General features: G+C 48.2%; 1 protein-coding gene across 1 annotated transcript; it reads left to right on the forward strand.

The window, feature by feature from the left end:
• The first annotated feature begins 17,865 nt into the window (after nucleotides 1-17,865).
• LOC119969276 (E3 ubiquitin-protein ligase SIAH2-like) lies at nucleotides 17,866-74,184 on the forward strand. The gene is made up of 2 exons (XM_038802679.1): nucleotides 17,866-18,111; nucleotides 72,461-74,184. Exons 1-2 carry the CDS (start codon nucleotides 17,977-17,979, stop codon nucleotides 73,010-73,012), a joined length of 687 nt encoding a protein of 228 aa, XP_038658607.1. The 5' UTR covers nucleotides 17,866-17,976; the 3' UTR covers nucleotides 73,013-74,184.
• The last annotated feature ends 69,995 nt before the right edge of the window (nucleotides 74,185-144,179 follow it).

The raw sequence follows: 144,179 nt of genomic DNA on the forward strand, positions 1-144,179 counted from the left end.
CTTTCCTTGTAAGGAGTCGTCCATTTAAGACAGAGATGAGGAGTAATTTCTTCGCTCAGTGGGTAGTAAATCTGTGGAATTCTTTACCGCAGAGAGCTGCAGAGGCTAGATCATTACATTTGTTCAGGACTGAGATAGACAGATTTTTATCAGTAAAGGAATCAAGGGTTATGGGAATAAGGCAGGAAATTGAAGTTTAGGATTATCACATCGGATAACGCACAATCTCATTGAATAACGGAACAGACTAGATGGGCTGAATGGCGTACTTCTGCTTCTATGTCTTATGGTCTTAACATTGTCTAGATTTGAACTTCCATTTCTCTCTATATATAACTTCACCTCCACCTTCCCACTTGTGCGACCTCACTTGTCTGTGAACCCTACCCCCTGCTCCATTTATCCCTTTTCTCACATTCCTCATGATCATCCAAGTTCTTTTCTTGGCTACTATACTATCTGGCATTGTCAATGATTCCCATTTCCAATATTCCTAATGGTGCTGAAGTAGAGGATCAGCCATGATCTCTTGAATGACAAAGCTGGCACCAAGGGCTGAATGGTCTACTCCTGCTCCTATTTTTATGTTCATTCTTCACCAAAGGTGTTGTCACATTCCAGCTGAGCGCCCATCTCTCCTGCAAATCACTAATTTAATTAGTGCAGTCTGTTATGAAACAGCACTAACCTAAGTCACGAATTATATATTTATCATGTTCCGCACAAAGATCTGTTCATCTATCCTCAACAACCTCGACTATCCAGTTTTTCCCAGCACACTCAACATAAAATCATCACCCCTCACTAGCCTTGCCCCACTTAACTCTGCAATTTCCTCCAGCACTAGCTCCTCCTCTTAAAAACCCTGTTCTTCTAAGCTCTTCCTTCCTCCTTCATCCCTCCGAAGATTCTTCAGCTGCCTGGGTCCTTCTCACTGGAATTTCCTTTTGAAACCTCTGTATCTATTCACATATATCCTGTCCTCAAACCCCCACCTCACCTCCACATGCATCCTCTTCTCAAATCCATCTTTACGTCCAGGATTTTGGTTCTACTTTCTAACCTCCCTTTTGCTGCCTCAGCATCTCCTTAAAGGTGCTATTTAAATGCAAATTAACTTTTTAGCAAATTACGAAATCCTAACGTTGGTGTCAAGTTAAAAGGAGAGAGGGTGGCATGGTGGCACAGTGGTTGGAGTACCCGATTCTTTTTTTTCCAATTAAGGGGCAATATAGCGTGGCCAGTCCACCTACCCTGCATATATTTGGGTTGTGGAGGCGAAACCCACGCAGACATGGGGAGAATGTGCAAACTCCACACGGACAGTGACCCGGGGCCGAAATCGAACCCGGGTCTCCGCCGCCGTGAGGCAGCAGTGCTAACCACTGCAACACCGTCCCGCCCAGATCACATTCATTTCATAAGTAAAGTCCCTAAACAAGCACGGTGACACAGAAATTAGAGCAGACTGTTTTGATCTGGTGAATATTGGACAGTAAAACTTTCTCCTTAAAAGATAGGAATAGAAGGACTTGGCATTTATATAGCGTCTTTCACATCCTCGGAATGACCAAAATTAGAGCCAATTAAATGCTTTTGAACTCTTGTCACTTGTGGTGTAGGAAACACAGCAAAACAGCAATGAGGCAGTGACCAGATAATCTCTTTATTAAAGACAGAAAGATAAAGGAAATGGACTTTTACACAACAGTTTTCATTAAAACTTCCCAGGAATCCTGGCCCCTGTTTACCGAGAAAAAAACACAATTACATAGAATTGTACAACACAGAAACAGGTCATTTGGTCCAACAGGTCTACGTCTGTGTTTATGCTCTTTTCATCATCCTTTAAATTTTTAAAAATTTTTTTCACTGGATGTGGGTGCCACTGGCGAGGCCAGAATTTATTGCCCGTCCTGAAATGCCCTTGAGAAGGCGGTGGTGAGCTGCCACCTTGAAACACTGCAGTCCATGTGGTGTAGGTGCTGTTAGGGAGGAAGTTCCAGGATTTGGATCCAGCGACAGTGAAGGAACTTATTGTCATAATCTTTGATTCCTCTCTCCATAATATACTTGTCTAGCCTCTCGTTAAATGCATGTATGCTATTCACCACTATGGTAGGATGTTTCACACACTCACCACTGAAGTGGTTTCTCCTGAATTTCATATTGGATTTATTAGCGGCTGTTCCATATTTATGACCCCCTGGGGAAATGTCCTCTCTGTGTCTACCTTATCAAACCACTTCATCATTTGCAAGACCTATCACTCTTCTCTTTTCCACTGAAAAGAAATGAATGAAATGAAATGAAAATCGCTTATTGTCACGAGTAGGCTTCAATGAAGTTACTGTGAAAAGCCCCTAGTCGCCACATTCCTGCGCCTGTCCGGGGAGGCTGGTACGGGAATCGAACCGTGCTGCTGGCCCGCTTGGTCTGCTTTAAAAGCCAGCGTTTTAGCCTGGTGAGCTAAACCAGCCCCAGCCCCGGCCTATTAAATCCTTCCGGCAGGTGTGCCCTCTTAGTTTGGTGTCATCCTTGTAAGATTTTTTTTTTGTGCACTTTCTCCTGTGCTTCTCTATCTCTTTATAATATAGAGCCCAGAACTGTGCACAGTATTACTGCGAGTGTGGAACAGTGATTTCAACATGCGAGTATCTGAAGGTGAAAAAGACAGTCTGCTCACATGGAATACATCCAAGAATACTAAAATAAATGAGTTTAGAAGTAAGGGGAATGGTGGTGTAGCCTTATTGTACACAGGGGAGTAGAAAAGAGCTGACATCATTTCAACCCTCGGAAAAGGTCGGGAACATGATCTTGGCAATAACAGACCTGTTCAATTCATTACAGACTGGAAGCAATTTAAAAGCATCCAGCAAGGAAAAAGGCAATCAATTTAAGTTGAGGTGGATTTATGAAAGTCAGGCCATTCCCTATCAATTTAGTTGGGTGGGGGTGGGCAGGTTTGCTTGCAGGATTAGTTAGATAGCTAGATGACCATTGCCAATGACACAGGTTCAATCTCTCAACTAGCTGTGGTAGTTCATGGAGGCTTGCCTTTTCCCAGGCTTGATGTGGAGTTGTGCCCCTGAAGTTATGCAACCGCTTGCCTCTCTCTCTAACATGCACTATGGCTAATTACCCCTTACCCCTACTGAAACTTTTCAAATGGACCAGAGAATAATGTGATGGATGTGCTCCAACTTGAACCCTAGCAAGAATTTAGCAAGGCCCCTCTTCCCACCTTAATGACCAAACTCAAAATCATCGGCTCAAAGATGAAGTTGAAAACCATATTGCCAACTGTTATTTGCCAATAGTGGAAGTTGACCAAAGGAGTTCCCAAGAGATCTGATCCAGGAAACCTGTCTTATTCAAGATTCATTGCTGTGTCATTAAAAAGAACGTGTGTTTTGAGTGTTGTTGAATGACTGGTGTGTGAGGCATGAGATAAATAATGATCAACCCTTAAGTCAAAATTCATTAATTCCCCTGGGGGGAGTTTGCCAGTCAGCATTAGTCTGTAAAGATGCATATAAATGCAATCAGCTTCACTGCAACAATCAGTGTTTCTCTGTCTGAACAGACTTCTGTCTCCAACTACTTTCTACATCCCATAAAATGATATTAAATATGGGTCACCTTTCTCCTGTCTAATGTCACTCTTCTCATAGAACTTCACCACGGGAACTTGCAGCAGAGGTGTGGTATCCTGGACAATGTAATAAGCGGAATGGGTGTGACGTCCCAGCAGGGACATTGCATCAGGTATGTCAATGCCCCTCCCCTTAAATTGCCCCAGGTTAGGCAGCATGGCTCCAAATAGTTTCTGTTTCTCTGATGCTGCCCCACCTTTTTGAGAGATTTGACACATTTGGTTGAAGTGTTATAATGAGGACTGAAGTTCATTCCTGATTATCAAAGCAAAAGAAAAGCAAACAAGTTAAAATTAGAACTCATGCTGGCTGTGGAGAGATTGTGGTCACAAACATTGGATGAGTTGCTGCATAAACACCAACAATAATGTACTTTGCATTCTCACTTTTACCACTAGTAGGATTCTGCCATTCTGTCCATTGGTCCAATATGCAGTCCTGGATTTATTGAGACTTGTGTCAATTCACCACTTGTAAAAGTGAAGCCAACCTCCTCGTCTGCTGCCTGTAGCTACACTCCTGTCACTTTTGGTTCCATTAATCTCCCTGGTTTGCCTCCTCAGGAATCTTACAAGTGTTTGAGCGTGTGCTAATCCTCCAACCCCAAGTCTGGAGCATTGCCAAGACACCTTCTTTCAACTTTAAATACAACAGGGTTAGGCTCTTACTGCTGAAACCCTAAGCATTGCCAACTGTGATTAAGTGTATTCCTGGAGGTTTACTCACATGTCTCTCCCCCCACACTCCAGCCATTTGCCAGTCAATACATCCATCCTTGTGATGTATCCACGTCAATTGGGAAACAAAAAATTCATTACTCAATTGGATTATGCCTGTCCATGAGCCAGTCATTTTTCTCCATTCATTTCCAATATTTTTATATCTGGTAAATAGAAATGTTCAAAGAAAGTAGGGAAAGAAAAACTGATATTTTCTAATGTCCCAATGATCCTTCTCCAGGGTTGAACATAGCAGTGTTCTGGAGATTAGTCTTCAATTCCTGGACACTCCAGGCCAATCCTGGAGGGTTGGCAACCTTACCTAAGCACAACATAATTTCCCTGAGAATTGACATCTCCACCAATGTGCCTGTTGTCATGCACGGGTCCATTTAAGAAATGGGTGTTTATCAAATAGCTGCCTGTAGCTACACTCCTAGGGCAGCACGGTAGCATTGTGGATAGCTGGACTCAAAGACCAGGGGGGTAGCGATATTGATCAGCAAGTGGATGGCATTTGAGGCTGGAAGAATTGTGGCAGATAAGGGGGGGTAGATATATTATGGTGAGTGGGAAGGTGGAGGGTGTACGGGTGGTGCTTGAAAACGTATACGCTCCGAACTGGGACGATGTGGGATTTATGAGATGGGTGTTAGGCAAGATCCTGGACCTAGAGTCTCATGGCTTGATCATGGGGGGGAGACTTTAACACAGTCATTGATCCCGATCTGGACCGGTCAAAATCCAGGACTGGAAGGAGGCCTTCCGCGGTGAAGGAGTTGAGAGGTTTCATGGAGCAGATGGGGGGGGGGGGGGGGGGGGGGGGGGGTAGACCCGTGAAGATTCGAACGGCTGAGGGCGAAGGGGTTTTCGTTTTTTTCTCATGTCCATAGAGTTTACTCCCGCATTGATTTTTTTGCTCTAAGCAGGGTGCTTATTCCGAAGGTGGCAGGGACAGAATATTCGGCGATTGCAGTTTCTGATCATGCCCTGCATTGGGTGGATTTGCGGTTGAGTGAGGAGAGAGGGCAGCGCCTGCTCTGGAGACTGGATGTGGACGAAGCGGTCTGTGGGCAAGTGACTAAGTCCATTCAAAATTACTTGGATACAAATGATATGGGTGAGGTATCAGCAGCAACGGTTTGGGAGGCTTTGAAAGCAGTTGTAAGAGGGGAACTAATTTTGAGTCGGTCCCACAGAGAAAAGGTGGAACAAGCAGATAGGGAGAGATTAGTGGAGGAGATACTTCGAGCGGATAGGAGATATGCGGAGGCCCCGCACACGGGACACTTGAGGGAGTGTTGGAAACTACACGCAGAGTTTGAGTTGTTGACAACGGGGAGGGCGGTGGAGCAGTTGAGGAGGTCAAGGGGGGCGGTCTACGAATATGGGGAAAAGGCGAGCAGGATGTTGGCGCACCAGCTTAGGAAGAGAGAAGCGGCCAGGGAGATTGGGGGAGTAAGGAATAGGGAGGGTAACATGGTCTTGGACCCCGGGGGGGGGGGGGGGAAGGGGGGGTGAACGACGTTTCTAAAGAATTTTATAGCAAACTATATGAGTCGGAACCCCCGCCTGGTTTAGAAGGGATGAGGCAGTTCCTGGATCAGTTGAGGTTTCCGAGGGTGGAGGAGGACCTGGTCAAGGGGCTGGGGATCCCGATTGAAGCAGTGGAAATTGTTAAAGGACTGGAGGGCATGCAGTCGGGCAAGGCTCCGGGGCCAGATGGTTACCCGGTAGAATTTTTAAATAAGTTCTCAGAGGTGTTGTGCCCGCTGCTGATGAGGATCTATAATGAGGCTAGAGAGAGGGGATCCTCCCCCCAACGATGTTGCAGGCCTTGATTTCACTCATCCTTGAGAAAAAGATCCGGAGCAATGTGGGTCATCTAGGCCAATTTCGCTTTTGAATGTAGATGCCAAGCTGCTGGCTAAGATTTTGGCCACTGGGATAGAAGACTGTGTCCCGGGGTGATAGGGGAGGACCAAACTGGATTTGTTAAGGGCAGACAGCTCAATGCTAACGTTCAGAGACTTTTGAATGTAATTATGATGTCCTCAGAAGGAGAGGAGACGGAGGTGGTGGACGCGGAGAAGGCGTTTGACCGGGTGGAGTGGGAGTATCTTTGGGAGACGCTGGGAAGGTTTGGGTTTAGTGAGGGCATCATCGACTGGGTGCAATTGCTCTACCAGGCGCCGGTAGCGAGTGTGTGCACAAACCGGCTGAGGTCAGGGCACTTTAAGCTACACCGAGGGACGAGGTAGGGGTGCCCCCTCTCCCCGTTGCTGTTCGCTCTGGTTATAGAGCCGTTGGCCATGGCACTGAGAGCGTCAAGGAAGTGGCAGGGGCTGGTTCAGGGGGGCCGGGGGGGGGGGGGGGGGGGGGGGGAGTGGATCACCGGGTTTCGCTGTATGGGACGATCTGCTCTTATACATCTCGGACCCAGTGGAGGGGATGGGGGAAGTTCTGCAGATCTTAGGGGAATTTGGCAGGTTCTCGGGGTACAAATGGAACATGGGAAAAAGTGAATTGTTCGTGATCCAGGCAAGGGGGCAGGAGAGGAGACTGAAGGAGCTGCCACTCAGGATGGTAGAGAGGAGCTTTTGCTACCTGGGAATAGAGGTGGCTCGGAAATGAGAGGCATTACACAAGCTCAACCTAACCCGACTGGTGGAGCAAATGGAGGGGGACTTTAAAAGATGGGATATGCTCCCACTATCGCTGGCGGGGAGGGTGCAGACCGTGAAAATGACGGTGCTCCCAAGATTTTTGTTTGTCTTCCAGTGCCTCCCCATCTTCATCTCCAAGCCTTTTCAAGTGGGTAAACAAGATTATTTCGGGCTTTGTATGGGTGAATAAAGAAAATGTTGTTGGAACGGTCGGAGGGGAGGGTGGGTTAGTGCTGCCGAACGTCTGCAACTACTACTGGGCGGTGAATATAGCGATGATTAGGAAGTGGGTAATGGGGGAGGGGTCGGCATGGCGCAATAGAGACGGCGTCATGCAAAGGCACCAGTTTGGGAGCTCTGGTAACGACACCTCTGCCGTTCTCGCTGGCCCGTTACTCCACTAGCCCGGTGGCGGCATTGAGGATCTGGGGGCAATGGAGAAGGTATAAGAAGGTGGAGGGTGCGTCAGTCTGGACCCCGATTTGCAATAACCACAGGTTCGCGCCGGGCAGGCTAGATGGCGGGTTCCGAAGTTGGCAGAGAGCCAGAATTAGACGGATGGGAGATCTATTCATAGACGGGAGTTTTCCCAGTCTGAAGGCGCTGGAGGACAAGTTGAAGCTGCCGCCGGGGAACGGTTTCAGATATTTACAAGTCCGGGACCTTCTGAGGAAACAGGTGTTGGCTTTCCCGCTGATCCCGCCACGGGGGATACAGGACAGAGTAGTGTCCGGTACCTGGCTGGGGGACGGGACAGTGTCAGATATCTATAAGGAGTTGTTGGAGGCAGAGGAGACCCCGGTGGAGGAACTGAAGGGCAAGTGGGAGGAGGAGCTAGGTGGGGAGTTAGAGGCGGATCTGTGGGCGGACGCCCGAAGCAGGGTTAATTCCTCCTCATCATGTGCCAGGCTCAGTCTAATACAGTTTAAAGTGGTACACCGGGCACACATGATGGCAGCGAAGGTGAGTAAGTTTTTCAGGGTAGAAGATAGATGCGCGAGGTGTGTGGGAAGCCCAGCAAACCATGTCCTTATGTTTTGGGCATGCCCGAAGCTTGGAGGATTCTGACAGGGGTTTGCCAAGGCAATGTCCAAGATGCTAGGTACGCGGGTGGTGCCAAGACTGAAGACCCGGGAGTTCAGGGAGTGAAAAAGGCCGACGTTCTGGCCTTTGCCTCCCTGGTAACCCGGAGACGGATCCCTTTAATGTGGAGGAACTCGAAGCCCCCAAGTGTGAGGACTTGGGTCAGTGACATTGGTGGGTTTCTCAAGTTGGAGAAAATAAAGTCTGCCTTGAGGGGGTCAATGCTGGGGTTCTCTCGGAGGTGGCAGCCGTTCGTCGACTTTCTCTGGGAAAATCAAAATGTCAGCAGAAGCAGCATTCTGAAGGGGGGTGCGGGTAGGGGCAACATGGTTAAGGGATGTACAGAAGGGGTTGGGTGGGAAATGTCTAGCTTACCAAGTTGATGTTTATGTTATTATTGTTTTGTTTGTTATTGTTATAAACATTTTGCAAAAGCTTCAATAAAAATATTTTCAAAAAAATACTTAAGGTCTCTATTGCATCACACCTGTAAAGTGGGCCCTTGTGCTCCCCTTAACCAAAATCTATTAGACGTTGTGACTTCAGGTGAATTCCATGGCGTTCTCTAAACCCTAGCCCATAATACTGTCTCTATCCTGCGCAAACTTTGATGCATTCAGAATTCCGTAGCTCATGTCCTCTCCCACACTAACTCTCTTCACCCCTGTGCTTCCACATGCTACCCGGCTCCCTATTCAGGAATGTAGCCTCTTAATTCTCATCCTGGTTTTCAAATCCCCCTATACTATGGCCTCATTCTGTCGGAGTGATCAGTCTGCCCCTCGTCTCTGCTGAAGGCAGATTGTTGTGTGATTCATGCCACCACCAGAGGGAGCTCTTACCTTCATTTGCAGTAAATTTCCTCCTTACCTTCAGGAAACATTCTATTAAAAACCTTCCCTTTGCCTAATTTATTCCCACCCTGAACTGCTCTATATTTGCATTTTCTGGAGTTATCCCTTTCCATCCACAAAGATGGTGTATTATTTGAGGAACTATACACAAATATAATGTCAAATTATTAATACCGGGTGGAGCATTATGAAACAACTGGCACATAATGTACATTAGCTATTTGTCTATAAATCGGAAGTTCACAATAATAATAATCTTTATTGTCACAAGGCGGCTTGCATTAACACTGCAATGAAGTTACTGTGAAAAGCCCCTAGTTGCCACATTCCGGCACCTGTTTGGGTACACAGGGAGAATTCAGAATATCCAATTCACCTAACAAGCACGTCTTGTGGGAGGAAACCGGAGCACCCGGAGGAAACCCATGCAGACACGGGGAGAACGTGGAGACTCTGCACAGACAGTGATCCAAGCTGGGAATCAATCCTGGGGCCCTGGCACTGTGAAGCAACCGTGCTAATCGCTGTGCTACCCTGCTGCCCTCAAGTCCGCTGGGTAGACGTGTACAAGGTGATGGCAGCACAGCATTAAGAGAGGCACTGTTGTGACGTCAGTTCAGTTATGGGAATTCCATTTATCTTGGATCAGACATGAGCAATAGTTATTTTTATTTTCTAGGCAGAAGAAGCTGACCTCTAATAACCAAGAAATTATATGTACTAGAGGTGATCCTCGACAGTAAGGGTAATCTTTCTCTGCTCTATAAATTAATACTGGATTTACCTCCCACCAGGAAACAGTTCAGGGTGTGGGGAAAGTCAATACACAGCAGGCTCCATCTCAGATGTACTGAAAAAATCCATTGGAACTATTTGGAGCTCTCCTCAACATCCTGGCCAATCTTTATCCTTCAATCAACATCACACAAATCGATTATCTGGTTATAATCACATTATTGTTTTTGAGAACTGATTGTGTGCAAATTGGCTGTGATGTTTCCCATATTAATGCATTAACTAAACATCAAAAGTATGTAATTGGTTTTGAGTGCATTGGGACATCCGCAGATCTGAAAGGCGCGATTCTATACGCCTTTCTTTCTTTTCTCTCCATCTTTCTTTTCTCACAGTTTTTCTTTCTCCATTTTTCTGTCTCCCTTCCTCTTTTCTCCTCTCCTTTTATCTCGCTCTGTCCCCAAAATATATTCCCATTAGTGCTACTCTTGGGGCTGGGGTCTAAATCCAGGGCTCGGCTCAGTTCACCTGATGGTCAACAAAGGATTGGGATAGCACATGGCAGTGTGCTACATGAAGAAGTCTTATAACATCAGGTTAAAGTCCAACAGGTTTGTTTGGAATCACTAGCTTTCGGAGCTTAGCTCCTTCATCAGTCCACCCAAGTCCAACACTGGCAGCTCCACATCTTCACTACATTGGTAGAGGCTTCAGCATCAGACAGGAACAGGATTTCACTTCAGCACACGTCTTGTGCTTCTGCACCAGTGACAGGTAAGATGCCAGAAAGCCCCGCTCCCACATCATGGTCCTGACACAGTCGCATTGCAAGTTGGCCCAGTACCCATTCGTGAGAAATCACACCACGCTCTGAGGAAGCTTGCACTTAGGGAACTCTGTGCTGTGATATGCAATTAAAGCACATTGACACTGCATATCCTCTACCCCTCATTCAACTTCTGTGTGCAAAGGTCACTCCATGTCTGCTGTGGACTCAAATGGAGAGGGAGAAAATGTAGCATTTGTGAGGGAGAAGTCAAGCCTCAGTTGGCTCTGACTGCAGTAAGATTTCAGCTGGCTGACCTTGAAGCTACCACTATTACGTCAATGAGTGAAAGACCCTGAGCCCTCCTCCTGCTGGAGGAGATTCTCTTTCTCTTCAATCTCACCTCCCTGACACCTGCTTCAATTTTGCCGATTGCCAGGCGATAACACACCAGTTGATGTGAGGTCTACCTTTAAATAATTAAACATTTGGAACCGTTGTTTAATTTGGCCTCTGGCACTCCATGTGGCTGACAGGAGAAATTCCTGGAGGGTTGACATCCCTGTGAGGGAGCCAAGGAGGTTGTTTGGGGAGTACGACCATCTTGCTTTGATCGTAGATGTCTTGTACAAAATGGAATGTCACAAGGACTAGTCTGTTTTCCAAAGAACCAACGGTTTCTATTGAAATGTGAAATTCTTATCATCCAGCATTGCTGCCCCACGCTACATTTAATGTTGTGAAGCAGGGCATTTGTCACTTGCAAGATGGAGTGCAGTGTGGCAATCTGTCTTCTCCTTGACCGGTCTGCTGCGGTGGTGTGGAATGTGTGCGCGGTGAAGCACTCAGAGATGGGATGGCTTTTGCTGCCACCATTAATGAAGTGATGATGGAGGACTGTGCCACCAGGTCTGGCCCCGTGAGACCCGATGTGTGATTGTTTCCAAGTGAAACACAACTCCTCCGGATAGAGTTCCCTTGTTACTCCCTGTCAGCTCTCTCTCTCCAATAGTACAACTGGTGCCTGGGTCAGGGAGCGGCTCCCCCAAGCAACAACCCCGATCTCCCTAGCTGCCCTCTCCTCCTGTTGAAGTGAATGGCTGCTTCCATTATCACAAGGTCACCGTGGCCCCCTTTAACAAGGATTTATCCAGCTGAAATACCTTGTATGTATGTGGTAATTTACCAGAGAAAACAGACAATCTCTCTCCATTTATTAACTTAAATAATTACTCAAATGTACCACTGATTTCTGTGTGTAGAAACTTGAAACCTTTGAACATTCCCACCCCTCAACTTGTATTGTGCTCCACTGCTGTTTATTGTGATCGTTTGTCAAGCAGGGCAGTGTTCCACAGGGGTCAGTATCCATGCCGGGAAGTAGCTTACATGATGCAGTGTAATCACTCCTCTCCCTGGTGAGATCTAAGCCCAGCAACCTTGAGTTCACCAGCGTGCTCTAGTAATGAAAGAGCATGAGAAATCAGCTCTCCATTACAGTCCTGGCTAATTTCTTAAAAGTTGCAAGGATCTGCCAATCATTTCTCTGAAGCAAGACATTGTCAAAGTTTTTCACCTTGCACTCATCAGGACACTTTGTAAGAAAACCAATATAAGGGGAATTAAACAACAATTTATATTGTATGAGAAGAAAATGCTGATTGGTTGGCAGGTGGACTCTGAGTCTTCGAGGCGTTGTCATGGAGAATTCACCAGGTGACTTGACAGTTAGCTGCCAGCGTTGTTTGGAATTTAAACCAGGCAGTTTTACCCTGATTGATCAGGACTCTATTCTTCATCCACCCGACTCTTTTTTTTTAATTCCCATCGGTGTGATTCAGGTTCGTCCTCCATCTCATGACTGATAAAACCCAGTAACAGGACATTATGTCAAAGTGACTTTGACAAACTCAGCTGTCTATCCTGATTCTCAAGCAGCTATTAATCTCGGGCAGGAAGATTCTACAAGAGCTTTTCCCTTCCTCAAGATAAAACCTTGTTGAATTTTGTTGATCACTGTCCCATTGTTGGCCACCGAATGGTAAGTTGCTGGCAGAAGAAATGATCGCTTCATACCATAGATTATCAGAGAATTTACAGTGCAGAAGGAGGCCATTCGGCCCATCAAGTCTGCACCGGCTCCTGGAAAGAGCACCCTACCCAAGGTCAACACCTCCACAATATCCCCATAACCCAGTAACCCCACCCAACACTAAGGGCAATTTTGGACACTAGGGGCAATTTATCATGGCTAATCCACCTAACCTGCACATCTTTGGACTGTGGGAGGAAACCGGAGCACCCGGAGGAAACCCACGCACACATGGGGAGGATGTGCAGACTCCACACAGACAGTGACCCAAGCCAGAATCGAACCTGGGACCCTGGAGCTGTGAAGCAATTGTGCTATCAACAATGCCACCGTGCTGCCCCACCATTGGAGAATGTCAGGAAGCCTGGGAAAAGCCCACGATGAAGCCCATTGTGGCACACAAGCGTTTTATGATTCTTGTTAACAACACGTTAAATACATTACATCTTCTTGTTGTTATTCCTTTTCAACTAAATCACCGATTTCACTGGGCACTGGCTCATCTTAAGCAGAGAATTCCACACAGCGGGGTTCCAATCATTTAGCTTCCATTAGGACACAACAGTTTTTGTGCTGTTAGAGCGTTGACTGTAAACTCTTCAAATGACAAAATGGTGTAGACAATGGGAAGTAGGCTTAGTCTTCACTATTTCAGAGTTATTTAGACCTATTACAAAATTAAAGCTCTTTTCACTGATTCTAAATAGACATCCATGGGGCAAGTGTGCAGGAGCTACAAACCTAATGTTATCATAGAATCCCTACAGTGCAGATGCAGGCCATTCGGCCCATTGAGTCTGCACCAACCCTGCGAAAGAGAGCCCCGACCAGGCCCACTCCTCCACATTATCCCTACAACCCTGTAACCCCATCTAACCTTTGGACCAATCCACCTAACCTGCATATCTTTGGACCGTGGGTGGCAACCCATGCAGACATAGGAGAACGTGCAATCTCCACACAGGCAGTCACCCACGGCAGAATTGAACCTAGGTCCCTGTCACTGTGAGGCAGCAATGATAACCACTGTGCTGCCAAATTGGCAGAAGCCGGCCAATATACAAAACGGGGTTTGAATTGTTGAGACAATATACAGGTCGCAACTTAAGTGGTGGTGGCTTCTGCCAATTTGATTGGTCCATGTGCAGGACATGGTATAGCAGTCCAGCAATGTGGTGGTCAAATTGCTTTGGTGCAACTATTTTGTTAAGTTCATTGATGAAGATTTCTCGCAATTAGTGCTTGTAGTGAGATGTGAGTGGGACAAAGAACCATGAGAGAAAGAGACATCTTTCATAGAAGGGGGAGAGAGAGGCAGATATAGACTTGGAGGGAAGATAGATGTGTCATGGAGGGAGCAAGAGAGGGTCACTGTTTCAGGTGAAAAGAGTACAACTGAGGAGTTACTAGACCAGAAGAAAGAAATGGAAGGGGGTGAGATACTTGTACGAGAAAGAGAGAATCCATAGAGGAAAAAACAGACAGCGTATTCAGAGGGGATCAGGTAGCATGCAATGGCGGAGCAGAGAGAGACGGAGACTTTATTGGGAGAGAGGGTCAAAGCGCTTGCATGTAGAGAGTAACTTTAAGGATTGATGGGAGAATGTTTGTAAAATATTCACAGAGCTGCCTTTAGATAGTCAACACGTGGAGGGTAGGATCAACATGCACGGCCAGGTATAAGATTGTGTTTGGATGTGTGAGCAGTGCCTGGACTGCAGGGCTCGGTACCAAATAAAGGCTGTTTTTGGTAAGCCAACAACATAGTGACATATCGTAAGTGATATGTCTGTTAATTTTAGCCATGAATAATGGGACATCACTGCACTATTATAGAAAGTTCAATCCATGTGCTTTCTAAAGAATATTTGTGTAGGAGTCTGCCCCTGGTTAATAGTGAGTGCAGGTTGGAGTTGGGTTGTTATAGTGCCATCTCCAATCCATATTTACATCGATGTTGACCCTTAGCTTAATCTCAACTTTAACCTTAACATAAACAAAAACTTAATCCTAACCATAAATCTGATCCCAACCCTAATCCCAACTACCTCAACCCTATCACAAATTTAACCACTATTCCAGACCCTACCCACATTGTAAATCTTGAGTACCCCAGACACTGACCAGTATCTGGACCCAACCTCAAATCCTTGCTCTAAAATAATCTGGCAGACCATCCATATCATCATCCAAACTGAAACCAGTATTCTACCCTCTTTTCAGAATCCAACAGAAGCCTCACACTCATAACACCAACCCCAACAAACATGCAAATAAATGCCACCCATGGAGCAAACAGTTTTAATATAGGCAGTCACAATGTAAATACAACCCCACTGTCAAAACCTTTGCCAATGGTAAGAAAACTGACCCAAAGAGAGGATAATTGCAAGTAAACAGGAGAAAAAGCAATGGAAAGCTTCAGCCAAAGAACAGTGTAGACACCAGTCAAACAGAAAAGACTAGAGAAATGAGAATACAAACACAAGGAGCAAGCATCTCCGATTTCGAGACAAACTATTCCCGCTGGTGGGAAAACCAGAATGGTTCCCATTGGCACTATGAACGTCGCCGAGATGGGATTCCCTCACCTTTAGTCTGCTGAAATATTTATAGCACACCAGCCAGCCTGCACGAACGATCTCAGGGCGACACTCCTCCCCCAACAACGGAAATGATGAATCCCCACCCCTAAGGACAACATAGTGGTTAGCACAATTGCTTCACAGCTCCAGGGTCCCAGGTTCGATTCCCGACTTGGGTCACTGTCTGTGCGGAGTCTGCACGTTCTCCCCGTGTCTACATGGGTTTCCTCTGGGTGCTCTAGTTTCCTCCCACAGTCCAAAGATGTGTGGGTTAGGTGGATTGGCCATGATAAATTGCCCTTAGTGTCCAAAATTGCCCTTAGTGTCCAAAATTGCCCTTAATGTTGGGTGGGGTTATGGGGATAGGGTGGAAGTGTCGACTTAGGTAGGGTGCTCTTTCCAAGAGCCGGTGCAGACTCGATGGGCCAAATGGCCTCCTTCTACGCTGTATGTTCTATGTTCTCAGCAGCCCCCTGCAGATACCCCCCCCCCCTTCACATTGCCAATGGTGCACTGCCCTCTCGCACTGACACCCTGCCAGTGATGGCCTGGCATGTTGGAACTGAGGAGGGTAAAGGAGGTAAGTCCATTGCCCATGTTCCCCTCTGCCATCGCCAGGCTTCAGAGGGAGGGTCCCCCAAGTGCCCTGGATGTTGGATGGACTGGGGCAAGAAGAACTGAAAGCACTTAACATTTTGAAGTTGCCAGCAGCTGTCAATCAGAAGAAAGACAGTTATAAACATTGGCGATAGGATCAATGGGAGGTGGGGGGGGGGGGGGGGGTACTTCAGATGCATTCAAATATGAAGGGAACCATAAATAAATAAGCCTCCTGCCTGCTGTGCATAAACCATTAAGTTGTCAATCAAAAGCTAGTTAAAGACACTACACTGTGATATTGAATGAATGCAAAGAATTCCGAAGCATTTCAGGGCATTTCAAAGCTTTTCAGTGCTGTGAGCTTCATAGGAAGGTTCAGAGACTTCAAAAAGCAGCAGTGTTAAAAGCATGGGGCTGAGTTAGCAGATGTGAAGAAAGCGAAAGTACTTGATACTTCCGGGCTTATATCTTCAATGAACTGTTTGATCTGCTCATCAGTTGTCAGGCAGAGCAGTTCAAAGTGAGAAGGCCACTTCAAAGTTTACAGAGAGCTGCCTGAAATCACCACACCAAGAGTGATCTTCAGGTTGTCCAGGACTAGAAGGGGCAGCACGGACACGGGGGAGTGACAGGAGCTCAAGCCCGAGCCCACCCAACACCCTTGGGGGAGGACCCTCCCTCTGCAACCTGACAGCAGCAGAGGGACATATGGGCGATGGAACCAAAGAGAAAATGCTGGAAAATCTCAGCAGGTCTGGCAGTATCTGTCGGGAGAGAAAAGAGCTAACGTTTTGAGTCGAGATGAGCCTTTGTCAAAGTTGCTCTGACAAAAGGTCACCTGGACTCGAAACGTTAGCTCTTTTCTCTCCCTACAGATGCTGCCAGACCTGCTGAGATTTTCCAGCATTTTCTCTTTGGTTTCAGATTCCAGCATCCGCAGTAAACTTGCTTTTATATGGACGATGGACTACCTCCTTGACCACCCCCTTCCTCAAGGTCCGTCATGGCAGATTGTCATTATTTAGGTCTGCATCAAAGCCCGCTCAGTGACGTTCCGGCTTGGGGGGGGGTGGGGGGCGCACGGGGGGAGCATAGCGGGAGGACGAAGCATCGGGGTTCAAGCCTACTAATGATATTAAAGAGAGGGGATTTACCTAATTATAGGCATCACCAGGGTGGGACTGGAGACTGGCGATGGGTCTGCTGCCCGGCGCTGATCATGTTTTGGGGCCAACACGGGTTTCCCAATGTCAGTGGGTGGGAGTGGACATAATAATCTTTATTATTGTCACAAGTAGGCTTACATTAACACTGCAATAAAGTTACTGTGAAAAGCCCCACCAAGTGACAGCCACTTTCCAGCCTTTATCGCTCTTGCTAATCCGAACCCTAACCTAAACTCTAACTGTAACTATGACCTCAATACTAACAGTAACCATTACTCAACCCTAACACTAATGCTATCCCTAAACCTAACTGTAACTCCATTCCACTCCCTGGCCCTAATTTTAACCCTGACCCTAGCCAACTGGAATTGCAACTCTAAATGTGACCCTGACCCTCACACTAACTCTGACTGTAACTTGAAGCCGAAACCGCTTCAAACTTCAGCAGCAATAGCCAGTCCCCTTTGTGCACTGTGCGTTGATCAGCTGCAATACTGAATTCCTGGTTTAACTCTCTGAAGCATCTCAGTACTGGGTTCACAGTACTGTACCAACGCATAACTGCCAGGTGAAAAACATTGACGTGTTGTTATTTTTATTCAAATTTCTCATTAAAAAAAAACTTTCCTGCTGAAATAAACCTGTGATACTGGGAGGCAGTGTGTCTGTTAATGATCTTTAACACCGTATTCCAGTTTGACTGTGATTACAAGGTCCAAGCGGAATAATGGTCTTGTGGAATATTTATTAGTGCATCTTCCTCTGGACTATTCATCAGGGGCTTAGTATGCGTGATGGTAGAGAGGAGGGGAGCTATTTGTTATTGGATACATCTAGCCCTTGAGGATAACATTGCTGTCCTTCTGATTGGTTAATGCCTTGCTGCAAGAACTCTTAAGCATTTTTATATTGAGAGGGCACATCAGAACTTGCAAAGCACCTCTAAACTCTGCTGCTGTTCGCGATTTTCCTCAGCCTGCTTCTGGTGGGTCGGAGAGTTCATTTATTTTGGTCTCTGCGTCCAGCAAAATAAACAAAACACAAAGTGGCAATGCTTTTTTTCACACACTGCTTTGGCGTTGTGTTAGATCTTGTTCACTTCAGGTACCAGCACTGCAGGGCAAAATCAGCGTTCTCGGCCGATGTCCAACTTGTGTGCGTTGTCCGCCCCACGCGCAACCTTACGGTAAGTGTCAACAAAGGGTTACAATTGCATGCGCTCTGTAAATGCTGGGGATTAATCCTGTTGTACACCCCCCTCCAGCGCTGCTGGGAGATGTGTCCACCGGCACCATGGCACGCACTCCTGATTATTCAGCATTGTGGAAAATTGTCCATTAGTGCCTGACCCCGGAACCTCGAGTGGAGCAGGGGCACACAGAGGTCACACTGCCAGTGTGTACTGCATGTGAGCACAGTGGGAGCTGCTGCTGTAAGAGCAGGATCAGATCAGCACCGTCTGACAGGCTGGGAAACCCGATCGCTTCACTTCTGGCAAAATCAAACTGCCTTCATTAACACTGGAACCAGTCTGCCTTTCACACTATTATTACTTTTACAATATGTAACATGTCCGGCTTTCAGGACAAGAATAGGCACCGTGGAGAATCAAACTGAAGGAAGTGCACACACGGCGGTGAATGGATGCAGTAATCTTTACTTTGGTGGGGACATTTAAGGATTTAGACAGATTTAGCTTTTATTCCCCCAGTGCGGCCACCGACAGTGAAACCCTTCCGGAATTTAAATCGACAATTGCTATTCAGTGCCTGGTACAGGATTTAATACTGAGCTGTCAGACGGAGCAACCCAACAAAAATATATTCCGTCTCAATGTACTGCTGGAGATTTTGATTGCTAATCAAAATCTTTTTGTGAATTTTGCACTGTGTTGTTGATCAGCAGCAACATTAGTTTGAATGTAAACATGTGCGAGGAATTTGCATATAAAGTCAAGGCCCTCAATTCGACCGATATAAATTTATTTTAAACATTATTTTCAGGGTACCTGGGGATAGGGGTACATTAGCTGAGACATTAATGAAATAAATATTTCTGCCTTTCTATCTCACCTTTCTTGACCTCAGGATGCCCCCAAAGCACTTTACGACTAATGAAGTGCTTTTGAAGTGTACTGGAGGTTGTGATGTAGGAAACGCAGCCGCCAACTTGTGCAACACCAATGGAACCAGATTATTTGTTTCAGTGATGTTTTTGTTTAAATTTAGAGTACCCAATTATTTTTTCCAATTAAGGGGCAATTTTAGTGTGGCCAGACCACCTACTCTGCACATCTTTTTGGGTTGTGGGAGTGAGACCCACGCAGACACGGGGAGAATGTGCAAACACTTCACGGACAGTGACCATGGGCCGGGATCGATCCCAGGTCCTCAGCGCCGTGAGGAGGTTTTAGTGATATTGATTGAGAGATAAATAGTGATCAGGACATAGGGGATAACCCCCCTGCTCTCCTTCAGAATGGCATGAACGTAGGCTAAAGGAGCAAGAGTTGGCCATTCAGCCCCTCGTGTTCATGGGGATCTTCCACTGCCTGAGGCGTCAGATGGGACCTAATTTCATGTCTTATCTGAGAGTAGGTGAGTTACCTATCGCTGTCCAGGTGGCAAAAACAAATGTCAGAATTCGCAACAGCTGAGAAATATAATTGGAGAGAGGAGTAGCCAGCATCGTACTTGTATCCACCTTAATGACCAGCCATAAGGAATATGAACAAACACAGCTCCAGGCTTCGCTGTCACTGGGGTTTTAAAGGGGGAGAAGAATAAATGCAAGGGCTGTCCATTACAGAAATCCCAGCTTCTCTTCCATTCAAACCAATGGAATTGAAAGTCCAGCGATGACATGGCCAGTAACAAACGTAAAATGTGTTGGCTTGAAGTAGATTTTCTTAATGCTGACTCTGCACATTGCAATGATGTAATCAAATGAAGCTAACCTGATCTTCCCCCCATTAGCTTCCTCATGGGTGACATCAGCGTGCTTCCTCAGACTCTGCTTTGTGAATATCAGATGAAATTGCTGCCTCACAGCGCCGAGAAGCCAGGTTCTATCCCAGCCCTGGGTCACTGTTTGTGTGTGGAGTTTGCATATTCTCCCCGTGCCTGCATGAGTCTTACCCCCACAACCCAAAGATGTGCAGGGTAGGTGGATTGGCCGTGCTAAATTGCCCCTTAATTGGAAAAAAAATGGGTACTCTAAATTTATTTTTAAAAAGAAATTAATAGAACATAGAACAGTACAGCACAGAACAGGCCCTTCGGCCCTCAATGTTGTGCCGAGCCATGATCACCCTACTCAAACCCACGTATCCACCCTATACCCGTAACCCAACAACCCCCCCTTAACCTTACTTTTTTTTATTAGGACACTACGGGCAATTTAGCATGGCCAATCCACCTAACCCGCACATCTTTGGACTGTGGGAGGAAACCGGAGCACCCGGAGGAAACCCACGCACACAGGGGGAGGCCGTGCAGACTCCACACAGACAGTGACCCAGCCGGGAATCGAACCTGAGACCCTGGAGCTGTGAAGCATTTATGCTAACCACCATGCTACCCTGCTAAATTGCGAGAGAATTTCTGGGTTACCAATAGGATAGATTGATGTTCTGCTCGCTTACCCCCACCTCAGCCACCCACATCCCAACGCCTTCCCACCTCACATTGGGAACGGTTTCTGAACCATTTTGTGCCATTTGGGTTCATTCGATGCCCCATTAATTTGAACAAAAGGGAAGTTGCATAACACACTCCAGCATTGACATGAAAAATGAATCAATAAATGAACTGTGGCACTAACAGCCTGGCATGGTTTAAAAGCCCTGATATTGATGATGGTGACGATTATTCCACTTTATTCTGTCCCCTCCCCCTTGATCTGCCGCAGTGTACATTCCTTCAGGGAAAATTTATTTTTTTGAAAAGTCCTCATTTTATTCAACATTTAAACAGAACTGTCTCTTAAAATTAAGTAATATTATTTGGCAAGTAAATGCTTTTTTAAAGGAGAGCACTCAGCTTTAAAAATGTAATGATATTTGTTGCCTTGGGGTTTATTTCTCTTTTGCTATTATAGTGCTAGTCTGGGCAGACAAGTAATTACATTTCTTAATCTGAGCGCTCTCTCATGATGTTACTGATGGCACTTAGACCAAAAAGGTTTTTAAAGGGCATTTATTTCAATAAGCATTGCAGACTTTTGCTGTCATAGACATCAGTTATAAATAGTTCCTCCAAGCAACTGAAGGTGGTTAATAATCTTTCCTTGTCAAGTTTATTTTTAGGTTATTCCAAGATTGAGACTATCTGGGCAATTGCCTCCTCCTCTTCCAACCATTGCCCCCTATAACCCCACATCCCATTGACCAAGCACCCTAGGCCAGGACCACCATCCTGCTGAACTTATAAAGATAGCTCTCACACTTCTCATCTCGAACCTCTTGACGTTGAAGAGACCCATATGCAGCTCTCTCGTACGCAACTTCCTTGACTGGAACCACTGCTGCTCCCTCTCACCCTCTCTACCTCCTCACCCTCTGTACCTCCTCACCCTCTATACATCCTGACCCTCTCTACCTCTCACCCTTTCTATCTCCTCACTCTCTTTACCTCCTCACCCCTCTACCCTTCACCCTCTCTACTGCTCACCACTGTATCCCAACCCCTCCATATCCCCATCCCTCCATATCCCCATCCCTCCATATCCCCATCCCTCCATATCCCCATCCCTCCATATCCCCATCCCTTATTATCCCTGTCCCTCCATATCTCCATCCCTCCATAACCCCATTCCTCCATAACCCCATCCCTCCATAACCCCATCCCTCCATATCCCCCCACCCCTCCATATCCCCCACCCCTCCATATCCCCATCCCTCCATATCTCCACCTTCCATAACCACATCCCTCCATATCCCCATCCCTCCATATCCCTGTCCCTCCATATCTCCACCTTCCATAACCACATCCCTCCATATCTCCCACCCCTCCATATCTCCATGCCTCCATATCCCCATCCCTCCATATCCCCATCCCTCCATATCTCCACCTTCCATAACCGCATCCCTCCATAACCCCATCCCTCCATATCCCTGTCCCTCCATATCTCCACCTTCCATTACCACATCCCTCCATATCTCCCACCCCTCCATATCCCCATCCCTCCATATCCCCATCCCTCCATAACCACATCCCTCCATAACCCCATCCCTCCATATCCCCATCCCTCCATATTCCCCCACCCCTCCATATCCCCATCCCTCCATATCCCCATCCCTCCATATCCCCATCCCTCCACATCCCCATCCCTCCATATCTCCACCTTCCATAACCACATCCCTCCATATCCCCATCCCTCCATAATCCCCATCCCTCCATATCCCTGTCCCTCCATATCTCCACCTTCCATAAACACATCCCTCCATATCTCCCACCCCTCCATATCCCCATCCCTCCATATCTCCATCCCTCCATATCCCCGTCCCTCCATATCCCTGTCCCTCCATATCTCCACCTTCCATAACCACATCCCTCCATATCTCCCACCCCTCCATATCCCCATCCCTCCATATCCCCATCCCTCCATATCCCAACCCCTCCATATCCCCATCCCTCCATATCCCCATCCCTCCATATCCCCATCCCTCCATATCCCCCATCCCTCCATATCCCCATCCCTCCATATCCCCATCCCTCCATATCCCCTATCCCTCCATATCCCATCCCTCCATATCCCCATCCCTCCATATCCCCGTCCCTCCATATCTCCACCTTCCATAACCCCATCCCTCCATATCCTCCACCCCTCCATATCCCCATCCCTCCATATCCCCCACCCCTCCATATCCCCTATCCCTCCATATCCCCATCCCTTCATATCCCCCAATGCTCCACATCCCCATCCCTCCATATCCCCCACCCCTCCATATCCCCCCACCCTTCCATATCCCCATCCCTCCATATTCCCCACCTCCATATCCTCCACCCCCATATCCCCCCAACCCCCCATATCCCCACCCCTCCATATTCGCATCGCCATATCCCCCCCCCCCCCCCCCCCCATACTCATCCACCCCATATCCCCTATCCCTCCATGCCCCCATCCCTCCAAATCTGTCCATCAAATCCACCCTTACTCATCTGATATTTCTTTTTGGAAAATATTTTATTGAGACATTTATAATTTTAACAATTTTAAACATCAAATTTCAATAAAAACAAAACCACAATAATATACCCAACAAATCCCCCCCCCCCCCCCATGGCATAAACCCCAGCCAACATAGTTTATACAAACAGTGCCACCTTCCCCAACCACCTCCCATGTCTCCCCTTTCTCCCTCCCTCCTGCTGACAGCTTAATTTTTCTCAGAGAAGTCGATGAACGGCTGCCATCTCCGAGCAAACCCCTGCAACGAACCCCTCAAGGCGAATTTAATTTTTTCGACTCCGAGAAACCCTGCCATGTTGCGAACCCATACCCCCGACTTCGGGGACTCCGAGTCCCTCCAACCCAGTAAGATCCGTCTCAGGGCCACCAGAGAGCCAAAGGATGGAACATCTCCCTCTCATGCCCCCTGGGCTTCCGGGTCTTCCGAAACACCGAAGATAGCCACCTCTGGACTTGGCACCACTCTCATTTGTAATACCTCTGACATGACATCAGCAAATACATGCCAGAAACCCCTCAGCTTTGGACATACCTAAAATATATGGACATGGTTCGCAGAACCCCACGCACACCTATCCTCCACCTTCTCAAAGAACCTGCTCTCTGGGCCACAGTCATGTGTACCCTGTAGACCACCTTAAACTGTATCAGGCTGAGCCTGGCGCACACAAGGATGCATTAACTCTCCTCAGAGCCTCCTCTCATAACCCGACCTCCAACTCCCCACCCAGCTCTTCTTCCCACTCTCTCTTCATCTCCCCTATCTCCCACTCCCATCAGCTCCTTATGGATCTCTTGATACCTTCCCCTCTCCTACTTCTGTTCTCGACCCCACCTTATCCTGTAGCCCTTGGGTGGCAGGTACAGGTAGGTCGAAACCTGCCTCCGCCTGTCAAATTCCCTCACCTGCAGATAACGGAACCCATTCCCACCTGGCAACTCAAACTCCTCCTCCAGCTCCTCCAAGCTCGGGAAACCCTCATCAATAAAGAGATTTCCAAATCTCTCAATCCCTGCCCGCACCCACCCCCAAAATCCCCGGTCTAGCCCACCCCGGACCGGTGATTATCACATATTGCCGCCCACACCAATGCCCTCTCTAATCCCATATGCTGCCCCCACTGTCCCCACACCCTTAGGGCTGCCACTACTACTGGGCTTATGGAGTACTGAGCCGGCGAGAACGACAGACATGCTGTCAACAATGCCCCCAAACGCGTGTCCCATACCGACCCCTCCCCCACTACCCACTTCCTGACCATCCCAATATTGGCCGCCCAGTAATAGTTGATGAAATTCAGGAGTCAACCCCCCTGCCCTCCCCCAACGCCCCCCGCTCCAGCAGCACCTTTTTCACCTGCTGGATATTCCTCATCCAAACAAATGCCGAGGTCTCTGCATTCACCTTTTTGAAGAACATCTTGGGAATAAAGATTTGGAGACTCTGGAAAACAAACATAAAACGTTGGGAGGACCGCCATTTTAACTGTCTGTACCCGCCCCGCCAATGACAATGGGAGTGCATCCCACCTCCGAAAACACCCCCTCATCTGATCTACCAACCGACCCAAATTTAGTTTATGCAGCTGTTCCAACTCCCGCGCCACTGGATACCCAAATACCCAAAGGTCCCTCCCACCACCTTGAACGGCATCTCACCCGGTCTCTTCTCCTGCCCCCTCGCCTGGATCGCAAAGACCTCACTGTTACCCATATTCAATTTGTATCCCGAAAACCGGCCAAATTCCTCTAATACCTCCATAATCCCTCCAATTCCCCCCAGAAGTCCGATATGTACATAAGTAGATTCTCTGTGTAGAGTGAGACCCTGTGCTCTACCCCCCTCCCCTGCTAGACCCTCGACACCCTCAATGCCAATGCCAACTGCTCTATAGCCAAGGCAAACAACAGTGGGGAATGTGGATAACCCCATCTCATCCCACAATGTAACCTGAAGTAGTCCGATCTCGCCCAATTCGTCCGCACACTCGCCACTAGTGCGTAGCATACCAACCAGACCCAATCCAAAATCCCTGCCCAAACCGCCCCAGGACCTTCCACAAGTATTCCTACTGCACCTGATCAAAGGCCTTCTCTACGGCCAATGGCCACCACCACCTCCACCTCGCGCCCCTCTGGAGGCGTCATGACTACATTAAGAAACCTCCTAATGTTGGTCGCCAAATGCTGCCCCTTAGTGAACCCCGTCTGGTCCTCCCCAATTATCCCTGGTATGCAATCCTTGATCTTTGTGGCCAGGATCTTCGGCGACAGTTTGACATCCACATTTAACAGGGGGATCGGCCTATATGACCCACAGTTTTCCGGGCCTTTATCCCGTATTAAAATTAAGGAGATCGACGCCTGTCACAAGGTTGGATGGAGCACTCCTTTGCTTCATTGAAGGCCCTTACCAACAGCAGTCCCAACACCCCGAGAACTTCTTGCAGAATTCCACCGGATACCCATCCGGTCCCGGGGTCTGACCGATTGCATTGCCTCCAATTCCGCTACTACTTCTACAAGCCTGATTGGGGCCCCCAAGCCCTCCACCAACTCCTCATCCACCTTCAGGAACTCCAACCCTCCCAGAAACCACCTCATTCCCTCCTCCCCGACAGGGCCTTCTAACTCATACAATTTACTTTAAAACTCCCTAAACACCCCATTCACCCCACTGGGTCCAAAACTGTGTTCGCTTCCATGTCCTTCACTTTCCCAATTTCTCTCTCCGCCTCCTGCTTCCTCAACTGGTGCGCTAACATCCTGCTCGCTTTCTCGCCGTACTCGTATACCACCCCTCTCACCCATTGCTGCTACCCTACTGCCTTACCCGTGATTACCAACTCAAATTCCATTTGCAGCCTCTGGCATTCCTTTAGCAGCCCTTCCTCTGGGGTCTCTGCATATCTCCGGTCCACCTGCAGAATTTCCTCCACTACCCTTTCTATCTCAACTCGCTCCACCTTTTCCCTGTGCACCTGAATCAAAATGAACTGCCCCCGACCAATGCTTTCAGTGCCTCCCAGACTGTACCTGCTAAAGCCTCATTCCTCACCCGCTCACATGCCTTCCTCACCCGCTCACACACCTCTTCCTCCGCTAACAGTCCCATATCCAGCCTCCATTGTAGGCGCTGGGCCCCATCCCTTACTCACTCGTAAATCTACCCAGTGCGGGGCATGGTCCGGCACCACTATTGCCGAATACTCGACATCCTCCACCCCGGCCAAAAATGTCTTATCTAAGACGAGAAAATCTATTCCGGAGTACAGCTGGTGTACATGGGAGGAAAGCCAAATTGTTTCGCCCACGGCCTCCCAAATCTCCACGGGTCCACCACTCCCATGTGCTCCATGAACCCCCGGAGCTCCTTAGCTGTAGCTGACACCCTGCCCCACCTCGAGCTTGACCGGTCCAGTCTCCAATCCAGGACTGTATTAAAGTCCCCCGTCCCCCGTCCCCTCTCGTCAGCCGAGGAGAGTCTAGGTCCAGAATCTTCCCCAGCACTCGCCTCATAAATTCCACATCATTTGGGGCATAGATGTTGACCAACACAACGGCACCCCCTTCAGTTTCCCACTTACCATAATGTACCTCCCCCCAGAGTCCGCCACAATGCTTCCCACCTCAAACGCCACCCTCATATTGACCAAAATCGGCATGCCTCTCGTTTTAGAATCCAACCCTGAATGAAACACGTGTCCCACCCATCCTTTCCACGGCCTAATCTAGTCCCCCCACAGTGAGGTGCGTCTCTTGTAGCATGGCCACGTCTGCCTTTAATCGGTTTAAGTGTGTGAACACACGGGCCCTCTTGTCCGGCCCATTCAATCCTCGCACATTCCACCTGACTCCCCCCCCCCGCCCCACCCGCCGATCAACCATAGCCCCTATTAGGCCAGCCTCCGGCCCGTGCCCCGCACCTCCCTGGGCCCTCCCTTGGTCGCCCACCACTATCGATCCTCCTCTCCTTACGTTTTACAAGCCATATCCCTGTTAGCAGTACCTCCCCCCCCCCCCGCAGAGCCCCAACAACAACCGTTGCCCCATTTCCCCCACTGACCTTCCTCCCACGCCCCATTGCGCTTCCGTGAACTAGCCTGCTCAGCTAGTCTGGTGGCCCCCATGACCATGGCGTCTAGCATCCTACTCCTCTCCCCCTGCTCGAACATTAGTGCAAACAAACCAAAAACATCCCCTCCCCGAACCCAAACAAAGAGACCAACTCCCGTCCCTTAACATAGAACAAAATACAAACCTGAAGCCGATAAAGAAAGAAATGGCCCCAAACATAAGTTGACAGCAAATTCATAATGACTTCTCCACAAAAAGTTCAAGGTCCACCTTTTCCTGCCAGTCCATTGTCTTTAACAAATTGTACCGCCTCCTTCGCGGAACCAAAGTACAATTCGCGACCTTCGTAGGCCACCCACAGACGTGCCGGTTACAGTAGTCCATATTTCACCCCCTTCTTGTAGAGGGCTGCCTTGACCTTGTTGAAATTCGCACTCCTCTTGGCCAACTCTGCACCCAGGTCCTGGTATATTTGAAGTTCACTGCCCTCCCAGGTGCAGTGCCTCGTCTGCCTGGCCCACATCATAATCTGTTCCTTGTCCAGGAACTGGTGTAGCCACACCACCATCGCCCTCGGCAGCTCACTTCCCTGGGGCTTCCTCATTAGCACCCTGTGCGCTCGATCCACCTCCAACGACTGTGCAAACGCGCCCTCTCCGAGCAGCTTCTCCAGCATCCTCCCCACTTGCCAGGATAAGCTCCTTCACTCCCCTCCGACAGGCCCATGATCCTTATATTCTGCGTGCGTGACCGGTTCTCTAGATCTTCAACCTTCTCCTGGAGCCGCTTCTGCTGATCGTGCTGCCATCGAGGCAAACTGCTCCTCGTGTACCCCCGCCACCTCCTCCATCTTCTGGATCGCCTGACCCTGGGCCGTCAGCCTCGTCTCATCACGGTCGACAACAGCCTTTGTCGAATTGACCGCCCGGGCCAGGTCCTCCAGACTCTCTTTCCGTTGCTGGGTGCACTTCTCATTCAAGAAGCTCATGAACTGCTCCATCGACCGCTGAGCTGGCAGGGCTGCTCCCTGCCACTCCGCCATCTCCACGTGCGTCACAGGCGCCACACCAGCTCCAAACGACTGATTCCCTCTTTTTCGACCAATTCTGGCCCTCAGCTCCATACACCAGAGGATCAATCTTTTCCTCTCACTCTCCTGCACCTTTATTCTGCCTCACATCCATTTGTTAGCCGGGGAAAAGATCGGAGAAAACCCCCACAAGCGGGAGCCACCAAATGTGCGACCACTCACTCCATTGTCGCCTCCGATATTTTAAACAATTAATAAAGAGAAGTGTTCGAAACAATTGAAGAAAGTAACTTTTTTCAAATGCCACAATGATTTTTGTTCCCCCCAGACTGCTCAAAATGGAGTCTCACAGATTAATCCTTAATTCCCAGAAACCCCAGGTTAATCCTGAAGAGTTAGTAATCCTAATTCAAGCTAAACTCAGCAGCCCAGCGATAAATCACTTTAATCTTTCATTGATTGCTTTGAGGTTAATATTGGACAGATACTTAATTCAAATTGCAAATGAAAGTGCACTTGAATAAAGAATCTTTTCAGCAGCAAATTCTGTGGAGCTTGAGTAGAGGGACATCTGAGTGAAGTGGCCTTTGCAGAAATTCATGTAATATTTTACTTTTAAATGAACTATAAAATGGCTCACGCGCTATTATTGTCACTTTCCAAACTATATTGCTGAATGCTAATCAGCCCTGGTATTTAGTGATGCTTTCAAAAACTTCAGAAAGCTGGCACTAGTCTGGGAAAACCTTTTTACCCAGAGGGTGGTGGCAGTCTGGAATGCACTGCCTGGGAGGGTGCTAGAAGTGGGTTGCCTCACATCCTTTAAAAGGTACCTGAATGAGCACTTGGCATGTCATAACATTCAAGGTTATGGGCCAAGTGCTGGCAAATGGGATTAGGGAGACAGGTTTTTCATGCGTCGGTGCAGATTCGATGGACCAAAGGGCCTTGTCTATGTTGTATTATTTTGTAATTCTATGAACAAGGGGGTGAAAGGTTATTGGGGGACGGCAGGAATTTGGAGTTCAGGTTACAATCAGGTCAGCCATGATTTTATTGAATGGGGGAGCAAGCTTGAGGGGCCGAGTGGCCTCCTCCTGTTCCTAATTCGTATATCCATATGTAAATAGAATAACTAAAAGCAACATTGAAAATAAACCCTTCTTGGGGTTTGGGCATCCGTGGTAAGCCTGTCATTTGTTACCTATCTGTGGTTGGTGTCGAGCCATTTACATCTGCTTGTCTTGCTAGGCCATATCACAGGACAGTTAAAAATCAAACATCGAGGTATGTAAGCAGTTCATCGAGTCATTATGACACAGAAGGAGGCAGTTCAGCCCATCGAGTCCATCCTGGTTTCCTTCCCTAAAGGATATTTACAAAACAGAACAGTGGGTTTTTACAACAATCCAGGAGCTTCATGCTAATTTTGTACTGATAACAAGTGCTTATTTCCAGATTTTTGTTTAAACTCAATTCCAATTCTTCAAGCTGTGAATGGATCTAAACCCACATTTGGTGGATTACTTGTCCTGTAACATATCCATTATTTTCCATCAAGTGGCTGATCAGAGAAGGTTGGGGAGTGTTTCCGCTGTCATTTAATCAGTACTGCGGCACAGGGAGTGTGAGCTTCAGGGGAAAGAGATAAAATATTGAAATAGTGTTCGCGCTGAGAGCAGGATGTGCGGGAGACCAAAGTGCCCTCCAGTAACTTTCAGCAATGACCGGTGTAATTATCTCTGCTTCCACTGACAAACAGGGTTATTCCCATTCAGGCCTACTACAGCAGGAACTTGTAAATGTAACTCAGTTTGTCAACCTAACTAATCTTCTGCTGCTCCCTCTCAGCATGTTGATGAAAGGGAAATGAAATCAGATTAATTCAAGACTTTGGAATGGGGCCACAGAATTAATGAACAGCAAACATCCTCGGGCACTTGGCTATGCCAGCTAATAGTTAGCATGGTTACGCAGAGGACCCCCTGTTACGTCAGCTTTTTAGAGCAGTGTAGAGTCTGCTGCCGTTCCTGTCGACAGATCTTGTCATCACCATGCGAGAAGCTGCTCCTACTCTGAACTCTGTCCTTGTACAGATACATACCCCAAGGAATTAACAAGGGCTTTCCTTACAGTAATCAGTACTTAGCAGCAGGAGACACCACTCAGCCTCTCGAGCCTGCTGATCTGATTGTAATCTCAAGTCCACATTCCCACCTACTCCCGATAACCTTTCACCCCCTTTCTTATCAAGAATGTATCTCGTAAAAATATTCAAAGATTCTGCCTCCATTGCCTTTTGAGGGAGAATCGCAGACTGGTGACCCTCAAAAAAAAATAGTAATTATCTCTGTCCTAAATGGCACCCCCCTATCTTTGAACAGTAGCGCCTAATAATAATCATTATTAGTGTCACACGTAAGCTTACATTAACACTGCAATGAAGTTATTGTGAAAAACCCCTAGTCGCCACACTCCGACGCCTGTTTGGGTACATGGAGGGAGAATTCAGAATGTCCAATTCACAAAACAAGCACGTCTTTCGGGACTTTGTGGGAGGAAACCAGAACACCTGGAGGAAACCCACACAGGCACGGGGAGAACGTGCAGACTCCACACAGACAGTGACCCAAGCCTGAATCGAACCCGGGTCCTTGGCGTTGTGAAGCCGCAGTGCTAACCACTGTGCTACAGTGCCACCCAGACCAGTACTGGATTCTCCAACAAAAGGAGACCCTTTCAAGACCCCTCAGGATCTTATCTATTTCAATCAGGTAGCCTCTTACTCTTCTAAACACCAGTGGACACAAGTCAAGTTTGTCCAAACTTCCCTTATTATGAAACCCGCCCACTCAGGTATTCGTCTGGGACAACCTTCTCTGAATTGCTTCCAGCACATTTAAATCCTTACCTTGGTTTGACACTAAGCTGCCAATCTCGGTCGAGATTGGTGCATGTGAGCTCTGACCATTTTCACCAAGAACGTTACATTTACAAGTTCCTGCTGTAGTAGGCCTGAATGAAGCACAGATATAAGCGCAGAGTCAGCAATCCTGTTTCCAGGGAGGGTTGTGTGTAACCAATGCGATGGGCGAGTTGAGTTGGGAGAGGGGGGGGGCCTCTGTCAATTTCTTTAGAGTTGTAATGTCCTGTTGCTTTTGGAGAGCTTGGGCACTGGCTTCATTCAGGCCTGAGGCTTGATACAAAAATGCTTTCTTAGTGTGTTCCCTTGTGCGAGTGACATGGTTTACTAAGAAGTGCCATGTACCCAGTGTGAGATCCATCCTCAGAATCAGCAAGTGACCATATTTTGATGGTTTGTTGATTGAAGGCCAGAGAGGATGGACATGAGGCCATATGTTCCACTGTATACATCACCTTAACCACATCTTGCTGGATCCTCGGGTCCCCCAGCCACGTGATTTTCAGCAGCAGGAGGCAGCGTGCCATTTGCTGGCAGCGGGATTCTCTGTTCCCGCCACTGCCAATGGGAATTCCCACTGAAACCACCCCACGCCCCCGGGAAACCCACGGTCAGGGGTGTGATTCCGGCAAGAACAGAGAATCCAGCAGAATTGCCAGAGAATTCCAATCCTTGTGCAGGGAAAGGAAGAAGCCAATCAGCCATAAGAAATAGGAACAAGAGGAGGCTGTTCGGCCCCTCCAGCTTGCTCCACCATTCAATAGTTTCATGGCTGATCCAACATTCCTCACATCCACTTTCCTGCTCCCACAGTTCTCTGTCACCTGGAGTTCCAAAGACTCACAACCTTCTGAGAGAAGAAATTCCTCCTCATCTCAGTCTTTTTTTAAAATGTTTTTTATTGAGTTTTCATATTTTATAGAACATAGAACATAGAATATTACAGCGCAGTACGGGCCCTTCGGCCCTCGATGTTGCGCCGACCTGTGAAACCATCTGAAGCCTATCTGACCTACACCATTCCATTTTCATCCATATGTCTATCCAGTGACCACTTAAATGCCCTTAAATTAGGCGAGTCTACTACTGTTGCAGGCAGGGCGTTCCACACCCCTACTACTCTCTGAGTAAAGAAACTGCCTCTGATATCTGTCCTATATCTATCACCCCTCAATTTAAAGCTATGTCCCCTCGTGTTGGTCATCACCATCCGAGGAAAAAGACTCTCACTGTCCACCCTGTCTAACCCTCTGACTATCTTATATGTCTCTATTAAGTCACCTCTCAGCCTTCTCCTCTCTAACGAAAACAACCTCAAATCTCTGAGCCTTTCCTCGTAAGACCTTCCCTCCATACCAGGCAACATCCTAGTAAATCTCCTCTGAACCCTTTCCAAAGCTTCCACATCCTTCCTATAATGTGGTGACCAGAACTACACGCAGTACTCCAGGAGCGGCCGCACCAGAGTTATGTACAGCTGCAGCATGGCCTTGTGGCTCCGAAACTCAATCCCCCTACTGATAAAGGCTAGCACACCATATGCCTTCTTAACAGCCCTATTAACCTGGGTGGCAACTTTCAGGGATTTATGTACCTGGATGCCGAGATCTCTCTGTTCATCTACACTACCAAGAATCTTGCCATTAGCCCAGTACTCTGCATTCCTGTTACTCCTTCCAAAGTGAACCACCTCACACTTTTCCGCATTAAACTCCATCTGCCACCTCTCAGCCCAGCTCTGCAACTTATCTATGTCCCTCTGTATCCTATAACATCCTTCAGCACTATCCACAACTCCACCGACCTTCGTGTCATCTGCAAATTTACTAACCCATCCTTCTACACCCTCTTCCAGGTCATTTATAAAAATGACAAACAGCAGTGGCCCTAAAACAGATCCTTGCAGTACACCACTAGTAACTGAACTCCAGGTTGAACATTACCATCAACCACCACCCTCTGTCTTCTTTCAGCTAGCCAATTACTGATCCAAACCGCTAAATCACCTTCAATCCCATACTTCCTTATTTTCTGCAATAGCCTACCGTGGGGAACCTTATCAAACGCCTTACTGAAATCCATATACACCACATCAACCGCTTTACCCTCATCCACCTGTTTGGTCACCTTCTCAAAAATCTCAATAAGGTTTGTGAGGCATGACCTACCCTTCACAAAACCGTGTTGACTATCGCTAATCAACTTGTTCTTTTCAAGATGGTTATAAACCCTATCTCTTATAACCTTTTCCAACATTTTACCCACAACCGAAGTAAGGCTCACAGGTCTATAATTACCAGGGTTGTCTCTACTCCCCTTCTTGAACAAGGGGACAACATTTGCTATCCTCCAGTCTTCCGGCACTATTCCTGTCGATAAAGACGACATAAAGATCAAGGACAAAGGCTCTGCAATCTCCTCCCTGGCTTCCCAGAGAATCCTAGGATAAATCCCATCTGGCCCAGGGGACTTATCTATTTTGACATTTTCCAAAATTGATAACACCTCCTCCTTTTGAACCTCAATTCCATCTAGCCTGGTCGACTGAACCTGAGTATTCTCCTCGACAACATTGTCTCTCTCCAGTGTAAACACTGATGAAAAATATCCATTTAACGCTTCCCCTATCTCCTCTGATTCCACACACAACTTTCCACTACTATCCTTGATTGGCCCTAATCTTACTCTAGTCATTCTTTTGTTCCTGATATACCTATAGAAAGCCTTAGGGTTTTCCTTGATCCTATCCGCCAACGACTTTTTGTGTCCTCTCCTCGCTCTTCTTAACTCTCCCTTTAGGTCCTTCCTGGCTAACTTGTAACTCTCAAGTGCCCTAACTGAGCCTTCATGTCTCATCTCCACCTACAATTTAGGTTCCCATCCCCCTGCTGAATTAGTTTAAACCCCCCCCCGAAGAGCACTAGCAAATCTCCCCCCCCCCCCCCCCCCCCCCAGGATATTGGTACCCCTCTGGTTCAGGTGAAGACCATCCTGTTTGTAGAGGTCCCACCTACCCCAGAATGAGCCCCAATTATCCAGGAAACCAAAACCCTCCCTCCTGCCCCTCCTGCACCATCCCTGTAGCCACGTGTTCAACTCCTCTCTCTCCTTATTTCTCACTTCGCTGGCACGTGGCACGGGTAACAACCCAGAGATAACAACTCTGTTTGTTCTAGCTCTCAGCTTCCACCCTAGCTCCCTGAATTTCTGTCTCAAATCCCCATCTCTCTTCCTACCTATGTCGTTGGTACCTATGTGGACCACGACTTGGGGCTGCTCCCCCTCCCCCTTAAGGATCCCAAAAACACGATCAGAGACATCACGAACCCTGGCACCTGGGAGGCAACACACCAACCGTGAGTCTCTTTCGTTCCCACAGAACCTCCTGTCTGTTCCTCTAACTATGGAGTCCCCAATGACAAGTGCTCTGTTCATCTTCTCCCTTCCCTTCTGAGCAACAGGGACAGACTCTGTGCCAGAGACCTGTGCCCCATTGCTTACCCCTGGTAAGTCGTCCCCCGCAACAGTATCCAAAACGGGTGCACTTCCCGCAGATGTAGTCAGCAGGGACACTAGAGGTGACCCTTTCCTCCCACATTCTGCAGGAGGAACATTCAACTGCCCTAGCCTCCATTCCCACTGAACTAACTTCCCAACTACTGAAAACTAAAAAAAAAACTTGTTAGTTTAGCAATCCGACGGACAGAACTTTTTTTTTTGGTTAGAGGAGGAGGATGGGTGGGAGACACTACGTAAGTAGTGTTTTGGGTAAAGCTGTCACTCGAGAACAGCCCCTTCACAAACCACCTTCAACTTACACTGACCGCACTGCACGTATGCAAATCTCCCCGGAACAGCCAATCAGAAGCTCTGCTCTGCTGCCCTCTGCTGGATGCAATTGTCCAATTATCCAACAAATTACAAATTATTAGAAAAAGAAAACACGCAAAAATTAACATGTATATTTACAGGTAAGCATCTTCATAATAACAACTGTGGCCGCCCCCTTTAGCCGGCATACATATTTTACATTCCCCAATATGGCCGAGGCACATGTTTATAGGCATTTATTTACAATTTGATTTTGGGCCTTAGCTTGCCATCAAACCCCCATGACGAACCTGTAGCCCTCCCCCCCCCCCCCCCCCCCCCCCCCCCCTCGGCTACCTTCCCCGATTCCCGTCCATTTTCCCCTGATTCTTGGCCACCCGACTATTCTTCCTCTTGTTCATTGGCCACAAACAGGTCCCGGAACAATTGCATGAATGGCTCCCACGTTCTGTGGAAGCCGTCGTCTGACCCTCGGATGGCGAATTTGATTTTCTCCATTTGGAGAGATTCCGAGAGGTCGTACAGCCAGTCTGCAGCTCTGGGCGGTGTTGCTGACCGCCAGCCAAACAGGATTCTACGGCGGGCGATCAGGGAGGCAAAGGCAAGGGCGTCCGCCCTCCTCCCCAGGAATAGATCTGGCTGGTCTGAAACCCCGAAGACCGCCACTATAGGGCATGGCTCCACCCTCACCCCCACCACTTTGGACATAGCCTCGAAGAAGGATGTCCAGTACTCCACAAGTCTGGGGCAAGACCAGAACATGTGGGCGTGGTTGGCCGGGCCTCTTTGGCACCGTTCACATCTGTCCTCCACCTCCGGGAAGAACCCACTCATACGGTTTCTTGTTAAGTGGGCTCTATGTACCACTTTTAGTTGCGTCAGGCTGAGCCTTGCGCACGTGGAGGTGGAGTTGACCCTATGCAGTGCTTTGCTCCAGAGACCCCACCCTATCTCAATCCCCAGGTCATCCTCCCATTTCTTTCTTGTTGCGTCCAGTACGGTGTCGGCCCTTTCTACCAGTCGGTCATACATGTCGCTACAGTTCCCTTTCTCTAGGATACTTGCGTCCAGTAGGTCTTCCAGTAGTGTCTGTCGTGGCGTCTCATCTCAGTCTTAACTATGCCCTCTGGTCCTCCACTCTCCCAGAGGGGAAACATCCTCTCAGCATTTACCCTGTCAAGCCCCTTAAGAATCCGATATATTTCAATGAGATCACCTCTCATTCTTCTAAATTCCAATGAGTGGAGTGCCAACATATTTAACCTTTGCTCATAAGACAATCCCTCCATACCGGGGATCATCCTAGTGAACCTTCTCTGAACTACCTCCAATTAAATAATATCTTTCCTTAAATACGGGAACCGAAACTGCCCTTGGTACTCCAGATGTGGCCTCACCAGTACCTTGTACAGTTGAAGCAGGACTTCCCTACTCTCATATTTGGAGACCATACCAGCATTCTATCAGATCACGGCTGATCAATACTTCAACTCCATGAACCATCTTTGCTCCATATTCTTTAGTACTCCAACCCGACAATAACCTATTGATAATATAAGCAAAATACAAATACTCAGCAGGTCGAACAACATCAATGGAGGGAAAAACAGAGTTAATGTTTTGAGTTGGGTATGACTCCTTCGGAACTGAAGGAAGGTCGAAATGTAATAAAAACAGAAAAGTGCTGGAAAACTCAAGAGGTCTGGCAACTTCTTATTTTTAATTTATTCGTTCATGGGTTGAGGGCTGGGCCAACATTTATTGCCCATCCCTGAGGGCATTTAAGAGTCGGCCACCTTGCTGTGGGTCTGGAGTCACATGTAGGCCAGACCAGGTAAGGATGGTAGATTTCCTTCCCTAAAGGACATTAGTGAACCAGATGGGTTTTTATGACAATTGACAATGATTTCATGGTCACCTTCAGACTTTTAATTTCAGATTTTTATTGAATTCAAATTTCACCATCTGCCCTGGTGGGTTTCAAACCCAGGTCCTCAGAGCATGACTCTGGGTCTCTGGATTACTAGTCCAGTGACAGTAACACTATGCCGCTGCCTCCCCAACCACTACGCCACTGCCTCCCCCTTCAGTGGAGCGAGAAGCAGAATTTTAAAAAATATTCTTTTTAGTTTTTCCAATGAAGTCTGGCCAATCTACCTACCTGGGGAGAACCCTGGAACCCCCACAATGCAGAAGGAGGCCATTCGACCCATTGAGTCTGCACCGTGAAGTGACCACTGCAGAGTGAGAGATTAGAGATTAAATGGCAAAGATGTCCTGGAACAAAAGGCAAAGGAAAGGATAATGGTTGTAGTAAAGAAACAAAGCATTTGTCCGGGGTGTGTGGGAATAGTGGCGTAATGAGCAGCTCAGTCTGACAACGAAAACGTGAAAAACAAGTTTCAGATCGGCACATGGCAAAACAAATGTGAATCAAAATGGGGGACAGTGTGCATGGTCTGAAGTTGGTGAACTCAATGTTGAGTCCAGCAGGCTGCAAAGTGCCTAATTGGAAGATGAGATGCTGTTTCTCCAGTTTGCTTTGACTTGACTGCAGCAGGTGGAGGACAGGAATATGGCAGTGAGGGTAAGATGGTCCATTAAAATGGCAACCGACCACGGAGCAATCTACAGCATTTTGAGAAGAGAGAGATCCCACTTTCCATTACCCTTTGTGTAAAAAAGTGTTCCTTGATTTGGCAGGGAGCACAGTGGTTAGCACTGCTGCCTCATAGCACTTAGGCACCCGGGTTCAATTCCAGCATTGGGTGACTGTGTGGAGTTTGTACGTTCTCCCCATGTCTGCGTGGGTTTCCTCTGGGTGCTCCCGTTTTCAACCACAGTCCAAAGATGTACATGTTAGGTGGATTGGCCATGCTAAATTGCCCTTTAGTGTCCAAAAAGGTTAGGTAGCATCACTGAGATAGCGTTACAGGGATAGGTGTGTCTAGATAGGGTGCTCTTTCACAGGGTTGATGCAGACTCGATGGGTCGAATGGCCTCCTTCTGCACTGTAGGGAGTCTGTGATTCTAAATGGTTGAGCTGCAGTTTTAAGATGGTGCCCGCTTGTTCTGGATTCCCCCGGGAGAGAAAATAATTGTATCTACCTTTCCAAATTCATTTATAATTTTGAAACATAGAACATTACAGCGCAGTACGGGCCCTTCGGCCCTCGATGTTGCGCCGACCTGTGAAACCATCTGAAGCCTATCTGACCTACACTATTCCATTTTCATCCATATGTCTATCCAGTGACCACTTAAATGCCCTTAAATTAGGCGAATCTACTACTGTTGCAGGCAGGGCGTTCCACACCCCTACTACTCTCTGAGTAAAGAAACTGCCTCACACATCTGTCCTATATCTACCACCCCTCAATTTAAAGCTATGTCCCCTTGTGTTGGTCATCACCATCCGAGGAAAAAGACTCTCACTGTCCACCCTATCTAACCCTCTGACTATCTTATATGTCTCTATTAAGTCACCTCTCAGCCTTCTCCTCTCTAACGAAAACAACCTCAATTCCCTGAGCCTTTCCTCGTAAGACCTTCCCTCCATACCAGGCAACATCCTAGTAAATCTCCTCTGAACCCTTTCCAAAGCTTCCACATCCTTCCTATAATGTGGTGACCAGAACTGCACGCAGTACTCCAGGTGCGGCCGCACCAGAGTTTTGTACAGCTGCAGCATGACCTTGTGGTTCCGAAACTCAATCCCCCTACTGATAAAGGCTAGCACACCATATGCCTTCTTAACAGCCCTATTAACCTGGGTGGCAACTTTCAGGGATTTATGTACCTGGATGCCGAGATCTCTCTGTTCATCTACACTACCAAGAATCTTGCCATTAGCCCAGTACTCCGCATTCCTGTTACTCCTTCCAAAGTGAACCACCTCACACTTTTACGCATTAAACTCCATCTGCCACCTCTCAGCCCAGCTCTGCAGCTTATCTGTGTCCCTCTGTAACCTATAACATCCTTCAGCACTATCCACAACTCCACCGACCTTCGTGTCATCTGCAAATTTACTAACCCATCCTTCTACACCCTCTTCCAGGTCATTTATAAAAATGACAAACAGCAGTGGCCCCAAAACAGATCCTTGCGGTACACCATTAGTAACTGAACTCCAGGATGAACATTTGCCATCAACCACTACCCTCTGTCTTCTTTCAGCTAGCCAATTACTGATCCAAACCGCTAAATCACCTTCAATCCCATACTTCCATATTTTCTGCAATAGCCTACCATGGGGAACCTTATCAAACTGAAATCCATATACACCACATATGTTAGATCATTCCTCACGCTTCTAAGGTCAAGGGAATACAAACCATGTTGGCTTGCTGAGGTATGGTTGTGCATGTGATGCAATGATAAAGCTATAGGGGGCGATTTGTGGCCCACGATCATCATCGGACAGACCAGCGATGTAGGTGGAAAGTCTGGAAACATAATTCTCTCTGAAGAGATCTGGTTTCCCGATTTTTCTTCCACCCCATCGGTGATGTCATGAGATTCACGCCCACAAAGGGAGGGAACCTCATTTAAATGGATTGTGATGAATAATAATGTTAATAATGGGATCCCCGCCACATGATTTCGCGCCCTCCCCCCACACTAATGATTCATACCTCAGCAATGTAACGTCACGGCGACACGGTTTACAACAGCCTTTTAAAAACGAGAAACAAATGTGGGTTCCCTTCGAGGGTGCAAAAGTAAGTCTAGCCGCCAGGGGGAGAGGGTCATGCCCGGAAAGAGCCTGGCACTGATGTTTTCATGCTTCCATTCATTGGCCAGCTACTTAACACATGGAAAGCATCTTTGAGCCTTTCGGAAAGAGTCCACATTTTTTGCAGCATGCTGTTAAATTTCATGCAACAGCCCTTTAATGACTGCATTATTTTGTGGGCCACTTTCCTTCAGACAAGCTGTGGAAGAAACAATTTGAAATGGTGCTCGTGAGCTGACCTTAGGCAAGGCCATCTCATCAATCTGCTGAATTTTAGTCTAATGCAGTGGTCACTGGGCCTCTTTAACTGTGATCATTAAACATGTCCCATTAAAGAGAGGCGTTCATCAACTGAAAGTACAGCGAAAAGTCTGCATATGGATGAGGCTGTAATGGGTTTAGAATATAAAAAGTTCTGATCATTGATGCGGCAAATTCAGTCAGTTCCACTGCTTTCAAACCTCTCACTATCAGAATACTGAATTGTGCCATTCATGTTTCATTCAAATAGACAGTTCAAAATGTATCCTCGTTGGATTCAATCACTCGGATTTCAGAGGAGCTTCTGAACTGTGAGATCGAGCTTTTAACCTCTTTGTTCTTTTCAAATAGTTTTTATCAGAAGAATATAACACCACATTTATCCGAGCAATTGGGAATAAGTAAATGAATGAATGGTACATGATAGCAGCGAGGAAAAGAACACCTCCCACCTCATATACACAGGGTAGATACAATTTATTTTGCAACGCTCCATTCTGTTCATTTGATTTTCATCAAATGATTTTGGCAGCGATTGTGACAAGAAATTTGCAATGGACAAATGTTCAGATTTTGAATTAACCATGAACAAACAATTCAAACTTCATAGCTAACAATAAATCACAGAATCAAAAGTTGTGGAATCAGGCAATTTGGTTCAGCATACTGGGAAAGATTCAATAGTCCCAAAATGTTATTCTCTTTTCGACCCAGCCCTGCAAATCTTTCCTTTTCCAAATATTTATCCAATTCACTGATGTGTTGGGCAGGCTGGGTCTATGTGGACTGCGTTTGATGCAGTGTAGCGAGAGACAGACTTCAAAAACTTGATGAGATGCAACACAATTTTATTTAACATCTAACTATAATTACATGCTTAACTGTGGGTTGACACTATGCTGACTTGACTGGAGACCTGAGGCTAGCCTGAACAGACTAACTGACTACCACATGGTGTTTGCACTGGCTAATGCTCATGAGCTCTGACTGTCTCAGAGGCTGGATCCCGAGAGCGCGGGAAAACTGGTGCCCTCTGGCTTTATAGTGGTCGTGTCCTGTCTGGTGATTGGCTGCTGTGTTCTGTGTGCTCACTGGTCATCCTGTGTGTCAATCACTGCCTGTCTGCACTCCATCATATACATGGATGTATATTATGACATTCACATTTGATGGTTACAATTGAATCGGTGGCCACCACCCTTCCAGGCAATGGAAGAAAGTCTCACAACACTAGGTTAAAGTCCAACAGGTTTATTTGAAATCTCAAGCTTTCGGAGTGCTGCTCCTTCATCAGATGAAGTGGAAGCAGGTTCACAAACACAGCACAGATAGGCAGGAGCACAATTGCAAGATAATTCCAGATTGGAATGTTGAAAATGATTGGAATGCAAGTCTTTTCACGTAAACAAGTCTTTACAAGTCCAAACAGTGTGAGGGGGGTGAGGGATAATCACAGTTATTCGAGGTGCGAATTGTCTCAAACCAAGACAGTTAGTAGGATTCTGCAAACCCGGGCAGTATGGCGGGAATTACATTTGGTGTTGTAAAATATCACCGTTCCCACGCCGGCGTGGGGACATAGTCTCAAAATCGGAGCGTCCTGTCTTTAGTTTTGTTGGTGCATTCGCCCTCTGTGCCACACAATGATCAATAATATTCACCCTCTGTGCCACGCAATGATCAATAATATTCACCCTCTGTGCCACGCAATGATCAATAATGTTCACCCTCTGTGCCACACAATGATCAATAATATTCACCCTCTGTGCCACGCAATGATCAATAATATTCACCCTCTATATCCACACAGTGATAAATAATGTTCACTCGCTGTACCACACAGTGATAAATAATGTTCATCCTCTGTACCACACAGTGATAAATAATGTTCATCCTCTGTACCACACAGTGATAAATAATGTTCACCCTCTGTACCACACTGTGATAAATAATGTTCATCCTCTGTACCACACAGTGATAAATAATGTTCACCCTCTGTACCACACAGTGATAAATAATGTTCACCCTCTGTACCACACAGTGATAAATAATGTTCCTCCTCTGTACCACACAGTGATAAATAATGTTCGACCTCTGTACCACACAGTGATAAATAATATTCACCCTCTGTACCACACAGTGATAAATAATGTTCACCCTCTGTACCACAGTGATAAATAATGTTCACCCTCTGTACCACACAGTGATAAATAATGTTCCTCCTCTGTACCACACAGTGATAAATAATGTTCCTCCTCTGTACCACACAGTGATAAATAATGTTCGACCTCTGTACCACACAGTGATAAATAATATTCACCCTCTGTACCACACAGTGATAAATAATGTTCACCCTCTGTACCACACAGTGATAAATAATGTTCCTCCTCTGTACCACACAGTGATAAATAATGTTCGACCTCTGTACCACACAGTGATAAATAATATTCACCCTCTGTACCACACAGTGATAAATAATGTTCACCCTCTGTACCACACAGTGATAAATAATGTTCACCCTCTATACCACACAATGATAAATAATGTTCGACCTCTGTACAACACAATGACAGATAATTTTCACCCATGTACCACACAGTGATAAATAATGTTCACCCTCAATACCACACAGTGATAAATAATGTTCACCCTCAACACCACACAGTGATAAATAATGTTCACCCATGTGCCACACAGTGATAAATAATGTTCACCCTCTGTACCACACTGTGATAAATAATGTTCATCCTCTGTACCACACTGTGATTAATAATGTTCACCCTCTGTACCACACAGTGATAAATAATGTTCACCCTCTGTACCACACAGTGATAAATAATGTTCACCCATGTGCCACACAGTGATAAATAATGTTCACCCTCTATACCACACAATGATAAATAATGTTCACCCTCTATACCACACAGTGATAAATAATGTTCACCCTCTGTACCACACAGTGATAAATAATGTTCACCCCCTGTGCCACACAGTGATAAATAATGTTCACCCTCTATACCACACAGTGATAAATAATGTTCACCCTCCATACCACACAGTGATAAATAATGTTCACCCCCTGTGCCACACAGTGATAAATAATGTTCACCCATGTGCCACACAATGATAAATAATGTTCACCCTCTGTGCCACACAGTGATTAATAAAGTTCACCCAATACACCACACAGTGATAAATAATGTTCACCCTCTGTGCCACACAGTGATAAATAATGTTCACCCTCTGTGCCACACAGTGATAAATAATGTTCACCCTCTGTACCACACAGTGATAAATAATGTTCCTCCTCTGTACCACACAGTGATAAATAATGTTCGACCTCTGTACAACACAATGACAGATAATTTTCACCCATGTACCACACAGTGATAAATAATGTTCACCCTCAATACCACACAGTGATAAATAATGTTCACCCTCAACACCACACAGTGATAAATAATGTTCCCCCTCCATACCACACAGTGATAAATAATGTTCACCCTCTGTACCACACAGTGATAAATAATGTTCACCCTCTGTACAACACAATGACAGATAATTTTCACCCATGTACCACACAGTGATAAATAATGTTCACCCTCTATACCACACAGTGATAAATAATGTTCACCCTCTACACCACACAGTGATTAATAATGTTCACCCTCAACACCACACAGTGATAAATAATGTTCACCCTCTACACCACACAGTGATTAATAATGTTCACCCTCAACACCACACAGTGATAAATAATGTTCACCCTCTGTACCACACAATGATAAATAATGTTCGACCTCTATACCACACAGTGATAAATAATGTTCACCCTCTATACCACACAGTGATAAATAATGTTCACCCTCTGTGCCACACTGTGATAAATAATGTTCACCCTCTGTACCACACAGTGATAAATAATGTTTACCCTCTATACCACACAATGATAAATAATGTTCGACCTCTATACCACACAGTGATAAATAATGTTCACCCTCTGTACCACACAGTGATAAATAATGTTCACCCTCTGTACCACACAGTGATAAATAATGTTCCTCCTCTGCGCCACATAGTGATAAATAATATTCACCCTCTATACCACACAATGATAAATAATGTTCCTCCTCTGTGCCACACAGTGGTAAATAATGTTCACCCTCTGTACCACACAGTGATAAATAATGTTCACCCTCTGTACCACACAATGATAAATAATGTTCACCCTCTGTACCACACAGTGATAAATAATGTTCACCCTCTGTACCACACAATGATAAATAATGTTCACCCTCTGTACCACACAGTGATAAATAATGTTCACCCTCTGTACCACACAATGATAAATAATGTTCACCCTCTGTACCACACAGTGATAAATAATGTTCACCCTCTGTACCACACAGTGATAAATAATGTTCACCTTCTGTACCACACAGTGATAAATAATGTTCACCCTCTGTACCACACAGTGATAAATAATGTTCACCCTCTGTACCACACAATGACAGATAATTTTCACCCATGTACCACACAGTGATAAATAATGTTCGACCTCTGTACCACACAGTGATAAATAATGTTCACCCTCCATGCCACACAGTGATAAATAATGTTCACCCTCTGTACCACACAGTGATAAATAATGTTCACCCTCTGTACCACACAATGATAAATAATGTTCACCCTCTATACCACACAGTGATAAATAATGTTCACCCTCTATACCACACAGTGATAAATAATGTTCACCCTCTATACCACACAGTGATAAATAATGTTCATCCTCTGTACCACACAGTGATAAATAATGTTCACCCTCTGTACCACACAGTGATAAATAATGTTCATCCTCTGTGCCACAGAGTAATAAATAATGTTCACCCTCTATACCACACAGCGATAAATAATGTTCACCCTCTATACCACACAGTGATAAATAATGTTCATCCTCTGTGCCACAGAGTAATAAATAATGTTCACCCTCTATACCACACAATGATAAATAATGTTCATCCTCTGTGCCACACAATGATAAATAATGTTCATCCTCTGTGCCACACAATGATAAATGATGTTCACCCTCTACACCACACAATGATAAATAATGTTCATCCTCTGTGCCACACAATGATAAATGATGTTCACCCTCTACACCACACAATGATAAATAATGTTCACCCTCTGTGCCGCACAATGATAAATGATGTCCACCCTGCAATTCGCTGCTACCTGGGATAAAGAAGGCAGAATATTCAGCGATCGTGATAACGCGTCATGCTCTGTACTGGGTGGATGTGGTCTTGGAGAAGCCTCTGGCCCACAGGCCGGCATGGAGGCTAGATGTGGGTTTGTTGGCGGACCCAAAATTTGGCATTAGAATAAGGAAGGTGCTTGATGAATATATGGATGTTTAAATTTATTTATTTATTTTGTTTCCAATTAAGGGGCAAATTAGCGTGGCCAATCCACCTAACCTGCACATATTTGTGTTGTGGGGGTGAAACCCATGCAGACATGGGGAGAATGTGCAAACTCCACACAGTGACGTGGGGCCAGGATCGAACCTGCGTCTTCAGCATCATTGGCAGCAGTGCTAACCACTATGCCACCGTGCAGCCCGAATATGTGGAGTTTAACCAAAATGGTAGTGAGGGATGAGTTAATCGCATTGAAGGCACCTTTGGATAGGGAGGTGCAGGAGGTGAGGCTGATAGAGGAGATTTTGGTAGTTGAGGATCTGGAGCCTGGGCGTTTGATGAGGAGGAAAGGGTTGCATGTTAAGTTTAATCTTCTATGCATGCGGTTTGGCGGTTGAGGCGAGCAAGGGGGATTGTTGATGAGTATTGCGAGAAGGCCAGTCGATTGGTGGCGGTCCTGCTCCATCAGCAGACAGCAGCGAGGGAGATAATGTAGATAAGGCATGAAATGGGTTGGTGGTGGTGCCGGAGCAGGTGAACGTGGTGTTTGAAAACTTTATAGGGGATTCTATAAGTCGGAGCCGCCGGATGATGAGTTGGAGATGAGGGAAGTTCTGGAGCAACTGGAGTGCTCGGAGGTAGGGGAGGAGGAGAGGACCAATTTGGAGGAACCATTGAGGATGGTGGAAGTGCAGGTAGCGATAGGGCAAGTTGCAGTTGAGCAAGGTACCAGGGCTGGATGGGTTCCCGGTGGAGTTTTATAAGAAGTTCAAGGATAGGTTGGCGTCGCTGATGGTGGAAATATTTGAGGATGCGATGGTAAAAGGAGGATTGCCAGAGTCGATGAGGCAGGCATTCATCTCATTATTACTCTAAAACGAGAAGGATCATGTGGATTGTGGATCGTACTGGCCCATTTCTCGACTGAATATGGATGCTAAGATATTGGCGAAGGTGTTGGTGGTGAGGCTGGAGGAATGCCTTCGAAGGTGGTGGGGAGGATCAGACAATGTTTGTCAAGGGCAGGCGGTTGTCATCGAACGTGTGGAGGCTGCTGAATGTTGTGTTGTCACGGCAGAGGGAAGGGAGTTGGGGGCAATGGTGGCGTTCGATGCAGAGAAGGTATTTGACAGAGTGGTGTTATTTGTTTGCAGTGCTGGAGAAGTTTGGGATTGGGCCTAAATTTGTGGCATGGGTGAAATTGTTATACAAGGACCCGACAGCATGCGTGCAGAGGAATAATACAAAGCGAAGCTCAGCAGTATCTCCGGCAGCAGTGCAACCCTCCCCGATGAACTCAATGCCTTCTATGCTCGGTTCGAGCAGTTAACCAACAATCCGCTGTCCAGTGCCCCAGCAGCCCATAACTCACCCATACCCACCATCACAGCTTCCAAAGTCAGATCGGCCTTCCTGAAAGTGAACCCTCGGAAAGCGACAGGCCCGGACGGGATCCCTGGTCGTGCACTCAGAGCCTGCACGGACCAGCTGGCAGAGGTATTTGCGGACATCTTTAACCTGTCCCTACTCCACTCCGAGGTCCCCACCTGCTTCATGAAGACCACCATCATACCGGTGCCAAAGAAGAACCAGGCAACGTGCCTCAATGACTACTGTCTGGTGGCCTTGACTTCAGTCGTAATGAAGTGCTTCGAGAGGTTGATCATGAAGCGCATCACCTCCATACTCCCAGAACGCCTTGATCCACTGCAATTCGCATACCATAGCAACCGGTCCACAGCAGACGTAATTTCCTGGCCCTACACTCATCCCTAGAGCATCTCGACAACAAGGACTCCTACATCAGACTCCTATTTATTGACTACAGCTCCGCCTTCAACACCATAATCCCTGCCAAGCTTGTATCAAAGCACCAAAACCTAGGACATGGCTCCCAACTCTGCAACTGGAAGCTCGATTTTCTGACCAACAGACCACAATCAGTAAGAATAATCAACAACATCTCCTCCATAATAGTCCTCAATACCGGGGCCCCGCAAGGCTGCGTACTTAGCCCCCTACTCTACTCCCTGTACACACACGACTGCGTGGCAAAATGTGGTTCAAACTCCATCTACAAGTTTGCTGATGTTACAACTATAGTGGGCCGGATCTCGAATAACGGCTAATCAGAATACAGAAGGGAGATAGAGAACCTAGTGGAGTGGTGCAGCAACAACAATCTATCCCTCAATGCCAGCAAAACTAAAGAGTTGGTCATTGACTTCAGAAAGCATAGTACTGTACACACCCCTGTCAGCATCAACGGGGCCAAGGTGGAGATGATTGACAGTTTCAAATTCCATGGGGTACACAGCTCCAAAATCTGTCCTGGTCCATCCACGTCGACGCTACCACCAAGATAGCACAGCAGCGCCTATACCTCCTCAGGAAACTAAGGAAATTCGGCATGTCCGCATTAACCCTTACCAACTTTTACAGATGCACCATAGAAAGCATCCTATCTGGCTGCATCACAGCCTGGTATGGCAACTGCTCGGCCCAGGACCGCAAGAAACTTCAGAGAGTCGTGAACACTGCCCAGTCCATCACACAAACCTGCCTCCCATCCATTGACTCCTACTATACCTCCCGCTGCCTGCGGAAAGCGGGCAGCATAATCAAAGACCCCTCCCACCCGGCTTACTCACTCTTCCAACTTCTTCCATCGGGCAGGAGATACAGAAGTCTGAGAACACACACGAACAGACTCAAAAACAGCTTCTTCCCCGCTGTTACTGGATTACCAGACTCCTAAATGACCCTCTTATGGACTGACCTCATTAACACTAACCCCTGTATGCTTCAACCGATGCCAGTGCTTATGTAGTTACATTGTATACCTTGTGTTGCCCTATTATGTATTTTATTTTATTCCCTTTTCTTCCCATGTACTTAATGATCTGTTGAGCTGCTCGCAGAAAAATACTTTTCACTGCACCTTGGTACACGTGACAATAAACAAATCCAAATCCAATCCAAATTCCGGGTGCTACCCATTATTTCAGGGAACGAGGCATGGATCCCCCATGTCCTCTCTTCTGTTCGTATTGGCGATTGAGCTCATTGGCTATTCGCTGAGGGGTTTATACTTATGAAAGGGGATAGTGAGGGGGGTGGCAGCATAAAGTGTCTCTGTGGACAATCTGCTGCTGTACATTTCAGACCCGGACTCATCAGTGAGGAACATAATGGGTTTGCTGAGGAAATTTGCGACATTTTCGGGGTATAGAGTAATTTTGGGGTAGAGTGAATATTTGTTGGTGTCTTCTCCTGGCCCAGGGGTGGGAGTGGGAGGGTTGCCATTCTGGGTAGTTACAACTCATTTTAGGTATTTAGGGTGCAGGTGGCACTGGACTGGGTACGACTTCGGAAGCTTAAGGTGCAATTCTCTGGCCTCGTTGCGCTCTCGCTCAAGTGGAACGTGGCTGGTGAATAGCGGAAGAGGCCAAAAACGAGAGCCGCGCTAAACGCCAAACAGTTTGTGATGCAACCGGCCCACTCCTGCTATCGGGATCTCGCCATAGCGCGGTGAGAAATCAATTATCACCACTTAAGCCCAGGGCGGCAGAGTGGCTCAGTGGTTAGCACTACTGCCTCATGACACTGAGGGCTCGGGTTCGATGCCGACCCTGGGTCACTGTCCGTATAGAGTTCGTACATCCTCCTCGTGTCTGCGTGGGTCTCACCTGCACAAGCCAAAGTTGTGCAAGGTAGGTGGATTGGGCACGCTAAATTGCCCCTTGATTGTGGAAACAAAAAACAAAATCACCACTTCAGCCCAATTTCCATACAATGAACGAGCTCCACCCCATATCCAATGGCCTCCTGTCATTCAGTGGCCTCCCCAGCAAGTGCTCACGCTGGTGACGATTAGTACTCCTTTTGTGAAGCATGATGGTGAAAGGACTTCTGTGGGGAGCCGAGGAGGTGAGTAGCCATCTTTGCTGACAGGCAAAGAGCCCGGGGGCGCTAGGTTTGCTACCCCAGTGCTCAGTGGGGGGTGGCGGACCCTCCGCATGAGTGGGCCACCATAGATGGGTGGGGGGAGGCGCTGGGGCAGGCAACTGCTTCCGGCACCACTATGCCAATCCCAGAATTGTTTACCCGTACTGGGGGCACGCTTGTCCCTGCCCGTCTGCCCCGCTGTCCACACATAACCCCCACCGATTGCAAAGGCCTCTGGGCATGCGGCTGAAGGCTATTGCTAATAGGGAATTGGCAATCGTGGTGAAGTGAGCACTTCACGAAACCCAAGTGGATTCCTGTGGGTGGGCGGGCCATGTAGAATGTGGGAGTCATCGGCTAGCATCCCAATCATACCCTGATACATGGACACTGCGGGAGGCAACACCACATACGCAGCAGCCAACATCCGACCACCCAGGGGATGGGACACAGCTTCGGGGACATCTCCACGGCTGGAGGGTGGGTGGGTGCCACAGGGAGGGGAAGATGTCTGGAGAGATAGGCCAAGGGATTGGAGGTCAACACACATTGCGGAAGAAAGTGACACAGGCGTCATAAAGGTTGTGCAACAAAGATTTTTAATGCGTTTTACAATTCCCCACTCTCCCAACGGTGTGCCCCCCCCCAATGAGGATGGATGCGAGGTTCCAGGGATGGGAGGAGAAAGGGGTAAAAGAGATGAAGGTTTGGTTTCTGGAGGGCGGTTCGCAAGTTTGAAGGAGCTGGGGGTGACGTATGGGCTCCAGCATGACAAGGATTTCAGGTATATGCAGGGTGCGGAATTTCACAAGAAAGGTCCTTCTGATCTTTCCAAGGGCACCGTCCTGCTCATTGTTGTATGATGGCTGCTCGTTGTTGTATGATGCTGCTGATGGGAGGGCTGGAGAGTGGGATAATGTCAGCGATCTACAGTAGGATCATGGCGGAGGACATGGTGTCCATGGAAGGGATTAAGGCCAAGTGGGAGGAAGAGTTAGGGATTGGGCTGGAAGAAGGATTACGGTGCGAAGTGCTGCAAAGGGTCAATGCCTCGACCTCGTGCATGAGGCTGGGGTTGATTCAGTTAAAAGTGGTGTATCGGGCACACTTAACAAATGCAGAGAAGAGCTGGCTGTTTGAGGTGGTGGAGGATAACTGCGAGCAGTGTGGGAAGGGCCCAGTCAATCATGTCCATATGTTCTGGTCCTGCCCGAGGTCTCGTTTATCAGCACCATGTCCGAGGTTCTTCATGTGGACATGGAGCCGGGTCCCCCGGAGGCCATATTCAGGGCCTTCTGGAACTGCAGACTGGTACAGGAGCAAACGTTTCAGCCTTTGCCTCGTTGATTGCTCGCAGACAGGTTTGGTTTAGGTGGACATCAGCTTCTTCCCCAGTGCCTCTGCGTGCCTGGGGGATCTAATGGAGTGTCTGTATTTGGAGAAGGTGAAATTTGCCCTGGGAGGGGCAGAGGAGAGTTCACCAGAGATGGGGTTTGTTCATTTTACATTTTGGAGACCTGGGCCTAGATTCTCCCCTACCCGGCAGGTCGGGGGGTCCCAGCGGGATGCAGTGGCGTGAACCACTCTGGCGTAAGGCCGCCCCAAAGATGCGGAAGTCTCCGGAGTGGTTGGCGCCCCGTCGGCTGGCGTGGACGGCCTTTGGCGCCACCGGCCGGCGTAAGTCCGCACATGCGCCGGAGCGTCAGCGACTGCTGACTTCATCCTGGCGCATGCGCAGGGGAGGGGGTCACTTCCGTCTCCGCCATGTTGAAGACCATGGCGAAGGCGGAAGGAAAAGAGTGCTCCCCACGGCACAGGCCCGCCCGCCGATCGGTGGGCCCCGTTCGTGGGCCAGGCCACCGTGGAGCACACCCCGGCCCAATTCCCGCCCCCGCCGAATCTCTGGTGGCGGAGAATTCGGGACACGGCGGGGACGGGATTGACGCCAGCCCCCGGCGATTCTCCGACCTGGAATCCCGCCCCTGGTCGCTGTCAATTGGTGGGAGGGGTGGTGTGTGTGGGGGGGGGGGGGGGGGGGGGGGGGGCAACGTGGAATTGTGTATTGTAAAAATGTTAAAATGCTGACAATTTGACAAAAATATTTTTTTTAAATGTTCATCCTTTGTACCACACTGTGATAAATAATGTTCAGACTCTGTACCACACAATGATAAACAGTGTTAACAATCTGCACCACACAGTGATAAATAATGTTTATCCCCGCACCATCCCTGTAACCCCCCCCCCATTTAGCCTGAAAATCCCTGGACACTAAAGGGCGATTTAGCATGGCCAATCCACCTAACCTGCACATCTTTGGACTGTGGGAGGAAACCTGAGCGCCCAGAGGAAACCCACGCACACACGGGGAGAAAGTGCAAACTCCACACAGTCACTGAGGCCGGAATTGAACCCGGGTCTCTGGCGCTGTGAGGCAGCATCACTAATCACTGTGCCACCAGAAAGCAGAACAGAGACAGAATCAGACACCAGTCCATCCTGAGCTCGTCTTGGATGAATTTGATGTAAATACCAGACAAGTAGTAGAGAATGAACTGTCACTGATGTCGCACCTTCAATAACCTGAGGAATACTCAACAGGCTCTCTTCGCTGGAAAGATATGATTGAGTGGTAACCTAATGGAGATCTTTAAAAGAATGAAGAGGTTTGGTATGGGTTGAAAACATGTTTCCATTTATGGAGGATGTAGTGATACGTATATATGCTGGTGTATTAAGAGTTAATAACTACATCATAATGTAAGAAAACCACTAGATGGCAGCACTAGATTCATGCATAAATAAGTGAACTCGTGTTGCTTTGAACCAGGAGTGACTAGACAGCAATTAGAGAGAGAGAGAGATAATAGCACAGTTAATACTTGTTGTTAAATATATTTATTACTTATTCTGAATTACTTTATTACCAGTGATAGTTCTGTAAGAGTGAACAAACTCATTTCATCATTAGTATTTAATTTGTTATTCATTAAACCTATTTTGCTTTAAATTGAAGATTGGCACTTTCTTTGAAATCTAACCATCAGATCATTCTGGAAGTAAAGCAAAGAGTAACAACATATTACAAACCAGTAATACAACAGAGGAGACCAAAATGAGAACTTTTAAATATTACAAATAAATCCACTCGTGGATCTGGGAGAAACCTCTTTACTGAGGAAGTGGGTTAGAATGTGGAAGTCACACAAGGGTTAGTCGAGGAGAATTGCACAAACACATGTAAGGGGCAGTTGGGTGAGCACGTGAGCAAGGATATGCTGATTGGGTGAGGTGGAGTTAGGCTGGAGGAAATGGCACATAGGTGTGGTGAACCACTGTGCACCTGTATTAGGGGATGTACGGTAGGACCTACACTACAGGTTCGCCGGTAGCCCCTGCCGGCTAGCTCCGCCCACAAGGAGCTGTATAAATATGCGTGACCTCCTCCTGATCAGCCATTTCGCCAGCTGCAGTAGGAGGCCACGCATCTGACTGTAATAAAGCCACAGTTGTACCAATCTGAGTCTTTCGTGCAATTGATCGTGCATCAATAGGTTTTGGCAAAGAGCTGTTTGGCTGAATGACTTGTTTCTGTGGCACATTGTTATTATTTCCTGGTTTGAGTTGTGGGGAGAGCAGGAGCCAATGTGGTTCATTATGGACAGAGTGACGAATGATTGGCGCTGGGTGTAGGGTGTGATCTGAAAAACGGATCCTTTTGTCGTGCGGAAACTGTTTGTTTTGTCTTTATTTCTGATCAGCAACATAACTAAAGTGTTGTTCACCTTGCATGGTAGCTCTGTGATTGCTGATTTATCACCTTTCACATTACGGCAGTGAAGCAGGATAAGCGGATGATGATCACACCCAACGACAATCACACAGCAAAAGTGGGGGGTTGTTTGGGAAACTGAAAGTAGTTCTCTCTCCTAATCAAAGCAGATAATTCTGTTATCGGAACATTAAGACATCAATCAAAATCAGGGAAAAGCCAGGCTGGGAATAAAGTCTCGGGAGATGGAGTACTAAGTGGAAATCTTCACTTCAAAAAGCTTCTGTAGCGCTTTTCCATCTGAGGTACAATGCAACAAGCACCACTGGTTTTGTGCTGTACAGGTAGAGGATGCTGTTTAATCATTACCATTCTGATGTAGAATTACTGATTTTGTTAATGTACTCCCTTACATTTGTGTATATTTATCAGTGACAGTCAATTAATATGTGAGCATACATAGAACATAGAACAGTACAGCACAGAACAGGCCCTTCGGCCCTCGATGTTGTGCCGAGCAATGATCACCCTACTCAAACCCACATATCCACCTTATACCCGTAACCCAACAACCTCCCCCCCCCCCCCCCCCCCCCCCCCCCAACCTTGCCTTTTAGGACACTACGGGCAATTTAGCATGGCCAATCCACCTAACCCGCACATCTTTGGACATGTTACAGTGCAAATCTGATTCCCCCCCCCCCGCCCCCCGGAATGCGAATGTCTCCACTACACAGCACAGACAAGGAGAATCCGAGGTTTAGACAGCTCACCTTGTGCTGGTCACAGGCAAAGTGACGATAAAAGGGCTGGAGGAGGATAAGTGGGGAGTGGAGGTGAGAGAGGATGGATCGGGGAACAGTCAGCAGGAGGGGAGATTGGGCCCTGACCAGTCTGGAAACTCACATCCATAGGTATTGCCCCAGGACGTGGCTGGGCTTGGATGCTATGCCCTGTGTAGTCGAATAGCTCATTGTAAAAGCTGACACTTACTTTAAATGTTGGATATTTGGGCAAGGGTGTTTGAGGGTGACTTGCACCTCTGGAACTGTGCCCCTGCACCAAACCAAGGCTATTAAAGTTGCAGCCGCCACTCAGTTGGGAGTGTTCTTGTCTCTGAGCCAGAAGGTCATGAGTCTTACACCAGAGACAGTGAGTACACTTCAATGGTACCTCACTGGCTGTGAAGTACTTTGGGATTTCCACAGGTTGTGAAATATAATAAATAAATGCTAGGAATCCTGCGGAGGTAATTCACCTCCTGATCCCCCCCCCGCCCCCCCCACAAAAGCCTGTCCACCATCTACAAGGCACACATTAGGAGTGTGATGGAATACTCTCCACTTGCTTAGATGAGTGCAGCTCCAACAACACTCAAGAAGCTCAACACCATCCAGGACAAACCAGTCTGCTTGGTTGGCACCCCTTCCACAGACATTCACTCCCTCCACCACTTATGCGCAGTAGCAGCAGTCTGCACCATCGATGCACCAAGACTCCTAAGACAGCACTTTCCAAACTCACGACCATCTAGAAGGACAAGGTCAGTAGATGCAAGGGAATGGCGCCACCTGGAAGTTCCCCTTCAAGCCACTCACCACCCCAACTTGGAAATACATCACCGTTCCTTCACTGTCATTGGATCAAAATCCCGTAACTCTCTCCCTAACAGCACTGTGGGAGAACCTACAGCACATGGACAGCAGCGGTTCAAGAAGGCAGCTGACTTCTCAAGGGCAATTAGGGATGGGAAGAAACACTGACATGTTTTGCAATAGCGAACGCGGCCTGCCATTGGGCAGCAATGGGATCGTCCAGTCCTGCCACTGTCAATGGATATTTCCAAAGCTCCACCGCCTGGCAGCCCATGGGGTGGGGCAGGGGGTCGCCACCGACAGGACCGGAAGATCCCACTGGTGGGAAGGGCTGGCAAATCTTGGCCTGATGGTGAAGAAGTGCTGCCTGCCTGAAAGGCCTTGGCTCTAATTTTAAGGTTGCACTCCTTTGTTCTGACCCCCACCTCGCCCCACCCCACCAGAGGAAATAATTTCTCCATATCTACCCTGTCAAATCCCCAAATCATCTTATTTAAAAATATATATTTTTATTAAAACCGTTAACCTCTGATACCAAGCCCACAACTCTCTCCGTCCCCTTAATTTTTCTCAACCCCAAGCAACAAAAACAAACTCCAAACTCCCCCCCCCCCCTCCCCACCCCCTGCTGACACCTTAATTCACCTTGGAGAAAGCAATAAATGGCTTCCACCCCCAGGTGAACCCCACCTCCACCCCACTATAAGGCAAACTTGACCTTCTGCCTGGTCGCTCACCCACAATCCCATCTTTGGCGGCTCCGAGTCACATCAGCTCAACAAAATCCATCTCCGGGCTATCAAGGAGGCAAAGGCCAAGACATCGGCCTCTCTCCCCACCTGGACGCCCGGATCTTCCGATACTCCAAATATCACCACCTCCGGATATAGGGCCACCCTTAACCCAGAATCTCGGACATGACATCGGAGAGCCCCTGCCAGAACCCCCTCAGCTTTGGACACGGCCAGAACATGCGGATGTGATTCACGGCCCCCCCCCCACACACCGCCCACAACTATCCTCCACCTCTGCAAAGAACCGGCTCATCCTCGCAACTGTCATGTGGGCTCTATGCACCACCTTAAATTGGATGAGGCTTAACCTCACACACAACGAGGATGCGTTCATCCTCCTCAGGGCTTCCTTCCACAGCCCGGCCCTTAGCTCCGCACCCAACTTCTCCTCCCATTTGCACTTGATCTCCTCCACCTGAGCGCCCTCCCTTTCCATCAACTCTTCACAAATGTCTGACACTCTCCCCTCCCCAATGACAACCTCAGACAACAGCTTATCTTGCAACACGGGAGACAGCAGCCCCTGGAAGGACGGCACCTCTCTCTTCACAAAGTCCCTCACCTGCAAGTGTCTGAAACCATTCCCCTTAGGCAATTCCAACATTTCCTGCAGCTCTTCCAGGTCTGCAAACTTGCCCCCTATAAACAAGTCCCTGATGTACTCTATCCCCACCTGCCACCACCCCGGAACCTCGCGTCCAGCCCCGTCGGCTCAAACTGAGATTATCATATATCGGTGCCCACACCGACATGCCCTCCAACCCGAAGTGTTGCCAGCACAGGTTCCAAACTCACAACACTGAGACCACCACCGGGATCATGGTATATCAGACCGGTGAAAATAGAAGGGGCACCAACTACAGTGCCCTAAAACACTTTTCCCTACACGACACTTCCTCCATCCGCCCCCAAACCGATCCCTCCTCCAGTGACCATTTCCTCACCATTGCAATATTCTCTGTCCAGTAATAGTTCATTGATATACCTTCAATTCACTGTGAGGCAGAGAGAGCAAGTGAACAGTAGGCTTTATTAGTCATGAACTTGCCTAGCCAGAGTCAGTAGTACAGAATGGATGCTGCCTACAAGAGGCCGTCTTATATGTGCCCCGGTGTGGGCGTAGCCAGAGGCAGAGCCATACCGGGGTTACAGTATAATACCTGGAAGCAGTTCATATCACCACTTCCAGGTCATAGGTCACAGGTTACAGTATTATGCATGCATTATGGTGAATACATTTACCACATTCACCCCCTGTTAAAAAAATCAAGTCCAGCGGGGGTGACGTGGGGTCATTACATATTCAGTCTATCAGGCTATCCGGAGAAGGACTGGTCCCGGAGTTTTCAGCCAAGATGTAAGCGAGACCCCAGGACTTCCTGGGGAAGGTAAACAAGCTCTGGACACAACGCCCCTAGGGTTACCACCTGCGACAACTGTGCCCGCCGCCTGTATGTAAGATTGAGGGATTCGGCGGCCCGGAGGAACCACTGGAAGTTGGCGTCATGGTCCTGTTGGTCATGGCCACAGATGGTCACATTGTCCAAGTACGGGTATGTAGCCTGCAAACCGTACTGGTCCATTGTTCTCTGAAAGACCGAGACCCCGTTAGTGGCGCCGATGGGGACTCTGAGGAAGTGGAAGAGCCGGCCGGCTGCCTCGAAAGCAGTGTAGTGGCGCTCTTCCAAGCGGTTTGGGAGCTGGTGGTAGGCTGACTTCAGATCGACCGTGGAGAACACACGGTACTGCGCGATCTGGTTGACCATCTCCGTTATGCGAGGGAGGGGGTACGCATTGAGTTGCGTGAATCGGTTAATTGTCTGGCTGTAGTCCACAACCATCCGATTCTTTTCCCCGGTCCGGACGACCACCACTTGCGCTGTGCAGGGGCTGTTGCTGGCCTCGATGATCCCTTCACTCAACAATCGCTGGACCTCCGACTTGATGAATGTCATGTCCAGCGAACTGTACCGCCTGCACCTGGTGGCGATGGGCTTATAGTTAGGAGTGAGGTTCACAAAGAGTGAAGGGGGGGAGCTTGAGGGTTGCAAGGCTGCACACCGTGAGGGGGTGGGGCAAGGGTCCGCCTCACTGTAAGGTCAGGCTTCGGTGGTTACATTGAAAGTCCAATCCTAGCAGTAGGGGGGCGCAGAGGTGAGGGAGGATGTAGACCTTAAAATGCGTGTACTCTGCGCCCTGCATCGCGAGATTGGTCATACAGTACTCCCGGATCTGAACTGAATGGGACCTGGAGGCAAGGGAGATTGTCTGGGAGGCTGGGTAGGTGTGGAGGGAGCAGCACCTTACCGTGTTGGGGTGGACAAAGCTCTCTGTGCTCCTGGAGTCGAAAATGCAGGGGGTCTCATGCCCATTGACCCTGACGACTATCATGGAGTTCTTCAGCTGTTTTGGCTGTGACTGGTCGAGGGTGACTGCGCCCAGCTGCGGGTAGTCTGTGTGATCGGTGGAGTCACAAGATGGCGGCCCCCATGAGTCGCACGTGTCGTGCTGGGGCGAAGATGGCGACCAAGATGGCCGCCCCCATCGGTCGCACAACTCTGCACAAAACTCTACACATCACCAGACCCAGAGGCCACCTGAAGCCCCTTTACATATCAGTGTCAATTATTGGACACTTAACATAAATGAGACAACTAATTGCAATGTCTCTTAACCCATTACTTAACAGTCTCCCCTTCCTTGGAGAAAAAAACAATTAGGTGAAAACAAAATTTCAAGAAACTAAAACACACACGTGATTTCGCCCCCCCCCCCCCCCCCCCCCCCCCCACTTTTTTTTTCCAGTTTTTTTTTTGGAAGAGAAAAAAAAGTCACAGAAACAGGTACCCTTCATTAACAATATCCAAAACTTTCCGTGAACTAGCCCCTCTTTTCGTAAAACAGTCTGACAGTTGATAGCTACTATCAACCCATTTAATTTTTGTTATTTTCCCTCTGTCCAACATCTGCTTCAAACTTGTGATGTCTATCCGTAACCTCTTTTCATTGACACTTTTCGTAGAGTGCACATTTTCCCACAGGGATTTATTGTCAATGTGACAGTCAATAGGTATATTACCCAAATCCTCTAATCCCAAAATTTCTGTCAATATCTGACTTATATAAAAGGCCATATCAACCACTTCCACAAGGCTTAACGTCTCAGCAGCCAAAGTGCTTTTGACCACTCTCCTTATTTTCTTTGTTTCCCACACAAGAGGGCAACATTTACCATTGTTCCCCAAAAGGAAAATTATAAAACCTCCTGCGCTTGAAACCCCATCACATAAATTGGCACAGGACCCATCACTATAAACTATGAGTTTCAAGTGCCTACGGTCACCTAAAACCGGGAACTTCAAAACACTCCTGCATTTTTAGTTTGGCCAACGCTTTATTTGCTCTTATTATGTCTTCCACTTTGGGATCATTCATTTTTGTACTCAACTCTAAGACATCAAAGCTCACGTCCGGTCTAATCTGTCTTCCTAACCAGTTCAGTTGCCCAATTAAACTTTGCAGTTGCTCTTTTCCTATCTTTTAAACCATTGCGTCTTTTTGTGAAACCCGGCGACGACTAATTGCTATTGGGCTGATGCTTTCCAAATAAGATTACTGACGTAAAGTTGCCCCTAACTTAGTCTGTCCGATTTCCAGTCCAATATATTTAAATGCACCGGAAGCCTGACTTCCAACCCTGAATTCTTTTCTCAAACCAGAGATTACAATAGCTCTGAAATCACTAGTCCCACCCCACAAAAAATCATCAACATGCATCATAAAGATGCCAGAAAGATTTCCTTTATAGTGCCAGTAAAACATTTCAGGATCTGCTTTCAATTGGCAACAGCCTAACTTTAACAAAACTGACCTTACCGAAAAGTACCACACTCTAGATGCATCATTTAATCCATATACACATTTCTTCAATTACCAGAGTACCCCTTCTGTGTTAGCTGCTTCTTTAGGAGGACGGAGAAAAATGTCTCTCTGGAGCTGATGCCCCTGCAAAAAGGCAGCTTTTATATCTATAGTTTTGCATTACCATGCCTTTGTGGCTAATAGAGCCAAGAAAATCTTTAAAATAACCATTCCTGCTGTAGGTGAATCTATCCTTAAATCCTGATAGTCTAAGTCTTCTTCAAATCCCCTTGCCACAAGCCTGGCCTTTGCCATCCGGAAGAACCTTTTCTGTGCAAATCCATCTGTGGGATAGAGCTTTTTGCCCCCGATCCGGTACTTCCGTGTATACCCCAAATTCACTCCAACTATGCAATTCTTGCTGTTTAGCATCTTTGATACCTTTTTCATCTAATTTATTTGAAGCCACCAAAATCTCACGTGCATGTGGGCTTCTACTCCTATTAGTATTCATAGTCTTACTCCTGTTCCGAGATCTTGATAAACTACGTCCCCTCTCCCGCCTGGTACCTCATTCTGTACTGCTAGTGCTTGATCTTTCCCTTCTGTTGTGGGATGACCTTTCAATAGTTCTCGACCTTTTCCTGTGGACCTGTTCACTATCCGATGTACTATCTGAACTGGCACTGCGTTTCTGTGTCCTCCATTTTTGAACTTTGTTTTCCCAATCCATTGCCTTAACTCTCTCCCCTGAATGCTGGACATTCAACCAATGTTTATACTTTCCAGTGGCCTTCCCTGCTCTACTAATAACAGTTGCATCCTTCCATTGACTAGACCCTTCAGGCAAGTATAGCACTTTTGTACCAACTTTTGGCAGTTGCCCTTTCAGAAAAATGGCCTGTTCTAATTTATCAGAAGTGTCGTGATCCTCGACAGAAACCCTGTCTATATCAGTTAACTGGTCCTCATAGTTCTGTAATACGTGCTTACCAGATGACTCTGGTTCCTCGTCATGTCTGTCTGCTCTGTCTAAATTTCAAAATTTGTAATCGGTACCCATTATCCTTGATGAATGTACCCTAACAGTTTGATTACCATGTTGCAAAATAATTGTTTTGCCAACTATGCCTATGATCTTCCCTGGGCCTTTCCATTCATTAGAATTGTCTCTCTTGTAGTATACCATGTCTCCTTGCTGAAAAATGGCATCTGATGGCCGTACATTATGTCTTAAAGCTCTGACAATTCTTTCAGAGACTTCTGCTTCCAAAAAAGCTTTTCTACTGCTATGTAATGCATTTAAATGTTCAGCAAAACCAAAGCTAACTGTAGTCCCCTCCCAAGCTGGAGGCTGGTCATCCAAAATGGATGGAATTTTAGGATTTCTACCAAACACTAATTGATAAGGACTATAGCCCCCAACCATCTGCAATGAATTCTTTGCATGTACCGCCCATGCTAAAGCTGAATTGAACCTGCAGTCTGGTCGATCTGCCAAAATTTTCGGGTGCATGTCATCGATGAAAGCATGATTTATTTCGCAGACACCATTACTAAATGAGCTTCCTGCAGCCGTGTTCATAACTCTGATATTCATGTTTTCACACCTATCCCTAAACTCATCATTAGCAAATTCTCCCCATTGTCTGTAAGGAATTTTGCCGGTGGACCCATTCCTGTCCCGATCCATTTTTCCAGGATTTGATCCAGAATTACTCTTCTTTACTTCGTACAATCGTTGATTGACTAAATCTGGTTGCTAAATCTACAAAAGGCAAAATAAATATATTATTTCCTTTATCCAAGATCTTAAGGTCCATGGCCACAATGTTGTTAAAATCCCTGGCCAAAGGTAGGGTTACTATCGGTCATGCTGGTGTCCTGCTGTATTTCCTACAAACTTCACAGCGATCACTAACCTGTTCTATCAGTTTAGTATAGTCGTCATCCCTTACTCCTGCATCCTTTAATAAAGTTTTCAGCCTCCGAGGAGACGGATGTGCAAATTGCCTATGCAGTTTTACTACAACAAGCTTTTTATCAGCTAAAGTCCCATTTTCAACTGCCATTAACACATCCTTAACAACTGTACTTGAAATATTATTTGTCAGTAATGGAATACAATAGTGTCCCGCCTGTGTAAATTGTAAGTCCACCGTCTTTCCAAAAACTGTTGCCTGATCCTGTTCCATATCCAGTTTCATGTGTACTTTCTTCATCGACGGTCTGCTCAGAAGCAAAGGTATCTCACTTGATACAACATCCATGCTAATGAAATGATTCACTCTAGCAATATTGCAAGGGATCACCACTCTTTACAGCGACTTCAGAGTATTATTATCCCCAAACCTGAAACTTGTGGAACTTTCAAATTCCTTAACCTTGTTACGATTTTCAGCATTCAAGGAGTCCAGGTAACATTTTAACCAGTCAATCCCACACACAGTAGATGTGCAGCCACTGTCCAATACAGCACAGTTGAAGGATTCTGCAACCAACACCCTCATTACCGGCGTAAAACAGCTTGTTAATAGGACAATGCCTTCTTTCTGGTCACTATCTTTTTCCTCTTCTGACTCTTTCGTTTCATGTGTCGCTTCAAACACTCTATCATAATGAGTTGGACAGTTGAAAGCATAATGGTATTGAGAGTCACATCAAAAACATCGATTTATCATGCCCCATGCATTTCTGGGGTTCATCTCCCTATTGTAGGTTCTAACTGGGTTTCTGTCTTCATAATTTCCTTGTCTCGGTCTTCTTTTATAGTCTTGAGGCCTGTTCGTAGCCATACGATTTCGCCATCCTGTTAGTAGTGTGTCTTCCATATTCTGCTTTATTGCAGGCTGATCTATTTGGGTCATCAGAGCCATCGGAATCGAATGTTTCCCCAGAAACTTTTGTAAAGCTTTTGTCATCTGTTCGAATAAGGTACCCTTATCCGCAAACTGAACTCCTGTCAAAACCAGGAGCCTATCCATGTTGCTCACTCTAGCACAGTCAAGTAATTTAAAGGCCAACACAGACTTTGGAAATTCCAGGTCGTGTTTCTGCAGCCTTTTATATAGTCTGCCAAATTCCATTATATAGTCTTCCATGGATAAATCCTCCATTTTCCGGAACTTATCAAAATCCGACCATGCTTCATACGCACTTAACAAGTCATCTTTCTTATAAATCTTATCCATATAATGTAATAAAGTCGCCAGACCTTCTTCTGAGTCTAACTCTTCCAATTCCAGCTCAGAAAGCACTTTGTTTTGGATTTTACTGCCATATGGTAAAGAAATAGCCAATGCCATACCTTGTTTTCTCTTTCCCAAGGCAGTTACCTTAGTCCACATAACTACTGCACTTCTCCATTGGTCGTACGATTCCCTTTCAGAAAATAAGGGAGGATAGTCATATCCAGCCATCTTTATCCTGGGTTCAGCCATATATCTTTTTTTTTTCACTCACTCCTTGGTTTGATCTGGAAAAATTGTATCTTTCAACATTTCACATTTACACAGCAACCATTCTCTGCTACCAATTGTTAGACATATTAGATGCTGTGGTATGAAGAGACTAAAGTTCTGTTCCTTTTTCACCAACACACTTTTATTTCTTCCAACAGGCTCTGCACAAAACTCTACACATCACCAGACCCAGAGGCCACTTGAAGCCCCTTTACATATCAGTGTCAATTATTGGACACTTAACATAAATGAGACAACTAATTACAATGTCTCTTAACCCATTACTTAACATGGGGGCTGGGCAGCGCTGCCGAGGGTGTTGGCCCTGGCTGCAGAAGTAGCACTGCGGTTCCCCGGGCTGGGCTGGCAGACACGCAGCACAGGCCTGCGATGTAGTTGGGTCCGACGGGGGTTGTGATGAGGGCGTCCACGAGGGGTTCGGCAGGCCCACGGGGAATGCGCTGAGGTTCTGGTAGGCCACCTCCAGTGAGGTCGCCCGCTTTACCGTTTCCCACAGGTCGGAGGTCCCGTTTTCCAGCAGGCGCTGCCTGATATAGTTCAAGCGGATCCCCGCCACGTAGATGTCCCGGATCTGTGAGTTCATATGTTCCTCCGCCATCACATCTCGATTGCTGCAGTTCCTCACGAGGAGAGTCAGGGTTTTGAGATATTCGTCTAGCGATTCTCTGGTGCGTTGACGGCGAGTAGTGAGGAGGTGTCTGGCGAACACCTCATTTACGGGCTTCACGAAATGCACCTTGAGAGTTGCGACCGCCGCATCGTATGTGGCCACTTTTTCGATTACGAGATTCGATGGCTTACCCAGGCGTGGAGGTGTCGCAGTTTCAGAGTCTCTGTGGGAGACGTTGAGGAGGTGTCGAGGTAGGCCTCGAAGCATCGGAGCCAATGTTGGAATATTTCCTTGGCTTCGGACGCGCGGGCATCGAGTTTGAGCCTGTCCGGCTTTAGAGCAGCTTCCATAGTGCTGTCTATGACTAATAAATTGATATACCTACAATTCACGGTGAGGCAGAGAGAGCAAGTGAACAGTAGGCTTTATTAGTCATGAACTTGCCTAGCCAGAGTCAGTAGTACAGAACGGATGCCGCCTACAAGAGGCCGGCTTATATATGCCCCGGTGTGGACGGAGCCAGAGACGGAGCCATACCGGGGTTACAGTACAATACCTGAAAGCAGTTCATATCACCACTTCCAGGTCACAGGTCACAGGTTACAGTATTATGCATGCATTATGGTGAATACATTCACCACATTCATCATACTCGGTAACGCCAGCACCCACCCAGCTCCCCCCCTCCAAAAACACCATCCTCACCACGGGGTCTTCTCTACCCACACGAATCCCGAAATTATCCCATTCACCTCCCTAAAAAAGGACTTGAGAACAAAGATGGGGCGGTTTCTGGAACACAAACAAGAACCTGGGCAGCACTGTCATTTTAACCATCTGCACGCGCCCAGCCAGTGACAGCAGCAACACATCCCACCTCCCAAAGTCCACCTTCATTCTCTCCACCAGTTGTGCCCCCTGAATCCTGAGATAGTGAAAACTCACCCCCACCACTCGGAAAGACAACTCCCCGAGCCTCCTCTCCTGCCCTCGAGCATTAACCGGGAACACCTTGCTATTCCCCGTGTTCAATTTATATCCTGAAGAATGGTCAAATTTCCTCAGGATCTGCATGATCCTATCAAAGCTGCCCACCGGGTCCGAAATGTATAATAGAAGATCGTCCACATACAACGAAGCTCTGTGCTCGACCACCTCTCCCCCCCCCCCCCCCTTCCCACCCACCGCTCAGTCCTTCTCCAATCCCTCAACGCCCTACGTGCCATTGCCAACAGCTCTATCGCCTGAGCAAAAAGCAGCAGGGAGAGCGGACACCCCTGCCTCGTACGCCAACGCAGCCAGAAGTACCGCAAACTGATCCTGTTCATCCGGATACCAGCCATCAATGCCCTATACAGCAGCCAAACCCAATCCACGAATGCCGGCCAAATCGGAACCGACCCAACAAACATGTCCACTCCACCCGATTTCTCCACATCCATTGCCACTACTTCTACCTCCTGCCCCTCCGAGGGCATCATAATATTATTGAGCAACCTGCACACATTTGCTGACAACTGCCGCCCCTTTACAACCCCATCTGGTCCTCCCTAACACCGAACACACAGTCCTCTCCTGTGATGCTAACACCTTCGCTAACAATTTTGCATCTACATTTAGCAGCAAAATCGGGCGGTACGATCCAAGCTGTTCTGGGTCCTTATCTTTTTTTAGGAGCAGCAAAGTGGCACCTGCGAGATTGTGGGGGGGAAACCCCCCTCCCCCTCGCAGCATTATATACCCCCACAATCAGAGGCCCCAGCTCCACACCAAACGTCTTATTAAACCCGACTAGGAACCCATCCAGCCCCGGGGACTTCCCTGCCTGTATCGAGCCTACACCATCCATCACCTCCTTCAGCCTAATCGGGGCCCCCACTCCCTGCATCTCTCCTCCTCCACCCTTTGGAACTCCAGCCCGTCCAAGAACTGCCTCATGCCTTCCTCACCAGGCAGGAGCTCTGAGTCATACAATCTTCTGGCCTCAAACACCCCATTCACCCTTCTGGGTACATCACCACCTTGACCGTCTCATCCTTCACCCTACCAATCTCCCTTGTCGCTGCCTGCTTCCTCAGTTGGTATCCCCTAATCATCTTAAACAGCTCAATTAGATCATATCACTTAATCTCTGTGAACAAGAGAATGCAAGCATTTTGTTATTTGTGTGCAAACATAGAATGCGAGCATCGCCCAGCATTTTTCAACTCTTTATATGTCATTTTTTTTTTTTAATAATTTTTATTGAAGAGATTTTTTACATGAAAATATTTACCCCCCCTAACCATAGACTCTTACAAAATATTCCCTCTTAACAGATATCCCCCCCCCCGCGCGCTGTCCCTCCCCCCCCCTCCCCCCCCCCAAAAAACAAACAAAGCAACAATTAACATCAAACATGAACTGCGAACAAATTTGTCCGCATTACAACCTTAAATAACCCACCACACCCGTTGTTGCCACCCCCCCCCTCCCCCCCCCCCCCCCCCCCCCCCGGGTTGCTGCTGCTGCGACCTCTGCACCCTATCTTTGAGCCAAAAAGTCGAGGAAAGGCTGCCACCGCCTGAAGAACCCTTGTACCGACCCTCTCAGGGCGAATTTGACCCTTTCCAACTGAATAAAGCTTGCCATGTCATTAATCCAAGTTTCCACGCTTGGAGGCCTCGCGTCCTTCCACTGTATCAGTATCCTTCTTCGAGCAACTAGGGACGCAAAGGCCAGTACTCCGGCCTCTCTCGCCTCCTGTACCCCCGGCTCCACCCCAACCCCATAAGATTGCAAGCCCCCATCCTGGTTTGACCCTGGATCCCACCACCCTCGACACCGTCCTTGCCACTCCCTTCCAGAACTCCTCCAGTGCCGGACATGCCCAAAACATATGGACATGGTTCGCTGGACTTCCCGAACACCTGACACATCTGTCCTCACCCCCAAAGAACCGACTCATCCTTGTCCCCGTCATATGGGCTCTATGTAGCACCTTAAATTGAATGAGGCTAAGCCTCGCACACGAGGAGGAAGAATTAACCCTCTCCAGGGCATCAGCCCATGTCCCATCCTCTATCTGTTCTCCCAGCTCCCCCTCCCACTTGGCTTTCAGCTCCCCTACTGATGCCTCCTCCGCCTCCTGCATTACTTTGTAGATGTCCGATATCCTCCCCCCTCCGACCCAGACCCCCGAGAGCACCCTATCGCTCGCCCCCCTGCTGGGGAGCAAGGGGAACCCTTCCACCTGGCGGCTAGCAAATGCCTTCACCTGCAAATGTCGAAACGCGTTTCCCGGGGGGAGCCCGAATTTATCCTCCAGCTCTCTCAGGCTCGCAAACCTCCCATCTACAAACAGATCCTTCAGCTGCCTGATGCCCACCCTGTGCCAGCTCTGGAATCCCCCGTCCATGTTCCCCGGGATGAATCTATGGTTCCCTCTTAACGGTGCCTCCATCAGACCTCCCACTTCCCCCCTGTGTCGCCTCCACTGCCCCCATATCTTGAGGGTGGCCGCCACCACCGGGCTCGTGGTGTACCTCGTGGGAGGGAGCGGCCATGGCGCCGTTACTAGGGCCCCCAGGCTTATGTTGCCACAGGACGCCCTCTCCATTCGTTTCCAAGCTGCCCCCTCCCCTTCCATCATCCACTTGCGCACCATCGATACATTAGCCGCCCAGTAATACCCCGAAAGATTGGGTAATGCCAGCCCTCCACTATCCCTACTCTGCTCCAAGAAGACCCTCCTCACTCTTGGGGTGCCGTGCGCCCACACGTAGCTCATGATGCTGCTCGTCACCTTTTTGAAGAAGGCCCTAGGGAGGAAGATGGGCAAGCACTGAAATAAAAACAAAAACCTTGGGAGGACCGTCATTTTAACGGACTGCACTCTGCCCGCCAGCGACAGCGGCACCATGTCCCACCTTTTAAATTCCTCCTCCATCTGTTCCACTAGCCTAGAGAAGTTCAACTTGTGGAGAGTCCCCCAGTTCCTTGCCACCTGCACCCCTAAATATCTAAAACTCTTTCCTACTCTCTTCAACGGGAGTCTCCCGATTCCCTCTTCCTGGTCCCCTGGGTGTATCACAAATACCTCACTCTTACCCAAGTTTAGCTTGTACCCCGAAAAGTCCCCGAATTCTGCTAGCAGTTCCATCACCTCCGGCATTCCCCCTTCTGGGTCTGCCACGTATAGCAGCAGGTCGTCCGCGTATAGCGATACCCGGTGCTCCTCCCCGCCCCTTGTCAGCCCTCTCCACCCCCCTGAGCCCCTCAGTGCCATCGCCAACGGTTCAATTGCCAGTGCGAAGAGCAGGGGGGACAAGGGGCACCCCTGTCTGGTCCCCCGGTGGAGCCCAAAATACTCCGATCTCCTACCATTCGTCACTACACTTGCCGTCGGGGCCGAATAGAGCAGCTTCACCCATTTAATAAATCCCTCCCCAAATCCAAACCGCTCCAGCGTCTCCCACAGGTACTTCCACTCCACCCTATCAAATGCTTTCTCCGCGTCCAATGCCACCACTATCTCCGCCTCCCCCTCCACTGCCGGCATCATGATGACGTTTAGCAGTCTCCGCACGTTCGTATTGAGCTGCCGCCCTTTCACAAAACCCGTCTGGTCCTCGTGTATCACCCCTGGCACACAATCCTCTATCCTGGTAGCCAGGATCTTTGCCAGCAGCTTGGCGTCCACATTCAGGAGCGAGATAGGCCTATATGACCCACACTGCACGGGGTCCTTATCCCGCTTCAAGATCAGAGAGATCAGTGCCTGCGACATTGTCGGGGGCAGAGCCCCCCCCTCCCATGCCTCGTTGAAGGCTCGCACCAGCACAGGGCCCACCAGATCCGCATATTTTTTGTAAAATTCCACCGGGAACCCGTCTGGCCCCGGCGCCTTCCCCGACTGCATATGCCCAATCCCCTTGACTAGCTCCTCTAGCCCTATCTGCGCCCCCAGCCCCTCTACCAGCTACTCTTGGACCTTGGGGAACCTCAGTTTGTTCAAGAAGCCCTCCATCCCCCCTCCCCTCGTCGACGGCTCTGACCGATACAGCTCCTTATAGAAGTCTCTGAAAACCCCATTTACTTCTGGCCCCTTCTGCACTATGTTCCCACCCCTCTCCCTCACTCCCCCAATTTCTCTAGCCGCATCCCGCTTGCGGAGCTGATGCGCCAGCATCCTATTCGCCTTCTCCCCATACTCATAAATCGCGCCCTGCGCCCTTCTCCACTGTGTCTCCGCCTTTCTGGTGGTCAACAGGTCAAACTTAGCCTGCAAACTACGCCGTTCCCCCAGCAGCCCCTCCTCTGGTGCCTCCGCATATTTCCTATCCACGTCCAGAAGCTCCCCCACCAGCCTCTCCCTCTCCTGTCTCTCCCTCCTTTCCCTATGTGCCCGTATGGAGATCAGCTCCCCCCGGATCACCGCCTTCAGGGCCTCCCATACCATCCCCACCTGCACCTCCCCCGTGTCGTTAATGTCCAGATATCTCTCAATGCTCTTCCGGACCCTCTTATACACCTCCTCATCCGCCAGCAACCCCACATCCAGACGCCACAGCGGACGCTGGTCCCGCACCTCCCCCATTTCCAAATCTACCCAGTGTGGCGCGTGGTCTGAGACCGCTATGGCCGAGTACTCCACTTCCCGTACTTTCGGGATCAGTCCCCTACTTAATACAAAAAAGTCAATTCTAGAATAGACTCTGTGGACATGGGAGAAAAAGGAATACTCCCTCGCCCTCGGCCTCCCAAACCTCCAGGGGTCCACCCCTCCCATCTGCTCCATAAACCCCTTTAACACTTCTGCCGCTGCCGGCCTCCTACTCGTCCTTGAACTCGATCTGTCCAACACGGGGTCCAGCACTGTGTTGAAGTCCCCCCCCCCCCATGATCAGGCCCCCTGCCTCCAGGTCCGGAATGAGGCCCAGTAGGCGCCTCATGAAGCCAGCGTCGTCCCAGTTCGGGGCATACACGTTAACCATCACCACTTTCTCCCCCTGCAGCCTACCCTTCACCATGACATATCTACCCTCTTTATCCGCCACCACCTCCGCCGCCACGAACGACACCCTCTTCCCTGCCAGGATCGCCACCCCTCGGTTCTTTACGTCCAGTCCTGAGTGGAACACTTGTCCCACCCACCCCCTTCTCAGGCGGACCTGGTCCGCCACCTTCAAATGGGTCTCTTGTAGCATTGCTACATCCGCCTTCAGCCCCTTCAAATGCGAGATTACTCTCGTTCTCTTGACCGGCCCATTCAGCCCCCTCACATTCCAAGTGATCAGCCGGGTCGAAGGGCAACCCGCCCCTTTCCCCCGCCGACTAGCCATATCCTGTCACCTGCTCGCCCCGAGTCAGCCCTCCCTTTCTGACCCGCTCCCCATGGCGATGGCGCCCCCCCCCCCCCCCCCCCCCCCCCCCCCCCCCCACCCCTCCAGTCCTCAATTTCTCCTCCCTGGCCTTTTCAGCAGCAACCCGGTGGCCCCCCCCCTTCCCCCCTCCCCCTCCCCCCCCCCCACCCCCCCTCCCCCCCCAGGCTAGGACCCTTCCTAGCCGCGACGCACCCTCCATAGTACTTCCGTGAGTCAGCTGGTTTACGCTGACCCGGCTGCCCCTGCCACACTCCGGCTCCTCCCGGCATGGGGGACGCCCCCCCCTTACCACCCCTCCTTGACCCCGCTCCAGTGCGGGAAAGGGAGCCATTGCTGACCACGCCCCTTACTCCCACCCCCCCTCCCTCCTCTGCCCCGTGCGCGGGAAACCAGAGGAAAGCCCGCGCTTTCGCCCTGCCCCTCCCCGCCCCTCCATCTTCAGTTCCACCCCCGTCCCCGATCTCCCACCGATAAATACAAAACAACCCAAAACCCCACAAGAAACACATACCCCCGGCACTCCCCCCCCCCCACCCCGCCCTCCCACCATAACATTATAAATAACAGGAAAAAGAGAGTAAAAACTGGTATAGAGAACAAAAAGGGTCCAAAAGATACGGCCAAGTGAAAATCCAACCAACAGAAAGCCACGTGTCCAGCTTAAAGTACCAGAGCGGCAACGACCGCCAAGTATCCCCTGGTTCTAGTTCGAGTCCAGCTTTTCTTCCTGGACAAAGGCCCACGCCTCCTCCGGGGACTCGAAATAGTGGTGCTGGTCCTTGTAGGTCACCCACAAGCGCGCTGGCTGCAGCATCCCGAATCTAATTCTCTTGGCATGCAGCACCGCCTTCGTCCGGTTGAACCGGGCCCGCCGCTTTGCCACCTCCGCACTCCAGTCCTGAAAGATCCTCACCGTCGAGTTCTCCCATTTGCTGCTCCTCTCTCTCTTGGCCCACCTCAGCACCCTCTCCCGGTCACTGAATCGCTGGAACCGAACCAGCACCGCCCTCGGGGGTTCGTTTGCTCTTGGCTTCCTGGCCATTACTCTGTAGGCCTCCTCCAATTCCAGGGGCGAAGGGACGGCCCCTGCCCCCATCAGTGAGCCCAGCATTTCTGCCACATACCCCTGGAGGTCCGACCCCTCCAGCCCTTCTGCCAGGCCCAGGATCCTCAGGTTTTTCCGCCTCATGCGGGTATCCATCTCCTCCAATCGGTTTTGCCATCTCAGGTGGAGTGCCTCGTGCACCTCCACCTTTCCCACGAGGACCGTGGCCTCCTCCTCCCTCACAGTCATCTCCTGCTGCAGCTCCCGAATTGACGCCTCCTGGGTCGCCTGTGCCCCCATCAGCCTGGTGGTCGTCGCGTTCATCGACTCCAGCAGCTCCACTTTCAGCTCCGTGAAGAAGCGCAGGAGAACGGCCTGCTGCTCCTCCGCCCATTTCCTCCAGTCCTCGGGTGCGCCACCGGCCGCCATTTTGGATTTCTTCCCCCGCTTTTTTCGGGGAGCTGCTGCCGCTTTTTTTCCTGCCCCACTTCGGGTGACGACCATAAATTTGACGGGGTTCTCCTCTGGGAACCTTCCCCCACCGGGAATTGCCGTTCCAGCGCCGTTAGGGGCCCTCCAATCGGCCCGAAAACACCTTCCTAACAGGAGCAGCCAAACGTGCGACTTAGCTGGTCATAGCCGCAACCGGAAGTCCTCTTTATATGTCATTATGAAGCCAGTTGGCTGGTTATGGATACTTGTAAATATCCACTCTTTACACTTGTCCTTTATTCCTGTCCTTAAACTCTCAGCCTTTTGTTTCGTTCTGTCCTCACCTCCTTTAACTTGGGGCATCCTCCTGTGTACCTCCCAGTCTTTTTAACATGAATATTTGCTTTCCAACATGAAGCGCATTAAGCAAAAGAAAATGTCCCAATTTGAAATTAAATTTGCAGCTGAAAGTAGAGGGGACATCCTAGGGTTTTGTAAAAATGCGAGTGAATGGTTTGGGAAGATGAGTGATGTCCCGTGTGCTATTGGTTATCCATCTGCTACACTTTAGACATGACAGGTTTCATTTTAATTCAGCAGCGAAAGATTTAACGGACACATTGAATAACATCAGTACCCAACTGTGGAAATTGATATTCATTGTAAATTGCTGACCTCTGATAGCAATGAACCTGAAATTTTCAAATGTAGGCAAGGATTTGCAAAGCAACAGCAATGATAAATGTGAATCCACTTATTATAGATCATCTTGCGACAGATCATGTGCTCTCCCACTCTTACAGACTCATAATCTCAGGCTGCAGACCCTGAACCTACACACTGACATTACTCAAAGGCATTATTGTATATTTGCGAGTCTTTCCAAGTTCCCTTTTATTGAATGAGGCCTGCCCTTTCTTTAATTCCCTTCTTGCCTGTTTGACTAGGTGGTTAAGGGAGGCAATGGTTAACTTCGACTGATTCACTAAAACCTGCTTAAATCAGATTTTAACCCCAAATGAACAGGGTTGCTGTCAAAGCGTTATTTATTATTGAGTATTTGTAGCAATGATTATTAATGAACATTAACTTGCCATGTTGTCTCTTTTCTCTTCTCCCCCCCCCCCGGCCAAAATCCTTCCAATCTAACTTCAAGCACCTGGCAACCGGAAGCACCTTCTCACTGCACCAGACGGCAACAGGGAATGGCGAAGACATTAGTGAGCGGCGCTTGCTCTCCTGCCCGTGCCCCGGAGCTTCCTGCGAGTGGGAGGGACCGCTGAAGGCCCTCCTGCCCCACCTGGCCGTCAGCCACCGCAGCGTCGCCACCCTCCGGGGAGAGAGCATCGTGTTCCTGGCCACCGGCATCCACCTCCCGGGGGCGGCAGGGTGGGTGACGGTGCAGTCCTGCCTTGGCCACCACTTTGTGCTCGTGCTGGAGAAGCAGGAACGGCGCGAGGGGCGCCAGCGGTTCCTGCTCTTTGTGCTGCTGCTGGGGACGTCCAGACAGGCCGAGGGCTTCTGCTACCGACTGGTGCTAAACCGCAACCGCCGGAGACTGACCTGGGAGGCGACTCCGCGGGGCCTTACCGAGGGCCCAGCCTCAGTCAGTACAAGCACCGATAGCCTGGTCTTTGACACTGTGATTGCACAGCTGTTTGCCGATAATGGAAGCCTTGCCATTAATGTTACAATATCCACATGCTGACAACAGGCAATGATGACTGTCCATCGTACTTATCCCAGCAGCTTTTCCAAACAGACCCATTTTTGCAAAACCTGTGAATTTACTCTTTTTAATGGATGACTGGTTGTTTGTCCGGTCCCACTGAAACCATGATTCAGATTGTCAGGACATACATGAATACTCTCATCAGCTCTTTGTATAAATCCACAGATTGAAGCACTGATATGCACAGCATTATATGATGTTATTGGGGACATATCTTCTTGGGAACAATTTTCCCAAGCTCAGAAACCATGTGCTATCAATCCCTTAAAAAATGTAATGGTTTTTAAAAACTAACTGCTTTATAATATTTATTGTAAATACCAACCCCTCAGTGTTATTTCCAGATATACCGACTTTTCCTGATTTAAGTATGCAAAATCTACTTCAGATTTTCACATTTGTTTCATTGCCTCAAGGAGATTTGAAATGATAGTTAACATCATGGTAAAGTGCTTAAATGTACAACTGAATCACAGAATTGTTACAGTAAAAGTGGAGGCCATTTGGCCCATTGTGTCTGTACCGGCTCGCTGAGTGAGCAATTTGCTTTGTGCCATTCTCCTGTCTTCTCCCCATAACCCTGCACATTCTTCCTTTTCCGATAACAATCTAATCCTAATCCAATCTATCTTCATAACTGAAGATACTCATCCCAGGAACCATCCTTGTGGATCTTTTCGGCAATTTTGCTAATGCCTTCACACCCTTCCTAAAATGCAGCACCCGAAACTGGATGCAATACTCCAGCTGCAGTCTAACTAGTGTCTTATACAAGTTCAACATAACCTCCTTGCTCTTGTCCTCTATGCCTCACTACTAAAACTTAGGATACTGTTTGCTTTATTGACCACTCTCAACCTGTCCTGCCACCTTGAATGATTTATGCACATATATACCCAAGTCCCTCTACTCCTGCACCCTCTCTAGAATTGTCCCTTTGATTTATATTGTCTCTTCACTGGATTACTGGGTATGACGCTGGGGTGGATTTTGTGGCAAAGTGTATTTCAGGTGACTGCAAGTCAGCAGCCTGTTGTACATCTCTCCAATTTGTATTTCCAACATCTCTTCTAGCTCAGTAACAGCCAATAGAAATCAATCAGCGATTAAGCTGTAAATGGTTGATGGTCCCTTTAAATAGCGCTGATGGGTTGGGGGGAGGGGGGGGTCCTTCCTGTTGCTGAAAACATGTTCAGTTGACAAGTCGTTGGTTGCTGGGAAAATGGCAGTGTTGACATCCAATTAGAATTCCACTCTGACTGAGGCCACAATCGTCCTGCCCTGCATGACCGCCGGTGCGTGCCCTCAGCACCAATGTGAACAACTTCACCAAAATGACTCGGCCCACATCACATGTGTTGTGCAAGCAATGCGGTCGCCATCTTAAACCCACAGCAACACCTGTTGCACTGAAAATGCAGGCTCTATGCAATGGGATTTTGTGGCACCTACGTTAAGTTATGTTGAAGGACTCCAGTTTCTAAGACCTATTGGTTTACCCTTACATAACAGTGACTTTCGTATTCTGCGCTAGGTAGATTCAGGGTTTTGGGTTGTGATAAACTCCATCGTGAGCTCTGCTTTGCAGTTAGACACTACATGGTCCTGTGTTGTCATCTTAATCATCAACAGTATGTTTTTATGTAACACCTTTCCACATAGAAAATTTTACTTTGTAAATTAAACAGGATTTGAGCCAAAGAAGGAGAAAGATTAAAGAGACGGATTTAAAGGAAGATGTTAAGGAGTGAGTGGGAGGTGGGGAGGGACGGGAATTTCAGAGACTGCTGACAGCACAGCCACCAATGGGAAGGTACTGAAGAGTGCAGCAGCTGGAGAGTTGGAGGAGATCACAAAGATGGGGAGGGGTGGGGCCATGGTGAGATTTAAAAGGAGGTACAACAATTTTAAAATTGCGATGATGAGGGAACTATTGAGGATAGGGGCTGGCAGGGAAACACGGCTTGATGCAGGATAGAGTACAGACAGAAGAGTTTTGGATGACGTTGAGCTTAATGGAGGGTGACAAATAAGTTGCCTCCCAAGACGCTAATAGTGTAATCAAGTCTGGAGATGACAACGGCATGGTTGAATGTTCAATTGAAAATTGCTGAATATCATGTTCATTCAGCACACGTCTTTGTACCTTTACTGTGTATTCATTGGGTTCTCATGGTTCTATGGTTCACTGATTTTATTGTCATTACTTTCAGTTCCAAATTTTGTACTGGTCTGACAGTTAATTTACTTCTACACGTAATCCTTTAGTTATGTATTCTACTAGATCCTATTATGTAGATGTCAGTTAAGGCTCTAAGCCAGATGTATGTGGATTCAAGTCCCACTCCAGAACTTGAGCGCGTAATAAGGTTTACTCCAGTGCAGTACTAAGGGAATGCAGCACCGTCAGAGATGCTGTGCTCAATTCTCCCCTTTCGAGTCTAAGTGCTCCCGCTGATGGGGAATCAGTACTGCATCCCCCTGGTGGAGAGCGACGCTGATGTGCTATTCAATGGTACATAGAAAAAAAATCAATATGAATGATCTGTAAGAAGAAGATGAAAGACTTCCCTCTAATGTGCAGAAAACCTTTGAAATGTTTTTATCACAGTCAATTCCAATGCCTTAGAAGCCTAAAAACTTTGAACTGCATTGTTTACGTTCAATTTCACAGTCCATTGCCTTTGACAACCCTCTTGACTGACAGGTCCAGGAAGTTTCAAAGGAAGGCATACCACTGTTTATTATCAAGCTCTACAACCGTCCATGAGCTCTGAAGTGCTTCCTCTTTTGAGCAGCTGTTCTTTCTCACTGCAGTTTTTTTTAAAGAGGCTGTCTCTTTGTTCTGAAGAGCTGCTGAGAAATACCAGGTACTCAGGCAGACTGCTGCCCCTGCACCTGACCTTTCTAGGAAGCGCTTCAGAACAAAGAGACAGCCTCTTCTTTTAACAAAAAGCTGCTGTATTGACATGTTGGGAGAGAGTTTAAAGTTTTTAAAGCTATAGAGGAAACAACTTTCACTTTCTTCTTACTCATCAATTTTGACATGATGGGAGATTCTAACACCTCAGATGGAAGACTTTAAACTGAAACTTGACACGCTGAAAGACAGTTTAATGAGTTTCAAGGCTACAGATAGGAAAATTGCCAGGAAACACCCCAGTCCTGAGCCCCTCCAGCCCAAGCAACCCTCCCTACACTCACCTCCCCTGAAGGACCCCCTTGGCACCCTGGAGGCAAGTGTAGGGAGGGTACTCACCTTTTGCCCCCCCCCCCCCCCCCCCCCCCCCCCCCCCCCCCCCCGGCGTGCAAGGTGCCAGTTGCCTGCTTGTCAGGACCTGCACCAGTTCACGCCAGTGGGACTCCTGGCTTCGTGGGGAGGGGGGGGGGGGGGGGGTTGTTGGAGCAATCCAGGAGGCCGGCCTGAATTGGGCTACCAGCCTGATAATTACATTCAGATGCGTGTAAATGGCTATTAACAAGCTCTTGCCTGCTCTGGGTGAGAACCACCTCAAGGCTGGCAGGAACCTCATCAGGGCCAGCTGGCGATCTCGCAATAGGTTTTATGCCCTCGTGCCGACTCAGAAGGCCACTGCGATTCCCGCTTCTGACTGGCAACCCCAGAGAATTGCTCCTGCTGTCTTTCAAATATTTAACCCTCAACTCACACCTGAGATACAGGTCACTATCACATCGCTGTTTGTGGCAACTTGCTGTGAGCAAATTGGCTGCTCCTTCTTCTTTACAACCACAACTACACTGCAAAAATAAACAGCTGTCTGTAAAGCAGTTAGGGTTGCCTGAGGTTTTGAAAGGTGCTGGACAAATGCAAGTTCTTCATTTCCCTTACTGTGGCCTCAGTAAGTTAATTGCATCCATTGGATACAAACATTTGATAATTCGGCGTATTTTCTAAATCTCATAGTATTCATGGTGTGTACTGGTCGAGAAATTGCTCTTTTATTGTTCTTGATTAATCTTTTCTGATAATCTTTTTACTATTCTTTCTGCCTGAACAAAATATATTAAAATGCTGATGTTCCCTTTATTTCAATCTTTTTAATCTTGTGGCACACAGTGCTGGAATTGCAATTAAATAATGACATTGAAGTTCAAATCTATGAATCTTTTTATACACCCAACACCATTATTACTTACTGTGAAATTTGATCTATGAACTAGTTTGTCTGTCTGAGTGATTTTATTTGCAATGTTACCTGAAAGCTCACTGGAGGAGAGCTAGTTGGTCCGATTATTTCAGTTGAGAGAGATGTCTTTCTTCCCAGCCGGTGACTTATTATTTCATAAGTGAATAAAATTATTGTTAAACCACCTGTTGTGTTTCACCCATGTGTCTTGTTCCTTACAATGGCATCCTCAGTACAGCACCCAGAGTTAAGAGGAAGTCTATTGATGAGAAATGCAGAGATATGTTGGAACACTTACTGTATGAAACCCAGGAAGCTAAGTATATAAGGGGCATGTGGCTAACTGTACTTGGAGGTATTGACGGGCCATAATTAGGATTAGCACTTATTATTTTTGGCCTTTGGTCAAAGAACATGGATTAATTGATGTTCCTTGACAAACATACAATTTTACATTTCTTGAGTAAATGCCCTTTTCCTGCTGAAGTTGGGGTCTGTTATTTACCATTTGGAGACCATTTGGCCCATCCAGTCTGCACTGGCTCTGCAAACGAGCATCATGACTTAGTGCCGTTCTTCTACCTTTTCTCCGTAACCCTGCACCTAGTTTCTAGTCAGATAATCATCTAATGCCCTCTTGAATACCTCAATTGAACCTGCCTCCACCATACCTCCAGCCAGCACATTCCAGACCCCTACCACATGCTGTGTGAAAAAGATTCTTCTCCTGTCACATTTTCTGCCACAGGATATCTTATTTCCTTTGATGTCCAGTTTGAAAGGCTGCCTCGAAGAATCTTAGTAGTAAATGTTTTGGCTGCCGCGTTCAACGGGGGGGGGGGGGGGGGGGGGAATCACGGGATGTACCTCTTGTATTAAATGTGCGTGACAATGTTGAATTATTTTCTGGAAGTGTGAGAAACGCCTATTGGTCCAGGCATTTGTTAGTGTCTGGCAGATGCCTGAAGCACCATTCTTGATTTCACAACAGGATATATGACTATCACGTCAACTCTAGAAATCACCCCTGTGCCATAATGCCCATCTTGTGTTCCGGTATGTTTATTCTACAAAGTGGTTCCCATTGACCTCAGAGGCTATCAGTTCACTGAATTCACTTGTGATGGCCATGGTTGGTGAGTATAAGGAGCTATGGCGATGTGCAGATTGTTGCAAATTGGTTTTAGCCAAGGATCTTTGGTTCAATAGGACCAACATGAGAATGGGTTGAGAGGCTGACGGGGGTGCAAGCGCCCTGTCATTCTGATAAGAGGACAACATGGAGCCAATGCCACACTCAAGAGGGCCGAACCTTGATGCTCTCACTAATCTGTGAAAGAACAGTGTGTGTGCGCTGGGAGGCCTTCAAGGTCACTATCCATGCTCTCCCCCTTGACTCTATAAGATAAAGGAGATGCTGGACAATAGAGTCAAGGTGGCAGGAGTCTGAGCTCCCAGTGAGACTGCTGAGAAATTCACCAGAGGATCTGTCACCGTGGGGTTTCCCATGGTACACATAGGACTGACCATTCACTCCATGATTATCTGCACACTCTTAATGCCATGTATGAAGACGATTCACAAGTTGAAGTTGATATCCTCCATTGACGTGCACTAGTTCACTGGAGGACAGCCCAGTACTCTTACAATGTCTGTGTGGATCACCATCAGTCCTCCTATGCATAACATCTCCCTCTGGAACATGTCCAGCAGGGCGAGGTTGTGAGCTTTTCCTTGGGCCAGTAGCATCCTGGGCCAAAATTGATGATGCACATCAGCCCCCAACCCCCATTGCTGACTGGTTCACAGAAGGCCTCAAGCATCCTGGAAGTCACTGCATGCACCCTCTACAGGAAAACCCAGTCATGGATATAGCTGTGGAAGAGAGGCATGTGTTCATTCATGGGTGCACAGGTAAATGCCCAGTTAATGCCTGCCAGCTGTATAAAATCAACCACAATTACTAGACAATTAACAGGGTTCTGGGCGCTGCAGCCGGGCCTGGCTAAGCAGAGAATAATGATGATATGAATCAGGTGACTTAATTAAGCTGGCCTTGTGAGGGCTTTAAACTTTTATCAGCGTTATGCAGAGGTGATTTACCAGAATGGTTCCATGGATGAGGGATTTTAACTACAAGGTTAGATTGGAGAAGCTGGAGTTGTTCTTGGAGCAAAGGAGATTGAGAGAAGATTCAATCAAGGTGTACAAGATTATGACAGGTTTAGATAAGGTAGGGAAAGAAAAAGGGTTCCCATTAGCTGCTCATATAAGGACTAGGGGACACAGTTCTTGGTTTTGGACAAGGGATGCAGGGAATATGTGAAGAAGAATGTTTTTTACACAGCGTGTGGTAATAGCCTGGAACCCACTGTGCGAGGTGGTGGAAGCAGAGGTGATCAATGATTTTAAAAAGGAAATTGGATGGGAATTTGAGGAAACTGCCCTCACAGGACTATGGGGATAAACAAGGGAATGGGATTAATTGGCCCTTCAGAGAGCCAGCATGGGCTGAGTGATGGGCTGAATGGCTTCCTGTGGTGCAGTAATTGTCATGATATGCACTCATGCACATAATGAGATACAGGCAGGCAGCCAATCAACACACAGGACAGAACACAACCAATCACCAGGCAGAACACTAGAAGGTGGTTTCCCACTATAAAACACACGAGGCATTAACACTCTGCCTCTTTCCACTGGTGACAACTGTAGTGACAGTCAGGGTGTATATATCAGTTAGCACCTTTTACACGTGGCTCAGAGCCAATCTGGACTAGTTAGTTATAGTAAGCGTGCTTAGATTAATAGAGTGTCAAACCCACAGCGAACTGTGTGCACTGCTTAACCAGTTCAATAAAGCATATTGAACCAACATCACAGTTTGGAGTCTACTTTCAAGTACAACTGCATCCAGTTGCAGTCCGTGTTACCCCAGGGTGATTAATACAACAGTAATGACTCCATTTTAGTCACATACTGACAGCGGGGGGGGGGGGGAGCCTCTGGCACTCATGTCACCCCAGCTTACCTGTACTGGGAAACTTGCCTGACATTCTTCCTGTTTCCTGGTGGCTAGAATGCCCCCCTCCTCTTGCCGAGTGTCTGCATCGAAACCTGGAGCACAGCATTTAACATCCGGAGTTCTGAAGGAGAGTCATTCTGGACTTGAAACGTGAACTCTGTTTCTCCCTCCACAGATGCTGTCAGACCTGCTGAGTTCCTTTTTCAGCACTTTATGTTTTGATTTTAAACTCCGGAGTGGTTTTAGATTTTCTGTTGCACTTACAGTGATAGTTGCCCTCAGCTCAGGTGCGTCTCCTCTTTAAGGCTGCCTTTTAATGGCACCAGCCATATGCGTCATTTATAACCCCTGATTAACCGATCTGCCAGCAAAGAACGTGAGTGTAGCTGGCAAAAAGGGCACGGGATTTGGGACTTGTGATGTGACCAAGACCCATTCTGTACATGTAATGAACTCACTGCAGGTGTGCCTCCGGTGCGTCTGTCTTTCCAAAAGAGGGGAGCTGGTTGGTTTGTGAAGCCGGGTGAGGTCAGCAGCGCAGGTTCAATTCCCACACCAGCTGAGGTTATTCATGAAGGCCCTGCCTTCTCAAACGTGCCCCTTAAAACCAGTCAGCTCTCCCCCTTAAAGAAGAAAGCAGCCTCTGGTCATCTGGGACAATGGCAACTTTACTTTTACTTTCCAAAACCAATAACTATTGTATGGCACACAACTGTTAAACCTCGTCTTTTGGATAATTGGCTCATGGGAGTATCGTTCCTTTCAGTAGCTTTCTGGCCTCGGTAGTTGTGATTGAGCAGCAAAGGTACTTTATCAAGGCTTTTGTCTAATTTCAAAATCAGGATCTTTATCTGGGGAGAGAACTATCACTTGTGAAGGGGTTTTAGCATTTCAATATTCGCTTTCCTTCTTCAGTCACAGCTGGGAGCGAGGCTCCGACAGAGAATTAATGTACTCTCTCTGTCTAGAGACTGTGATTGAATATTTCACTGCTCTCAGTACTGTTTAGGAGACACACAGACAAAACGTAATTTCCACACTGACTTACAGAGCTTAGATAACAAGGTTTAGTTGGATGTTTACCATGTAGGTCCATGGGGATGATACTGTACTGAGTGCTTTCTGCAAATTTGCCAATTTGCTAGTGTAAGACCGCAGTCTGCACTTGCGAAGCTGTGAACCTGTTATGTAAACAGGTTAAAATAATGGATAACGGGCTAGGACAGTGAAAATAGAGCTCCACGGGCTTTCACAAGACTTCTCAAATAACTGGTTTCATTCTTGGCTGACTGCACTTGGTCTTATGTAGTCAAGCATCAGGATTTGCACCACTGGTCACGTGTACAGACATCAGCTCTGCAATGAAATGAACTCACTCCCAGACCAACAGAAATTAGGGCCGTGTGATCCCACACTTACTGGAAACAACACTTATATTTATATAGCATTGTTTTGAAACTGGAGGACAGGTGAATCAAAGACTAGGTCTTAGAGGAAGGACTTAAGGACAAAATACTGCGGACGTTAGAAATCTGAAATAAAAATAATTGGAAATACTCAATGATGCGACCATCAATTCACAAGACACGTGATTGGAAGTGAACAGTGGCTTTAATAGTCTTACAACAGAGCCTGCCTGCAACGAGATGAACTGGCAGCAGGCTCACGACTGCAGAACATTATACTTCCGGTTAGTGGGAGGAGCCATGGGCAGAGCCATGGGCGGAGCCAAGGGTGGAGCCTAGTACAACTCCTCATCTCCCCCTATGGGCAGAGCCGCGCAACGGCTCGTATTCAGAGCCCACAAGGACACAATACATATAATACAACACAGTGTGAATTACTAGGTTTATAATTCACCACACTCAAGCAGGTCCGGCAGTAACGGTGGAGAGGGAAATTGAGTGGAGATCTCAGACCTTTCCTCGGGTTTCCAGGGAGGAGGGATGGAGAGAGAGAAGCAGAGCATTTTAGGGAGGGAATTCCAGCGAGTAGGGACCAGGCAGATGAAAGGACAGCCACCAATGGTGGAGCAATTAGAATCGGGGATGTTTATCATTTGTTAACACTAGAACACTGACTGATATTTGCATCAAATATAATCACCAATCTTACATAACACAAAGTTTCTTATGCTCTGTTAATTACGTTAATCCTCAAAATCGCACCAGCTTCTGTTTTAATTTTCCATCGGCTCTGACATATACCTGTCGTGTAAATCATTTGAAAGAGCACGTAGTGTTGCATCTTAAGATTGTTTTGCTCTGGGTGATGTTGATATGAGGGCGAGGGGACGGTTCAATTAATAAAACGGAACACAACAAGGTCGCTATGGCCGTGAAAAATTACATTTGCCATTTGACGAGGAGTCTTTTGATTTTACTGCACATGACCCGTGCGATGCTGAAGGGCAATGACTGCTGGGAAAAGCTACGCAGCCCATTCTCGATAATTGCAGTCACTCAGGCAAGTCTTATTGCTCGCTGTTAACCAGCTGTTATGATATACGTTTTCTGCCTTTAGCCCTTCGACTCGGTGCGAATGGCAAATGTGTTCCATTGCCAAGGTCAGCCCCAAGCCAGGAGATTTGCAAGTTAAACTCAGCATGATGACATTACATTCCAGATTGGAGATTGTTAATAAATGTGCCTGACAGCTCAGGAAACCCGTGGGGGTAAGGTTGGTGCTGGGTTCCCAGGATAAAGTGGCAATGTTATCATACCTGTCCCCCCCATTTTCATCCATCTGATATGGTCCGTTTTATGCAACTACACAAAGCCAAAGACCCCACTGTATTTTTGGCAGCTCTCAACCTCCCCACTAAGATTTGCAATGGATCCCCCAAATTCTAGCATTGCCACTCTGCCATCAGCGCCTGGTAGGGTAGGAATTCGGGAAGTTTGCCACTCCACACGCCTCCCAAAATCTAGGGGGAGCAGGTGTTTGATGGGAGCTGCAATTTCTAATGTCCTCTGGGTGCCTTCCTTGGGGACTGTGGGGGTGGAGGTGGAAAGAGGGTGGCAGGAACTTTGCCTTTCCACCGGGAAAGATAAAAAGTAATTGGATTGATATTTACAGGGTAGGGGAGGGATGTGTGAGCAAAACAAGCTCTACACTCAAATTATTTATTTCTGGATGACAACCATCAGTGGTTCCACTTCCCGCCAGGAATGGTGTTCTCATGCATAGGTGTAGCTGCCTCATACAGGTGTGGCGGTGGGGTTACCGGCAAGGCAGCACTTCAGTCATACGATGCCATCCCGCCAATCTCCCCAACTCTCCTGATGCCCGAATACAATAGGAGGACACATACACCGAGTGGAGGCTTCCGACTGCTAACAAAGGATCAGGGTCCTTGTGGAACAGTATCCATAGAATCTATAAAATCACTGCAGTGCAGAAGAAGGCCATTTGATCCAGTGAGTCTGCTCCAATACCCTGAAAGAGCACCCTCCCTAGGCCCAATCCCCCATCCTATTCCTGTAACCCCATAACCCCACCTAACCTGCACGTCTTTGGACACTCAGGAGCAATTTCGCATGGCTAATCCACCTAACCTGCACGTCTTTGGACACTAAGGAGCAATTTCGCATGGCTAATCCACCTAACCTGCACGTCTTTGGACACTAAGGAGCAATTTCGCATGGCTAATCCACCTAACCTGCACATCTTTGGACTGTGTGAGGACACCGGCACCTGGAGGAAACCCATGCAGCCACAAGGAGAAAGTGCAAACTCTTCACAGCCAGCCAAGGTCGGAATTGAACCCGGGTCCCTGGTGCGTGCAGGAGCATTACTAACCACTGCCCCACCTCAGATTTTTCCCTTCCTCCTGCCCTTGATGAAGCAGCTGAAACATACTCACGACCTCAGAACCGCAAAACCAATTTTTTTTATCCTTCCATTACATATTTGCCTCATCAGCTTTAAATATTCAAAGATTTGGTCACATAAACAGCGATAATGGTTAGGATTTGTGCTGTTGCTACTTCTGAATCTGGTCCATTACTGCACACTTTGCTCGGTTCCAATTCTACCTCTAAGTCGAAAGGTCAGGGGTTCAGGTCCTGCTCCAGTGGACTTCAGTACACGATCCAGCTTGATATTATGGGACGGAACTGCTTCTCTCTTTAAGGTACTAAAATATTGATGAGATGTTAAATTGAGGCCCCATCTGTCCACTTGGAGGCAAAAAAACTTCCTTCTGTCGGCATGTGCTAGAGTCACGGTTCGCGATCTGCCCACACCAGATCCCATTTAGGCAGGTAGCACACAATGTTGATTGAACATTCAACAAGGGGCCCAGAAACGTGCATGGCTAGCATGTGGTCCCAGCTAGCCTACACTTCTTAAAGACAGTCTGTCCTTCTTAAGGGAGCTACACTCAGGAAAAGGGAAATGCTGTTGCCTACCTATAGTGCAATTGGCTGCAGGTAGAAACAGAATAAATAGAACACTAGGGCAGAGAGAGGGCTCCCAGGATGTGCTGTTGGAAGCCTTAATGTGATGTTGACAGGAGGAGAGAAGCCATGTAGCTGTGGGAGAAACACCCTCTGAAGAGAATGGGAGTAGGTGACCTGGGAGGTCATTCCTGGAGTCTGGCCCAATGACCTGGAAGCAATGCCACAATAAATTCAATGACCTAACCTGAGTGGTCAAGGTCAGTTAATGCATCCTAACAGAAATTCATCCCAAGGAGGAGGAAACATGCCAAGGGGAGGACAAGGCATCCATGACTGACGAGGGATGTCAAGGACAGCATAAAAGCTAAAGAAAAAGCATACAAAGTGGCGAGGATTATTGGGAAGCCAGAGGATTGGGAAAACTTTAAAAGCAAGCAGAGGACAACTAATAAAGCAATAAGGGGGGAGAAGATGAAGTATGAATGCAAGCTAACTGGTAATATAAAGGAAGATAGGAAGAGGTTTTTTCAATGCATAAAAGATGAGAGAGAGGCAAAAATAGACATTGGACCACTGGAAAATGTGGCTGGAGAAGTAATAATAGGAAACAAAGAAATGGCAGATGAACTGAATAGTTACTTTGCATCAGTTTCACGGTGCAAGACACCAGTGGGATGCCAGGGCTCCAGGAGAACCAGGGGGCAGAGGTGAGTGCAGTGACCATTACTAAGGAGAAGGTTCTGGGGAAACTGAAAGGTCTGAAGGTGGATAAGTCACCTGGACCGGATGGACTACACTCAGGGTCCTAAAAGAGATAGCTGAGGAAATTGTGGAGGCATTAGTGATGATCTTTCAGGAATCACTGGATGCAGGAAGGGTCCCAGAGGACTGGAAGGTGGCTAATGTAACACCAGTGTTTAAGAAGGAAGGGAGGCAGAAGACGGGAAATTCTAGGCCGGTTAGCCTGACTTCGGTCATTGGTAAGATTTTAGAGTCTGCTATTAAAGATGAGATTGCGAAGTACTTGGAAGTGCATGGTAAAACAGGACTGAGTCAGCACGGCTTTGTCAAAGGGAGGTCATGTCTGACCAATCTGTTAGAGTTCTTTGAGGTGGTAACAAGGAAGTTAGATAAAGGAGAACCAGTGGACGTGATTTATTTAGATTTCCAGAAGGCCTTTGACAAGGTGCCACATAGGAGACTGTTAAATAAGTTAAAAGCCCATGGTGTTAAGGGTAAGATCCTGGCATGCATAGAGGATTGGCTGACTGGCAGAAGGCAGAGAGTGGGGATGGCAGCCGGTGACTAGTGGTGTGCCTCAGGGGTCTGTGCTAGGACCACAACTTTTCACAATATACATTAATGATCTGGAAGAAGGAACTGAAGGCACTGTTGCAAATAGATACAAAGATCTATAGAGGGACAGGTAGTATTGAGGAAGCAAGGGGGCTGCAGAAGGATTTGGACAAGCAAGGGAAGTGGGCAATGAAGTGGCAAATGAAATACAATGTGGAAAAGTGTGAGATTATGCACTTTGGAAGGAGGAAGTTAGGCATAGACTATTTTGTAAACGGGGAAATGCTTCGGAAAGCAGAAGCACAAAGGGACTTGGGAGTCCTTGTTTACGATTCTCTTAAGGTTAATGTGCAGGTTCAGTCGGCAGTTAAGAAGGCAAATGCAATGTTAGCATTCATGTCAAGAGGGCTAGAATACAAGACCAGGGATGTACTTCTGAGGCTATATAAGGCTCTGGTTAGACCCCATTTGGAATATTGTGAGCACTTTTGGGCCCCGTATCTAAGGAAGGATATGCTGGCCTTGGAAAGGGTCGTGAGGAGGTTCCCAAGAATGATCTCTGGAATGAAGAATTTGACGTATGAGGAACGGTTGAGGACTCTGGGCCTGTACTCGTTGGAGTTTAGAAGGATGGGGGGGATCTTATTGAAACTTACAGGATACTGCGATACTGGATAGATTGGACATAGAGAGGATGTTTCTACTTGTAGGAGAAACTAGAACCAGAGGACACCATCTCAGACTAAAGGGATGATCCTTTAAAACAGAGGAGGAATTTCTTCAGTCAGAGGGTGGTGAATCTGTGGAACTCTTTGCCGCAGAAGGCTGTGGAGACCAAATCATTGAGTGTCTTTAGGACAGACATAGATATGTTCTTGATTAATAAGGGGATCAGGGGTTATGGGGAGAAGGCAGGAAAATGGGCATGAGAAAATATCAGCCATGATTGAATGACGGAGCAGACTTGATGGGCCGAGTGGCCTAATTCTGCTCCTATGTCTTATAGTCTTATGGTCTTATGGCCTTATCCTCAAAGAGCATTTCCTACCCAGTGCACCACCAACCTGTCACAATGCTCAGCGTACCACAATCCTTCACTCACTCATTCGCAATGTCAATCAGTCAGAACTCAGACCTACCCACCAGACACTCCACCTCACTCTCACACTGCTTGCAATTCTGTCAGTCCCACACCCAACTCCCATTGTTTCCACATACCTCTAGCTATTCAACTATGGCAGGCACATCAATTAAACACAGTGTGATACAATAACTGACATTCTTCCAAGGACAAGGTGGTACACAATAGAAGGGAGCAGAATATAGTCAGTGGGGGACAAGCTTGACTATCGCCTGAGCCCCACGGTGCCCATGGTTCTCCATATCACGGGACCAGCTTCCACAGAGTTCATAGTGTCCAGCATCACTAAGAACATTGACGATGACCGTAGTTCCTGAACTCCTAGTTATTGTGCTATCCGGTATGGTGACTAAGCTGCTCATTGACCTTTTGCTTCCTATCCATCCAACTTCCTCACCCTAATTTTTTCCTGCAGATTCAGAAACCCAAGAAGTGCCTCCTGCCCAACCATAGCAATCCAGGGAGGAAGAGTGAGAACACCGATCTCGGAAGAGGCTCCATCACTTAAATGAATTGATGCATATAACCATCAGCTCAGATACGGGCACAATTCAACGTTTAGAGGGTTGTATAGAGTCAGGATCTGCACGTAAGCCAGGCCAGGGGGATGGATCGCTTGTATTCCAGTTCACCAAAGGGAGTGGGCACACATGGATTCTGTAGCAGAGGAATCGAATGAGACCGATAGGAGAGAGCTGATGGTCATCTACAATGGAATGCTTGGTGCGTTGGTACCTTTCTGTCACCATTCCCCTTTTCACCCACCAGGGAAAACTATTTCCCACTCTTTACTCACTGTTTCACTTCCCATTGTTACTGGTTGCTACTCACCGAGTGTCATGCCCACTCAACATATTATCTGCTATGGTTGTTCCCAGCTCCCCCAATCCCAAATCACCCTCTCTCGCACCCAAACCCCAATCCATAAAAGTATATCCATAGAATACCTACATTGCAGAAGGAGGCTATTCGGCCCTCTGACCCTGTGAAAGAGCACCCCTACCTAGCACCACTCCCCCCTCCCTATCCCTGTAACCCCACCTACCTGCACATCATTTGGACACTAAAGGTCAATTTAGCATGGCCAATCCACTTAATCTGCACATTTTGGACTCTGGGAGGAAATCGGTGCACCCACAAACACGGGGAAAATGTACAATCTCCACAGTCACCCAAGGCCAGAATTGAACCTGCACAGGGTGTGAGAGAATCTCCCTCACAGACCCAAACCCGCAATCCCAGTCTTCCCCACACATCCAAACCCCCAATCCCATTCTCCCTCACACATCCAAACCCCCAATCCCATTCTCCCTCACACATCCAAACCCCCGAATCCCATTCTCCCTCACACATCCAAACCCCCAATCCCATTCTCCCTCACACATCCAAACCCCCAATCCCATTCTCCCTCACACATCCAAACCCCCCAATCCCATTCTCCCTCACACATCCAAACCCCCAATCCCATTCTCCCTCACACATCCAAACCCCCAATCCCATTCTCCCTCACACATCCAAACCCCCCAATCCCATTCTCCCTCACACATCCAAACCCCCAATCCCATTCTCCCTCACACATCCAAACCCCCAATCCCATTCTCCCTCACACATCCAAAACCCCAATCCCATTCTCCCTCACACATCCAAACCCCCAATCCCATTCTCCCTTACACATCCAAACCCCCAATCCCATTCTCCCTCACACATCCAAACCCCCAATCCCATTCTCCCTCACACATCCAAACCCCCAATCCCATTCTCCCTCACACATCCAAACCCCCAATCCCATTCTCCCTCACACATCCAAACCCCCAATCCCATTCTCCCTCATACATCCAAACCCCCATTCCCATTCTCCCTCACACATCCAAACCCCCAATCCCATTCTCCCTCACACATCCAAACCCCCAATCCCATTCTCCCTCACACATCCAAACCCCCATTCCCAGTCTCCCTCACACCCGGTAACCCCCAAGCCTTAGTTTCCCTCATCCACCCCAGAGAACCCTAATCACCAGTCTCCCTCAGAAGCCCCCATCAAATCCCCTTTGCCCCGAATGTACAAACATACAAGTTAGGGGCAGTAGGTTTGGGTGAGGGACCTAACTTTCCAAATAGTTCAATTTAATTGAGGCCCACGGATGCTGGCAGCTCAGGTTAATTTGCACTGAGCAAAACTGGCCATCAAAAAATTGGTTGTGTTGCCAATTTGGCATGTGAAACCAATTAGGCCCAACTTCCTGCTGACTACCTCATCCTAAAACAAAGATGCAGCAAATTAACAGTGCATACAGGAAACTGTAGAATAAATCTGTGCGCTTCATGTTGCGTAATAATATCCTTTTAATAAATGGGCATGCAGTTTAATTACAGATCCCTCGAACCTGCTTCGCTATTCAATAAGATTATGGCTGATCTAATTGTAACCTCAACCTCACATTTCCACCGACCCCTGATAACCTTTCACCCTTTGTTAATCAAGTACCTATCTTGCTCGGCCTTACAAATATTCACAGACTCTGCTTCTACTGCCTTCTGAGGGAGGGAGTTCCAAAAGCTCACAACCCTCTGAGAGAAAAAACATGACCTCATTTCTGTCCTAAATGGACAACAACTTGGCCGGGATTCTCTGTTGCAAGTTCACTCCGCTACCACTGCTGGCGAAGGTGGAGAATTTTGGTGCATCATTTGCTAATGGCGGGCTTCTCTACATCTACCGCCTGTCAGTGAAAATTCCCACTGGAACCACCCCAAGCTGCTGAGATCCCGCAGGCAGGTGTGTCTTGCTGGCGGGAAAAGTGAATCCCACTAGCAGTGAATAAACAAACAATCCCACCCCTTATTTTTAAACAGCGATGCTTAGGGCAAAATTCTGTATTTGGGACACGAAGGGCTGGATTCTCCCTTTCATCGGCCAAGTGCAGGCTCAAACGGAAAATTCGTAGGCGTTTTACGACCCGAAAATCGGCGCCGAACCCTCATTGATTCCGGGGAGGGACTAGCTGCGGCGCCAGGTGAAACTCCCGGCTCCTGCACAGAAAACGGGCGGAGAATGGCCGGCTCCCTGACCGCGCATGCGCATGGCGACTACCTGCAGCGGGCCACACAATATAACATGGCGCCGACCATGCGCGGACCCGACCAGCCATCCGCGACCCCACAAGCAGCCCTCTGGCTAGCACCCACCAGTCCCCCTCGTACTTGCGGAAGCCCCCCCCCCCCCCGGCCAGCGGCAGGAATCCTGGCTGAGTGGGCGATGCTGGAAACAGTCCGCTGCCACCACGTCGGGTTCCTGACTGCTTCGACCATGTGTTCTCCGCGTGGTTGGGAACTTGGTCCATCGGGGGCGGAGTATTGTGGGAGGGCCTGCCCATGTCACGCCAATGCTGTTGCAACGGCGTGCGGTGCGCGACATGACTATGCCAATTCCGAGGGGGCGGGGCATGGCCGGCCCATCAAATTGGCGCTGGCCCCGATTTGGGTGTCGGAGAGAACTCTCCGCCCAATCGCCGATTACAATATCGGGGGGGGGGGGGGGGGGGGGGGGGGGACCAACTTTGGAAAGGAAACCTTAAAGTGAGGGGCAGACTGCCCCCTCAGGTCGGCTTAACAGATTCCACAGCACCATTTTGAAGAAGAGCAGGGGAGTTATCCTCAGGGTCCCGACAGTTATTTGTCTCTCATCTGATGGCATAGGGACAGATAAGCTGATCATTAACAAACTATTACCGATGTGGGAATTTGAGAGAGTTCAACCACAGACCAAGTTTGACAAAAAACTTTCTAAAGGTATTTCATCTTCACTCGGCCAAAGTCTTCTCGTTACAAGTACGAACCAAAAAGGCAGAAAATTGAGCAGCAGTACAAATACATGTGGCATGATGTTAACCATTGTGTTCAGCCATTTCGGGGTGAAGTCAGGAAGCATTTCATCACAAAAAGCACAGTGGAGGTCTGTATCTGTCTGCCTCATACAACTGTTCAGACGAGATCAATCGATAATTTCACATCTGAGACAGATGGATTTTTGTTGGGCAAAGGGATTTTTAAGGGAACCAAGGCAAGTAGATGGGTGAAGCTCCAACTTTGTCACAAGCTATAATTGACTGGTGGAACAGTCAAATAGCCTCACCCTGGTCCTCCTTACCAATGAATGTGAAATGCTTGAATAAACTTAAACTTATACTGATATCCATTATTATTCATTAGTAAAAACGCGCAAGGAAATATTTCAAAGTTGACTTTAAAGGCTGGGTGGGGGGGAAGGGGGGGGTGGTTCTAAGCTAGTCCCAGTGCTGATGGCTGGGGGGGGGGGGGGGGGTCACTGTGTGCAGCAGCAATCTCTGGAGGACCCCTGGACTGCTCAGCCCCCGCCCGCGAAAGGGTTGTAGGACAGAAGATCAGTTCCCGACTCTGCACGGAACATGATTTCACATTCTGCTCATGAGTCAGCCCTCACTGGTGGAATAAAAGTACTGGGAAAATGTTGAATAATTCAATTGCTGTTGAATGCCCAACACAAAGGATTGTTTTGAGAATCCACTGGGACATTAAGAAGCTTGTGCATGTTCCTTAAAGTCCAGTGCTTCAAGCAGTGACTGCTGAAGAATCACTTTACTTTTCGAATGCTGTCCCAATGGTTTTTATTCAAATTAAAAGGAACAATGGTATAATAAATGTGTTTCAAACAACATTTATAATATTATATGCGTTTAATTTTTCTGCCATTACTTGGAGGCTATCTGATAACTTCCAGCAGGTGCAATTTAGTACTGTGGACAGCACCGTTGCTTCACGGCGTCAGGGACCCGGGTTTGATTCCCGTCTTGGATCACTGTCTGTGCGGAGTCAGCACATTCTCCCCGTGTCTGCGTGAGTTTCCTCCGGATGCTCTGGTTTCCTTCCACAAGTCCCAAAAGACGTGCTTGTTAGGTGAATTGGACATTCTGAATTCTCCCTGTGTACCCAAACAGGCGCCGGAGTGTGGCGACCAGGGGATTTTCACAGTAACTTCATTGCAGTGTTAATGTAAGCCTACTTGTGATACTAATAAAAATTATTATTTAAAAAATTTATGTTACTGGCCTTGCTATGCAAACTTCTGTTGAATAAAAACTGCATTACTGTACTGGAGGGCGGCACGGTGGCAGAGTAGTTAGCTCTGCTGCCTCGCAGCGTCAGGGACCCAGGTTCGAGTCTGACCTTGGGTGAGTGTCTGTGTGGAATTTCCACATTCTCCCTGTGTCAGCATAGGTTCCTTCTGGGTGCTTTGGTTTCCTCCCACAGTCCAAAGATGTGCAGGTTTGGTGGATTGACCATGATCAATTGCCCCTTAGTGTCCAAAGATGTGCGGGTTAGATGTAGTTACGAGGTTACAGGAATCGGGGGTGAGTGAGCCCCCTTTCAAAGGTTCAGTGCAGACCCGATGGGCCAAATGGCCTCCTCTGCACTGTTAGGATTCTATGTGATTCTGTGGATACACACAGTAGCGACTATCGTGCATCCTTGGACACACACAGGAGGAGGCACTGAAGGGGCTACATGAATTGGACAATAACAAGATCCCACTCTCCAATTAAAAAGATGTTACTCAAAGCAATTTAAAGCTAGCCAGATACAATCTATAAAGATCCTGGCATGATAACTGATCTTCACAGTTTACGTGTGCTACCTGCTTTCAACATGATCTCTGTGGGCTAAAGCTACCCTTTGCTGCAATGGTAGTAAATAGGAAGCAGTACATTTTCAACACATAAGTGAAAGTGAAAAAAAAGTATTTTAAGGGGGTCTGGGGTTGTGGAAAAATAGAGAGATTTACAATGTGGTGAAAGCAACTGACAGTTTTTACAATGGACATGGGCACCTCAACATCAGGGTAAAAAGTGAGTCCTGGATCTGCAGTTTGGCAATGGGCAACCCCCTAAGTGACTATCTAAAGGCCCATCAGATAAGGATCTTTGGGTGGTATCCTGAAGTTTCTGATCTTAACACAGAGCCAGCAGCTCTGATGCCTCAGCCCTGCCGGTAACACCACGGCAGGAAACTCATCTGACTCAACTTTCTGCCATTTTAATTGGCCGGCAAGTGGATACTGATTAGTAGACGCATCACCATTGAGAATACACCAGGGCCAACCAAGTCACCCTGCCTGGTTTCAATTGAAACAAAAACTTGGCAGTTAACTGTTGCTTGATGCACTCTCCATGGCAATGCCTCTACTTTTTAAAATAAATTTAAGTACCCAATTCTTTTTTTTTCTAATTAAGGGGCAATTTAGTGTGGCCAATTCACCTACCCTGGGTTGTGGGGGTGAGACCAATGCAAAAACGCGGAGAATGTGCAAACTCCACACGGACAATGACCCGTGCCGGAATCGAACCTGGGTCCTCGGCGACGTGAGATGGCAGTGCTAACCACTGTGCCACCATGCTGCCCTGGCTATGCCTCTACTCGTCAAAGTACACTTGCCAACCAATGAGCGCTGTCTTCTCATGCAGCATAATTTGGAATTTTTGCATCTATTCCGATGATGCAGCGCTGAGGACCCGTGTTCGATCTCGACCCTGGGCCACTGCCTGTGTGGAATTTGCACATTCTTTTTTTAAATAAATTTAGGGTACCCAATTCATTTTTTCCAATTAAGGGGCAATTTAGCATAGCCAATCCACCTACCCTGCACATTTTGGGTTGTGGGGGCGAAACCCACGCAAACTCGGGGAGAATGTGCAAACTCCACATGGACAGTGACCCAGAGCCAGGATCGAACCTGGGACCTCGGTGCCATGAGGCTGCAATGCTAACCACTGTGCCACCGTGCTGCCTTGAATTTGCACATTCTTGTCGTGTCTGCGTGGGTTTCACCCCAGCAACCCAAAGATGTGCAGGTAAGGTAGATTGAACATGCTAAATTGCCCTTAGTGTCCAAAAAGGTTAGGAGGGGTAATTGGCTTAGGGGGATAGGGTGGAAGTGAGGGCTGAAGTGGGTCGGTGCAGACTCGATGGGCCGAACGACCTCCTTCTGCACTGTAAAGAACATAGAACAGATAGTGCAGAAGGAGGCCATTCGGCCCATCGAGTCTGCACCGACACATCTTTGGGTATGTTCTATGTTCTATGAGACATGCTGATAGGGTCAGGGGAAGAGGATATGAGGAAGCTTATATGGAGCATAAACTCTGGTGTAGACCTGTGGGCCTGTTTCTGAGCTGTACATACTATGTAAATCTATTCGATGTCATTTGTTCTTGCTCAGTTTCCCTGTTTACTTACGATATCTTGAATTTTAGCATTCAGTGTTTGAAATCTCTTGCCAGAGCGAGCAAGTGCCCTGGGTCACTGCAGTGGAGGCTATTCATGATCTTGAAAATGTACATCCTATTGCCTACTGTTAATGTTGGGCATGGGCACCCTCTCCCCACTTTCCTACTGGGACTCTCCCCTAAGCTATCACTGTCCGATTGTTTCTGTCCATGTCTTGTCCAGTTGACCCTCAGGTCTTGCTCGGCATCAATCTGTCACTGGAGCCCACAATCCTAGTGCTCTGAATGGAAATGTACTCGAAATCTGTTCTAATAGCTCAGTTGAAACTAAGAATTCACTCTAAAGATAATCAAAGGGACTCACGGACACTCAGTTTGGGTTCCACCAGGGTCACTCAGCTACTGACTTCCTTACAGCCTTGGTTCAAACATGGATAAAAGAGCTGAATGCTAGAGGTGAGAGTGAGTGCCCTTCACATCAAGGCAGTATTTGAGTACGGCATCAAGGAACCCGAGCAAAACTGGAGTCAATGAGAATCAGGGAGGCACGGTAGCACAGTGGTTAGCACTGTTCATTCACAGCACCAGGGTCCCAGGTTTGATTCCCAGCTTGGGTCATTGTCCGCGGAGTCTGTACGTTCTCCCCGTGTCTTTGTGGGTTTTCTCCGGCTGCTCCGATTTCCTCCCACAAATCGCAAAAGACGTGCTTGTTAGGTGAATTGGACATTCTGAATTCTCCTTCTGTCTGCCTGAACAGGCGCCGGAGTGTGGTGACTAGGGGCTTTTCATAGTAACTTCATTGCAATGTTTTTTTTTGTTATATAAATTTAGAGTACCCAATTATTTTTTCCAATTAAGGGGCAATTTAGCGTGGTCAATCCACCTACCCTGCACATCTTTGGGTTGTGAAACCCACAGACACGGGGAGAATGTGCAAACTCCGCACGGACAGTGACCCAGGGCCGGGATTCGAACCCAGGTCCTCAGCGCCGTAGGCAGCAATGCTAATCACTGTGCTACCGTGCTGCCCTCTTCATTGCAATGTTAATGTAAGCCAAAATGATCAGAGGGTTAGACAGGGTGGACAGCGAGAGCCTTCTCCCGCAGATGGAGGTGGCTAGCACGAGGGGACATAGCCTTAAATTGAGGGGTAATAGATATAGGACAGAGGTCAGAGGTGGGTTTTTTACGCAAAGAGTGGTGAGGCCGTGGAATGCCCTACCTGCAACAGTAGTGAACATGCCAACATTGAGGGCATTTAAAAATTTATTGGATAAGCATATGGATGATAAGGGCATAGTGTAGGTTAGATGGCCTTTAGATTTTTTCCATGTCGGTGCAACATCGAGGGCCGAAGGGCCTGTACTGCGCTGTATCGTTCTATGTTCTATGTTCTATGTTCTATGTATCTGTGACAATAATAAAGATTTTTCAAACATACTCTCCGCTGACTGGGGTCATAACTTGCAAAAAGGAAGATGGTTGTGGTGGTTGTAAGTCAATCATCTCAGCTCCAGGACATCACTGCAGGAATTCCTCAGGGGAGCGTCCGAGGCCCAACCATCTTCATCTACTTCATCAATGACCTCCCTTCCATCATAAGGTCCAAAATGGGGGTGTTTACAGATGACTGCACATCAGCACCATTCGCAACACTCAGATAATGAAGCAGTCCAAGTCTAAATGCAGCACGACCTGGACAATATCTAGGCTTGGGCTGACAAGTGGCAAGTTACATTCAGGCCACACAAGTGCCAGGCAATGACCAACTCCTACAAGAGAGGATCAAACAATCACCCCTTGACATTCAACGGCATTATCATTGCTGAATCCCCCACACTCAACATCCTGGGGGTTACCATTGATCAGAAAGTGAACTGGACTAGCCATATTAATACTGTGGCTACCAGGGCAGGTCAAAGGCGAGGAACCTACGGTGAGCAACTCACCTCCTGATCCCCCCCCCCCCCCCCCCCCACACCCCCAAAGACTGCCCATCATCTACAAGGCACAAGTTAGGAGTATAATTGAATACACTCCACTTGCCTGGATGAGTGCAGCTCCAAAAACACTCAACACCAGATGTGGGTTGTTGGCCATGAGGGGCCAGGTTACTGAGGATAGGGTGGGGACGAGGGGGTCTCTGGCAAGGGTCACCTCACTAGCAAACAAAGGTTGGCTAGTGAACAGGAGTGTGTTGGGGAGAGGGGGCCTGGTCAGGCAGGTTTCGATGGAGGTGTGCATGGTGGAGGGAGGGGATCGATACTGGGTGATGTGTTTGTGAGAGGAAATGGATGGGGGAATCTGGGGGGGGGGGGGGGTGTCAAAGGTAACAGAAGGATGGGGCAGATCCAGTTGAATGGGTGTGGCACGGGGTAATGGTGATGGCGGATAGTGGGGCGAGGGGGTGAGAGAGCCCTGGTCAGAATAGTGACGTGGAGCGTGAGGGGATAGGGGGACCAGTGAAGAGAGCAAGAGTTATTGCGCAATTGAATAGTATAAAAGCTGATATGATGATGCTGCAAAAGACCCATCTGAGGGTGAAGGACCAGATGAAGCTGAGGAAAGGTTGGGTGAGCCAGATGTTTAATTTGGGGTTTGATAGTAGGTCTTGGAGGGGTGGTGAATTTGGAGATGGAGAAGGTGGTGGCCGACCAGGGGGTCAGGTATGTGATTGTTACAGGTGCGCTTGAGGGGAGGTTGGTGGCGTTGGGAAGTGTATATGGTCCCAATTGTGATCATGCGGGGTTTGTGAAGAGAATGTTGGCTGCCATTCCAAATCTGGATACTCGTGAGTTAATTTTGCGGGGGGGGGGGGGATTGGAACACAGTGCTGGAGCCGAGGGTGGATAGGTCCCAGTCGCGCTCGCTTACTCTGTCGGAGGGATGGGGGGGCGAAGGCACTGACTGAGCTCGAGAGGGAGATTTTTTTGGGGGGTTAACCCATGGTGACTTTTACAACCAAGAGACCACGGGTAGTTGTTTTTTCCCCCCAGTGTACAAGGTCTTCTCAAGGATGGGGCTGGTTTAGCTCACTCGGCTAAATCGCTGGCTTTTAAAGCAGACCAAGCAGGCCAGCAGCATGGTTCGATTCCTGTACCAGCCTCCCTGGATAGGTGCCGGAATGTGGCGACTAGGGGCTTTTCACAGTAACTTCATTGAAGCCTACTCGTGACAATAAGCGATTTTCATTTCAGGATGGGCTTTTTCATGCTGGGGAAGGTGCTATTGGTTTGAGTCAAGAGGATAGAGTGTTATTTTGGATCAGGCTCCGCACTGGATGGATTTGATACTGGAGAAGGGGGGTGGGGGGGAAAGCCGGGGTGGAGGATGAATGTGTGGTTGTTGGCGGATCAGAGCTTCTGTGACAAGATAAGGAAAGTGATTGAGGAGTATGTGGAGTTCAATTGCACAGGAAAGATCTCACCTTTGGTGGTTTGGGAGGCTCTGAAGGCAGTGGTGAGAGGGGAGGTGATTCTGATTCAGGCTAAGGTGGATAGGGAGGAGAGGGAGGAACGCCAGTGTTGATAGAGATTTTGGAAGTGGATGGTGTGTGATATGCATCACTGTAGATACACAATGGGTTAATGTAAATACACGTAGACTAGATAGACACTAGAGGGAGCACCAGAGATATGACACACAGACATTCAACCAATAGGCCAGTAAGATAGGACACGACCAATGGGCAGTCACGTCACACACAGAGGTGACACTATCACAGGAGGGCATTACACCAACCCATATATAAGGACACAGCACACATGGTCTTCCACTTTCCAGTGGAAACACTCAGGGCGGGATTCTCTAATAATGCAGCAGAGTCCCCACGCCATCGCAAATGCCGTCGCGTTTCACGACGGCGCCAAATGGCAGCTGTCACGAGCGATTCAGGGCCCGAAAATGGGCTAGCAGCGGGGCCGCGCGGAACTCGGGGGGCATGGCGCAAAAGCAGCGTCGTCATCGCACGACGCACGACTGACGCCACGCACCATCATTTAAAGTGCGCGATCCGCGCACAGGACCCAAGACGACGCGATGGCTGAGCCCCGACGAGCCACTCCGAGGTTCTGCGACACGGACCTGGACACCCTGCTGGATGAGGTGGAAGAACGCAGGGCCATCCTCTGCCCAAGACGTGGGCATCGCCAACCATCAAGCAGCGTGAGGCACGGCTGGCATGAGGTTGGCACCGCGGTCAGTGCTGTGGGGCACAACCCCCGCTCTGGCGGCCAATGTAGGAAGAAGCTCCACGACCTCCTGAGGGCTGCCAGGGTAAGTGCCACGAGATTGCCCCTGGGTCACACCCAACCACCCCCCTCCCCAACGCCTCGCAACAACCCTCCCCCCCCCCCCCACGGACACGCAGGGGGGAGGCTCAGGGGGCACAACGTTGTACACGACCCACATGAGCAGTGCGACCCCCTTGAGAGATGCCATGCCATGGCTCCAACTGTCCCCCCACCCAGCAATAATGTAGCCTCTATCTGCACACCCTGATATAATTGTGATACTTTATCCAAACCACCCCCCCCCCCCCCCACAGGATAAGACTGCTCACAACCACCGTGAGCGTCGGAGAACTGAAGGGGGTTCACCTGTGCTGCACCCCCTAACCGTTCATGAGCAGAGGGCCCTGGACCTCGGTGGGGGATCCGCCACCCGGGAGGTAGCCAGGTCGGAGGCGCAGAAGCAAGTGAGACAATCCTGAATGGCTACCACCCCCAGCCCGACATCCCCCACTCACAGTGCCCCCCCACCCCCGAACCCCTGCCCTCTCACACTCTGCCCACGCCACCCCCGAACCCCTCCCCTCTCACAGTGCCCCCCCACCCCCGAACCCCTCCCTCTCACACTCTGCCCACTCCACCCCCGAAACCCTCCCACCTCACACTCTGCCCACTCCACCCCCTCCCCCTCACACTCTGCCCACTCCACCCCCGAACCCCTCACACTCTGCCCACTCCACCCCCGAACCCCTCCCCCCTCACAGTGCTCCCCCACCCCCGAACCCCTCCCTCTCACACTCTGCCCACTCCACCCCCGAACTCCTCCCCCTCACAGTGCCCCCCCACCCCCGAACCCCTCCCTCTCACACTCTGCACACTCCACCCCCTCCCCCTCACACTCTGCCCACTCCACCCCCTCCCCCCACACTCTGCCCACTCCACCCCCGAACCCCTCACACTCTGCCCACTCCACCCCCTCCCCCCCACACTCTGCCCACTCCACCCCCGAACCCCTCACACTCTGCCCACTCCACCCCCGAACCCCCACACTCTGCCCACTCCACCCCCGAACCCCCACACTCTGCCCACTCCACCCCCTCCCCCCCACACTCTGCCCACTCCACCCCCTCCCCCCCACACTCTGCCCACTCCACCCCCTCCCCCCCACACTCTGCCCACTCCACCCCCGAACCCCCACACTCTGCCCACTCCACCCCCGAACCCCTCACACTCTGCCCACTCCACCCCCTCCCCCCACACTCTGCCCACTCCACCCCCTCCCCCCACACTCTGCCCACTCCACCCCCTCCCCCCCACACTCTGCCCACTCCCCCCCCCCTCCCCCCCACAGTCTGCCCACTCCACACTCGAACCCCCCACACTCTGCCCACTCCACCCCCGAACCTCCCACACTCTGCCCACTCCACCCCGAACCCCTCCCCACTCACAGTGCCCCCCACCCCCAAACCCCTCCCCTTCACACTCTGCCCACTCCACCCCTGAACCCCTCCCACCTCACACTCTGCCCACTCAACCCTCCCCCCTCACAGTGTCCCCTGCACCACCGTACACCCGGCCCAGCGTGTTTAATGAACCCCGCATCATTGTGTTCCTCAGGGCCAGGGGCCGATCGTCCAGGGTCGTCTCGGGCAAGACCCAGCCGTCCACCCGGAATCTCAGCCGCACCCAGGGACGCACACCAGAAGATGGAAGGAAGACGTACATGAGGGCCATCCTCTCAGTCCGGGACACTGGAGGGGGACGCACAGAGGTCGGACAGAAACAACACCGAGGGACTCAAGACGGACAGTCAGGACAGTGATGGCCGTGAATTGCCTGAAGATAGGGCCATGAGCCAGGACAGTGACGGAGAGAGGACGGGGACTGTAGACAGTGACGCACAGAGGATGCCAGACAGTTGACGGACACACCGGGCACGGAACATGACATGGGCCGCGGGCGCCTTGCTTCGGCCCAAGTGTCGGCCCAGGACACACCAGACCTCTGGACAGATGAGGACCTCGAGTTTGTGGCACTGCTGTCACCCACAAAATCCACCATCCCAGATACACTCACCTCGGTTGGGCACATAAATGATGAGGCTCCCGGGTCACGGACTGGTGCGCACCACACAGCCGAGCCGGTAAGTAGGTGGAAGTTGGAGCAGCCGGAGGTCGGAGGGCAGCCCAGGCCCAGCACTCAGATGCCGCTCAGATGGTTCCCGGGTTCCTGGAATTACTGGACCCACCCAGAGACCCGATGCATATGGAGACCCAGGGACTGAACAACGGGATGACGGCCGTCTTCCAGCACCTGCAGACGCAGTTGGAGGAGTCCGTCCGCATCGAGGAGCAGGGATTGGTGCCGCTCATCGCAGCCACCCAGGCCGGCACTGCACTGGTGGCGTACGCGGTGGAGGCAATGGGTGAAACGGTTTCGGCCATGGGTCAGGTTCTGCAAGGCGTAAAGCTTGATGTGCACGTGTCATCTGTGGCCCAGGAGAGGGCTGCCCTCTCACAGGCAGCCATCTCACAGAGCCAACAGGACTTTGCCGCCACGCTCCGGACCCTGGTCGAGTCTCACCGGGTCATGGTCCAGTCCCAGCAGTCCATCGCTGAGAGCACTGGCCGCCTGGCGCACGTGCTGAATGGCGTAGCGCACTCACAGGTAGAGGTTGCACAGTCCCTCACTGTGATGTCGCACTCCCTGGGCTCCGTCGCTACAAATGTTCGGACCCTGGTCGATACCGCTGCAGGCCTCCAGGACTGGCAGTGCCAGGTGTCAGTGGTGCGATGGGGCATGTCTCCGATCGCACCTCTGTCCCACAGTGAGGCCTGGGGACCATCGAGCTCTCGAGGGAGGAAGAGATTTTGGGGCCCGTCCCGGTAACTCCAGCAAGGGGGGTCCCTGAACACTCGGCCTCCCCCCCGTTCCGTCCCTGGCGCATCTGGTGGGCAGCGGGCAGGACAGGGTGGCACCACGCCATCCAGCATGCCCGCTGAGCAGCCTGGCCCTTCGAAGCTGTGCCAACAGGAAGCCACGTCGCAGGGTGGGATTCTCAGCTGTCCGCTTCCACTCCTGCCGTACCCTCTCTGGATACACCTAGGCGTAGTGGTAGGGCCTGTAAGGCAAAGAAGCTAGACACATAGTTAGTTGGCACGGCTGCAGGGCACAGCTTAGCTTTCGAGGCAAGGACATCTGTCTGTGAATGTCACGATTAAAGTTAATGTTACGCTGAATTTTGAAGACTCTGTGCTATGTCCAGTGCCAGGGGGCTTGTGAGGGTGACCGAGTGGCGCTGGGGTTTACTTTTGGTGCAACAGTGATGCCGTGTGTGCCCCACAACCGAACACTGTCGTCCTCGGCACACGGACGCAAGCTACCCCATATGGGCACGTGATGGAGTGTCCGTGACAAACACAGTGACCACCGAGGTGGAGGGTTCAGCTATTGCCATGAGTCAGACTTTGTCCAACGAATCTGAGCTCACAGCTCATCGCAGAGCAGGCTGTCATCATTCAACATGGCACTGATCACACCCGCTTACACAATCATCAATGTAGTGCAATCCTGTAGTGCTGCAGTCACAAGGTGATGTGAAATTGGTGCGGTGTACGTGGTGCAGAGGTGCGGTGGTGTGGGGGGTGGTGGGTGCTGGGCGGTGCCCGTGTGCACGACTGGCAGTGCAAGTGCCAGTGTTCAGCGAATCCCTCCCCCGCAGTGTGTGAACCATGCAGCCACCAACGCGTCGTGTGCCCGCTGTCCTCGATGGTGCCATCGTGCAACCTCCTGGCCATAACCAGCACCCGGGTCGTGTCTGTGCCCGGCGCCCCCCCCCCCCCCCCCCCCCCCCACCCTGATGCACGTCATCCTCCTCCTCCTCCTCCACCTCGTTTGCGGTTTCTCCGCTGCCATCGGGTTCTCCCTGTGCCGCCTCCACAATGGCATTATCCCTCTGCATCGCGATGTTGTGCAGCTCACAGCAGACCACAACTATGCGACCGGCCCTGTCGGGCCGGTACTGGAAGTCCCCTCCGGAGCGGTCCAGGCACCTGAATCGCATCTTCAGCAAGCCAAAGCACCGCTCCATCACATCCCTGGTTGCTGAATGGGCCTTATTGTATAGGGTCTCCGCGTTGGTCTGGGGTCTCCGTATTGGCGTCATCAGCCATGACCTCAACGGATAACCCCTGACGCCCAGCAACCAGCCCCTCAGTCGGGAGGGGGGGGGCGCCCTTGAACATTGCAGGGATGAACGACTGTGCCAGAATGTTGGCGTCATGCACACTCCCGGGGTACTTTGCGCACACGTGCATCAGCCTCTTGTGGGGGTCGCAGACCACTTGAAGTTCATCGAGTATGTGGCCTTCCTGTTCATGAACATTTCCCTGTTTTCTGCAGGCGGGCGCATGGGGACGTACACTCCATCGATGACACCCTGGACCATTGGTATCCCGGCCACGTTGGTGAATCCACATGCCCGTGCTTCCTGCTGTGCGCGGCCCTCGGGAAATTGAATGTACCCGTCAGCGATGGCATACAAGGCGTCGGTCACGGTCCGGATGCACATGTGGACCGATGGCTGTGAGATCCCAGATAGGTCCCCTCTCGGCGCCTGGAAAGAACCGGTTGCATAAACGTTTAGGGCCACCGTCACCTTGACGGACATCGGTATAGCGTGCCCTCCTCCCATTCCACGTGGTGCTAGGTGCGTCACGAGGTGGCATGTATGTGCAACCGTCTCCCTGCTGATCCGTAGTCTCCTCCTGCATGCCCTGTCCGGTCGGGCCTTGAAGGACATTCGGTCACGGTAAACCCTAGGCCTTGCTGGGCACCTGTGGTGCCCTGGCACCACCAGCACTGGCTCCTCCTCCCCCCCCCCTGCGCATCAATATCAGTGCCCGCATCCCGTGCATTCCCGACGATCTGGTGGTTAATGTTCCCCTCAGTATCCTCCTGGACATTCCGGCCGTGAGCGCCTGCAGTCTGCGCGGCGACGACGGGACCCTCTGTGACCATCCCCTCAGCAGCAGCAGCCGCTGCAGCCACAGCCACTCTGAGCCGTCGCAGTCTACGCTGCCAGATGGCCACCTGTAGTGCAGCAGCTCCAACCACTGCGGTGAACATCGCTGTCTGGTTAGCATACATGGTGACCTGCAGGAGGGTGGTGGGGGGCAGAGAAACAACATGTTACACGGAGGTTCTTGGACACCTCGGCAGCCGGGTGGCATGGGATAGCTGTGTGCCCCGGTGGCCTGGTCTCGCTGCAGACACACAGCCAGCCTAATCCCTGGTCACTGTCTGCATCCACCAGTCAGTTCACACCGTCCTCCTCACCAGTGCGCCAGTCACCTCTGTCCATCAGCGAGATGACACCTTGCAGACATGTCCTCGTCACCGTCCTGCCATGGCAGGGCGGCTGACATGTGGCACCCGCGGATAGGCGACTTCCTCCTCTTCCCCCCCCCTCCTCCGGGCATGTCTGAAGCCTTCCACAAAGGCATCCTCCACTCCCCCCCCACCCCCGCGATTGGTGGCAGCGTTCTCAAAGAAGCCTTCCCCACCCCCGTGTCTGCAGAAACTCCAGGACAAGGGCCGCTCACCTCCTGGCTCCTGGCTGACGATTTTATTTACCAGGTGTGAACGGCAACGTCAGGACTTCGGCCCATCCAGGCCGCTGAATAGCGGGGGTACCAGAGAATCCCCATTGTGAGTGTCTCGGGCGATTCTCCCACTGGCGCAGCGCCGAACTCAACGCGGGGCCGTTCTCACCAGTTGGGAGAATGGCGGCGGACCGGCGTTGCGCGATATAATGGCGTGGCTGGCAATTCTCCCAACCGGCACGGCTTCGGAGAATCCCGCCCTCAGTGAGTACACAGGGTTGATTTGAAACACATCACACCCACCACGTGGATTGTGGCAGACTGGTTCGTCAGCCTGAGTAGCTATAGCAGGATTAACGGGAGAGTCGAATCCAAGTAGGAGAATCGTTAACAGTTTAATAAATGTGTTAAAGCTACCTCCAAGTCTGAATCTTCCTTTGTCAGAGTGCACATCAAGGAAGCAGCTTATGCTATGTCAAGAGCATAACAAAACAGATGGGAGGTATGTGGGGGCTCGGATCCGGGATTCCTGGCAAAGAGGAAGGAGTTGCAGGCAAGGTTTGACCAGCTGTCCATGGGGAAAGTGGTGCATCAGTTGAGATGGGCAGGGGGAGCTGTTTATGAGTATGGGGAGAAAGCGGGTTGTATGTTGGCAGGTCAGATCTGCAGGCGGACTGCAGCGAGGGAGATAGTTTTGGGTTCGGGACAGAATAGGGGAGGTGGTGGTGGCTCCGGAGCAGATTAACAAGGTGTTTGAGGAGTGTTATAGGGACTTTTATAAGGTGGAGCCACCAGAGGATGAGCGGGAGATGAGAGAGTTCCTGGGTGGGTTAGAGTGCCCGAGGTTGGATGAAGCGAAGAAGGTGGGGCTAGAGGAGTCGGTGGGGGTAGAGGAAGTGAAGCTGGCAATCGGGAAATGCAGGCGGTGAAGGCGGTAGGGCCGGATGGGTTCCCGGTTAAATTTTCTAAAAGATTTAAGGAGAAGCTGGCACCGTTTTTGGTGGAAATGTTTGAGATTGCGATTCACGTGGGTCTTGTCAAAGATTATGAAGCAGGCCTCCACTTTGTTGCACAGTTTTCATAACAATTCTCTATGTGTCCCCGCCCTATGCCTCTGCTTTGTTTTAATGGTTTTCAATGTGATTTTATTTCTCTTTCTTCCAGTCGATCTGGCACCCTCTGCATCCCGTGATTTCTGGTTCATCAAAAATGAAAAAGCCTGACTCGTCAGGCTGCGACTCCATCTGGTATGTTTCTGTCAGTGCTTCATTTATGAAATACTCAGTTGGCTCAAATTTCAACACCAGAGTAAGACTTATTGGTTATCCAGGATCTGAAAATCTCTCCTTTAAATCTTGCAAATGCTTTAAGATAGGCTTATCATGCACCTGTTTCATGTCACTGAACAAATCCACATTTTTGTCAACCAGAATTCCTGAATTCCCTTTGGCTCCTCCATCTCTTCATCTGGTTTATCTTCCTCCACCTTGACTTTTGCTTTTATCACACCACTGCTCCACCTCATTGCGTTGCCATTTGCAATGATCCTCTGTTGCAGCGTTGTCTGGAATGTACAGCCACTCAATAGGTTCAGTGCCTCACATGCTTCCACTCTTATGGTGGACTCCCATTCCCTTTTCACAATGGAAAATGTTATGGTGTGACTTCTGTTGTGTACCCATGCTTCAAGCTCACATGTGCCCAATGTCACAATCTCCTTCCCATTGCTGCCTCTCAGAGGACTTGTTTGATTGACGACTGTTCAGATCAGACAAACTGATAAGGTTGGCCTTCACTCCCGTGTCGAGCTTGCATTTAATTAAAATTCCGTTCAGCATCAATGGAATTGTCCATCTGTTTTCCATGGTATCACCATCACCATCACTATTGCTGCAACTGTTAAGTAAGACTTCTTTACTTTGCATATTTGGACTTGTTATATTACGATATCATAATATATATATTATTCTTTTTGTCTAGCTGAGTTGTTGAAATATAGACGTAGTCTTCCAGTGATGATAAAGTAATTTAATGAGTAATATAAAATCATCTAGTGAGTTTTTTTTACTTAATACTAAACTAGTAAACAAACAAATAACTGTAGATTAAACTATTAAATAAGATAATGCTAAATACGGATATTGAACATAGAACATAGAACATACAGTGCAGAAGGAGGCCATTTGGCCCATCGAGTCTGCAACGACCCACTTAATCTATTAACTTCTCCTCTCTAGCTCTGTACTCTCACACTCTCCACTAGGAAAGAGCGGGAAACCTTTATATTGGTCCTGATAGTGTGGCCATCTAGTGTTCAGTTGCCTGTACTAGCTTAACATAGTCTGATTAATTATTACTACAGAGATCACTACATCCCCCTTTTTTCATTTTCATGTGTACATATAAGAAAATTTACATGAGAAATACAGTGGTTTACCTAGTACAGCAAACATTAGAATCATGGTAAAGTTCAGAGATTGAGTCCATTTGGTTTTCTTCTACTTCTCGTAGATCTTCTTAATTTCAACGGTGAGGTAGAAATGTTAATGTTCTTGCTCAGTGATGCAGTCGAATGTTGTTGTTATTCAACATGTCTTGAAACAGATTGATGTAAATCAAGATCAGGAGAAACAAGTGTGTGAATCTTGACTTGAAGAAGATCACGACGATTTCTTCTGATTAACACATCATCTGATGTTTTTACCAGCTATGATCTAGGTGAAACCTATCTAATAACTTGAGCAGGGTCTGACCAACCTCCTTCAGGAAGTCTGATGTGAACTGTATCATCTATTTCAAGAGGTTTCAGATTCTTGGCATGTTGATCATAGTACTGTTTCTGTTTTATACGCTGGGGATGAAGTTTTTGTGTACAGCATCATGTTGATCAGGATCAGTAATATGCAGTTGAGGTAATGGTGTCCTAATGTTTCTATTAAACAACATTTGTGCCGGAGATAATCCTGTGGTCAGAGGTGATGATCTGTAAGTAAACAAAGCTAAGTAGAAGTCAGATTGTGAAAAGCTAAGTAGAAAGCCAGAGTCACTGGCTTTACTTTATAATTGCTTGATAATATGAATGCCTTTTTCAACCTTTCTGTCAGACTGCGGGAAATGAGGGCTTGAGGTGATATGTCTGAAATTGTACGTCGCGGCAAATTCAGTCCATTCCCAACTGTTAAAACACGGACCATTATCATACATTATTCTTTGAGGTATTCCATGTCTAGCAAAGATGTATTTGCATGCTTTAATAACAGTTGTGGATGTGAGATCATTCAGTTTCATGACTTCTGGAAAATGTTAATAATAGTCAATGACTAAAATGTAATCTTTGCCATATGAATGAAAGTGGTCGAGACCTCCTTTCACTCATGATGACAAGGTGATATCATGTTGCTGCAATTTTTCTTTGCACTGTTTACTTTGGTTTTTCTGGCAAGTAGAACAGGAAGTAATCATGTCTGTAATGTCTTGATTAATACCTGGCCAATATATTGATTGCCTCGCTCTGCGTTTATATTTCTCTATGCCTAGATGACCTTCGTGAAGTCTATTTAGCATTTCTGACTTCAGACTCTCTGGTATGACAATTCTGTCATGTCGCAGTAGAATACCATCTAATACCGTCAGTACAGACTGTTTACTCTGGTATTGTGGACAGTGACCTTGAGGCCATCCATTCTGCAAGTGATGGATTACTCTAGTCAAAGTGGCATCCTTCTGTGTCTCATGACGCATCTGTTGAAGTTTGTGATCAGGCGCAGGAAGTAATTCTTTAAACAATTGTAGATGAGCATCAACATAATTTATTGATTCTGTTGGTGTGATCTCTGTGTCAATTGATCTGGACAGAGTGTCAGCAATGATTAATTCTTTACCTGGAGTATAGATAAGGTTAAAATCATATCTACGCAGATTCATCATAAGTCGTTGTAGTCTCGGTATCATATCATTAAGATTCTTATCAATAATGTTAACAAGCAGACGATGGTCTGTTTCCACAGTAAATTTTGGTAAGCCGTAAACATAATCATGTAATTTGGTAATTCCAGTAACAAATCCAAGACACTCCTTCTCGATCTGAGCATACCTACACTCAGTTGAGGTCATTGATCTGGATGCGTAGGCTAAGGGAACCCATTTATTGTGTACGTCCTGCTGTAACAAAATGGCACAAATGCCATTCTGACTGGCATCAGTCGAAACTTTAGTGGGTTTAATAGGGTCAAAAAATGTCAAGCTTGGAGCCTGGATCAGCTGTTATTTCAGATCTAACCATTCTTCATTGTGACGCTGAATCCATTCGAAATCTGTGTTTTTCTTGATGAGCTGATGTAATGCAGTAGTTCTGGTCGAAAGATTTGATATAAATTTCCTGAGGAAATTCACAAATCCTAGAAAGCACAAAATCAGCTTTCTTGTCTTTCGGTTGCTGCATTGTTTTCATGACTTCAATTTTGTCATCATCAGGTGTGATACCATGAGCAGATATGTTGTCACCAAGACATTTTAGAGATGAGGTGGCAAACATGCACTTCGATTGGTTGAGTTTTAAACCAAACTTATGTATCCTTTCGAAGACTTTTCTGAGTTGAATCATGTGTTCTTCTGCTGTCGTAGACCAGATGATTATGTCATCAACATAAACACGAACACCCTTGATGTTCTCAGTCATTTGCTCCATTATACGATTAAATATTTCTGATGCAGAAATAATACCGAATGGCAGGGTGCTATGGAGGATAAGGTTCAATCCATTTGGAATCAGGAATAGTAAGGCGAAAAAGTCACTGATAGTAATCTATAGGCCACCAAATAGTGACATTATGGTGTGGCAGGCAATAAACAAATAAATAACTGATGCATGTAGTGATGCATGTAAAAATGGTACAGCAGTTATCATGGGGGATTTTAATCTACATGTCGATTGGTTTAACCAGGTCATTCAAGGCAGCCTTGAGGAGGAGTTTATAGAATGTATCTGCGATAGTTACCTGGAACAGTATGAAATGGAATCTACGAAGGAACAAACGGTCCTAGATCTGGTCCTGAGTAATGAGACAGGATTGATTAGTGATCTCATAGTTAGGGATCTTCTCGGAAGGAGTGATCACAATATGGTGGAATTTAAAATACAAATGGAGGGTGAGAAGGTAAAATCAAATACTCGTGTCTTGTGCTTAAACAAAGGAGATTACAATGGGATGAGAGAAGAACTAGCTAAGGTAGACTGGGAGCAAAGACTTTATGGTGAAACAGTTGAGGAACAGTGGAGAACCTTCCAAGCGATTTTTCACAGTGCTCAGCAAAGGTTTATACCAACAAAAAGGAAGGACGTTAGAAAGAGGGGAAATCATCTGTGGATATCTAAGGAAATAAGGGAGAGTATCAAATTGGAGGAAAAAGCATACAAAGTGGCAAAGATTAGTGGGAGACCAGAGGACTGGGAAATCTTTAAGGGGCAACAGAAAGCTACTAAAAAAGCTATAAAGAGTAAGATAGATTATGAGAGTAAACTTGCTCAGAATATAAAAACAGATTGTAAAAGTTTCTACAAATATATTAAACAAAAAAGAGTGGCTAAGGTAAATATTGGTCCTTTAGAGAATAAGAAGGGAGATTTAATAATGGGAGATGAGGAGATGGCTGAGGAACAGAACAGGTTTTTTGGGTTGGTCTTCACAGTGGAAGACACAAATAACATGCGACTGACTGATAGAAATGAGGCTATGACAGGTGAGGACCTTGAGTTGATTGTTATCACTAAGGAGGTAGTGATGGGCAAGCTAATGGGGCTAAAGGTAGACAAGTCTCCTGGCACTGATGGAATGCATCCCAGAGTGCTAAAAGTGCTAGGGAAATTGCAAATGCACGAGTGATAATTTACCAAAATTCACTAGACTCTGGGGTGATCCCGGCAGATTGGAAATTAGCAAACGTGACACCACTGTTTAAAAAAGGAGGTAGGCAGAGAGCAGGAAATTATAGGCCAGTGAGCTTAACTTTGGTAGTAGCGAAGATGCTGGAATCTATCATCAAGGAAGAAATAGTGAGGCATCTGGATAGAAATTGTCCCATTGGGCAGACGCAGCATGGGATCATAAAGGGCAGGTCGTGCTCAACTAATTTAGTGGAATTTTTTGAGGACATTACCAGTGTAGTAGATAACGCAAAGCCAATGGATGTGGTATATCTGGTTTTCCAGAAAGCCTTTGACAAGGTGCCACACAAAAAGTTGCTGCATAAGATAAAGATGCATGGCATTAAGGGTAAAGTAGTAGCATGAGTAGAGGATTGGTTAATTAATAGAAAGCAAAGAGTGGGGATTAATGGGTGTTTCTCTGGTTGGCAATCAGTAGCTAGTGGTGTCCCTCAGGGATCAGTGTTGGGCCCACAATTGTTCACAATTTACATAGATGATTTGGAGTTGGGGACCAAGGGCAATGTGTCCAAGTTTGCAGATGACACTAAGATGAGTGGTAAAGCGAAAAGTGCAGAGGATACCGGAAGTCTGCAGAGGGATATGGATAGGTTAAGTGAATGGGCTAGGGTCTGGCAGATGGAATACAATGTTGACAAATGTGAGGTTATCCATTTTGGTGGGAATAACAGCAAAAGGGATTATTATTTAAATGATAAAATATTAAAACATGCTGCTGTGCAGAGACACCTGAATGTGCTAGTGCATGAGTCGCAAAAAGTTGGTTTACAGGTGCAACAGGTGATTAAGAAGGCAAATGGAATTTTGTCCTTCATTGCTAGAGGGGTGGAGTTTAAGACTAAGGAGGTTATGCTGCAATTGTATAAGGGGTTATGAGGCCACACCTGGAATATTGTGTTCAGTTTTGGTCTCCTTACCTGAGAAAGGACGTACTGGCACTGGAGGGTGTGCAGAGGAGATTCACTAGGTTAATCCCAGAGCTGAAGGGGTTGGATTACGAGGAGAGGTTGAGTAGACTGGGACTGTACTCGTTGGAATTTAGACAGATGAGGGGGGATCTTATAGAAACATTTAAAATTATGAAGGGAATAGATAGGATAGATGCGGGCAGGTTGTTTCCACTGGCGGGTGAAAGCAGAACTTCAAAATAAGGGGAAGTAGATTTAGGACTGAGTTTAGGAGGAACTTCTTCACCCAAAGGGTTGTGAATCTATGGAATTCCTTGCCCAGTGAAGCAGTTGAGGCTCCTTCATTAAAACTTTTAAGATAAAGATAGATCGTTTTTTGAAGAATAAAGGGATTAAGGGTTATGGTGTTCGGCTGTTTAGCACAGGGCTAAATCGCTGACTTTGAAAGCAGACCAAGCAGTCCAGCAGCACAGTTCGATTCCCGTAACAGCCTCCCCGAACAGGCGCCAGAATGTGGAGACTCGGGGCTTTTCACAGTAACTTAATTGAAGCCTACTCGTGACAATAAGCGATTTTCATTCATTTCATTTCATTCGGGCCGGAAAGTGGAGCTGAGTCCACAAAAGATCAGCCATGATCTCATTGAATGGCGGAACAGGCACGAGGGGCCAGATGGCCTACTCCTGCTCCTAGTTCTTATGTAATATCTGCCAAATGGTGTATTGAATATGCAGAGGAGCTTGCTGGAGTCATCAAGCTGAATCTGCCAAAATCTTTGAGATGCATCCAATTTGGTGAATATTTTGCCATTGGCCATTTTTGAGGTGATTTCCTCTCTTTTAGGTATTGGGTAATGCTCTCGATAAATATTTCTGTTGAGGTCTTTAGGATCCATGCATATCCTTATGTCACCAGATGTTTTTTTTTCACACAGACTAGGAAACTCACCCAATCTATTGGTTGTGTCACTTTTGATATTATTCCTTGAGCTTGCAGTCTTGTGAGTTCAGCTTTCAATCTTTCTCCGAGAGGAGCTGGTACTCGTCACGGTGGATGTATTACTGGCTTGGCATCTTTTTTAAGAAGAATATTATATTGATATAACAGTGTGCCCAAGCCATGAAAAATATCAGGGTCTTCTTTTAATGATTGTTTGATGTTATTTTTTATTATAGATGTCTCAGAAGTATTCAGGAAAATTCTCTGAATCAGTTGTAAATCTTTAAATGCCTGGGCACCCAGTAGTGAAGATCGGTGATCATCCACTATTTCAAACCTTAACATTTTGTCAATGTCCCTGTTGCTGGCATTTCAATAACATGAGCCATGCGAAATGATTTGATTTCCATTGTAATCTTTCAGTGAACATTCCGCTGGTACTATGTCGTAGTCACCTTTGATAGTAGACAAGTCCTTGGAGTTGAGTAGATTTGTTGAAGCACCTATATCTAATTTAAATGTTATAGGACAACTGTGGATACATACTGTTGTCATCCACTCATTACTAATGATGTTGACTTGTTGATTCTTTGTTTGAAGAGTTTTCTTAGTTGCGTGAGAGCTTTCTGTGTTGCTTGAAGATCTGTCTTTTCCTTGAAGATCTGTCTTCGTTAATGCTTCAATCACTCTGACAAAGTAGGTATTTTCCAAAGAGAAAATTTCATTATCTTGGGAAAAATCTTGCAGTGAATTGACTTTTACATCTGTTTCAACTGCTATCACGTCGTAATTCTTCTTGTGTGTAGGAGGGAGATACTTTGCTGAAGACTGGCATTGAGAAGCATAATAATTTAGCTTTGAACATCACAAACACGTTTTCCAAAAGCTGAGCAGTTTCCTTTTTATTGGGCGTTGCCACATCTATGACGCCGTGACGCATCATTGACATTCGCATATGCGCAGACGTCTTTTGCAGTGTCTCGCATTTCTGTGCGAAGTGCGCATGTCCCGAGATGGAAAATGCGTGCGCGAGATAGCTGCCATCTCGAACGTGCTTCTGTACTGCTTGCTACCCCATTTTTATTTTCTCAGCCTCATGGTGGACTTTTGTGCCTTTTTCTTTCGGATAAAACTCCAAGTATTGACTTTTACTTTATTCACTGGAGATGCATTTTCCAACAGCAATTTTTAACATAAGATCATTTTGACGTAATAAGGCTTCTCTTAAAGATTCATCTGTTATACCATAGACAATTTGATCTCTTACTAGATCTTTTACCACAGAGTCATGCAGATCAGCCTAATTACAGGTCTGAGCTAGGAGTATTAGATTAGTTATGAAGTTGTTAACAGATTCTCCAACGTTTTGCACTTGCTTATGAAACCGGAATCGCTCTAAAAGTTTGTTAGTTTGCATTCTGAAGTGATCATCAAATTTAGCGATTATATGTTCAAATTTGTTTTCAGCTTCGCCCGCAGCAAAAATGAACGAGTTGTAGATTTCAATTGTTTGGTGTCCTGGTACCGGTTGTGCTCAGATGTCTGGGAACCTGCACTTGATCCATCAAAAATCGATCCATAGTTGATGATTCAGCTTCTGCGATGACTTCACCAGTCAAATAGTTGTTATTGAAACTTTATCTTCTTTGTTTGATTTTACTTACTAGTCTTTCTGAAAGCTTATACTGACCTGGTACCATGTCATATTACGATATTGTAATATATATATTACTCTTTTTGTCTAGCCGTGTTATTGAAACAGAGACGTAGTCTTCCAGTGATGATAAAGTAATTTAATGAGTAATATAAAATAATCTCGTGAGTCCTTTTTACTTAATACTAAACTAGTAAACAAACAAATAACTGTAAATTAAACTATTAAATAAGATAATGCTAAATACTGATATCTATTAACGTCTTCTCTCTAGCTCTGTACTCTCTGCACTCCAGACACAGTCTCAACTAGGGGCTGATTTAGCTCACTGGGCTAAATCGCTGGCTTTTAAAGCAGACCAAGCAGGCCAGCAGCACGGTTCGATTCCCGTATCAGCCTCCCCGGACAGGCGCCGGAATGTGGCGACTAGGGGCTTTTCACAGTAACTTCATTGAAGCCTACTCGTGACAATAAGCGATTTCATTTCATATTCATATTTTTCATATTTTCAACTAGGAAAGAGTGGGAAAGCCTTTATATAGGTCCTGATAGTGTGGCCATTGTCATAATATACATCTATGTATATGATGGAGTGCAGACAGGCAGTGATTGACACACAGGATGACCAATGAACACACAGAACACAGCAGCCAATCACCAGACAGGACACGACCACTATAAAGCCAGAGGGCACCAGTTTTCCCGCGCTCTCGGGATCCAGCCTCTGAGACAGTCAGAGCTCATGAGCATTAGCCAGTGCAAACACCATGTGGTAGTCAGTTAGTCTGGTCAGGCTAGCCTCAGGTCTCCAGTCAAGTCAGCATAGTGTCAACCCACAGTTAAGCATGTATGATAGTTAGATGTTAAATAAAATCGTGTTGCATCTCATCAAGTGTTGGAAGTCTGTCTCTCTCTACACTGCATCAAACACAGTCTACATAGACCCAGCCTACCCAACACATCAGCCATCTAGTGTTCAGTTGCCTGTACTAGCTTAACATAGTCTGATCATGTATTACTCCATACAGAGATCGCTGCAGGACACATCGCGTCCTCAGTCAAAATCACATAAATGAAAAACAGGTCTTCAATGTTCATCTCGTCAACCACGTTAACAGATCCTGTTTGGCCCACTGTTAGACAAGAAAAAGATTGCCTCACAAAGTGCTTTGTTCTGCCACACTTGGAACATACCTTCCCAAATGCTGCACATTGCTGCGGCCCATGTTGAGGGGCACATCACTGACACAAAATGGAGGATCGGGTCGGACGTTTAAAATGGTCGCCTGCAATGGCACCCTGTTTCTTTCTGGAATGCGTCACTGAGCTTATGCCACTGGCGTCTACTTCCACATTGATGGTAACATGTTTCAGGCTCAGCGTACTAATCTGCTGTGCAGCTAGCTCGCTTGCATGACAAATCCTGATAACGTTTTCTAATTGAAGCTCTTCTTCAATTAGAGCTTTTAGAGCAATTAGGGCAGCAGGGTAGCATGGTGGTTAGCATAAATGCTTCACAGCTCCAGGGTCCCAGGTTCGATTCCCGGCTGGGTCACGGTCTGTGTGGAGTCTGCACGTCCTCCCCCTGTGTGCGTGGGTTTCCTCCGGGTGCTCCGGTTTCCTCCCACAGTCCAAAGATGTGCGGGTTAGGTGGATTGGCCATGCTAAATTGCCCGTAGTGTCCTAATAAAAGTAAGGTTAAGGGGGGGGGGGGGTTGTTGGGTTACGGTATAGGGTGGATACGTGGGTTTGAGTAGGGTGATCATGGCTCGGCACAACATTGAGGGCCGAAGGGCCTGTTCTGTGCTGTACTGTTCTATGTTCTATGTTCTATGTTCCCTCAATAGTCTCTCGCGTACCTTATCATTCGATATCCCGAACACTATCTGATCGCGAATAATCGACGGCTTTAACACACTAAAATTGCACGACTGCGCCTTCAACCGCCAGTTGGTTAGAAAACAATTGAAAGATTTGCCCACGTTCTGAGTACGCATGCGAACGATATACCGCTCAAACGCTTATTTCTCTTCGGGGAGCAATATCGATCAAAGTATTTTATTCCTTCATCGAAGGTTTTGCTTTCTGCTTCGCTGTCGAAGGCGAAGGTGTTGTAAATTTCAATGGCTTGAGAGCCTGCTACAGCTAGCACTAATGCAAAATGCCTCTCCTCAGGCTGTGCCTGCAGGCCAAGGACTGCAACATAGAGGTTGAATTTCTGCTTTAAAACACGGCAATTCTCGTCTACATTAATGGTGACTTGAAGGTGGTGAGGTGCCTTCAGACCTTCCATCTCTAACGTCACAGTCTTTCCATGCATTGAGTTCCAGTTGCCGTAATTTACCAGGTAGGTGGAAGAATTTTCTTTTTTCTTTCTTCGGTATGTTTCGTCCCGTCTTCTCCATAGTTGCCTTCAATTGTGCAACACTCTTGGTACCATGTTATGTTCTGTGTTGTGGCCATGGTAAAGGTACACACAGAACATCTAGTTCTTTGACTAGCAAGATAGTTTAGTCACAAAATAAACACATGGAAAGATAACTAATGAAAAATAATACAAACGGTAACGATAAGTGAACTCTCCTGGAGCTACTTCTAATGTGACTGTCCTCGAGTACAACTTACTACCAACTGCCCAATCTCTGGAGTCACACGGTGGATCTCTGTCCCCAGCAAAACATATGAACGTGGTTTGCCTCCCCCACCCCGCAACGTTCACACACATCTTCTACCTCTTCAAAGAGCCGGCTCATCCTCACCCTTGTAATGTGCGCTCCATACACCACCTTCAGCTGTATCATAGGACATACAGTGCAGATGGAGGTCATTCGGCCAATCGAGTCTGCACTGACCCACTTAAGCCCTCACTTGCACCCTATCCCCGTAACCCAATAACCCCTCCTAAACGTTTTAGTCATGAAGAGCAATTTATCATGACAAATCCACCTAACCTGCACGTCTTTGGACTGTGGGACGTACTGGAGCACCCGGAGGAAGCCCACGCACACACGGGTAGAATATGCAGACTCCGTGCGCACAAAGTGGAGGCGTTCACCCTCTGGAGCACCTCACCAGAACCCCTCCTCCATATCCTCTCCCATCTTTTCCTCCCACTTTGCCTTGATCCTTTCTAGCGGCGCCTTCAGGAGGCGGCTTCTTGTAGGGGAATGAGCTTGAGGGCATTACTAACAGTGCCACTGTCATTCTCGCCAGCCAGGTACTCCGTGAGCTCAGTGGTGATGTCGGCCTTGAGGGTCTGGGGCGGTGGAGGCAGCATTTGAGACTGGAGGGGGCCTTGGTGTGGGCATTAATCATCGGTTTACACGGGGGGGGGGGGGGAGGTTGGACACGAGGTTTCGGGGGTGGCGGCAGGCAGGGATTGAGCATTTCAGGGACCTGTTTGTAGGGGGCAGCTTTGTGAAATTCGAAGACCTGGAAGAAGAGGATTAGCTGCCCAAGGGGAATGGTTTCAGATACTTGCAGGTCTGAGATTTTGTGAGGAGAGAGGTGCCGTCCTTTCCTGGATTCCCACCCATGGGGCTGTAAGATAAGGTGTGTCTAGGGAGGGGATAGGGGAGAGGAAGGTGTCCGAGGTCTACAAGGAGCTGATGGATTGGGAGGGGGCCACGATGGGAGACATTAAGTGTAAGTGGGAGGAGGAGCTGGGGAGGAGGTGGAGGCTGGGACATGGGAGGAGGGTCTGCAGAGGGTGATTACATCCTCGTTGTGTGCGAGGCCTAGCCTTATTCAGTTTAAAGTAGTTCACAGAGCTCAAGGTATTGGGGGTGAAAGTGGCCCCGAGACCAGAGGTAGCGGTATTTGGCCTGTCGGAAGGCCCTGGAGTCCAGGGGGCGAGAGAGGCTTGGCCTTTGCCTCCGTGATAGCCCAGAGATGGATTTTCCTTGGGTGGAAGGTCCCGGAGTCGCCAAAAGTTGGGTTGGGGTGAGTGACTTGCCAGAGGTTGGAGAAGGTCAAGTTCACCTTGAGGGGGTCGGTTGATGGGTTCGTCCAGAGGTGGAAGCTGTTCACTGACTTATTTAAGGAGGATTGAGGTGTCAGCAGCAGAGGGGTGTTAAGGGGGTTAAAATGGGGAAGGCAGGACAGGAGGAGGGGGTATGGCAGGGGGAGATGTGAGTGTTGGTTATTTATTACGCTGTATAATTTCATTTCTGCTTTCATTTGTTCTGTTTGTTTGTTTATGCAAATGCCTGATTAAAACCATTTTTTAAAAAGGGTGGAAGGATGCCTTCCAGGGGTGATTGGGGAGGATTAAGGGCTGGAAGGATGCCTTCCAGGGGTGATTGGGGAGGATTAAGGCTGGAAGGATGCCTTCCAAGGGTGATTGGGGAGGATTAAGGGCTGGCAGTTTCATCAAATATGAGGCAGCTGCTGTATGTGGTGCTTCTCCGGCAGAGGGAAGGGAGTTGGAGGTGGTGGTGGCATTAGATGTGGAGAAGGCGTTTGATCGGGTGGAGTGAAGTTATTTAATGGCGGTGTTGGAGAAATTTGGGATTGGGCCGAAGTTTGTGGCATGGGAGCAGCTGTTATATGAGGAGCCAATGGCGAGCATGCGCACAACTACTAGGGTGGGCTCATGTAGGGGATCGGGTTTGAGGGCACTGGGCAATGGCACCACTCCTGATGGCCCCAGGCTGTTGGCCACGCTGAAGATTTGGAGGCAGTTTTGGTAGCATTTTAGGTTGAGAACGGTGTCGGGGGAGATTACAGGAAATCACGGGTTTGTGCCACGGAAATGTGAGTTCTGTGGATGGGAAGAGAAAGGGATTAAGGAGATGAAGGATCTGTTTTTGGGAGGGCAGTTTGCGAGTTTGGAGGAGCTGAATAAGAAGTTTGGGTTTGCACGGGGGGAAAGTTTCCAGTTCATGCAGATGCCGGTAACTTTACGAGAAAGATCTTCCCGACTTTCCTGATAGCGCCTGCCTCCTTGTTGTTGGAGGGGGTGCTGTCAGCAGCGGGGTTGGAGAGGGGGGGGGGGGGTTCATGTTGACAGTTTACTTTGGAGGAGGATAAGGTATCTGTGGAGGGGGTTATGGCTAAATGGGAGGAAGAGCTGCGGGTAGTGCTGCAGGAGGGATTGGGGTGTGAGGTGCTCTGGAGGGTGAATGCATTGACTTTGAGTGTGAGGCTGTGGCTGATACAGCTGAAGGTGGTGTACAGGATGGTTTAATGTGTTGGGTGGGTATTGTTACTATAGTAAATTGTAAAGTTTTGAAAATTTGGAATAAAAACTACTTTAAAAAAAAGAGGCTCGACACCACCCAGAACAAAGCAGATCGCTTGATTGCTCCCCATTCCACAAACGTTCAATCCCTCCACCACCGACGAACAGTGGCAGCTGTGTTTACCATCTGCAAGATGCACTGCAGACACTCGCCAAGATTCCTTAGGCAGCACCTACCAAAGCCACAACCACTACCAACTCAAGGACCAAAAGCAGCAGATACCTGGGATCCCCACTACCTGGAGGTTCCCCCCAAATCACCCACCACCCTGATTTGGAAATATATCACTATTACTTCACTCTCGCTGGGTCAAATTCCTGGAACTCTGTCCCTAACAGCATTGTGGATGGTCATACACCTTTGGGACTGCAGCGTTTCAAGAAGGCAACTCACCACCATCTTCTGAAGGGCAACTAGGGATGGGCAATAAATGCTGGCTTAACTAGCGACGCCCACATCTCTTAAATGAATTTTTAAAAATAATATGTCCTGTCTCTCCACCACACTGCATGTTGGCACCGTGCTACACAAGGCTTTTGCATTGCTTTTGTTTGAGACACCTTCGGCATCAATGATGATCATACATTGCACCTTTGCATTTATCGGAATAAATGGAAAGCTTGATAACTGGTCACAGGGATGCCTGTCAAAACTGCAGACAGGAATATTGCAAGAAAGAGCAATGGGAGGACAGCTGAGCCCTGTTTCAGAAATGACCAGTTGTCATAGCCCCAAAGAATGATGTGATCGATCTCAGCACGAGAGGCCCCAATGAAGCTACAGTAACAAGCTGTCAAAGTATAGCACTCTGAAGCCGGGTATTGAACAGATAACGTTTCCTGCAGGGATATACAGGGACAGAATATTACTTGGAGAAGATCAGGAAAATTAACTTAATCAGGGGATAATAGCACAATAATTGGAGTTTGAGCCAGAGGCTAATCTGAAATAAAGTGGCATCCTTTCATGTTTCTGATGATGAGGATAGGGAGAAGGGGAATAATAACAATGATTACTACATGTATACAGAGTGAAGTCATATTGTTCTGAAATATTCTGTCAGAGATGTCAGTTTTACTATCCCACACACCCATTATGTATAGGCTGTTTCTTTTCGAAGCCCTGGAGGATCATTTTAGATTAGCACTTCATTAGCATCCCAAAAGCAATTTTAGTAAATATCTGACAAATTTTAAAGTACTAGAATTAACGAATAAGATACCTCTTATGGGACTGCTTTAAACCAACAATTTTGCTTGTCTAATTAAATGTTAATTGCTTAATTTCAAACGCTGCCTCAGTCCTTCAATTTATGCAATTTGCAGCACAGGAACATTTTTATTTCTTAAATCAAGAGTAATTAGCAACGGTACAGAAACAACTGTACCCTTGGTTGAGACAAAATATTTTTCTGCTTTTCAGATGTAAATTTGAACAAGCAACCAGAGTTAACATAAAACATTGGTCGAAAACCTCTGCTTGCATTCGCAGCTGGGGTTGTCCAGTGTCACTGGGAGTGATTAGGATTTTGGCTGGAATGCCAAATCTTCCCTTCTCGCTTGCAACGGGTCCCCCACAGACGTGATCTTGTATCCCGTCCATTGTTATTGATTGGAGAACAGGGCACTGCTCGAAGGGCTGAATGGCCTAAACTAGCTCCTATAAAGGCGATAATGTAATATCTTAGCTTCAAAAGTAGGCACTAGTGCCATAATCCTCCTATTCATCACAGAACAAACAATTTCAGAGATGTCTTGCTGTTAAGCAATATTCTTCTCAACTTTTCTCAATCACGGTGAATGTTATTTCAATGTTTGCATCTTGCTGTGAATTTTATTCTTCTCGATGTTTATATCTCAATGTGAGATCTATTCATTTCAATCTTTGTATCACAGTCATAGGTCTCAAGTATTTGCAATGATTTTCTGATTAAGTCTCACGGAGGTCAGTAAATCACTAAAGCTCCATGTTTTTGGCCCGATGATTTGATTCTGGGATGGAGATGTTTTTGGAACTCCTGGTTCACGTGTGTGCCATGGAGTACTTTGTTTTTTGATGGGGAGCCACTGTAGTAACATAAAAATCACAGCCACCAATTTGTGCACAGAAAGCTCCCACAAACAGCAATGCGATGATGACCAGGTTATCTGTATTAGTGATGTTAGATGAGGGATAAATATTGGGCGAACTCTTCTTCAAAACTGGGCAGCACAAGTGGCTAGCACTGTGGCTTCACAGTGCCAGGGTCCCAGGTACGATCCCCCGCTGGGACACTGTCTGTGCGGAGTCTTCACGTTCTCCCCGTGTCTGCGTGGGTTTCCTCCGGGTGCTCCGGTTTCCTCCCATAGTCCAAAGACGTGCAGGTTAGGTGGATTGGCCATGCTAAATTGCCCTTAGTGTCCAAAAAGGTTAGGAGGTGTTATTGGGTTACGGGGATAGGGAGGAAGTGAGGGCTTAAGTGGGTCGGTGCAGACTCGATGGGCCGAATGGCCTCCTTCTGAACTGTATGTTCTATGTTCTAAAATGGGGCCATCTGATTCTTTTTTTCACATCAAGTACCCGCCATAATGTACATTACCAGTGTCTTTATTTAACGTCTCATCCAAAAGGCAGCGTCTTTGACAATGAAACATTCCTTCAGTATGGCACACGTGGCACGGTGGCACAATGGTTAGCACTGCTGCCTTACAGCGCCAGGGACCTGGGTTCAATTCCGGACTTGGGTGATTGTCAGCGTGGTGTTTGCACTTTCTCCCCGTGTCTGCGTGGGTTTCCTCCAGGTGCTTCGGTTTCCTCCCACAATCCAAAAGATGTTCAGATTTGGTGGATTAGCCATGCTAAATTGCCCCTTAGTGTCCAAAAGGTTAGGTGGAGTTACTGAGTTGCGGGGATAGAGTTGGGGCATGGGCCTAAGGAGGGTACTCTTTTCAAGGGCCGCGCAGACTCAATGGGCCGAATGGCCTCCTTCTGCACTGTAGAGATTCTATGGTTCTACGATTATGTGCTCAAGTCCCTAGAGTGGGACCCGCAACCTTCTGACTCAAAGATGTGAGTGATATCATGTGAACCACAGCTAAAGAAATTGGTTAAATGATGGGAGCTTTCCAATTGGTATGTCTGCTTATACATTGCATCTTTTAACAATACGGTCAGATCGATACCTTTGTCACATTTCACTGTAAACGGTGTGCACCCTGTCTATTAAATGGCAATCTTTTAGGGCAGCACGGTGGCCTAGTGGTTAGCACAACCGCCTCACGGCGCTGAGGTCCCAGGTTCGATCCCGGCTCTGGGTCACTGTCCGTGTGGAGTTTGCACGTTCTCCCCGTGTCTGCGTGGGTTTCGCCCCCACAACCCAAAAATGTGCAGAGTAGGTGGATTGGCCATGCTAAATTGCCCCTTAATTGGAAAAAATAATCGGCTAATCTAAATTTTTTTTTTAAAATGGCAATCTTTTTTTTTCTAAATTTAGAGTACCCAATTCATTTTTTCCAATTAAGGGGCAGTTTAGCATGTTCAATCCACCTACTTTGCACATCTTTGGGTTGTGGGGGCTGATGCACGATCAATTGCACAAAAGACTCAGATTGGTACAACTGTGGCTTTATTACAGCCAGATGCGTGGCCTCCTTCTGCAGCTGGCGAAATGGCTGATCAGAAGGAGGACACTCATATTTATACTGCTCCTTGTGGGCGGAGCTAGTGGGCAGGGGCTCCCGGGGAACCTGTAGTGCAGGTCCTACCTTACATTTCCTAATACAGGTGCACACAGTGGTTCACCACAGGGGCAAAGCCCATGCAAACATGGGGAGAATGTGCAAACTCCACACGGACAGTGACACAGAGCCGGGATCCAACCTGGGACCTCGGCGCCGTGAGATTGCAGTGCTACCACTGCACCACCGTTCTGCCCTTTAGATGGCAATCTTGACAGAACCCTTACGAAGAAAAAATAAACCCACAATATCCTGCTCAATAAATTGGCCAGTACCTTATGGGGAGCACAGGCTAAGACGCTGAGGTTCTCTGCTCTTGCCACCACATACTCAACTGCAGAACATGGTTCCCCACTCAACTCAGCAATGTGCATTATTGCGGGTTCTCTTTGATCAACCCCCCACCCCACCCCCTGGCTCCCAGCCCTAAGCAACAATTTCCCCATCCCCCTCATCAAGGGGGCAATTGCAACAGGGAAGCTCCTGGAGATGGCCTGTTCCAAACCAAGCCTAGCTTTATTTAATGACTGCCTCCACCTGCCTGTGGTACGTCTTCCCTCATGCCACTCTACATGCTTAAACCCACCACGTGAAAAGAGTAACAGTGAGGACCTGTGGCAGGAGGATCAGCAGGGGAACACAACTACCAGAAACCACTCTTTCATTGCAGACACCACTGCCTGTCCAGACGACGTCAACTCCCATGGCGACAGTTGGGCACTTTTATGCCATTTCCACACTGCAAGTTCAACATGGGTGGAGCTGCTAAGACCACCCAGCAGTCCAAACAATAACTTACATATTGTTGAGGAGTGTCGGCTGACTAAACTTGAAAGCAGGCTTAAGGAACTCCGTCTAACTACAGACAAGGTTTTGTTTAGTTCTGTGTCTAAGCACATGCTAAATAAATACTGTGAGCCAGGTGCATATTATAGAGGGATGATGCCCAGCACTCTGATAAGTGCTCATCCATCTCCTCCCCAGCAGTACGGAGAAGCCCGTGTTGTGCCAGTGTGCACTGCATCACAATCAGTGCCCTCTGGCCCATGAAATATAGCAAATACCAATGTTCGACACAACCCTGCAGGTTAATGGACTCCCATAAATTGCTTTTTATCTTGGCCTTTGGGTGAAACATGTCTTTCATATTCATCATTCTAACATATGTTGATGTTCCATCTACTCAAAGGGAATACTGTGCCTAATGGGTGCCGGGGATGCAAATAGGGAATCACCTAATACGTCTAAATGTGTATCGTGTCACCTTATGAGAAGGCTGTCCTATGGCTTTCAGAACAAATCTAATTAGAGTTAGTGGAAGATTCCTTCAAACTCACAGCTGGTATCATCCTTTATTGTCCACTCTTATTTTGGATTGTTCCAGTGGGAGCACCTCTGTGTGGTTTCAAAGTACTCATTGCAGAAACTTGAATTTATAATCTATGCTGATACTCTAGCGCAGTGCTTTTAAAAAAATAAAATTAGAATACCCATTTCTTTTTTTCCCAATTAAGGGGTCATTTAGCTTGGCCAATCCACCAACCCTGCACATTGTTTATAGTTTATAGAACATACAGTGCAGAAGGAGGCCATTCGGCCCATCGAGTCTGCACCGACCCATTTAAGCCCTCACTTCCACCCTATCCCTATAACCCAATAACCCCTCCTAACCTTTTTGGTCACTAAGGGCAATTTATCATGGCCAATCCATCTAACCTGCACGTCTTTCGACCTTGGGAGGAAACCGGAGCACCCGGAGAAAACCCACGCAGACACGGGGAGAATGTGCAGACTCCGCACAGACAGTGACCCAATGGGGAATTGAACCTGAGACCCTGGTGCTGTGAAGCCACAGTGCTATCCACTTGTGCTACCGTGCTGCCTTTTGGGTTGTGAGGGTGAGACCCATGCAGACACGGGGAGAATGTGCAAACTCCATATGGACAGTGACCCGGGGCTAAGGTGTGACCCCGGGCTCAGGGCCGGCTCAAGGCACCGGCAACTCGGGCAGTCGCCCGGGGCGCCATGTGCTAGGGGGCGCCAGAGACTCGGGTCCCGCGCATGCGCAGTTGGGCCGGTGCCAACCAGCGCATGCGCGGCGGCCGCCCTCCCCCCCTCGGTCCGCCCCCCCCCTCGGTCCCCCCCCTCGGTCCGCCCCCCCCGGTCCGCCCCCCCCCCTCGGTCCGCCCCCCCCTCGGGTCCGCCCCCCCCCTCGGGTCCCCCCCCCGGGTCCGCCCCCCTCTCGGCCCCGCCCCTCCCTCTCGGCCCCGCCCCCCTCTCGGCCCCGTCCCCCTCTCGGGCCCGCCCCCCCTGGGCCCGCCCCCCTCGGCCCCCCCCCAAGGGCGCCGAAGTTCAGCTTGCCCGGGGCGCCAGCAACCCTAGGGCCGGCGCTGCCCGGGCTAAGTTATCACCGGGGCCGGGATCGAACCCATGAGGCAACAGTGCTAACCACTGGGCCACAGTGCTGCCCACTCTAGCGCAGTGCTGAGGGACAGCAGCACTGTTGTAGGTGTAGGGTCTTTCAGATGAGGCGCTCTACCTTCTCAGACTGGCGGGTTGCTTTTCAAGAGGAGCAAGGCGAGATCTTTCTAATGTCCTGGCCAGCATTCATCCCTCAACTAAAACATAAATCTGATTGTCCCATTGCTGTTTGTGGGACCTCGCACAAAGAAAATTGGTTACCGGTGTTTCTTAAATTACAAAAAGGCCCACTCTTTGAAAGTACTTTGGCTGTAAAGTGTTTTTAGATAACTTAAAGCTGTAAATCGGTGCTTTGTTTTCTTTCTTATTCACTTAGTTGGTGTTACACATACAGGGCGCGATTCTCCCATATGGGGAGAAATCGTAAGGCTGGCGTCAAATCCGGGCGGGTTTGACGCCAGCCCCCCCCCTTCCCGACCGGGAACCGATTCTGGTCCCCGGTCGGGACTAGCATGCCGACGCCGTAAACTCCGGCATCGCGAGCTTAACGAATTTCGTTAAGCCCACTTGCCAGAGTTAGCGCCGGCTGACGCGTCATATGACGTCAGCCGCGCATGCGCGGATTGGAAGACTCCAACCCGCGCATACGCGGATGACATCATCGCGCATTTGCGCGAAACCCGCGCATGCGCGGGCCGGGATGCCCCTCAGCCGCCCCGCGAAGTGATACAACGGGGCGGCGGAGGGACAAAGAGTGCGCGGGCATCGGGCCCGCTGCCCGCGATCGGTGCCCACTGATCGCGGGCCCATGGCACCCTTGGCACGGCCGTGGTACTGCCGTGCCAATCGGTGCCATGGTTTTAAAAAGCGAGAGTTTACGGCCGTTTTTACGAACGGCCAGACCAGGTGTGTTTGCCGTTCGTAAAAACAGCCGTAAAGGGCTGGGAACTCGGCCCATCGATCAGCTGAGAATCGCTGCCGGCCGTAAAAAAACGGCGGCAGCGATTCGTATCGGGAGTCGGGCGTGGGGGGGGGGGGGGGGAGAATAGCGGGAGGGCGTCGGAACAGCGTGGCCGTAAAATTTTACGAGCCACGCTATTCTCCGCACCGTCGGGAGTGCGGAGAATCCCGCCCACAATGTCTTGCCAAGAAAAGCTCTATTTCCCCCTCTTTGCTTTCTAAAGTATGCTTTTCATCCCTCAGTACCCAAGAGTGTGAGGCACCTCCCCCTAAGGTTTTCCTCAACCCGGGACCCCATGGCAATTTGTTCAACCAAGCACCACAGTGGGAAATGCTAGTTATGCCTTCATTCGGAAAGAGAGGCAGTTCTCGGAGGGAGCACATGTTGAAACACAGAGTCAGCTACAAATTTATGAGGGAAAGAAATCGGGGGGGGGGGGGGGGGGGGGGGGGGGGCAAGATAAAATTGTTTCCCTTGATGGAGAATTCTAGAACCAAGACACGTGGCAGCTGGGTTTAGAGGGGGCATGAGGAAGAACCTTCTTACGCAGAGGGTAGTGGGAGTCTGGAATTTGCTGCCTGCAAATTCCACCGCGGTGGTGGAGGCAGAGACCCTAAACTCTTTTAAAAGGTACCTGGATCTGCACCTTAAGTGCTCTAAGCTACAGGGCTATGAATTGGGTGCAGGAAGATGGGGTTAGAAAGGGCACCTGGGTGCCCTTGGGCTGGCATAGACAAGATGGGCTGAATGGCCTCCTTCTATGCTGTAACTTTTCTATGATTCTATGATGATGAAGATTGCATGACCAGTCCCAATAATGTGAAATTCTCGCAACTCTGTTAAAGCATCTCATTCAATCTCAAAGCTCAAAAGAAAATTAGAAATTTCTCCATGTGATTTTTCATAAAAATCCATTTATTGATTTACAGCCATCTCTATGATGAATATTTATCATCTTTGTGACTGAATGTTCCCCCGAGTTACATTTTAAATTCTTTCCTTTCTGAGTTTTGGCAGTGTTTTGACTTGTCAATATTTCACTGCATCTACCTCCATTCCTAAGCTAAGATCTCCATCTCACCTGAAGCGAGAACTCACCTGGCCTGCGCCTGGATCTGTGCCTGTGCCTGGGCCTGGGCCTGGATGACTAAGATGGTGCCGGAGCAAGGCGACTTCTTGCAAGCTGTGCACAGCATGCCCTCTAATTCTATCTTTTACTCTTGTTCTATGCTCCTAAAACTTCATTCTAACTATATTCTGCAGTCTCTCCTTCCTTCCCTATGTACAGTATGCATTGTTTGTACAGCATGTAAGAAACAATACTTTTTACTGTATACTCATACATGTGGCAATAACAAATCAAATCAAATCAAAACACCTGGGCCTGAGCCTGGGCCTGGGCAGACCTTCCCTAGAAACCACACTTCAAGAAGGAGGCCTCGATCTCACTTACTGCATCCAAAGTTTCAAACAGAATCACTCACATGAAAAACTGCATCCAAGCTGACAGCTGCCATTTATGCCGTGCCCTCCAATGAAGATTCCTGCATGCTTCGAATTCTGAAACAGTGTAAGATGGAGGAGGCTGTATGAATACCTCAATTCTTTTCAGTCAAGCGCAAGAAAGAACTGTTTTGTTATGCTCTTGACGTAGCACAAGCTGCTTCCTTCATGTACACTCTGACAAAGGAAGGTTCGGACTTGGAAATAGCTTTAACATATTTATTAAACTGTTAACAATTCTCCTACTTTGATTCAACTCGCCTGTTAATCCTGCTATAGCTACTCAGACTGACAAACCAGTCTGCTACAATCCACGTGGTGGGTGTGATGTGTTTCAATCAACCCTGTCTATACTCACTAAGTGCCTCCACAGGAAAGAGGAAAATCATGTGTGCTGTGTCCTTATATATGGGTTGGTGTAATGCCCTCCTGTGGTAGTGTCACCTCTGTGTGTGTCTTGAATGCCCAATGGTCGTGTCCTATCTTACTGACCTATTGGTTGACTGTCTGTGTGTCATGATGTCTCTGGTGCTCCCTCTAGTGTTTATCTAGTCTACGTGTATTTACATTAACCCCTTGTGTATTTACAGTGATGCATATCACCACAAGAACTCTCATTTCGAAGGACCCTTTTACACCCTCTGTTACACCCTAAAACACCTTACAGCTAAAGGAATTTAGTAACTTGTGATGTAAGCAACCTGGCACAGCTAATTTGTGTCATGATATGCAGGCACACACACACATAATGATATACAGACAAGCAGCTAATGGACACAAAGAACAGTACATGACCAATAAGCAGTGTCATGTGAGAGTACCCTTGAAGAAATGTGTGTTTACAAAATGTACCTTTAAGAAATGGAGCTACTCATGTTACTGGAGTGTGGGTGGAGCTGAGCTCCACTTCTGCTTTTTTGGTTTCAGCTTGTGAAAGCTTGGGTGTGTCTGTGAGCTGCACTGCTGTTGATGTCTGCCATGAAGGACTATCTCTAAATCATTTGGTAAATTCAGAAGAAGTATAAATGTTTTCAGTCTTGAATGTAAACCCTGATGTGCTCCTGTTTGGAGATTTGTTAAGTATTTTGGATGTTAAAAGGACGGCATACAGATTACTTAGTGTTGTATTCTTTGGGGCGTGTATTTGGTTGCTAAGATATTCACTGTTTGTTTTAAAAAGGTTAACTTGAGTTCATAGAATAAACATTGATTTGTTTTAAAAACCACTGGTCCATTTTTTGCTGTACCACACCTGTAGAGTGGGCCGTGTGCTCCGCATACAACAATCTATTAAAAGTTGTGGGTTAGGTGAACTCCATGATACGCTTTGGGGTTCTCTAAACCCTGGCTCATAACAGGACACTCAGGGGTGGGATCTGACTATAAAAGACACGAGGCACTCACACTCCACCTCTTTCCACTGATGAACATCTAGAGAGTCAGTCAAGGGTGTTGTTACAATCTCACACCTCCACCACGTGGCTAAGAGCTAGTCTGGTTCAGTCAGACAGAGTAACCACACTTAAGTTAGCAGAGAGTCGAACTCACAAAGAACTGTGCTAATTAGTTCAATAAACCTGATTGAACAAACTTCAAGGTCTGGAGTATCTTTCTGATCTAATCTGCATCCAGTTGCAGCCAGTGTTAGACCGGTGTACCTAACACGACAATTTGGGCACAGGAAGATCCCATAAGCAATAATGAGATAAATAATCAGATCATTTGCTTTTTATGACTTGGTTGAGGGATAATTATTGACCACAGGAGGGACCCTGGGAGAGCTCTCCTGGCACATCGACAGAGCCGTGAGATATTTTACATGCACCAGAGAGAGAAGATAAAACCTGGGATGAGGATTTTGAACTGTGCAGCACACCCTCACAACTCCTCTGGAATGGCAGGGCGATTCTTTTCTGTTGTCTTTGCAGTGGGACTGGAAGCCACAGCCTTCGGATTCAGAAGCAAGCATGTCACCCCTGAGCCTTGCCGACATCCAAAACCTGCCTTAAGCACTCTGATGTCAGTCATGACTAAAGGTACAGAGCGTAGAAGGGGAAACTTCATCCCACTCAAACATCAACCCAACAGGACAACTGGTAACATAGTGTGATATTCCCGCTTTGGAAGTACGTAACACTCAGAAAAAAGTTAAAGGCCTAGAGTGTTAGTAACTCCAAATCAGGTTTCAAATCAAGAGTGTCAGGACATCTGTCAATCAAAGTCACTCATAGGTGGCGTGGTTCATTAGATCTCCATTTAGCTTTGAGCAGGAGTTGGGAAGTGAGCCATAGGCCCCTTTCCCACCTCTGATGACAGAGGCCCAGCCCCATTCATAAGAACCACTTCCAGTACCAGCTGGACAGGGTGAGCCAGATCATCTGCTTCACCTCCAGGGGATGGGCAGCTGGTTAGATTCTACTACGATGGAGTTGGAGCATGTTAGATATTAACACTGATCCGCAATCAATGGACACGAAACGTAGATTAAGTCCGAACGAAAGGCTTTAATTAGCAAGAAGTGGACCCGGCATCAGACGTACAGAAGAATGGCCGGTTGCTGGGGTACACGGGTTCTTATACCCCGCCCCGTAGGAGCTACCTTCCTCTCAGCCAATCGGCTGAGAGGCACACAATACCTGGGCCAATGGGCAGCGAGTCCTCTGCACCAATGGCAGCTCACACTCCCAGGTACCGTAATACCCCTTGTCATACTACCACAGACACACTGGTCATAAAGTGGAATTAAATTTTACATTTATTCCCAGCACTGCCATCAACACCAACAAGTTCCAAAGCAAAGGTGCTGACAGCATGGAGAAGTGAAATAAAATCTCCTCATAAAAACCTTCTGGCTGTAAAATAGCGAGCACCATTCAATACACAACATAAAAATGTTTGTTCAATAAATCACCAACATCTAATATCTTCTCACAATAACAGACTGGGCCTTTGGCTCCTGTATAATTCTATCCCCAGTTATACTATAGGGCAAAGTGATTCTCACCAACACAAAACCTGGTGTCAATCCAGATTGAAGAGGAGGGAGGCCTGCACTGCTTGGCTTCGATCAGACACCTAGTCAAACTTACTAAACAAAGTTTGTAAAATGAAGCTGACCTGATCTGACCTCCCTATCCCTGTAATCTCAACCAGCCCTACAATGTCTCCCGGATCTCCAATTCCATCCACGCTGGAAACCGTGCTTTCCTTCACTCCACAATTGGTGGCTTTCAGCTGCCTGGGTTCAAAGCCCTGTAAATCCCACAATAAATATCTTTGTCTCTCTACATTTTTGTCCTTTAAGTGACCGCTTTAAACCTATCCCTTTGACCAAGCTTTTGGTCACCTGCCCCACTGTATCCTTATGTAGCTCAGTCCTCTCAATCACCTTAGAACAGTGTTCTTCAAACTTTTTTTCCAGGGACCCATTTTTACCAACCCGCTAACCTTTGGGACCCAACCCGGCTGACCTTCGCGACCCACACCAGCCGACCATCACGACCCACGCCTGTCGACCTGCGCGACCAACCATTTTCTCTTACCTTGTTTGCTGCTGCCAAAAATGGAGGAAATGGTTTTGGGTCCCTTTGGTTCTCGTACACGCTCCTCCAATGGAACCTGGTAGATGAAGGTAAAACCTTCCGGTGTCGGAAAGTATGGAGTCTCCGACTGTCCAAAGTTCTGCACTTTTTTCCTGTAACATTTTGGCAAATAAACCCCCCCCCCCCCCGAACTTGTAAAAAAATATAAAATGAATAAAATAAATGAAAAAAATAAAATGAAATGAACAACATAAATGAATAAAATGAATAAACCCTGCTCCCCCGAACTTGTAAAACAAAAGCTGCGACCATTTAAATAAAAAAGTGGCCACACTGCGAATGCGCACCGATGATCTGGCACGCATGCGCAGTGCGGCCACATTTTTTTTACATGTTCGTGGCCACTTTGAAGGCCGCTTGCAGCCGGCGTTCTTAACAGCCAGCTGCTCCAGCTGTTGCGCGCAGATTTGCGCGGTCGGGAGCGCCGCGACTGATGACTCCGCGACCCTCCCGACACCCGCCCCCGACCCACCCGCGGGTCGCGCACCTGAGTTTGACAATGCCTGCCTTAAAATGTTTGACTATAACAGCTGTTAAATGAAGCTGTGTTTTCTGCCAACGCCGCATGAACACAGTTCTAGGGCGCGATTCTCCCAATGGGAGACTCAGTGCCGATGACGGAGTGAAACCTGGAGTGTTTCATACCGGTGTCGGAGGCCGCTCCTCACACCCTATTCTCTCCCCCCCAGGGGGCTAGGAGCGGCGGTTCGTGAATCCCGAACGTCCGGCCTTGACGCTTGCGTCAAAGCGGCGCGCCGGGAATGATGCGGCCAGCGGAGCCGAAGTGACGTCAGCCGCGCATGCGCAGGTTGGCCGGCTCCAACCCGTACATGCGCGGTTGCCGTCTTCCCCTCCACTGCCCCCGCAAGACATGGCGGTTTGATCTTGCGGGGCGGCTGAGGGAAAAGAGTGCGTCTCTTAGAGACGCCGGCCCGACGATCGGTGGGCACCGATCGCGGGCCAGTCACCTCATGAGCACGCCCATGGTGCTCGATCCTCCCTCCCTCCCCCACAGGCCCCACACTTACCTGTCGTGCGCTGTTCACGATGGCAGCGACCAGGTGTGGTTGGCGCCGGCGTGAACCGGTCGGGTTCGTCGGGCCGCTCGGCCCATCCGGGCTGGCGAATCGCCGGTTGCCGTGAAAAACGCAGAGCGGCGATTCACTGAGCGGCCTGTCGAAAAACGCGACACGCCATTTTTGGGGGGGGGGGGGGGTGGGAGAATCGCGGGTGGTGCCAGGGCGGCGTGTCGTGATTCGCCCGGCCCTCCCGCGATTCTTCCACCCGGCGTGGGGTGCGGAGAATTGCGCAGCTAGTGTTTCGAATGATGCATAGTTTTACAATCTTCATTCCCCAACAGCTGTGGTAGAATATTTATGAATTATCGTAATAGTGGGCTCCAACAAAATACATGAAATTCCTTCTTCTGCTATAAATTTTACTACGTCCGATCCCGATCTAACACGCATCCAGTCTGTATGCAGTATGGTTTCAGTAAGGAAATATTTAGCATTAATCTCTAAAGTACTCCACATGAAATCTGCTCCCAGCACCGGGACAGGGATCAATCAGCTCTTTCCTGAGAGATGTGAGCGGCACTGAGAAGAGACTTTGGGTTCAGATATTTGCTGCTTTCACTTTGGGCTTGGCCTTCAATTTTAAGAAAGCTGGGCCCAGCAGATTGATGTTCCCATGGACCAGTGCACATTTGCATTGGCGGAAACACAGTGGTTATATAAATGCAAGTTGTTGTCGCTTCAGATTTTTAAGAAGGGTGAGTTCTCCCCGCTCCAGCCTTCCTAAACGGTAAAATTTTGAATGTTTGGAAAGAGCACCTTTGACGTTGATGTTTTATTCTGAAGGATAAAGAAAAGACCACAGACAGTGGGTAGGATTCTTCAGACTGCCAGCCATGTGTATCTTGGTTGCATGCCGTTCTCTGCCGGCGGGATTCTATCTCCTCACTGCTTGTAAATGGGACTTCCCATTGTAACCATCCCGCGCCGTCGTGGAACTCGCTGGCGGGAGTGCACTGCTGGAAGGAAAATTTAATCACAATGACCCCCCCCCCCCCCCCCCCCCCCCCCCCCCGCCCAAAAACCCCAACTCCGCCTGTGAGAGGCAATAAAAGCAGTACCTTTTAACCAATTCTGGAGTTCTCTGTCAAATATTTCACTCTAGACTCTCAAAGGTGACCAGGCAGGTCTCGGGGTGCCCTGAGCCCATGACATACTGTCCACATTGATTAACATTTTTATGGTTCAGTGGACACACTGTCAATTAATCCGTTAATATTGCTAATTTTCTGCTAGAAGCTATCCTGACAACCACACATTAAAAATTTCTCCCCGAAATTACAGATCTTGTTTGAAAGGGGTTGGGTTGGAGTTCAGCGTGTGATATTCTAATTTGATGCATGTTAATGTGTTGGTCCATTAATCACATTGCTAGCTATGAGTCCCTTGCTTTAGAGTCACTGTAAATTGTGAGTGCCTGTCCTTCTGCACGTTGCCTGATGTTGTTCTAATTTTCTCAGTCCGTACTATTTGTATGTGAGAAAACACCCCATCTGTGTAACAAAGACTTAACCCAGTAAAAATCAGTAAAAGCAAACTGAACATTGCAAAGAGCTCTCTGGATTAAAGCCCACGGGCAGTACAATTGCGAAACAAATGCAAAACCTTTCTCCAAGATGTATGAGAGGGTATGAAAGCTGCCGGCTTGTCATATAAACCTAACTGGTTCGCTAATGCCCGCTCCCAGGGAAGACAGCCTATGGACTGATCTACATGTGACTCCAGTTCTGTGCTTCACGGTTGAGCTATCTTGCTCTCAGGGGTAACGAGGGACAGGTAATAAATTCTGGCCTTGTCAGTGTCATCCAGGCACCAAGAAATAATGACTTCTGGAGACTTAAGGTTGGAGGAAACGATTCAGTCATAAATTAAGACGATATTTCAGTCCATCTGTAAATAATGATAGTTGGGTAGCACACTAATCTGTATGTGCTTGTGATTTACTGGGGAAGTATTGAGTGCTTGTAAATGTTCTTATTACCCACAGGCCTGTATTTCTTGGTCTGTCACATCCTCTCTAAATTCAAACAGAATAGCACTGAAACTGTCTCTTGTGTATTGAACATCTCAATGAAACTTAGATATATCTTGTGATGTCTCTAAGTTCCTTTCTTTAAATCTTTCTTGAGTTTCTCTACATGTCATGGTGAAGCATGTTATCTGTCATCAGCCTGTCTAGTGCAGTCAGTTTTTTAACAGTCCTGGCATCACACAAAGTCTGCATTGTCACTGAAGTGAAGTCCGGCAGGGAAATCATTCAACGGACTGTCTCAGTGTTGTTTCTGGACAGCATCAAAATCTGCAAGCATCCCTGCGGCCTAGTCAAACAGGCTTTTATGCTTCACAACACAGGCTCACCTGTGACTGCGAACGGAAAACAGATATATTTACAAAGAGAAAACATTTTGAGACAATGAAGTAACAAAACCGCCTTGTTGGAAAGGAAGCCAGGAGCATTTGTAATCCAATTTGAAACCAAGGAAAGGCTGGAAAAAACACACATTTTCTGAAAGTCCATTAATACAGTTTTAATGGAAGACTACAACTGAAGCGTCACTGCCCCTCTCTTAATTTCCAATGCCCCCCCCCACTGTTGCACGACCTAGAGATGTCCTGTCTCTTTCCTGCTACTCTTCGACCTAAACCAGAATTTTAGGGCTACCTGCCATGTTATTGCCAGCTGGCATCTCTAGTACGAGGAGACTGTGGGAGATTCTAGCACAGGCATGTATGCCAGCCCCACAGTCATTGTCAATCCTGGGAAATCCTTTTTAAAATCTGGAGCTAGACGACTAGATCAATCAAAAATGGAAAATCATGTGGGGCACAGATTAGGCAAGCCAACCACTGCCGATTTGTGCCCATTGAGGGAACAGTTGAGATTATGTAGAACTACACAGGATTTGAACATGACCAAATATATATTTGGTGAAGACATGTTAGAAGAGAGGCTTTTGAAATTGCAGTCAATGACTTCAAAGAGAAAGCTGCGAATGAAGAATTTTTGGTAAAAGAGGTGAAAAATTGTGAAGGAACAGCAAAAAGTAATTATATTTATCCGAGTAAGGTGACCTACAAATGTAGGCAAATAAGGCACATTTATTGTTTTTTTATCAATCACACTGAAATGAGGTATGGTGAATTAAGGTACCTGATTTAAAAGAAATTTTGAGTACCCAGTTGTTTTTTTCCAGTTAGGGGACAATTTAGCATGGCCAATCCACCTACCCTGCACATCTTTAGGTTGTGGGGGTGAGACCCACGCAGACACGGGAGAATGTGCAAACTCAACACGGATAGTGACCCAGGGCCAGGATCAAACCCGGAGCCTCGGTGCCAAGAGGCAGCAGTGCTAACCACTACACCAACCTGCCACCCTAACTCTACTAGTTACATCTTCAAAGAATTCCAGTTGATTTTTCAAGCATGATTTCCCATCCGTAAATCCATGCTGACTTTGTCTGATTGCACCACTGCTTTCCGAATGCTGTGCAATGAATCCTTGATAATGGACAACTTCCCTACTACTGATGTTAGGCTCACTGGTCTATAGTTCCCTGTTTTCTTTCTATCTCCCTTTTTGAATAGCGGGGTTATATTAGCTACCCTCCAATGAAGGAATCATTCCAGAGTCAAAAGAATTTTGGAAAATGAACACCAATGAATCTACTATTTCTAGGGCCACTTAAATACTCCGGGATGAAGATTATGAGGCCCCGACGATTTGTCTGCCTCAAATCCCATTAATTTCCCCCAAACCATTTCTTTACTAATACAAATTTCCTTCAGCTACTCGCTGAAACTTGTGTTTCTCAGAACTCAGGGTACATTATTCATGTCTTCCTTTATGAAGACAGAAGCAAAGTACGAATTTAGTTCCTCAGCCATTTCTTTATTCCCCATTATGAATTCATCCATTTCTGACTGTAAGGAGCCTATTTTCGTTTTTATCAATCTTTTTCTCTTTACATACCAATAGAATATTTTACAGTCAGTTTTTATGTTCCTCGCTAGTTTACTTTCATATTGTATTTTCCACTTCTTAATCAATCCCTTGGCCTGCCTTTGCTGAAATTTAAACTGTTCCCAATCCTCAGTTCTATTGCTTTTTCGACCTAATTTGGATGCCTCTTCTTTGAATCTAATGCTATCTCTAATTTCCCTTGTAAGCCATGGTTTGGCCATGGTTCCCTTTCTACTCTTGCGCCAAATGGAATAAACAATTTTTGAAGTTCACCTATTTGTTCCTTGAATGCCTGCCATTGCCCATCTACTGTCCTTCCTTTCAGTAATGTTTCCCAGTCCATCATAGCCAGCTCATGCCTCACACCATCATAGTTACCTTTATTGAGGTTCAGGACCCTGGTATCAGAATCAGCTACCTCACTATTCACCTTGATAAAGAATTTTATCATATTATGGTCACTCATCCCCAACTAATTGCCAACTAGATTGGCAACTAATCATTTCTCATTGCTCAACACCCAGTACAAGCTGACCTGTTCCCTTGTTGGTTTCTCAACGTATTGGTCTGGAAAACCATCCCATATACACTGTAGAAATTCCTTCTCTATTGTACTGTAACTAATTTGACTCACCCAATCTATGTAGAACACAGAACAGTACAGCACAGTACAGGCCCTTCAGCCCACAATGTTGTGCCGACCATTTATCCTAATCTAAGATTAACCTAACCTATACCCCTTCAATTTACTGCTGTTCATTTGCCTGTCCAAGAGTCGCTTAAATGTCCCTAATGTCTCGGACTTCTGCTGGCAGTGCATTCCACGCATCCACCACTCTCTGTGTAAAGAACCGACCTCTGACATCTCCCCTATACCTTCCTCCAATCACCTTAAAATTATGCACCTCATGACAGCCATTTCCACCCTGGGGAATAGTCTCTGCCTATCCACTCTATCCATGCCTCTCATCACTTTGTACACCTCGATCACGTCACCTCTCTTCCTTCTTCGCTCCAGTGAGAAAAGCCCTCGCTCCCTCAACTTTTCTTCATAAGACATGCCCTCCAGTCCAGGCAGCATCCTGGCAAATTTCCTCTGTACCCTCTCCAAAGCATCCACATCCTTCCTATAATGAGGCGACCAGAACTGGACACAGTATTCCAAGTGTGGTCTAACTAGGGTTTTGTAAAGCTGCAGCAAAACCGCGCGGCTCTTAAACTCAATCCCCCTGTTAATGAAAGCCAACACCCCATACGCCTTCTTAACAGCCATATCAACCTGGGTGGCAACTTTGAGGGATCTATATACCTGGATCCCAAGATCCCTTGTTCCTCCACACTTCCAAGAATCCTGCCTTTAACCCTGTATTCAGCATTCAAATTCAACCTTCTAAAATGAATCACTTCACATTTATCAAGGTTGAACTCCATCTGCCACTTCTCAGCCCAGCTCTGCATCCTGTCAGTGTCCTGTTGTAACCTGCAACAGCCCTCAACACTATCTACCAACACTATCACCCTCCACCAACCTTCATGCCATCGGCAAACTTACTAACCCAGGGCGCGATTCTCCCAAAACGGGAGAAATCGTAAAGCTGGCGTCAAACCCGGGCGGGTTTGACGCCAGCGCGCCCCTTCCCGACCGGGAATCGATTCTGGTCCCCGGTCGGGGCTAGCAGCCCGACGCCGTAGGCTCCGGCATGACGGGCTTAACGAATATCGTTAAGCCCGCTTGCCGGAGTTAGCGCCGGCTGACGCATCATATGACGTCAGCCGCGCATGCGCGGATTGGAAGACTCCAACCCGCGCATGCGCGGATGACGTCATCGCGTATTTGCGCGAAACCCGCGCATGCGCGGGCCGGGTTGCCCCTCAGCCGCCCCGCGAATGGATACTGCGGGGCGGCGGAAGGAGAAAGAGTGCGCGGGCATCGGGCCCGCTGCCCGCGATCGGTGCCCACCGATCGCGGGCCCATGGCACCCTTGGCACGGCCGTGGTACTGCCGTGCCAATCGGTGCCATGGTTATGAAAAGCGAGTTTGTGACGCCGTTTTTACAAACGGCCAGACCAGGTGTGTTTGCCGTTCGTAAAAACAGCGTAAAGGGCTGGGACTTCGGCCCATCGAACAGCTGTGAATCGCTGCCGGCCGTAAAAAGACGGCGGCAGCGATTCGGGTCGGGAGTTGGGCGGGGGGTGGGGGAGAATAGCGGGAGGGCGGGAAAAATGTCGGGAAGGCCCTCCCGCTATTCTCTGACCCGTCGTGGGGGTCGGAGAATTTCGCCCCCAGCCTTCCACTTCCTCATCCAAGTCATTTATAAAACCCACAAAGAGCAGAGGTCTCAGAACAGATCCCTGCGGGACACCACTGGTCACCGACCTCCAGGTGGAATACTTTCCATCCACTACCACTCGCTGTCTTCTTTCGGCCAGCCAATTCTGTATCCAGACAGCCAAATTTCCCTGTATCCCATGCCCCCTAACTTTCTGAATGAGCCGACCATGGGGAACCTTATTAAATGCCTTACTGAAATCCATATATACCACATCCACTGCCCGACCTTCATCAATGTGTCTCGTCACATCCTCAAAGAATTCAATAAGGCTTGTGAGGCATGACTTGCCCCTCACAAAGCCATGCTGACTTCGTTAATCAAACTATGTTTTTCTAAATAATCATAAATCAGGGGCGGGATTCTCCCTTCTGGGGACTAAGTCCCCACACTGGCGGGAAAACCGGCACCAACCACTCTGCCGTCAAGGAACAGATACTACGTGTCCTTGATATGTATGTCCCTGTCAGGCAGGGAAGAGATGGTCGAGTGAGGGAACCATGGTTGACAAGAGAGGTTGAATGTCTTGTTAAGAGGAAGAAGGATACTTATGTAAGGCTGAGGAAACAAGGTTCAGACAAGGCACTGGAGGGATAGCCAGGAGGAAACTGAAGAAAGGGATTAGGAGAACTAAGGGCATGATTCTCCGCAAATGCGGCGAATCGTAAAGGCTGCCGTGCGACAGGCCGTGACCCACGGCAGCCTTCACGCCCATTCCAGGGCCGATTCTCCCCCCCGGCCGGGGCTAGGAACACGGCCCCGTGCGTCACAGCAGCGTGGCCTTGACGACGGTCGTCAAGGCCGCACATCAAGCGTCACGCCAGCTGACGCGGCCGATGACGTCAGCCGCGCATGCGCAGGTTGGACAACGCCAACCCGCGCATGCGCAGTTGCCATCTTTTCCCTCATCCGCCCCGCAAGATATGGCGGCTTGATCTTGCGGGGCGGCGGAGGGAAAAGAGTGCGTCTGTTACGGATGCACGGCCCGCGATCGGTAGGCACCGATCGCGGGCCTATGCCCCCCTTGGCACGGCCGTGGTAGTGCCGTGCCAATCAGGCCCCCAGATGCCCCAAACGGGCATCTGGCACCCGTTTCAGGACGGCAGCGAGCAGGTGTGTTTGCTGCCGTGTTGAAGCGGGCGTGAAGGCCCGGCCGCTCAGCCCATCCGCCTTGGAGAATCGCCGCTCGCCGTAAAAAACGGCGAGTGGCGATTCGTGGCATGGGTCTGGCGTGGGGGGGGGGGGGGAGAATAGCGGAGGGCGTGAAAAATGTCGGAGGCCCTCCCGCTATTCTCCCACCCGGCGTGGGGGGCGGAGAATCGCGCCCTAAGAGAGGGCATGAAAAATCTTTGGTGGGTAGAATCAAGGAAAACCCCAAGGCCTTTTACACATATGTGAGAAATATGAGAATGACTAGAGCGAGGGTGGGTCCGATCAAGGACAGTAGTGGGAGATTGTGTATTGAGTCAGAAGAGATAGGAGAAGTCTTGAACGAATAACTTTCTTCAGTATTTATGAAGGAGAGGGGCCATATTGTTGGAGAGGACAGTGTGTAACAGACTGGTAAGCTTGAGGAGATACTTGTTAGGAAGGAAGGTGTGTTGGGCATTTTGAAAAACTTAAGGATAGACAAGTCCCCCGGGCCTGACGGGATATATCCAAGGATTCTATGGGAAGCAAGAGATGAAATTGCAGAGCCGTTGGCAATGATCTTTTCGTCCTCACTGTCAACAGGGGTAGTACCAGGGGATTGGAGAGTGGCGAATGTCATGCCCCTGTTCAAAAAAGGGAATAGGGATAACCCTGGGAATTACAGGCCAGTTAGTCTTACTTCGGTGGTAGGCAAAGTAATGGAAAGGGTGCTGAGGGATAGGATTTCTGAGCATTGGAAAGACACTGCTTGATTAGGGGTAGTCAGCACGGATTTGTGAGGGGTAGGTCTTGCCTCACAAGTCTTATTGAATTCTTTGAGGAGGTGACCAAGCACATGGATGAAAGTAAAACAGTGGATGTGGTGTACATGGATTTTAGTAAGGCATTTGATAAGGTTCCCCATGGTAGGCTTATGCAGAAAGTAAGGAGGCATGGGATAGTGGGAAATTTGGCCAGTTGGATAACGAACTGGTTAACCAATAGAAGTCAGAGAGTGGTGGTGGATGGCAAATATTCAGCCTGGAGCCCAGTTACCAGTGGCGTGCCGCAGGGATCAGTTCTGGGTCCTCTGCTGTTTGTGATTTTCATTAATGACTTGGATGAGGGAGTTGAAGGGTGCGTCAGTACATTTGCAGACGATACGAAGATTGGTGGAGTTGTGGAGAGTGAGGAGGGCTGTTGTTGGCTGCAAAGAGACATAGATAGGATGCAGAGCTGGGCTGAGAAATGGCAGATGGAGTTTAACCCTGAAAAGTGTGAGGTTGTTTACAAATATGAATGCGGAATACAAGGTTAATGGTAGGGTTCTTGGCAATGTGGAGGAGCAAAGAGATCTTGGGGTCTATGTTCATAGATCTTTGAAAGTTGCCTCTCAAGTGGATAGAGCTATGAAGAAGGCCTATGGTGTGCTCGCGTTAATTAGCAGAGGGATTGAATTTAAGAGCTGTGAGGTGATGATGCAGCTGTACAAAACCTTAGTAAGGCCACATTTGGAGTACTGTGTGCAGTTCTGGTCGCCTCATTTTAGGAAGGATGTGGAAACTTTGGAAAAGGTGCAAAGGAGATTTACCAGGATGTTGTCTGGAATGGAGAGTAGGTCTTACGAGGGAAGGTTGAGGGTGCTAGGCCTTTTCTCATTAGAACGGAGAAGGATGAGGGGCGACTTGATAGAGGTTTATAAGATGATCAGGGGAATAGATAGAGTAGACAGTCAGAGACTTTTTTCCCCAGGTAGAACAAACCATTACAAGGGGACATAAATTTAAGGTGAATGGTGGAAGATATGGGGAGGATGTCAGAGGTAGGTTCTTTACCCAGAGAGTAGTGGGGGCATGGAATGCACTGCCTGTGGAAGTAGTTGAGTCGGAAACGTTAGGGACCTTCAAGCGGCTATTGGATAGGTACATGGATTACGGTAGAATGATGGGGTGTAGATTAATTTGTTCTTAAGCTAGGACAAAAGTTCGGCACAACATTGTGGGCCGAAGGGCCTGTTCTGTGCTGTATTTTTCTGTGTTCTATGTGCTAACAACCCCCGAAAGAAAGGAATTCTATGAATTTTTGGGGGCTAGGTGGATGCCGGAGGGGTTGGTGCCACTCCAGCCGGCACCATAGGGCCGGCACGAGTTTGCGCATGCGTGGAACGGCCGGCGTTCTCTTCTCCGCGCTGGCTCCCAGGCAGTATGGCAGAACCCTACAGGGGCCCGGCGTGGAGGAAAGAAGTCGCCCACGGAACAAGCCCGCCTGCAGTTCGGTCGGCCCCGATCGCGGGCCAGGACACCATAGGGCCGCCCCCCCGGGATCGGATCCCTCGCGCCCCCTCCCCCCGAGGACTGACCCCAGACACTAACCTGCCAGGTCCCACCATGCGTGAGGTGAGTAATTCATGCCAGCGGGACTGGCCAAAACTGGACAACCGCTCGGCCCATCGGGCCCGGAGAACCGCCGGGGGAGCCGCTGTCAACGCCCCCGATTAGCGTGGCAGGAATCCCGCCGCCGCCCGAAAAACGGCACCAGAGAATAGGGCAGCCGGCAGCGGGGCAGCAGGGGGGGATTGGCACCTCCCCCCGGGGATTCTGCGACCCAGCAGGGCTCGGAGAAACCCAGCCCCTATCTCTCAGAATCTTTTCCAATATTTTGCTCACCACAGACGTAAGACTGATGGGTCTGTAATTCCCTGGGATTTCCCTATTCTCTTTCTTGGACAGGGGAACAACATTCGCCTCCCTCCAATCATCCGGTACTACTTCAGTGGAGAGTGAGGACACAAAGACCATCGGCAATGGCGTAGCAATCTCCTCCGTCACTTCCCATAGTAACCTTTGGCATATTAGGGGACTTATCTATCCTGATGCTTTTCAAAATTTCCAGCACATTCTTCTTCTTAATATCAACCTGTTCGAGTCTATTGGCCTGGTTCACACTGTTCTCATGAGCAACAAGGTCACTCTCTCTGGTGAATACTGAAGCAAAATATTCATTTAGGCCCTCCCCCATCTCCTCAGACTCTCGGCACAAGTTCCCTCCTCTATCCCTGATCGGTCCTATTCTCATTCTGATCATCCTCTTATTTCTCACTTAAGTGTAAAACCTTTTCCCTAATCCTTCCTGCCAGGACTCTTCCACACCTCCATGGCCAGGCTCCCGATCGGGGGCCACCGATTGGCAGGCGTGCGCGATCTCAGCGGGGGGGCTATATTCTCGGGGCCGGTTCGCTGTGTGGGTCGGCTATGTCGCTTGAGGCTGCCGCCGCGCGCATGCACGGCCCTCCGGCCAGAAGTGCAGGGCCCCCTGTTGGCAGCCGGAGCTGCGAGGAGCACTCCGGGGCCCAGCTAGCACCCTGTAAAATGGAGAATCACTCTGGACTTTCTCCAGGTAAGTCCAGAGTGATTCCTCCCCGTTTTCTCACGGGTGTGGGGACATAGCCCCGTTATCAGATAATTCCGTCCAATAGCTTTCCTCAATATTGTATAAATACCTTCTTTAATCAACAATGCAACTCCACCACCGCTCACATGAGGGAATACCTGAACCTCGTAGTTCGACTCCATCATTCAACTACGATAGATGCTGAACTTCAACAGCAAATGTCTGCTGAAAAGAAAAGATGGAAAGCTATAACTGAACGGATTGTCGAGGTTATATCCTTTCTGGCAAAACAGAATCTGGCCTATCGTGGACATCGAGGAGAAGGAATATCTGGGTTATCAGAGCCAGGGGAGACAGTCAGTGAAAATACAGGAAACTTTCTAGCAACAATCAGACTTTTGGCCAAATATGATGACATCTTAGCAAAACACTTGCAGAGAGGGAAAGAGAAACCAAAAAGTGTCACCTACTTGTCCAACAGAATTCAAAACGAAATAATCAATCTTCTTGGTGAAACTGTCAAGAAAAATATAATTTCTGAAATTAAGGGCGCAAAATATTTTAGCATACTGCTGGATTCAACTTCAGATATTGCCCATGAAGATCAGGTTTCTGAAATTCTGCGTTACGTTCATATTGATGAAAACAGAAAAGTAGAAATAAAGGAGACATTTCTGGGATTTTTTCAAGTCAACAAGAAAGATGCAGTCAGCCTGGTAAATAAAATTCAGGAAAAATTGGAAGAAGACAAAGTTTCCATGAATGACTGTCGTGGTCAAGCATATGATAACGCAGCAGTTATGGCTGGAGTGAGAGGAGGTGTTCAACAAAAAATTCTTGAAGTTAACCCAAAAGCTGTGTTTGTGAACTGCGAGAACCACAGCCTCAATTTGGCCTGTGTCCATGCAAGTGAGGTGCAACCTGTTGTTGTTACATTTTTTGGCATTCTAGAAAAACTCTTTACTTTTTTTTCTTCATCTACTTCTCGTTGGGAAGTGTTAAAATCATTTGTCACTCGGACTGTGAAAAGACAGTGTGACACAAGATGGAGTTCCAGCCATGATGCTGTGCAAGTAATCCATGAAGAGTGTGACAACGTTATTGCAAGCCTTCAACACCTGCTGGAAGGAGAATTTTCAAGGGAAACTAAATCTGATGCAGGATCGCTACTGAACTCTATTCAACAGTTCCCATTTATAGCTTTATCCACAATGCAATAGATTTAGTGTAAAGGTAACTTTATTTTGGATACACTTG

Source organism: Scyliorhinus canicula, chromosome 7 (assembly GCF_902713615.1).
Source record: "Scyliorhinus canicula chromosome 7, sScyCan1.1, whole genome shotgun sequence".
In the NCBI taxonomy this organism is placed as follows: Eukaryota; Metazoa; Chordata; class Chondrichthyes; order Carcharhiniformes; family Scyliorhinidae; genus Scyliorhinus; species Scyliorhinus canicula.

Bases quoted from the DNA above. Each gene is read 5' to 3' on its own strand.
- LOC119969276 (XM_038802679.1), top strand. From the start codon at position 17,977: ATGCTTTTTTTCACACACTGCTTTGGCGTTGTGTTAGATCTTGTTCAC. The intron at 18,112-72,460 runs GTAAGTGTCAAC...TCTAACTTCAAG, and splicing joins GCCCCACGCGCAACCTTACG to CACCTGGCAACCGGAAGCAC.